This window comes from Geotrypetes seraphini, chromosome 7 (assembly GCF_902459505.1).
Source record: "Geotrypetes seraphini chromosome 7, aGeoSer1.1, whole genome shotgun sequence".
NCBI lineage: Eukaryota > Metazoa > Chordata > Amphibia > Gymnophiona > Dermophiidae > Geotrypetes > Geotrypetes seraphini.
This window is the reverse complement of record NC_047090.1, coordinates 191,254,642-191,398,820: the sequence shown is the minus strand read 5'-3', so window position 1 is coordinate 191,398,820 and position 144,179 is coordinate 191,254,642. Positions and strand designations below refer to the sequence as shown.

Genomic DNA, 144,179 nt, shown 5'->3' with positions numbered 1-144,179 from the left:
TAACTAGTCGTTCCAAAAAATTGGTATCAGCTTGCTGAAAATGTTGCAAAATCAACTTGGAAGTGTCCACTCGATGCTCAAACATTTGGGCACCCACTTGGCTGACAGCTTCTGCATACCCAGCTGCTCATGAATTATACAGCCAACAGGTTCCCTGGATATCTGTAGTGTGTCAGCAATTGTTTTAGCCGATATTCACTATCTACCAAAATCAGGTCATGGACATTTCAGGAGTTGACACCGTTTGAGGCCTTCCAGATCTTGATGCTGAAAGTTCGCACACCACTTCTTCACTGTGGAGTATAATGGGCATTTGTCACTCAATGTTTGCACCATACATTCATGGATTTCCTTTGGAGTTTTCCTCTGCAGGAATAGGAACATCATGAGGGCTCAGAGTTCCACACTTGAAAATTCCACACTTTTCATTGACATGGTTCAATCAATGATCTGAAACAATGTCAAAACATAGCATTACGATTCTGCAAATTGGCACTTTTCAACATAAAATAACACTCTTTTTAGCTACAGTGGCAAAATAATGCTTAGGAAGTTGGTTGAGCTGAGAACTTTTCAGCATCCCCTTGTAGAGCCCAGTTCAATTGATGACTGATTCAAGGGGTGAATAATAATCCAGGTCATTTGGAAGTGGTAGTATCTGGCAGATCCCAAAGAGAAGAGAATGGATTTTGGATTGAACTCATGAGTCCTTCAGTTGTAGCTTACCTAAAGTAGGTATTTTCCTGTCTCCAGAGGCCTGGTTGGTTCCCTAAGGTCACACAGAGCATTAGCAGGTTCCCAGCCTTCTACTTCTCACACTCAAGACCACTCTTGGCTTCCTCATGTGTACTTTTCTGCTAATTTTTAAGGACTTTTCCTCCAAGATTATGGCCCAAACTGCTTTTAAACCCACCTCTACTAGTCACCTTGAAACATTTCAGCAGAAAATACAGTTTCAAACACAGCAATAGTTAAAATACAATCAACTCGATTGCTATCAGTTAAAACATAAGTTAAAAATAAAACATCATCAAAATGTTTTAAAAAAAATCAACATTCTTGTTTATCAAATAGGTAGGTTTATAACAATTTCCTAAATGTAAAGTAAGAATAGGCTTCAGCAATCGACAGGCTCATCCAGGAGTTCATCTTCCCTGCCTGATCCTCCAATGGGACGGGAAGACAAGTAACGTATGATTGTCCCACTTATATTGTTTTATATTTGTTATGATTTCATAATCAATCCCCTTTCTCATTTCTGGCATCCTTCTCTGAATCTTTCCTAGTTTTTCTGCCTGATTCAGGGAAAACATTTTCAATTCAATTCACTTTTCCTGCCCAATTGGGTTTATTTTGTAGCCTCTTCACCCACCCCATACCCCCCATACCTCCCCCTCCCCCCCCCCCGCTGGCGCTGTAGTTTTCAATACTTGATACACCATCTGTCAAAGAATACCTAGACGGTTTACAACACTAATTAAAAACCAATAATAAAGCTTTTAAAAGTCCAAATAAGAGGGGGAAGACAAGAAAAACCTTACTGAAACAAGGGGGGCAGGAGAGAAAAAAAGAAGAAATAAAGAGCAGAGGAAAAAAGTGGTTTCTTGTTCCTTGCCAGTGCAGATGACGTCAGATGTTCTTCTTGAAGAGGAAGGTTCTCAGTTTGGACTCAAACTTATCCCGGGATGTTTCAAGTCTGGAGCGCATTCCCTAGAGAGGGCGCTGGGAGAGAAAATAGAGCTTTGCGGGTTGTACCGTAGAAACCTTCCTGGATGGAGGGAATTGAAAGTAAGTTTTGGTTATTGGATTGCAGTGCCCGAGGCGAGACATGTGGAATCAGATATTTGTCAAGGAAAGTTGGGTAAAATAATTTTTTATGTAGTGCGATGTGAAATAGGCAGCGAATGTAAAGGGGTGACATGATCATATGTTTTGGCCTTATAAATGAGTTTAACGGCAGTGTTTTGTGAGAGTTGGAGTTATGCCCTGGTATAAGGAGCTGCAGTAATCGATGTGGGAACCAGGATGGTAGGTCCTAGCGCACACTCGCTGTCTGACACCAGCTGTGGCAGGATACACTTTTCAAATCTGACATATTATAATCACAAAACAGAAAATAATATGATTTTTTCTTCCTTTTGTTGTCTGGTCATTTTGTTATTCAAATCACGTTGGTCCCAGGCTCTGGTTTCTGTTTGTCTTCTGTTAACTCGCTCACCAGGGTCTCCTGCTCATTTGAAGTTTTCTGCTTTCTCAGTGCTCACTTTCCATCTTCCATCTCTGTACCTTCCCTTCAAATGCCATATCCAACATTTCTGTTTCTTTCTCTCTCTTTCCCTGCTTTGTGCCTTGGATCAAACCTCTCTGTTCTCCTCCATGCAGCATCTCTCCCTTCCTCCCCTCCATTATCATGTGTAACATTTATTTCTCTCTCCCCATGCACCATCTCTCTCTGCCCTCCACCCTATGACCAACAATTCTTTCTCTTTCTTCTTCATGCATGTCTCCCTTCCCTCCTCCATATGCAAGATTTCGCCCTCTCACCCCTTTCTACCTCGGTTTCATCTCTCCCTTCCTCTCCTCCATCCCATCTCCACCAATTCTTCCTCTCTTCTCTCCCCCCCCCCTGTGCAGCAGCTTTCCATCCCTCCCTCCCTGTGTGGTAGCTTTTCATCCTTCTATCCTTCCTATTCCCCTGTGCAGCACTTCCCGACTGAACCCCCACCCCTCTTTGGGCCTCCTAAAGTAGCAGCAGTAGTGGTGGTGGCTGATTTGGCAGAGGCAGTATGGTGAACAGGCTTCTCACAGCCTGCCCTTCAGAGCTTTCCTCTTCCACATCATCAGTCATGTGGTAGAGGGAGGGCCAAGGGGGCAGGCCAGGAGAAGCCTGTTTACTGCGCTGCCTCTGCTAAGCTGGTCACCACCACCGCTGCTGCTTCTTTAGGAGACCCAGAGGTATGTCAGGACTCATTAAATCGGTGAGTCCAATTTTTTAGAAAGTGAATTGCTTCAAATTGGTGAATCGGGCACACAATACTCAAGATGTGTTCACACCATAAGAATAGCCTTACTGGGTCAGACCAATGGTCCATCAAGCCCAGTAGCCTATTCTCACGATGGCCAATCCAGGTCACTAGTACCTGGCCAAAACCCAAAGTGTGCCAATATTCCATGCTACCGATACAAGGTAAGCAATAGAGAAGCATTACAGTATTTAAATTTCAATTGGTAATCTGCTTTTTTCCAGTATGAAATAACATACATAATAAAACACTGGACCACTCAAGAATAATAAGAACCAAGCAATATTCTAAGCCAGTGGTTCCCAACCCTGTCCTGGAGGACCACCAGGCCAGTTGGGTTTTTGGGGTAGCCCTAATGAATATGCATGAGAGAGATTTGCATATAAAGGAGCTGACAGGCATGCAAATCTGCCCCATGCATATTCATTAGGGCTATCCTAAAAACCCGACTGGCCCTGTATAAGATTTTGGTGAGACCTCATTTAGAAAATTGTGTACAATTCTGGAGGCCGCATCTTCAAAAAGATATAAAAAGGATGGAGTTGGTCCAGAGGAAGGCTACTAAAATGGTGTATGGTCTTTGTGATAAGGCGTATGGGGACAGACTTAAAGATCTCAATCTGTATACTTTGGAGGGGAGATATGATAGAGACATTTAATTACCTACATGGCATAAATGCACTTGAGTCAAGTTTCTTTCATTTGAAAGGAAACTCTGCAATGAGAGGGCATAGGATGAAGTTAAGAGTTGATAGGCTTCGGAGTAATCTGAAGAAATACTTTTTTACGGAAAGGGTGGTAGATGCATGGAACAGTCTCCCAGAAGAGGTGGTGGAGACAGAGGCAGAGACTGTGTCTGAATTCAGAAGGGCCTGGAATAGGCCCGTGGGATCTCTCAGAGAGAGAAAGAGATAATGGTTACTGCAGGATGGGCCATTTGGCCTTTATCTGCCGTCATGTTTCTATGTTTCTAGAAGTTAGGCAAGAGTGCTTGTAGCCAGCCATAGAACATCTGAAAGCTGCAGATACCCGTACGTGCAGAACTTATTAAGTGAGTCCTGTGCTTTGCAGAAACACACGATATAGGATAAGTGGGTATTTACACAAGAGAGTTTCACTGGAATTTTGGCAGTGAAAAGGGTGTAACACAACTACTGTTGTTCTAATCATTGATGTGGATAATCAGCATTTAAATGTTAGCACCGTAGAACCTGGGCAAACAGTATAGAAACATAGAAACATAGAAATTGACGGCAGATAAGGGCCAAGGCCCATCTAGTCTGCCCACCCTAATGTCCCTCCCCTACCTTCGCCCTGTGAATAGATCCCATGTGACGATCCCATTTGGCCTTAAAATCAGGCACGCTGCTGGCCTCGATCACATGCAGTGGAAGACTATTCCAGCGATCAACCACCCTTTCAGTGAAAAATAATTTCCTGGTGTCAGCTCGTAGCTTCCCTCCCCTAATTTTCCACGGATGCCCTCTTGTTGTTGTGGGACCCTTGAAAAGGAAGATATCTTCCTCCGCCTCTATGCGGCCCGTGAGATACTTGAACGTCTCGATCATGTCCCCCCTCTCTCTGCGCTCCTCGAGTGAGTATAGCTGCAATTTGTCTAGACGTTCCTCGTATGGGAGGAGCTTAGGGGTGCGTCTATATCCCAAAGCTGGAAGCTTGGAGTTTCAAATGATCACTGCTGTGTACTGGTGTACGAAGGGATGCCTGGTGACCTAGGGAGTTTGATAAAAGCTCATGCCTCTGGATCTTCATGAGAACCACAGATTGCATTCAGACAGGCAGGCAGAAACTCGGGACGCCTGAGAAGCCCAGCTAGTTCTTGGGACTTCCTGGAGGGTGGTCTCTGTTTGAGACCTCGCTCCAGAGGAGATTTGTCTTTTGGTCAGAACCCACCAACTGTTGTTTTTTGTTTCAAGAGCACACCAACTGACCAGTTCAAGGGTTAAAAGAAATCTGACATCACCTTTGGGAGAATAGGAAGAGTGAAGATAGCCCAAGGCTTTTTCTGATTGCAGACTGCCATAGGAGAAGCTCCCATGCTCATCAATTTCCTCTGAGTGTCGGAGCTTTTACTAAAGGGGCTCATAGTTTAGACTGTCCCCTGTTCAAACAAAGTGCCTCCGCTTATGTCTTATGTTTTGAAAAGCCGTCCGGACCCCTGAAAAAGAGGAAATCCGGACGTCTGGTAACCCTAATGCTGTCGAACCTGCTGCTTTGATTCTACCACAGAGAGGTTGTGTATCAAATCCATGACCCTTAACCAGTGAAGAGCTCGTTTTGCTGGGCTTAGCCTTAGTGAAGGCCCATGATGAAACCAGGACTGGACTGCACTAGCCTGTCCCCACCATGTTATCCATTGGCTGTGGAAAGAATTTGGTTGCTTATCCTTCGGAGATTTCACTTGCAGGTGAAGTTGTTCCTCTTTTAGTTTTACCCTTTTTTATTTCATATTAATTAGATTTTTAAAATTTAACAGGTTTTTTAATGTTTAAATCTTTATTGATTTTCAAACTTTGATAGTGCAATACAATTGGTAAATCATAAAATACTGCATAGAACCCACTAATAACTATACAATTATTACATTGAACAATCATTTACTCCCATCCTGATTTCAGTGTTATAATTAAATAATTTAACTCCTTTATGCACAATGGAGATCCCTAATGAAAGTGCACGCAACACTGGAGAGACGCATGGTGGGAGACTTGACTCTTGGCCCGGGTGGCAAATTTTGTCAGGTGTGGGAGCACTTCTGGCAGGACCTCACACCGCGTGCTCGCAGTAGACTTTTGAATCTTTAAGATTTTATTCCCACTCTCAGCTGTTGGACCAGCCATGGATTCTTGGGGAGGGGAGGGGAGGGGAACTGATTATATTGTTGAAAATGTTATTTCCTGAATGGTACTACTGTTTGTATTTGCTTCTTACTGCTGGAATAATAAAAATCATTTAAACATAAATAATTTAACTCCTCAACGTACATTTCCCTCCCTGGATGTGTAAAGAAATCCAATGAAAAGGGGAGAAACATGACCCTTCCTGAAATGCAACTAAAGGAGTCAATGGACTCCAGACATCATTAAAGGACTTCCTAGTCCCCAAACGTTCCGCCATCATTCTTTCATACTTACATGTGGTTCACACATTTACCCACCAAAAAGTGTAATGAATCCTGTCATGGTTCTTCCAATTGCGTGTGATCATTTGAACAGCTATTCCCGTCATGATCAGGAAAAGGCGACTTTTATACTTATCTAAAGTATAGTACGTACCACAAATTACAGCTTTTTACCAGTTTGTGTTTTTTAATTCTTAACATTGTAAACCGTCCAGATAGATGTGGTGGTCGGTATATCAAGCCTTAAATAAACCTGAAACTTGATTCCATGCTGTCCTTTAAAGTTCAAATGAAGGCTGTTATATCTTTAAGGAGGTTGCATGACTATCTTTCGTACAATCATCACGTTGATGATAACGCCTTGCTTGACTATTGTAATTCCATTTATGTAGCTCTACCTAAATATGTCTTGCGAGCATTGAAGCCGGCTCAAAATGCTGCAGCCCGTCACATCATTCGAGAGCTTCATTGATTGCCAATTGGCATGCGGGTTCTTTGTGTGATATTTAAGGTTGCCCATCAAGTGTCCGCTCTCTTCTGCAGTGGCATTGTCCTTTGAGTGAGTTACGGTCTTCAGTTCCCTCTTTAGTGGTGGTGAGGCTTACGGGGAATCATAAGTCTATGTTCTCTGTCCAGGGCCCATCGCTATGGAATGATTTACCTTTGTTTCGGCGCAATCTGATATGCTCTGGCATTTTAGAAAGAGGGTGAAAACTGTATTTCTTGAGCGTTTTTTTGGTGTGAGTTGGGGCAGTTCTTTTTTTTTATCTTGTTATGTATTTGTCTGTATGATTTTTTTTCCTCGCTTAGATTTCTGGCGAAGCGGGTTATAAATAATGTTAAATAAATCAGTCATTCCCCTTAAAAAGTCCTGCTTTTAAACCGGAGACTTCGTCTGAATGATTATAATTTGGCTCTGTGATATGAATACGGTGTAAGGAGGGAGGGGGAGAGAGAGGCCTTTGGCGGTCGTTGCATTCCTTTCTGTCACAGCCTGAGGCTTGAACATCTTACAAAGCTGTTGTGTGTTTAATGGATGTTTTATGCACTAACAATAAGCCCCACAGAATAATGAGGAATAATTTATAGGCTGGGCATGTGACCTTCCCAGTCCCCCCCCCTTTGATCTGGAAGGCTGGGGCTCAATTATTGGGGATGTAGCACCCTCTTGTGGCCAGAAGCTCCTAATACATTCTTGTCCAGGAAGAAATAAGGTATAGGACAAGAACATACTTGGGATTGTGAGCTGGATAAATATTGATATCTCCTCTTAGGATTGTGCTTGGAAATTCACCAGCCCTAATTACTTGTATTTAGGTATAATTCTAAAGTTAATCCTTTGCCCTTTGAAATTTAGTGATGCCCCTAAACAGATAAACGTGTCTGAAAGGGAAAGGCGGATGGGGACTTGTATGCTGCCGTCTTGTGGCTTTGGCATTTCCAAGCTGATGGGAGCTCGAGGATTAAGTGTCTTGCCCAGGGTCATGGGATTTGACCTCACAACCTCTGGGTGAAGAGACAGCAGCTCTACCAGTGAGCCGCAGCGGGTGGGATCTGATTGATATACAGCTTTTCTGTGCTCACAATCAAAGGGGTTTACATGCGGCATGGGGGCTCCGGCCAGCTCATCGGGTCAGGAGGTCACCTGCCAAACATCAGGGTTCACAAAAAAGGAAAACAGTTGCCTTTACTCACAACCACCCTACTGGCGGTCACTGTCCCTCTTGATTTCACAGTTGACCCTGGTGTAGGGTTACCATATGGTTCCAGAAAAAGGAGGATGGATTAAGACATCTGGGTTTTACTTCTGCTGAAAGCATTGGAAGTAAGGAGGACAGATAGAGACATCCAGGCAATGGAAGTAAAACCCGGATGTCTCAATCCATCCTCTTTTTTTCTGCAGCCATAGGGTAACCCTAACCCTAGATGAATCCAGTAGGCCAGAGGATGGACAATTCCGGGCTTCCAGTCACTCACCTGGCCTCTCCCTCTTTCAAATGGCAAGAAGCAGGCGAGAGCCAGGACATAATTGGAATGAACACAATGGTTTATTCAATCTGACTGCCGTTGCTTCACAGCAACTCTATATGAAGTCTCAACTTGGTTCAGGTGAATCATTTAAGCCGCTTAACTCCTCTGGGTAGCTCAAAGAGCACCCCTACAAATAGCAAGCCTGGACAGGAGCCAGGGGTAACCACAGGGTGCTGAGACTGTACTATTAAAAACATCATTGCAAAATACATAATTATTCAATGAACAGGAATTACGCTGGCTCATTTTACAGCAATAGATTCAGTGATTTCTGTGACAGAGGGGATGAACTTGTTAAGGATAGCCGATACAATAATTAACATTTTATATGTAACTGGAATGATTGATAAGTGATTCATGATATTATATGCTGATCAGGTATAGATCCAATATATATATATATATATATACAGTATATTCATATTTATTCATTTTTATTTAAATTATTTATATTCCGGTACTGAAGGAAATAGACTTGGTAGATAAGGACAGGTTGTTCACCCTCTCCAAGGTAGGGAGAACGAGAGGGCACTCTCTGAAGTTAAAAGGGGATAGATTCCGTACAAACGTAAGGAAATTCTTCACCCAGAAAGTGGTGGAAAACTGGAACGCTCTTCCGGAGTCTGTTATAGGTGAAAACACCCTCCAGGGATTCAAGACAAAGTTAGACAAGTTCCTGCTGAACTGGAACGTATGCAAGTAGAGCTAGTCTCAGTTAGGGCTCAGGTCCTTGACCTAAGGGCCGCCACGGGAGCGGACTGCTGGGCACGACGGACCACTGCTCTGATCCAGCAGCAGCAATTCTTATGTTCTTATGTCCTACAATTCTATACGGATTACAAATTATTCAGGTATCCAAGTATTTAAGAGTGTTTGCATCAGAACCATGAGACTTTGAAAGTCAATTTCTAGATTCGAGTGTCATGCATTGTACAGCATATAGTCTGCAGCTTGCTGAATAGAAAGAGGGGAGCTGTCAGCAGGATAATAGTTGAGAAAAGGGGAACCTAGCTCAGAACCACAGATGCCATCTGTTAGGCTAATGGGGGCAGAAGAGGAAAATATGAACTGTCGAAAACAGCTGACAGTTATCAGGCCTCGTGTGGGGTTTTCGTAATATATGGGTCTGGGTCTCATTGAAGAGAGTAATGGGAACTTTAATAAGGGGGAAGACATATGGAGATTAGAATTAGGAAGGATAGGCTGTCACCTTAAGGGTGCAGAGCCAATTAGCACCCCAGGATGTTATGGTTAAATGATTTTTATTAGAGCCAGCAATAAAACACAGATAACAACATTTCAGCCATAGAATAGGGCTCCAAAAACAATTATGATGAAAAAAATCCCCCCCAACACCATCTCTAGAAGGATAAACATAGGATGTGAGACGTCAAGTAGGACACTCAACAATTCAAAATACGACTTCTGGCCACAGGAGTCATCGTGTTCCAGAAAGGCTCCCAGCCAGCCCTCAAAGTAGAAAGATCAGAAATGCCCCGTTGTTTCCAAGACAATAAAAGAATCATCTGAGTCCGCCACAACAAGGTAGCTGGGACCTCTGTACCCAGCCACTTTAGGATGCACTTCAGCAAAGAAAGGCATTCAAACACGGCTGTCTGGGATGATGAGAGGGAAGAACTCCAAAAAGCAGCGTGGGTGAAGATCTGATAGTCACCCTCCAAAGAGTACCAATGTAGGTGAAGAGTCTAGTCCAAAAAGCCTGAATAGCTGGACAAGACCACAACATGTGGCCCAGCGTAGCAGTCCGAGGTCCACATTTATCACAAATTGCTGTAGGCCTAAAGTTTGCAGAATAAGCCCTATGTGGCGACACATAAATACGATACATATACTTCCTTAACAAAGCCAATCTGGCTACAGCACTTTGTTTAAGATCCTCCGGTAACACCATTGCCAGATCTTGTGACCATGATGTCCGAAGCCTAGCAAGGCGGTTTCATCCTACAAACGCCTATGATGGAATTTGAGGGGAACCGAAGGTGTAGGCCGTAGACAATAATTGTCTACCAAAACATAAGTTGTCCTTCGTCAAAGAAGTCACATAGTGCTTAATCTGCAGATAGGCAAATCCATCTGCAAAAGTAAGGCCATAGTCCCGACACAAGTTGCTCAAAGGGTTTCATTGAGCTGTAGTCCATCACCACCTGAAATAAAAATTTCAACCCCCTTGCCTCCCACTGCGCAAACTGTGAACCCTCCTTGCCAGGCAGGAAATTGTTGTTCTAGCAAATAGGCAGGAAAGGAGACTCATGGTCACTAATGTTATGAAACTTACACACCCGTCTCCAGACCCTACGTAAGGGAAGGCCAAACACTCGAATTCTCACATCAGAAGGATGAGAGGAAGGGACAGAATGTAAGTAAGCACTAAAATGCTCCCTCAAAAAACATGCGAGTTCCAAAGGCGTGTTAGAAAAATCAGAAGTGCACCTAAAATAATCATTGATATGGCGCATACCGCAACCCACAATGAGATAGAGAAGATTCAACAGGCCCAGATCCCCCTTATAAGATGGTCACGTTACTTATGAGTAGGTTAGTCGAGCGCGACAAAAATTGTTGAAGCAATCGGATAAATTTGGTGTCGTCTCGACGCAACAAATAGAGCGGTAGAAATTGAAAAACATATAGCCAAGTTGGAATAACAATCATAGTAAGTAGTTCCACCCTACCTAAAAGAGAAAGAGGATATGCCTGTCACAAGCGTAATCTGATAGTCAAAGTGTGGAGCAGGGGATGCACATTATGAGCATACAGCGTGGAGAGATCAGAAGGAATATGGACGCCCAGATACTTAATGGCCCTGTCAGCCCACTGTAAAGGGAAGTCACCTTCCCACTGATGGCGAATAAAAGGATGGGATGGCAAAGCCACTGATTTATCAAGGTTAATAGTAAGACCCGAGTAGAACCCATATTCTGCTATAAGATCCAGAGCTGCTGCAAGTGATCGAGCTGGATTCGTGAGGATAAACATTAAATCGTCTGCAAATGCTAGAGGTTTAAGTTCCTGCCCTGTGATAGTCAATCCACCCACCTCATCAAATTTTCAGAGAGTGCACAATAATGGTTCTAAGGTAAGAATAAAAAGCAAGGGGGAGAGAGGGCACCCCTGCCGCGTTCCTTGTCTAATAGGGAAGGTATTTGAGAGTGCTCCATTAACTATCAGAGAAGCAGTAGGATTGGCGTAAAGGGAACAAAGTGCCGCACAATAGAAACCCGAAATCCCAATGTAATCTAAGGTATGAAAAAGATAGGACCACGAAACATTATCATCGAGGCTGACCAACAAGGTGGGAACTGCGACATGTTGAGCCAACAAGATCTTACGGACATTTAAGACTGATTGCCACCCAGGGACGAAGCCCACCTGATTGTATTGAATCAATGTCGGGATAAAGGGGAGAGATCTATCTGCTAAGATACGAGAAAAGAGCTTAAGATCGACATTAATCAGTGAGATGGGACAGTAGGAACCTGGGAGATCCGATGGCTTACCAGGTTGAAGCATCATTTGCAAAACGCAGAAAAGCGCCCGCCCACACAGCGCTATTATAATATACCAACAATGGGCCACAGAGATGAGTCTCCAGCATCCGGTAAAATTCCCCTGAAAAGCCATCAGAGCCTGGGGCAGTGCCGATCTTACTCGTCTTGATTGCCCGTTGCAATTCTACCGCCTGTAGGGGCCTATTCAAACGACAGATGTCATCCGCTTGCAAACAGGGCATCCCCCCGGGGGGGATGGGATGTCGCTATACTGAGCTGCAAAGTAATCATGGAAGGCCTTTGCTATATCATCTGTGCGGGACACAATCCTACTCCCCCCCCCCCCCCCCCCGGAAGAGCGCAAGGCCAAAATGGGTTTACCCCAGGATGTTATAAAAATTCTTGATCTTGTGATGTTGGGTGTGCTGACCTGATAACCACCCGAGTCTGCAGACCGTACAATAAATTTGTTTTCCTAGTACTTCACGGGAGAGTCCTGCATTGTTCTTTTAAGTATTGCTAACAATTACAAAACCCTTTTTTCTACTATTTCACCATAAGAACATAAGAATGTCCGCTGCTGGGTCCATCGTGCCCAGCAGTCTGCTCCCGCGGCGGCTTCCAGGTCAAAGACCAGCGCCCTGAGACCAGCCCTACCTGTGTACGTTCCGGTTCAGCAGGAACTTGTCTAGCTTTGTCTTGAATCCCTGGAGGGTGTTCCAGTTTTCTACCACTCTCAGGGTGAAAAAGAACTTCCTTATGTTTGTACAGAATCTATCTTCTCAACTTTAGAGAGTGCCCAGTACCATTCCAGTACCATAGTGCTGTGGAAATGCACTGATTTCAATAATTCCCTAAAGGATAATAACTATGACATGCCATTAAAAAATCTTGTCAAACAAGGAGCTCCACAAAGCAGGGCCCACATACGAAAAGGCCGACTTCTTGTTTTGGTTAGTTTAATTTGACTAAGACCAAGCAACGAAAACTGCTCCTTTTGGCAGGAGCGTGAAGATCTTTCTGGGCAATATCTAAATTTAAACTCAAACTTAATCCTGACAAAACAAAGCTTTTTCTTGCTAGCCCTAATGTCAAAATCAATGAACGGACAGAATTTTTCAACAGCTACTATGATCAAAATATTAGGTGTGACGTTCGATCGTTATCTAACCCTAGAAGCTGATACGGAGCTAATGATTAAAAAATGCTTTTCGGTTCTGTGGAAACTACGTACTATTAAAACATATTTTGATTTCATGTCTTTTAGGCTATTGGTACAGTCATCAATCTTGTCGATCCTAGACTGCTGTAACATTATCTATCTGGGATCTCACAAAAAAATCTCTAATAGACTAAGAATAATACAAAACACAGCAGTCCGTTTGATTTTTGGCTTAAAAAATATGACCCTGTCAGCCCTTATTATTCAAAGCTTCATTGGTTGCCATTCGAGGCTAGAGTCTTCTTTAAATTTGACTGTATTTGCTTTAAAACTATACTTGGCCTGACCCCAGTTGACCTCTTTCCTCATTTTGAATTTTATAACTCTAACAAGAATACACGAAAAGCTTATTGGTTCACGTTTCAGACAGCAAAATCTTGTCGTTACAAGAGATTTTTAGGAAAAACTTTTGCATTTCAGGCTATGTATGAGACGGATTTGCATGCACTGCCTCCTTGAGATGCAAATTTATCTCATGCATATTTATTGTGGAGATCCTGAAAACCTGACCTGGTTCCGGCTCTTGAGGACCGGAATTGCCTACCCCTGGGCTAGTGCAATGAACACTTGGTGGAGTTCTCTTATCCCCCAAGCCCAGTCTTACCATTCTTTTACAAAATTGTTGAAAACATATTTGTTTGATAAATTTGTGACCCAATTGCTATAGTTGTATTTTCTGAAATGTGTATGCCAGGGGTGTCCAATGTCGGTCCTCGAGGGCCGCAATCCAGTCGGATTTTCAGGATTTCCCCAATGAATATGCATGAGATCTATTAGCATACAATGAAAGCAGTGCATGCAAATAGACCTCATGTATATTCATTGGGGAAATCCTGAAAATCCGACTGGACTGCGGCCCTCGAGGACCGACATTGGACACCCCTGGTGTATGCCATGTTTAGGTATGATTCGCTGATTGTACAGTTTCTCTTGATGTGAACCACCTAGAACAGGGCTGCCCAAGTCCGGTCCTCGAGATCTACTGGCAGGCCAGGTTTTCAGGATATCCACAATGAATATGCATGAGAGAGATTTGCCTGCACTGCCTTCTTGGTATGCAAATCTCTCTCATGCATGTTCATTGTGAATATCCTGAAAACCTGGCCTGCTAGTAGATCTCGAGGACCGGACTTGGGCAGCCCTGGCCTAGAATAAAGTTATTATTATTATCTAGTTATCTTGTAAGCAAAGTACGCTGGAGATTTTGTAGGCCAGGGGTAGGGAACTCCGGTCCTCGAGAGCCGTATTCCAGTCGGGTTTTCAGGATTTCCCCAATTAATATGCATGAGATCTATTTGCATGCACTGCTTTCAATGCATATTCATTGGGGACATCCTGAAAACCCGACTGGAATACGGCTCTCGAGGACCGGAGTTCCCTACCCCTGTTGTAGGCTAAGCTTTAAACAATATGGATAACATTTTAAACTTTATACGCTGGGCCAAAGGCAGCCAGTGTAATTTGTGCAATACAGGAGTGATATGATCTGTTGCTCCCTCAAACCAGAGGAAGCAAAGCCTGACTTCCCGATTCACATGGAAAGTGGAAACCACTTTTGGAAGAACACTGCGCAGCATCACACTGGAAAAGGTTCCTGACAGGAGAGAGCCTGAAGCTCCAAAACCCTTAGGCTGAGGTAATAGCCACCAGGAAGACTGTTTGGATCCTGAAATCCATACGGGACGCTCCAGAGAGTCAGGTTAAGACTCCAAGTTGGTCAGAGGCCTAAGTCGCAGAGTGCCATGTCTGGATGAGCTGCCACTGAGACCCTCAGAGAAGGAGGGCCCAGAGCGAACCTACCGCTAGGCCCTTCTTCAAGCCGTCCTGCAGAAACTCCAGGACACGAGGGACTGATAACATCTCCAAACCTTCAAATAAGCCGCCACTGTGCACTTGCTTTTGCTGTGACGCAACGTGGCAATCACAGTGAAGAATAGCCCTGGCTAATCAAGGCCCCGTACGGATCCTGCATCACAATCGGACCCAGCATGAGGAGGCGAGAATGACAAGGGAGCCGGAGCCCCCAATCCTGCTGCGCATATTCCAATTCCTGCCAATTAACTGAAGTAATTGTTAACATCAATGTATTGTTAGTTAATGGCTCATTAGCTAATAAATTTGCACGTGAATCTTCAGTCCCTGAGCAAATTTCAGCGCTCATTTCTCAGCACCAGGGGTGAAAGTCTCTTGCCTTTTCTTCTGCAAAAACCAGACGCCAAATCCTCACTACTTCTAAAGGAGTGAAGAAGTGACCTGTAGAAGAAACGCCTCAGGCTCAGGCAGTCGGTTAAACAGGTAAAGTAATTTGTTTGCACAGACACGGATGGTCTGCTCCATCCAGCCACCAGGAAGACAGATGTGGGATGCTTGGACCCGCAGAAGGTTAAGCAAGGAGCAAACATCCAGGAGCAGGAAAAGGGCTGACTTTAGGACGACCTTCAGGGCAGTGTCTGAGCATTGCATGCGCTCAGCAATCGCTGGTAAATCTTTATTAATTTTAATTGGCGGCACCATTTATAAGAACCATTAAAAAGGATAAATGGAGCCCATCCGGGATAATGTCTTTTGTTAATTAGTTTGTCAGCAGTGTTTTAATATCCCCTAATGACTTCATATTTCAGGGCTGACATTAAAGGAGACAGTGTGAAACAGGAAATGGTGTCGTCAAGCTCTGACTCAAGAAATGCCCTTTCCTGACTCCCCCAAGGTTAGTCTGCTGGGGAGGCTTAAGGGTCTCATTGGCAGGGATCCTCTGCCAGGCCTCCAAAAGGCAAATTTTGCAAACAGAACAGCCAATGAGTCTGTGCCACAGAGGGCTGGAAAATGAGAGACTTTCTCAACGAACCTCTTCCTTCTATCAAACAGAAAGCGCTGGGGACAAGATGGCTGAGAATGAGACTGACAGGGCCAGTGGCGTACCTAGCATATGTGTCACCCTTTTGACACCCCCCCATCTATATGAAAAATATGATTTTTAGCAACAATCCACATATCGCACAAGAGTGTACCTAGGAAAAGGCAGCATCTTAAACACTGCAGTGAGCACTAGAACACCAACACATACATTGTAAAACTAAACAGGCCAGATCCCGCACAGTCAATTGATCCTGCAGTCAATGCCAACTGAAAACTATGTTCTTTTCATACACACAGAACAGAGATACACCCTCGCCCAATATGGAATAATCACAAACTAAAAATAGAAATATGTAAACAAAAGTTAAACTGAACCGCCAAGAAACCAGACTCTGCGTACAATGCAACACCACAAAAACAGTGACACGTCCCCTAATACTGTGCAAAATATAAAGACAGTAGATGTAAATTTGAAAAAACTGATACATAACAATCACCACTTTACAAATTAACAAATAAAAATAAAACAAATAATGAGAAATAAAAAAATACCATTTTATTGGACTAATCCATTTTTCAATTAGCTTTCAGAGGCCAAATCTTTCTTCAGAACAATACAGTATACTGCTGTTATGCTATTCTGTCCTGAGGAAAGGGGTGTAGTCCAAAAAATTGCCTTATTTCCATTTCCTATTTATAAACTTTTATCAATACAGTTATAATACTACTTGATTCTAAGTAAAGCAACAAAAAAAATCTTTCTACCTTTTGTCGTTTCTGCTTTAATCATCTTCTCTCTCTTCTTTCTATACAGCGCTTGTCCTCTCTCCCTTCCATGCAACATCTGCCCTCTCTTTGCCCCTTCCACCCAGCTTCTGCCCTCTCTTTCTACCCCTTCCATCTACTGCCCACACTCCCTCTGCCCCTTCCATCTACCATCCACCCTCTCTCTCTTCCATATGGCATCTTCCCTCTTTTTATATCCCTTCAATAAACTGTATATCCGGGGTCCCTTCTCTCCTTTGCACATGATTCATTTCAGCTTCACCCCCTCTCCATTTTTCTGTCTCCACCCCCTCCCCTATGCTTTGGCATCTCTCTCTTTCTCTTCTAAACTAAACTAAACCTTAGGTTTGTATACCGTGCCATCTCCGCAAGCGCAGAGCTCGGCACGGTTTACAGAGTTAAGAGGAAAGGAACTACAATAAGGGATAAAGGAGAGAGACTAAGAGAAAAGAGAGGGACAGAATACCGGAGAATGGGAGGTGATTAGATATCTCTATCTCCTTCCCTTCCCTCCCCCATGCCATGGCATCTCTTCTTCCCCCTCCATGGTCTGGTATCTCCTTTCCTTTCCATCCCTCCCATGGACTTGCCATCTCTGGTTCCTCTCCCTTGTCTTCCATCTCCCTTCTTCCCTCTCTCTCCCCAATTGGGTGCAGCAGCAGCAGTATTTTTCTCACCCCCTTCCCTGTGCAGCAGGAACATCTCTTCCCTGCCCAGCATGTCTGGCCAGTTCCCCTGCTCAAAGCAGCAGGCGTCTACACCTCACACGATCCACGGCTGCGTTGGAAGCCTTCTCTCTGACATCGTGACATCAAAGAGAACACTTCTGACGCAGCCGCGGATTGCGTGAGGAGCCGATACCCGCGGCTTTGAGCAGGGGAGCCGGCCAGAAGTGAAACAACCACCAGAGGGAGCACAAGCTGGGACAGACACCACTGTTTACAGAAGGGATGCCCACACTTTTTGGGCTTGCGAGTTACTTTTAAAATGACCAAGTCAAAATGATCTACCAATAATAAAATTAAAAAAAAACACAAAGCACACTGTACGCAGAGAAAATTTTAATTATTATTTATATTCGGGGGGGTTTTCAAAGAGGTCAAGGCAGATGACAATATGCAATGTCACTTCAGTAACAACTATACAAAAATAGACAAATACCCCCACCCTTTTTACTAAACTGCGATAGTGGTTTTTAGTGCAGGGAGCTGTGCTGAATGCCCCACGCTGCTCTCAACGCTCATAGGTTCCCTACGCTAAAAACCACTATTGCGGTTTAGTAAAAGGGGGCCATAGTGCAAAATATAGACAACAGATATAAATTCTCAAAACGGACACATTTTGATCACTAAATTGAAAATAAAATCATTTTTCCTACCTTTTTGTCTGGTGATTTCATAAGTCTCTGGTCCTTCTTCTGGTCCTCCTTCTTTCTCCTCCTGGCCCCACCCTCTTTCTTTCTCTCTCCCCCTGGCCCCCCTCTATTTTTGCCTTTCTTTCTCTTTCCTCCTGGCCCCCCTCTTTATTTCTGCCTTTCTTTCTCTCTCCCCCTAGCCCCCACAAAGCCATCGTGCCGATTTCTCCACTTCCACAATTATTTCCTTACCCCCACCCCCAAGCCAGCAGCCGATTTCTCCCTGCTCCTTCCCCGAGCCAGGCCCAACGCATACAAGCATCGGGCCCACAAGATTTCACTTCCGGCGTCAGTTCTAACGGGGAGGAAGTTGCCGGCCAGCCAGACAGCGATTGGCTGGCCCAGAACTTACCCTCCAACGTTAGAATTGACACCGGAGGTGAAGCCTTGTGGGCCCGACGCTTTTTCCCCACCCACCAGCCCGCCTCATCTTTTGTCTTCACCTACCAGTTGCCAGCCGGCCGGCCGGGTTAAGGAATGACGCTGTGGGGGAGCTGGTGCCGGGATGCGGTGGTGAGCGGCAAAATAGGGAAGGTGCACCCCCTTGGGGCGTGCACCAGGGGCGGACCGCCCCTCCCCCCCTTAGTACGCTACTGGACAGGGCCAAGAGAGAAAAAGACCCTCCCAAGACAAGAAAGGCAGGACAAGGAGGACTTGGCAAAGGTCCTGTTCACCAGTTTTTTCTGCTCTGCCTAGAACTCACCATGTTAATCCTGCTCATGCCACAGAGGTTCAGTTCAAGTTTATTTTGACATTCCACCACAAAAGACAAAATATCCTAGTGATGAATAAAGTTAAAAAAAAAAAAAGATTAAAAAAAGGATTAAAGAGAATAAAGGAAAGGGGAAAAAGTGTTAAACAGATGTTTCCATTTCTTCATGGAAGGCTCCTGCCTCCAGAGAGGATCCACTTTCTATTTGGAAGACAAGTTTCAAAGGAATTCCCAGGGACAGGTTTAGGACAGGTAAGAAGAAAGCTAGAAACCCAAAGCCAGATCAAGGCCAAATGGCCCCTCCGCAGCATCCAATAGCTCCTCCTCTCCCTATTGGCTAAGGCTCTTTACACCTGCATTGTGAGGTCACAGATCTTTTTGGTTATAGAAACACAGAAAACAAAAAACAAAGGAGGTAATAAATCAAAAACAAGGATACTAAAAAAAAGAATTTAAATTATACAAGAGAATCCATAATAAACATAATTCCTAATACATACTTTATTGAATAAATCTTTAAAATCAATATTACATAAACACAAACATGCATACATACGAATATGCAATCCAGAAGGAAATTCAAACAACTAAAAAAATTCATATCAGTCTTTTGAAAAAGCTGGAAATCCATACCAGCAGCACACAGATATTTCAAATAAATAAAGGATAAATAAAGGATGGACCTCTGGTCTGCCCCAGCGGAAGCAACTTTTTATGTTCTTAAGTGAAAACAGTCCCAGTCAGCAAGGAAGCCAATATCCCATATTCATAGCACTGAAGAGGATCCAGTAAAAGTGGCTGAAAAGTTAGTTGCAATCAAGTCCTTCTAAAAAAGTTTGAATGTTCATCTCTATTCATATCACATTTCTCGGAAAATCCATGTGCAAGTGCAAAAAGTGCAAACGTGAATCCATTGAAAGTGACGAATGCAATTCATAAACAGTTAATCCATGACATTCAACTCCCTCAACACAGATCAAGAGAAAGATAACAGCAGGTAAGGAGGAGAAACACGTACTTCCAAATAGTAACTTCCGATGCAAACAGACCGGAAATAGAAAGCTTTCCATCTGTCTTGAGAGATTCAGGCATCTCTTCCACCCCCCTCTACTGCCACATCCAACATTGCTCCCTCTCCCATCCCCCGGATCATTGCCCACCAGCTCCATGCCCATTTTTCCTTCTACCACCCCTCTCCAGCACAATGTCACATTTCTCCCTCCATCACTAGGTCCAACATTCCTCCTCCTTGCATCCCCTTCAATCTGTCTCTGTGTTCCCTCTCTACCACCATATCCAACATTTCTCCTCTCATCCTTCTCTCCCCACGCATCTCTACCTCTTCCTCTTTCTTCCTTTCCCTCTCACTCACACGCTGATGCCCATCAATTCTCCCTTTCTATTCCCTCCCTTCTGTCACAAGTTAGTGCCCCCTTCCTCCCTTCTGTGTCCCATGTTCATGCCACTTCCCTTCCTTCTATGTCGAGTTCGTGCCCCCTCCCTGCCTTCCAAAATTAAGTTACACGTTGTCTGTCCCGCCAGCATCCTCCCCCCTCCCGAAGTCGACCGGGTAGATTTCTAAGGTTTGTGGGCCAGAAGAAACAAAGAAAAAAAAAAAAAAAGACAATTCAATCATGAAATTGTAATGCACGTAGTCACAAGACAGACTGGATGGACCTTTCAAGGTCTTTATCTGCCGTCATTCACTATATGTAAAAAGGATTAAAGCAGGGGTGTCCAACCTTTTGGCTTCCTGGGCCGCATTGGCCGAAAAAAATGTTTCAGGGGCCGCACAAATGCGCAAACGCTGCAGCAAGATAGGGAAGGGAGCTGGCAAGACAGTAAACACCCAGGGGCAGCAGAGGAAAATACTATATCGCCCTCGACTTGGGCCACACAAAATACTTCACAGGGCCGTATGTGGCCCTCGGGCCACAGGTTGGACACCCCTGGTTTAAAGCCTTCTCCTTAAAATGCAAAACCATGAAAATTCAGAAGATTCCATCATATTTAAACAAAATGCGCATATGTGTAGAAATGGCAACACTGCAGGTGTCAGTAGAAACTCAGAGCTTGATATTCAAAGGATTTAGGGGGAAGTTCTCAACGTGGACCACCTTTAAGATTGCTTGTGGTAAACTAACCTGACCCTTTCTTGGATCCATGCACACATCCACCCTTCCCATAAAGACATTTTTCCTTAAGACTACACTCGAATGGTTTCCTGGAAGGAATTCCAGAAGGCGTGGGACAGGCCCATGAAAGGTCTACGACCTCACAATGCAAGTGCTAAGGGAGTGGAGGAGATAGTGGATGGGCAGACTGGATGGGCCATTTGGCCTTTAGGTTTCTATGTTACTCATATACTTTCTTATTCCAGTTTACCTTTAGTTGTGCTTTTATACTTTGGGGATATTTAAATCTCTCTCTTTTCTTTCTTCCAAAGTAGACCTATGGAGGTCCATAAGTTGGCCCCGGATGCTTTATGATGGAGACCACACTGACCATTTTAACAGCTGCCCTCTGGACTGACTCCATGTCTTTTTGAAGGTGCAGTTTCCAGAACTGGAGAGAATATTTTCAAAGAGACTTAGACAGAGGCATTATCACCTCCGGGCATCCATTCTAGCTTTTGCTGGGCAATTTTTCCACCTGTTTCGACCTCTTAAGATTATCAGATCCTAACACACACTCTTTTGGCCTATACCGAACCTCAGTCTTGGGGTTTTGCAGGCCATTTGCATCATCCTGAATCTTTTACCATTCAATCTTAGTTGCCAACTTGGGATCTTTCTTGATAGGTGGGAAGGGGTGGGAAGGGGGGGGGGTTGTCTCATCCTCCATCATTTTGACTGTCCTAACTTGCTTCATTGAGGAAGACATGGGGGAAGCTGCTGCTTGCCCTGGATGGGTAGAATGGAATGTTGCTGCTCATTGGGGATTCTGAATGGAATGTTTCTATTTTGGGGGGATTCCACATGGAATAAGAACATAAGAACATAAGAAATGCCTGCACCGAATCAGACCTGGGGTCCATCCAGTCCGGTGATCCGCACACGCGGAGGCTCAGCCAGGCGTACCCTGACGCATACATTAGTCACTCGTATCCCTCAATGTGTCCTGCAAGAAGATGTGCGTCCAATTTTCCCTTAAATCCTAGAATGGTGGTTTCCTCCACCATCTCTTTCGGGAGAGAGTTCCAGGCGTTCACCACTCCCTGTGTGAAGCAAAACTTTCTGACATTTGTCCTGGCCGTGTTCCCTCTCAGCTTCAGGCCATGACCTCTGGTCCGAGTCTGGGTCACATTCGCCAATGTGAATAAGGCTATTTCTTGCTCTCTATCCTTTCCCCCTGCTGGTGAGTGAACTTGCTCCATTTTGTCGATTCCTTTTAGCAATTTAAAAGTCTACTGTGGGGATTCCGCATGGAATGTTGCTACTCTTTAGGATTCTGAATGGAATGTTGCTGCTCTTTGGGGTATCTGAATGGAATGTTTGTATTCTTTGGGGATTCCGCATGGAATGTTGCTACTCTTTAGGATTCTGAATGGAATGTTTCTAATCTTTGGGGATTTCGTATGGAATGTTGCTACTCTTTAGGATTCTGAATGGAATGTTTCTAATCTTTGGGGATTTCGTATGGAATGTTGCTACTCTGGGGATTCCACATGGAATGTTGCTACTCTTTAGGATTCTGAATGGAATGTTGCTGCTCTTTGGGGTTTCTGAATGGAATGTTTCTATTCTTTGGGGATTCTGCATGGAATGTTGCTACTCTGGGGATTCCGCATGGAATGTTGCTACTCTTTAGGATTCTGAATGGAATATTTCTATTCTTTGGTGATTCTGCATGAAATGTTTCTATTATTTGAGGATTCCGCATGGAATGTTTCTATTCTGGGGATTTCGCATGGAATGTTGTTACTCTTTAGGATTCTGAATGGAATGTTGCTGCTCTTTGGGGTTTCTGAATGGAACATTTCTATTCTTTGGTGATTCTGCATGAAATGTTTCTATTCTTTGGGGAATCCGCATGGAATGTTTCTACTCTGGGGATTCCGCATGGAATGTTGCTACTCTTTAGGATTCTGAATGGAATATTTTTACTCTTTGGGGATTCCGTATGGAATGTTGCTACTCTGGGGATTCCGCATGGAATATTGCTACTCTTTAGGATTCTGAATGGAATGTTTCTATTCTTTGAGGATTCCGCATGGAATGTTTCTACTCTGGGGATTCCGCATGGAATGTTGCTACTCTTTAGGATTCTGAATGGAATGTTGCTGCTCTTTGGGGTTTCTGAATGGAATATTTCTATTATTTGGGGATTCTGCATGAAATGTTTCTATTATTTGAGGATTCCGCATGGAATGTTGCTACTCTTTAGGATTCTGAATGGAATGTTTCTATTCTTTGAGGATTCCGCATGGAATGTTTCTACTCTGGGGATTCCGCATGGAATGTTGCTACTCTTTAGGATTCCGAATGGAATGTTGCTGCTCTTTGGGGTTTCTGCATGAAATGTTTCTATTATTTGAGGATTCCGCATGGAATGTTGCTACTGTTTAGGATTCTGAATGGAATGTTTCTATTCTTTGAGGATTCCGCATGGAATGTTTCTACTCTGGGGATTCCGCATGGAATGTTGCTACTCTTTAGGATTCTGAATGGAATGTTGCTGCTCTTTGGGGTTTCTGAATGGAATGTTTCTATTCTTTGGGGATTCCGCATGGAATGTTGCTACTCTTTAGGATTCTGAATGGAATATTTTTACTCTTTGGGGATTCCGTATGGAATGTTGCTACTCTGGGGATTCCGCATGGAATATTGCTACTCTTTAGGATTCTGAATGGAATGTTGCTGCTCTTTGGGGTTTCTGAATGGAATATTTCTATTCTTTGGGGATTCCGCATGGAATGTTGCTACTCTTTAGGATTCTGAATGGAATGTTGCTACTCTTTAGGATTCTGAATGGAATGTTTCTATTCTTTGGGGAATCCGCATGGAATGTTGCTACTCTTTAGGATTCTGAATGGAATGTTTCTATTCTTTGGGGAATCCGCATGGAATGTTGCTACTCTTTAGGATTCTGAATGGAATGTTTCTATTCTTTGGGGATTCCGCATGGAATGTTGCTACTCTTTAGGATTCTGAATGGAATGTTGCTGCTCTTTGGGGTTTCTGAATGGAATATTTCTATTCTTTGGGGATTCCGCATGGAATGTTGCTACTCTTTAGGATTCTGAATGGAATATTTTTACTCCTTGGGGATTCCGCATGGAATGTTGCTACTCTTTAGGATTCTGAATGGAATGTTGCTGCTCTTTGGGGTTTCTGAATGGAATATTTCTATTCTTTGGGGATTCCGCATGGAATGTTTCTATTCTTTGGGGATTCCGCATGGAATGTTGCTACTCTTTAGGATTCCGAATGGAATATTTTTACTCCTTGGGGATTCCGCATGGAAAATTGCTACTCTTTAGGATTCTGAATGGAATGTTGCTGCTCTTTGGGGTTTCTGAATGGAATGTTTCTATTCTTTGGGGATTCCGCATGGAATGTTGCTACTCTTTAGGATTCTGAATGGAATGTTGCTGCTCTTTGGGGATTCCGCATGGAATGTTGCTACTCTTTAGGATTCTGAATGGAATGTTGCTGCTCTTTGAGGTTTCTGAATGGAACATTTCTATTCTTTGGGGTTTCCGCATGGAATATTGCTACTCTTTAGGATTCTGCATGAAATGTTTCTATTCTTTGGGGATTCTGCATGGAATGTTTCTATTATTTGGGGATTCTGCATGGAATGTTCCTACTCTGGGGATTCCGCATGGAATGTTGCTACTCTGGGGATTCCGCATGGAATGTTGCTGCTCTTTGGGGTTTCTGAATGGAATATTTCTATTCTTTGGGGATTCTGCATGAAATGTTTCTATTATTTGGGGTTTCTGAATGGAATGTTTCTATTCTTTGAGGATTCCGCATGGAATGTTTCCACTCTGGGGATTCCGCATGGAATGTTGCTACTGTTTAGGATTCTGCATGGAATATTTTTACTCTTTGGGGATTCCGCATGGAATGTTTCTACTCTGGGGATTCCGCATGGAATGTTGCTACTCTTTAGGATTCTGAATGGAATGTTTCTATTCTTTGGGGAATCCGCATGGAATGTTGCTACTCTGGGGATTCCGCATGGAATGTTGCTGCTCTTTGGGGTTTCTGAATGGAATATTTCTATTCTTTGGGGATTCTGCATGAAATGTTTCTATTATTTGGGGTTTCTGAATGGAATGTTTCTATTCTTTGAGGATTCCGCATGGAATGTTTCCACTCTGGGGATTCCGCATGGAATGTTGCTACTGTTTAGGATTCTGCATGGAATATTTTTACTCTTTGGGGATTCCGCATGGAATGTTTCTACTCTGGGGATTCCGCATGGAATGTTGCTACTCTTTAGGATTCTGAATGGAATGTTTCTATTCTTTGGGGATTCTGCATGGAATGTTGCTACTCTGGGGATTCCGCATGGAATATTGCTACTCTTTAGGATTCTGAATGGAATGTTGCTGCTCTTTGGGGATTCTGCATGAAATGTTTCTATTCTTTGGGGATTCTGCATGGAATGTTTCTACTCTGGGGATTCCACATGGAATGTTGCTGCTCTTTAGGATTCTGCATGGAATGTTGCTACTCTCTGGGATTCCGGAATGTTGCTGCTCCTTGGGTTTTGGCCAGGCACTAGGGACCCGGATTGGCCACCGGGCTTGACGGACCTTCGGTCTGACCCAGTAAGGCTGTCTAGAGATTGTAAGCTCTTTGGAGCCGGGACTGTCTGTGCAGCGCTCTAGAACTCATTCCTGGGAGTAGAAGGGACGGAGGCGGTGGGTAGTCATTTGGGGGGAGCCGCCGCCGCCCTCCCCTCACAAAGCGAAGCGGTTAGGCGCAGGCGCAGAGGCCGAGCAGCGGGGCGCGGCCGCTTCCGACGGTGACGTCAGGGGAGAGCGCGCGTGCGCGGCGGCGGCCCGGCCAGCCGGTCCCGAGCCCCGCCCCCGCCCGGAGAGCAGCAGCGGGCATGAGCGGGGCGGGGGCCGGGGGGCCGGAGGAGGAGCTGCGGGACGGCGGGGTGCCCTTCTTCGTCAACCGCCGGGGGCTCCCCATCGACCCCGGCACCTGGGAGCGGCTCTGGAGACACGTGGCCCAGCTGCACCCCGACGGAGACGGGCTGGTGCGGCGCATCCGGGGAGCCGGCGACCTGCCCAGGGTGAGTGCGCCTGCGCTTCTTGAAACCCTGCTGAGCTAACCGCTGACAGAAGATGGGAATAGGGGGAATGGCATGAAATGAAGAAGATGCGCTGCGCTGAGCTTTCTTAATAGTTACAAAAAGACCATTTGGGGCAAATTCTACAAATGGCTCCAGTGCCGAGGAGTCTCCTCCCACTATGGGCGTGGCTACCTTGCAAGGAGGCCCAAGTCTCTTAAACAGCCATTGGCACCAGTTGGCAGATTGTCTGTCTTTCCCCTTCTCCAAGCTTTTCTTTCCTCCCATCCTCTTTATCGTTTTCATCGCCTTTCTCTGTACTTTTTTTTAGAAGCGGTGACCAAAGTCGTTCCTAGTATTCGAAGGGTGGCGTTATCATGTTTTCCTTTCCGGAGAATTCCTCAATGATGAAAGCCAGATCCTAAGGTAGAGCCTGCCCTCGCTTTACGCTCTTCACGGTAGACGTCATCTGCCATTTGGCCGCCCAGTCTCTTGAGGTCCTCTTGCAGTTGAACAACTTTGTGTCAGTAGCAAATTGAATTCTTCATGAACCCCAAAATTAAACTACACTCTATGCTTCTCAACATTCATTCCTACCAGAACACCTGGCCTTGGTCACAGATAACCCCTGTGCAGAAGGAGTGTGTGGTACAGGTTCGGCACCCTGAGGTTGGGGGTTCAAACCCTGCACTCTTCTTGTGGCCCTGGGCAAGTCACTCGGTCCTCCATAGCCCCGGGCACATTAGAGAGAGATTGTAAAACCGCTTAGATAACTTTGATAGATAAAAACCGAATAAACTTGAAATACACAAACGAAACCCTAAGATGCCAGACTCTACATGCAGCCCAGCACCAGAGAAGCGGAACCATGCAAAATATAGACAGCAGATATAAATTCTCAAAACGGACACATTTCAGTCACTAAACTGAAAATAAAATCATATTCCCTACTTTTGCTGTCTAATCATCTTTTCCCAGGCTCTGGTTGCTCTTCCTTCTGTCTGTGTTTCCATTTGCTGGTTTTCTCTCCTTCAATTTCATCTTTGGCGTTAACTTTGAACATTCAACTTTCTTCCATTTTTCTGCTTTCTTCTCAAAATCTATCTACTCTCCCATGTCTTCCCTTCCCATCTATCCATAAGATGCATTTATTTTAAGAACATAAGCAGTGCCTCCGCTGGGTCAGACCAGAGGTCTATCGTGCCCAGCAGTCTCTTTTCCCCTCCATCCTTGTGCACAATCTCCTCCCTCTCTCTCCCCTTCCCCTCCATCCCTGTGCACCATCTCTTCCCCCCCCCCCACCCCTTTTTGTGGTCTAACTTGTATTTCTCCTCTCCCATGGTCTGGCATCTCTTTTTCCCTCCTCCTCCAGTCTGCGTTTCCCTTCTTTCATCCCTCCGTACCCCACCTCTGGGCTAACTTAAAACAGCTCCAGGGGGCCCCGTGGTCCAGGCATCTCTTCCCCTCCTGTCCATCTCCCTCTCTTCTTCCTTTCAAAGTTGGAATCTTCTTTTTCAGAGGCAATTGTTCTCACGGGCTGTTGGCGCTGTCCCAAGGCTTTCCCTCTGCTACAAACAGGAACTTGCGCCAGGAAGAGGTGCACTTTCTAGCCCTCTGACCTTGGTCTCACGGCCACCCTGGAATCTGCAGCTCCCTACTTTCTAGCCCTCCGACCTCAATTGTGCAGACATCAGGTTGGTTTCAGCATGTCACGTTGGGGAAGTTAGCTACCACTGGTTTGCATCAAATTTCGGTTTTTGGAATTTTGGATAAAGGTTATCCTGTGATTTCTGTGTGATAGAAAATGATTCAAAGTTGTTTGATCATCTGCAAATTTGTTAAGTTCAGGCATTCCCTTTTCCAGATGTTTAATATAAATACATTAAAGGTACTGAAGAGAACCTCCGCTCATGTCTGCGGCTGAGCAACAAAGACTTGACATCTGGATGGCCTGTGGTTGTTCAGAGCTACTATAAGCATATCTTATCTTATCCTCTATAATAAAACCCTAAGAGTGCATGCGCACTTAGGAGGCCGTGATCCCTGCCGCTGTGATATGTGCCTCCATGCTGAATTCCATTTGAGCCACATGGGGTGGCTTGCAGCGAGTGCGACTTGGAGCGCGTGCAGTGAAATCAGCGGTGGTTTGTGTCAGCAACGACTGCGAGATGTCCCATGCTGGTAAGAAGTAGAGGGGAAGAGGGAAAGGGGGCTACTTTGTGGGGGAGGGGTGTGCTGGGGGGAAGACAGCAATCATGCTTTGCTCTGGGAGGGGGGGAATAGAAGGGGGCCATGAGAGACAGGCAGGCATGGCGCAACAGAGAAATACAGGCAGACAGGGGGCCAGGGAGAGACACAGGCAGAAAGAATGACAGACAGGGGCCAGAGAGACAAAGACAGACAGACAGCGTCCAAGGAGAGAAAGACAAAGAAAAACAGAAAGACAGCAGTCAACGAGAGAAAGACAAAGAAAAATAGACAGGCGGCCAAGGAGAGAGAGAAAGAAAAAACAAAAAACAAACCTCAGACAGACAGTGGCCAAGGAGAGGGAAACAAAGAAAAAAGCCAGCCAGCCAGGGGCAGGGAGAGGCACAGAAAGAAAGACAGACAGACATATATTCTAGCACACGTTAATGTAATGGGTTTAAACACTAGTCTTAAATATTGGGAGATGGGGGTTGATGCTGGAGGGGGGAAGAAGACTGGCTGAATGCATTTAGAGAAGGGGTTCAGTTTTCTTTCAACTGCTGTGGGGAAGGAGATAGAAACGGGAAATAATTTCACGGCTATATTGAATGATGAGCAGAGAAATTTGTAGAGAGCGTCATAAATACCTATTGGATTTGGAAGTGATTGTGGATACTAAAGATCTCTCAGATGTACTGCGAGTTCATACCCAACTGCAAACACTGTCCCTATTTCCGCCCTGTCCACATCTGCTACTTTCTCAGGAAAGAGTTCTTCTTGTGACAAATGCTGTTTTCCAACATGATGATGTGTTTGTGGCCATTTTGAATATTCAGCTTGTCTTTCAAGGTCTGTGTTGCTGTCTTGCTTTTCTGGTCAACCTTTCTCCAGACAACATCCGTCCCTCCCAATCTCCTTCCTTTGCAATTATCAGATTAAATTTTAGCTGCTGCTTTGATGCCCAATTTGGCAAGGTCCTGGCCTACATTTCGGGCACTTGCCTTTCCTGAAACTGCAATTCTAAAACCAACATGCACTCGGTGGCTGGTTTTAAGGCCAAGCCTTTGTCCAGTGTTCTTCAACCACCAGGTCCATGGACCAGTGCCGGTCCACAGAAATTTCCTGCCGGTCCACAGGGCCGACATGTGCATCAGGCCCAAAACTGTGTTCTTCAAATGCCAGTCCGCAGTGTTATCGATGCGTTGTTAATAAGATTATATTGTGTGTATATATGAAAAATGAATGGGAAAAATAGTGTTACAATTAGGACTATGGGGGCCGAGTCTGGGGTGGAGGTTGGGTAGAGATGGGCAGGGTCTGGCCCACGACTTAGCCCAGTGTTCTTCAACCGCCGGTCCGCAAAATAATTATTTTATTTCTGTCGGACCATAGGTATAAAAAGGTTGAAGAACACTGCCTTAGTCTCTCCGCTGAGTGCCCCTTTTTACTCCGTGACTGTCTGGGATTTTGGGAGGGAGATATTAAATACCTTTGAAAGAGTCACCCAAGGCTCTATAGTTTGCTATAAATAGCCTACAGCGCGTTAACATCGTATCAATAGTAAATATCAAATGTAAGGATAAAATCAAGGAGGTAAATTTGGTGATAGAGTAAATCCTAGAAATAGTAATGATATGATACAGTGTTTGAAACATAGCTATTAAAACAGTGTAATCAGCATTCCTAAGGGAAATATGATAAATATTAGCAATTGCAAACAATAATCCATAAAGGAGAACATGGAAGACCATTTGTGCAATGTAGACTTGATACCAATGAGGTAAGCGCAATACCAAATGACACCTCTAGGGGGCGATGGCAGGAGCACTGCAGTTTGGATACAGCTATCGAGTCAGTGATGATCCCAAGGTTCCTTCTGAATCTGTGATGATCTAATGGTCCAGCTGACTCTGTGTTCTCTGCCTGGCAAGGGATGAGGTTTGGTTTTGGTCTGTATAAAATGAGCTTTGGAGACCCTCCGCACCATTTCCTACTCTATAGCCAGCACTCTCGCATCAGTGTTGTTGTTCCCCCTCCCCGATGAGCTGCCTTGTTTGTGTCTGTGAGACATTGTTTATTGGTCTTGTGCAAATTTTGGGAAGGGGAAAAGGAGTGACACGCTGCTCTTTTGCTTGTTTCAGATTCCTGTACCAAATGTGCCTACGTTTTCACCCACAAGCCCTGTTCCCGAGCGTTTGGAAGCCATACAGATGTACATCAGGGACCTGCAGTATCCTCAGTCCTGTCTTGTTTCAGAGAGGGAACGGCCATGGAGGCCCCGGGGGACCTCCCACAGTCTCCTGCGCTCTCTTAGAGAGGCGACTGATTTCCCCCATACCTCAGGGCTCTCGCACTCCCAGGGAGCAGCAGCTGCCTCCCACCAGGGTCTCCTGCTGTCTGGCAGAGGCATCTGATGCCCCAAAGGTTCTTTATGAGCTCTTCGATGCTTTTAATCCTTAACATCCAACCCACAGGTACAATCATACTGGGACACAATTCTTTGAAATTAAGAAAAGCCGACCTCTGACTGGGTAAGTACTGGGTGATCTCTGTCTTCCTTTTGTATTCTTCGGAAGACTAACCCCATTCTCCAACACGTACCCTCCCTCCCTGCTTTCCCCTTCCCCTCTGTCTGTGATTCTTCTTCTACTTGTGGCGGGAGGTGGGGTGTGATCTTCGTGCTCTCCTTTCCATGATACCGTTAGGTAGATTTTCAGCCCTCCCTTCCATCTGGAAGCAGAGACTTTCTCTCCTTTGTTTGCATCTCTTTTCTGTCGCAGGCTGATGGACGTAGCGAAGGAGATGATCAAGGAGGCGTTGCCCATTAAATGTTTGGAGGCTGTGATTCTGGGAATGTATCCTTCTGTTATCTCTCAAAATGGCTGTGTCCTGGGCACTGTTCCCTCTGTGCTGAATGAGAGTCCTCCGGCTGCATTGCTGCCAGTAGGGGCAGTACTTCAATATTGTGTTTTCGATCACTGGGGATAGGCAGGTTCTAGAGATTGACACGGTGGCTGTTACCTGTGGCTAGCCGTGGGTAACCCACCGAAATGGTGTGAGAAAAAGTCATGGTCGCCGTGGGTAAGGAGACAAGGCCATTCACTGCCCTGTGGAGTGGTGAATGGCCTTGTCTCTGCAGTTATGGGAGGGAACATGCGCAATCACTGATTGGGCATCTTCCTTCCTTTCTCCCTTCCTTCCCCTCACCTTGCTGTGGCAATTTTCTGTTTTTTTTCTGTCTTCCAGCTGCCCGATCCAGCTTTCGTCTGGTCGCGTGTGGCTGCTGAAACTTCTCCTCTGACGCAACTTCCTGTTTCCGGTTGCGTCGGGGGAGAGGTTTCTGCGGCCGGCTCGGGCAGCTGGGAGAAGAGGAGCAGAGGGTTGCCACTGTAAGGTGAGGAAGGGAGGGAGTGTTCAGTGTTTCCAGTTGTTGGGGGAGAGGTTTTGGCGGCCGCACGTGAATTGATGGGGGCGGCTCGGGCACCTGGGAGATGAGGAGGAGCGGAGGGTTGCCGCAGTAAGGTGAGGGGAAGGAAGGGAGTGTTCAGTAGTGAGCTGCTACACTCTGTCTATGGGAGAGGAAAGAGATTTCGTTTCAGAGCATGTCAGATACTAACACCAAGATGTTTTTATTTTAATGGATGATGTTAAGATTCAGGGTGATTACGAGGGAGGGAGGGAGGCTGCTGGACTGGGCATGTTGAGGGAAGTGGAGAGAGGTGGGGGGGTGAGAGGAAGAGAGAGTGGGGAGAAGATGCTGAAGGGAAATGGGGATGAGAAGTGGAGAGAAGATGGTGGCGAGAGATGCCAGCCTATGGGGGAGTGGAGAGAAGATGGGTGCCAGACCAATGGAGGGGTGGGGAGGGAGAGATGGAAGAGAGAAGCACAGTAACAGAGCATATGGAAGAGATGAAGAAAGCAGAAACCAGGTGACAAAGAGGTAGAAAAAAATTTCTATTTCTTTTTTGCTTTAGGATAAATAGTATATTAGTTGTGTTGATAAACATTTATAAACAAAGCCCTGCCAGCTGAACATCTCTTTCTCTAGTTCAGCAGCCAGAACTTTGATTTATAAAGTGACAATTGTACAGAATATTGTTTCTTTATATACGTTAATAAAATAAGTTCAGTATAAAACTATTCGAGGTTTGTGTGGATGGAATCAGATGGTTTGCGGGGACGGGGACAAATTTTTTCCTCGTGTCATTCTCTAGCAGGTTCCCAGAACTTGACTGTCCTTTGCTATTGAAAATGTGATAGTGAAACAGCGCCACCTGCTGGAAGGACTGCAGCTCAGCTTAGAGGAAAGAATGGTCCTGGGAGGTATTCAGTGTTGTGGATGGCTGGGACCAGGCTAATGCTGGCACCATGGTAGGAATGGGGTTTTAAGCAGGCAAGGGGGCAATAGAAATGTGCTTTAGTTTTAAAATACATTTTGGGTGAAATTTCTGTCTGTCTGTGGTGCGGGGGGGGGGGGGGGGTGGAGGGATTCTAGGTAGGGTGAACTTATATCCTGATCAAACATCGACCCCCCTCACGTTCAGCCCAAGATGTTCATGGATGAAATGGCGTGGGGCCTGTGAGCTTTGCCACTAAAGCCTCACCCGCTCAGCTTACACGGTTTACCATGGAAACAGAAATCCAGTGCAGACATAAGACAGGCCACCTTGAAATGAGACGAGAAACCCAACAAAGTATCCGTTCCATTGTGAAACTTTGCCACAGGTTCAGTGGAAACTTTGTTACCTTAGAGACTGATTTGAACTGTCAAAAGAAAGAAAAGAACTTAATATAAACTTTATAATCCGTGAAAAGCTATTTTAAGGATAATCCTTAAGTTCCGAGGCTCAGTAAATTTTAAAGAGTAAAAATAGTAAAGGTATTTTTTTATTAGCAAATTAGCAAATATGAATTAAATACAGCTCAATCAAAAAATTTCAAGAATCTCCTACAAGCAATTAACAAAAACAATCACAAAGAAAGATGCAATGCATTAAAAAAATTCAGCTGATTATTTCATTTAAATTTCTTTATATAAACAAAGAGAACACAAGGGAGAAGAACCAACCGATTCTGCAGTGAAGGATACTTGAGCAAAACAAGGTTAAAAACCACATTTTTCTCTACAGGCTACATTTTCTTGGCGGTTTCAACTGACTTCTGGGTTTTTTTTCGGGACCCCTGATGAAGGTGTGTTCTCCGAAACACAGACCGTGGTGTTGTTTTTAACCACTTTTGATACTATAAACTTAGCCGACATCATTGTACGGGTTTCTGCGGTTTTCCTTTGTTTTGCTTTTATATAAACAAAAACCATCCCCCCACCCTCATTCTTTTCCAAAAATCTCTGACCTGCAAGTTGAGAAAAAGCATCCAGAGGTGCCCAGACCTTAAAAATGCTTGCACCCTCCTCTTCCGTGTAGCAATCTTTTCATACTGGAGAAGAGTTTTCAATCGCGTAGAGTTTTCTATTTGGATCAGTCCATTCCCATATTTGACCACTTTAGGTTTTAGGATTTGATCCACGATTTTGCATTAGGACTTTCAGGGACCCCTGAGGAAGACAGACCGTGTTGGGTCCTTAGTCCCCATTTTTTGAGGTCCTTGACACTTTGTCATGTGTATTTTTAATAACGACCTGCCTCTTGGACATTGTCGTCTCCACAGTGTTTTTGTCTTGATTGACCTTCGGGTCTGTGGAGTATTAAGGGTCCATTTTTGTTTGTTGTCCGTACTTCCTTCCAAGACATACATCATTCCACCAAACATGTACTGACGGTTCAATATTATCCTTCTACCCAGTCAAAATGACAAATAGCCAATCCCATGAGTACATCAAACAGTTTAGGCTTACGCATCAGATTGGTCAAAATTGCAGACCTCGGGTATCACAAGTTTATATGTAAGTTCAACCTGAATTCCACAAACTTCCGTAACTCTCCTCCAAACCAATTCCCAATATTCCCGCACATTAGGACAGGTAAACAACATTTGATGAACACTTCCCATAGCCAATTTGCATGACCAACACTGACTTGAAATAGTGTCAGATAATTTTTAAACCTTTAAAGGTGTCCATAGCGCTCGCTGTGCATCATAAAATAAAGACTCGACCCAGGTAGCTGAAGATTTGTCCCCAAAGTCCTGCTCCCGTAGTGCCCAACAAACATAGGCATCCTATACACTGAGGAAGCTCTTTTGGGCATTCTTGCAAGCCCCGTGCAAAAGTTTCTCAAACCTGTATCTCCACTCAAAGTGGAGTATATTAACCAGCTCAAAACCAGAAAACTAACCACCTGAAACTGTGCTCCGGTCCTAAACCAAACTCCCTCTCAAGAATTGCTTTGCCTCTTGTCGATTCCTGAACCAGATCTTGATTTCATCAAGGAATTTTGTATCTCCCTAGCATGTCCTGATGTTACATTTACCCAGTCAACATCGGGGTAGTTGAAATCGCCTATTATTATTGTGTTACCCAGTTTGTTAGCCTCCCTAATTTCTGATAACATTTCAGCATCTGTCCATTCATCCCGGTCAGGCGGACGGTAGGACACTCCTTTCCCTCTTACGCACGGAATTTCTACCCATAGGGATTCCAAGGTGTGTTTCTGTTCGATTCAAGGTCCTCCTTAACATATAACGCTAAGCCTACACCGTTGATATACCCTATCATTACAATGTACCCCGATATGACAGTGTCCCATTGGTTATCTTCCTTCCACCAAGTCTTAGAGATGCCTATTATATCTCTCTTTTCATTTAGTGCAATATATTCCAACTCCTGGCATTTGCATACAGACATTTCAAACAGGATTTGTCATATCTTTTTACAGTGTGCGAGAAGATGGTGTGGACATACCTATGTAGAAAACTGAAACCAAATCCATGTTTCCTTATTCTACTAGACTAGTCCAGACAAGTGAGCTGTGTCCCGTTCCTATCAGCTGATGAATGCAGAGCAAACTGAGACTTCAGCAAGGTTATCATCCGTATGTAGACTGGTGCAGTCCCAGAGCTAGTCAATACTCTGCAGAAGCTTGCCCCTCCCAGCCAGCTCTGCTACCATACATTAGCTTGACCGGGGCAGGTTGCTCACTTGTGGGCCTTCCTGACACTGCACATGGTCAGTGGGTTTTGCAATCCTTTGGCCATTTCTGCCCTTTTGTGGTTCAGGTGTCACAAGCCGTGTCTGGGTGGTTGCTTTAGGGGGCAGGGAAATATTCCCTTAGTCTGTTTTGCAGGATCCCTTCCTTTTTAACTTGCACACTAGAGGGTGCCTTTATGGGTATGCAAGTTAGATTTCGTCTACAGTTGTGTGAGATCATGTTGTACCTCCGAGCGTTTTGAAGGTAGTTGACTCTCTTTCAGATGTCTCACCAGGACAGTGTCAAAGGCTTGGCCTGAGAGGGTTATAGGCCATCCCAGTCTCTTGTGATCCTGAGGGTCAGCTGCCCTTTTAGGCTTGGGCATTTTGATTCACAGTTCTTTACCTTCACCCGGGTTGTTATGCTTGGGTTTGTTCCATTTGCCTGGACTGGTCTTGTAGGATAAGGAAGGTAGATTTACCCTCAACAGAAACAATTTGAAGCTGGTTTGCTCTTTCCAGGTCACCCACTCGCTCTCTTTCATGTGGAGCTCCACAAGGGTCCGTCCTCTTACTGTTCCTCTTTAATCTTTAGTCAGTCCCCTGTCTCTCCTTCTGCAATCTTGCAATATCAACTTCTTTTCATAACGTAGACGACCTCACTGATTATTGTCCTGAACCCAGACAAAACCACCAGAGCGCAATCCCCTCCCCTCATTGATACCGAGTCTTTTAATATACTATGACAACTAGTCAGTTCATTTTGTTATTTGGGAGTAGTGCTGGACTCGTCTCTTTCATTTTCTGCACAGATATCCAATGTGGTAAAACGAGGCTTTTTTCCCCCCTCTCCGCAGTGTTATAACAGAAGAATCACTAGTCTGTGCCTTTCTAAAGTCAAATGTAGCAGGTGCAGAATTACCCCAAATCCCCATTGAAACACTCATAAAACTGTAATACTAGACGCTACTACACTGGCTGTCCGTTCGAGACCGTATCCAGTTCAGAATCCTGCAAGGTATTAAACTCGGCAGCTATGATTATCCCTCATTCGCCAACTTGTACACTCCGTTCCCTGATGGATAATTGATTTTCACTCCTCAACCTTCCAAAACGAGACACTCGGCATGTTTTGCAATTTATTCATTTAGTCTTAATATACCGCACATCACAGAGCATTTGTGCGGTTTATATAAACATTAATTAATAATAAGAATGAGAAGGTGGAGACAGAAATACAGGAGAAGAGAGGAACGAGAATAATCACTAGGAGAGGAAGAGAAACAGTAGAGTCAGTCTATTTATCTAGGCGGGGAACAGAATAACATACTGAAAACAAATACAAATCAGCAAGACAGAGACAGTATAAAAAAGACCAGAGCAACGTTTTCACCCCTTTTCTGAAATGCAAGAGCATCTTAGATTGGCACAAAGGCAGGGCATTACCCAGCATTGGACCCTGCCCTCATTTACCAAATTCTGTTCTGCCCTAAAATCTCATCATTTTGAACAAGAATCTGTTCCTTAAATGTATATGTTTGTTGTACGACTCTGTGTCTGTCCTGTTTTTAATGGACATGAATTTAAATTGTAAAGTGCCTTGATTTACGCTGCAACAAAGATGGTTTATCAATGGTTGGAGTGGTTTTAAGGAACAGGGTCACTGGTCTCCTGTGGAATAATTGCTTCACTGAGTTTATCTCAAATGCATTTTCTTACACTGATGTAACTTCAAATATTTCCTGATAAATTTGTCTGTATCTTATTATTCTGATGTAATTTTGGAAGCTTTTGTACTATCGCTGACTGTATAAGTCTCTTCCTTTGTAAACCGCATCGAACTGCTTGTGGTATTATTCCTGAATTACAAGTACCTCAGTTACCTCACCAACGGCATCCCTGGGATCGAGCGCTTCCCTATCAGCTTCAAGACTCACTTCTCAGGAAACTTCTTTCGCCACATCGTGCTGGGCGTGCATTGCGGGGGCCGCTTCGGAGCTCTGGGCATCAGCCGACGTGAAGACCTTATGTATAAACCAGCAGCTTTCCGCACACTGAGTGAACTGATCTTTGAGTTTGAGACAGCTTACCAGCGTTGCTGGCATGCCTTGAAGAAAGTGAAACTGGGCCAGTATGTGTCGCATGACCCCCACAGTGTGGAGCAGATTGAGTGGAAGCACTCTGTGTTAGACCTGGACAGCCTGGGACGAGAGGATTTCAGGAAGGAGCTGGAGAGATATGCACGGGACATGAGGCTGAAGGTGGGATACGGGGATACTTCCAGGGGTGGTAGGGGATCTCTGACAACAGGTCAGTGCCACTCACTGTAGAACCAATGGCTGAGAGATTTTAAGGACTTATTTCCAAAACCTGTGCAGTCCAATTTTAGTTGCATCATAGAAAAATAAATTTTTCATGTAAATACCTTTAATTTCATGTAAAAACCTTGCATGAGTTATGTTAGAGAAACTGATGCCTTTCATCCTATCCCAGTTTTATCAGACAAATCTAGAAATTGAATCATATAATGTGTTCGATATTTTTAGTATGTTGCAACTAAGATTAACAAAAACAAAAACTGTGGATACAGATGTTCTGGAGATAATTTATTAAACACTAACATATAAAACCATGAAAATTCAATTAAAAAAGTACAATGATAAAAAATACAGTGATAAAAATCCAACCGGACCCTACACGGTCCGTGTTTCGTCGAACACACCTTCCTCAGGGGTCCAATGGTTTGGAAACTCACATATAAAGCTTGTCTGTGGTGTTCTTTGCTCACATATTTAAAGACAATAGACTGTTTTCAGTCCAAATCTTTATATGTGAGCTTGCAAACCATTGGACTCCTGAGGAAGGCGTGTTCGCCGAAACACGGACCGTTTAGGGTCCGATTGGATTTTTATCATAGCATTTTTTATCATTGTACTTTTTTAATTGAATTTTCATGGTTTTATATGTCAGTATTTAATAAATTATCTCCAGAACATCTGTATCCACAGTTTTTGTTTTCACTCTGGATCATCGGGTCTCCCCATTTTTCTTTGTTGTGCTGCAACTAACATTAAAACTGCAAACCCTTTTTTTGTTGCCTGTTAACCAAATAAGTGTCCGAATTGGGATTCCACATTATTGGCTGTTGCCTGGTTATGTTACGGTCATAGAACGTATAAGACTTAAGTGGGTTTGGAATTAACATCCACCTGGACTTAGCCAGTTTTGGAAACAAATCTCATTTCAACTTGGCTACAGGCCAATTACAGTTTTCATCTCAACCATTAATAACGCTGGTATACAGTGGTGGACTGACCGTTGGCAGTGCCTGAGGGCCCAAAGCAACGGGGAGTCTAGTGCCCCCCCTTCTTCCACGATCCAGCATAAGCCGTGTCTTCCTGGAGGTGCCCAGCAGTAGGAGCAATTCAGAGATGCTGCCGGCGGCCTCTCCTTGCATAAACCAGAAGCTGTGGGCACCTCATGCAAGACGCTGTTTAAGGTAGACCAGGGGTGGAGGGAGTGAAAGAGGAAAAGATGATTGTGGGAGGGGTGAAGAAAGTTAGTAATTTTGCACTTGGAGGTTGAAGGGGGAGCAAAGAGAATGAAATGATGGAGCGGGGTACTACAGGTGAGGGAAGAAAGAAAGAGAGAAACCTTATTGCCTAGGGATATGGGGGCTTCCAAGAGCATTGGGGGGGGGGGGGCGGAGCATCATTGCTCGGATGCCCAGATCCCTCTCAGTCCGTTCCTCCTGCTGGTAGAGAACATCCTTTGTCCGTATGAAGCTATAGTTTTATCTTTTGACTGATTCTCCTTTAGCCGGTCATGAGGAATTCCCGGTTCTAGGGTGACGTCACTAATGCATCACAGCGCCACAATGATTGGCCCAATCTAATAACAAGCACTTTCTTCCTTCAGATTAGCAAAGGGCCCCCCTCCCCCAACAAGGATCGCAAGAAGGAGATGTCGTCCTCCCCCCAGCGGAGCCAGTCCAGTCCTCAGCGCAGCAACAGCCGTGGCGAGAGGCGGTAAGAGTCTTTAACTGTTTCAGAATACCCTCCCCCCCTTGCCTGGTCCTTCCCTCATCATTGACTCAGGACAGTTCTTGCCCTGTGATAAATTACCCTCCCCACGTGTCATATTATCACAGATCAGTTCACCGTATTTTTCTTCTTAGCTTTGTATACAATTTATGTTCTTGAAATCTCTTGCTGGCAGGCGTCAGTGGTCAGCTCTTACTGCCGCACAGGTTTGAGTTTTGATAATGGCTTAATTTAAGGGGCAAAAACTTGTCGTGGCTCGTCCCAGGCTGTCCAACTCATGGTTGGATATTTTCACACACCCCAATAATTTGGATCAGGGGCCGTGGAACACCTTTTTCTTTTTTTGGGGGGGACTACAATCTCCACCCCCCATCAAAGCATCCAGCATCCTTCCTTACTCTGAACATCTCTTCCCAATATGGCACTCGGTATTTCTTTCCTCCCACCTCCCATGGTCTCCACCATTTCTCCCCCTCTCAGCCCCCCCCTGAAAGGTTAGTGTCTCACCTCCCTTCCCTGGAGCAGCAGTACACCAAAAGCATCGAGACCAGCAGGCAAGGGGCTGGCCTAAGACCTGACACTTCTGCCCCCTCCAGAGGGGGGCATTCATTGAGGCTCAAGGCCTGGCACTTTTGGGAGTATTGAAGCCCTGGGGGGGGTGGAGGACAGAAGAAGAATTCCCCCCCTCTCCTCTTGTTTTTATGTAGGTTACATCTTATCATTTACAAGTATGTTAATTGTTAAACGCTTAGAATTTATGATTAGCGTTGAATCAAATTTGAATAAACTTGAAACTTGTTCCTTCTGAGGACTGAGTTAATGTGACACTACAGCGAGCATTTCTTACACATGCACAGATACAATGCATAAACACCGAGGCTGGAAAGAATTCCATGAGCCAAGCTGTGTCTGAATTTTACTCGGCTACAGCACAGCGTAAAGGGAACACTTCTCCCCCTGTACAGGAACCACTCTTAAAAAAAAAATAAAAGGAGGACAATTGGGGCACTTCTGATGGAGCAACACCAAAAGCAACTTTATAATATAAGCATCCCAACTTGAAAATCCCCCGGGCCTCCACTGGGAGCCAATGCAGCTCATGATAATAAGGAGTGACATGATCGTACTTCCTCATCCTCTTAGAAGTATTTGTAGGACAAAGAGGCTATGTCGTCTCATGCAGGGCTCCTTCAGAATCTTCTCCCTGCTGATTCAACTTTTTGAAATGTATTTTTCTTCCTCTTTCCTATCATCCAGTCTTGAATTTCCCTTTTTTCTTTTACTATGTCTCACACTGGCTTTCCTATTTCACTTCCTCTTATTGCCCAGCCTCTCACTAACTCTGTTTTCTTTCTCCCTCCCCCCGCCAACTGGTGTGGGCCCTCTCCCTGCCCAACATTTGTCACAATCTCCCCCTTTTATCTAGAGTTTGCCTCCTCTCCCCTCCTACAGCCAGTGTCTACCTCTTTCACCTGACACCCCAAGATAAAAGCCATTTGGAGGGCCTTTCCATTCATCGGCACGACTGACAATCTTCTGACCAAGGCAGAGCCGGCAGTCGTGAGGGTGAAGGGGGTAGTCCCATGATGGCTTTTGTCGCTGCTGAAACAGCAGCGGGGTAAGAGTGGGAAGATCATGATATGCCTGGGATTTTTGGGGGTGCCATGGCACCTGTGGCTTCTACCCCCCTTGTTGGATACATTTTAATTACTCACCTTTCTCAATTCCAAGCTCAAGATGAGTTACAATTCAGATCCTGTAATGTCACTGTCCAATTCATGACACACACAAGACTCTGGAGAGTGAAGCGATAGCCAGGATCACAAGGTGCGTTAGTGGAATAAGCAGAATTTAAACTAGAAAATTGCACAGGGACAGAAATTCCACCCATCCCCAATAGAATCTAACCCATACTAGGGTTACCAGAAGTCCGGAAGAATCCTGGACATGTCCTCTTTTTAGAGGACTGTCCAGGCTCCCGGCGTTTGTCTGGGTTTTGGAAAACCTCTACAATTGCGTCCGCATCTGGAGTGCCTCTGTGCATGCATCCGCGCATGCTTCAGGCCCACCAGATGTGTCCGGAGCTCATAGCAAAGAGAGGAGGTTTTCTGGGGGTGGGGCTGGAGGCAGAATGGGGCAGAGTCATGTGTCCAGGGTTTTCTTTTTTTAAATATGGTAACCCTAACCCATACCCACCTGTACCTGCTAACATCAATTGCATCCCGACCCGTACCAACAGGCGTCAACACTGTTTACTTGCTGACAGCCCTGTTTCTTCCCAAGAGCCTCCCGTGGTTTTTTAGATGGTCTTCACTATTCTACCAATAGTGTTCCAAGCCTCTCTCCTTATATTCCAAGCCTCATTCTGGTGCTCCAGCTGCCTCTCTGTGCATTCCAAGCCTCAGTCTGGAGTCACCAGAGATCTTGACTACATTTCCACGGGAATACATCTTCTGTCGTCACCGTGGGAATCTCATAGCAACTTAAGAACATAAGAATAGCCTTACTGGGTCAGACCAGTGGTCCATGAAGCCTAAGTAGCCCGTTCTCACAATGGCCAATCCAGGTCTCTAGTACCTGGCCAAAACCCAAGGTGTAGCAATATTCCATGCTACCGAAACAGGGCAAGCAATGAAAATGAAAAATCCTGCGGTCCCCATTACCGTGTAGCTCTCTAATTTAAATCCTGGCTTCCTGCTCTAAGATCTTGACTCTTCCTCCACTTCAGTAACCTCATGAACCTTGAGACCTTACAGCATACTTAATGTGTGACCTATGCCTTCGGTTGCAGCTGCACTAGGATTAGGCTTTCACTCTTGACAGTGCTCATTCTCTCTTTTCTTTCTGCAGCCCATCAGGTGACAAGAAGTCTACAGAAGTCAAAAGTGTGTCGGACCTGAATTCTTACCAGATCCGAGTGTGAAAAGTAGACCAGCCTTAACATACCCAGAGGCATCGGTAGAAGGGCAGGCACTGGCATCCTCCAGACACTGGAGAGAGGGAGGACGGTGGCTGTTAACAGGCTTGGAAGAATTTCCTGCTCTTCTACCACTTTCTAGAGCAAATCATAAAACTGGAAGGGAGTGGGAAAAGTCAGGGTCTGATTGCGCACGGAGTTGTTGGCGTATCCAGGCCTGAAGTCCAGGAGGATCTGGAAGAAGTTTAGAAAAGGTTCTAATAGGATTAAGTGGGAATGGTTGTATAGAACAGAAAAAAAGGGTCTGTGGGCCCTCTGGTGGCAAACAGCTTTTCCCAGGTCGTTGCCTTTGATTGCGACTCCTACCTGAGAGGTGGCAGGTCATAGAATGGGGCCCTGTTCTCAGGGTATAGAGGGGAGCTTTAACCTGAGCCCTCTCTAGTCCCAGAATTGGTTTTAGCCTGCTGTCTGCTCTCTTTCCTTTCAAGATCCAAGTGTGTGGCTAGCTCAGACAAAGCTTTGGCCCACTTCTCCCAGAGCTCTGTGCTAGGTGTGTTTTTCTCTTGAAATACTGGGTCATATTTACACACCTGTCTCTACACACCCACTAATTTGTGCATTTCAGTAATCGTCGGTGCCGGCAGAGCTCCTTCAGCAGCAGCAAGTCCCTGGGTCCCATCAGCTATGGCTGCAGCGAAGGGAAGGAACGGGGCAGAAGGAGTGGAGGAAAACAGGGGGTGGGGTAGGAGCTCTGCACCGAGAGGAGCACCTCATGTATCACCCAACATGAGCTCCACATGCCTTGCACTGCAGACACGACACAATCACACCCCTATCCCTTGCACACACTACTATAACCCCTCAGCAACACCTTTGTCCTCAAAGCCCCAAATTTCACAGACTTCCACCTCCACATATAACAAAACCCATGGTCACCCTGTCATTCACTCATAATCCCCGTATACTGAAGGTTAGCTCCCACAACATTTGCTAGCCTCCCCTTCCGCTGAAAATCAGTGCACACAACACTCCTAACTTCCTATCCACTTACTAGTTTACACAATCCACCCAACAACAACGCCCATCAGCCAAATGATTGTGTATCTGTTTTAGAACAGGAGTTCTCAACTCAGTCCTAGGGATGTAGCAATAGGAGAAAGCTTGGGCAGCTGAGTCTTGGTTTGAGAGGGGGAGAAGATTAGGATGCCAGAGCTTGTGGAGAAGAGGGGAGAGAAAGAAATGGTAGGATACAATTGAGGGTTTGACGTGGGAGTCTTTCTGCCGGGTAATTAAACTGATTGAGCTGTTGGCCATCGCTGACTCGGTTGCTTAGGGCTATGTTGAATGATGGAATTAGGGGTTAGCTAACTGACTTGATGAAATGTTGCATGATGGAGTAGGGTCTGGTGAGACAGGATTATGGGATGGCATGGGAGCAGATGCAGTCTGAATAATGGGTTAGATTTAGCAGATGAAGCAGTTGGGCTAGGTAAAAGGTAAAGGGTCTGGATTTTGGAAAAATGTAGTACTCGGTGTGATTTAGTCGGATGGGTTATGGGAGTGAGCAAAGCAGCAGCTGACGGCAAATAAAGCAGCAGTTGGCCATTCCAGTCTGCCCAGTTGATTTCTCTTTTGGGTTTCTTTATAAAGAAAAAAGTGTGACTTTTGTCCAACAATTCAGTCACACCTACGACTTTACAAAAAACAGTATCATGTGCAAGACCAAAAACCCCCCAACCTGCATAAGCTTAGTGCAGAATACATTTCTGCTCCAGAGCTAAATCTGGTACATTTTGATATTTCATGTGGTCAATGTGTAGAACAGATTGCCGTCTGAGCTCCACACAGGCCCAGAATGGACCAGTGATCCCCGTCTGCTGCTTATAGGTCATTTCAGCCCTTGTCACTTTCATATTGGCTTCAGCCCTCATCCATGTTAAAATCTAGCCTTGCCACATTCATCCTGTGAAGGTCACTCAAGCCTGACTTTGTAGTTGCTGCTGGGTTGGGGTTTTTTTTTTTTGGGGGGGGGGGAGGGGCGGGTGTTCTTCCAGTGAAGGTGGCAGTTGATGGGGGTCTGGTTACATATGGTGTAGTGTGATTGTCGGCTGGCTGGCTACAAAATTGTACATGGGATTCAGGTATCTGCAGTGTGTGATGTGTTGGCTCTGGGTAGTTTTTGATGTCTAGTATCAAGTTAGCTGGTGATGTGATAGATGTAGATGTTTGTGGTCAGCAAAGTTGCCCTGTGACATACTTACCCCTGTATTTTGGAGCCCCATCCACATCTCTTCCTCGCCCTCCCTCCCTTGCTCTCCGTAATGGGAAATGGTGCTCCTCTTCTTTAGCTCTCAGGCTGCCTGAGGAGGCGATACTTCCCGTTCCGAAGTCATGCACACGCACATACACAAAAATAAATGGAATGGGTGACGGTAATGATGTTTTCAGAGCCTGGTGCTTCCCATAGAAATCCTCCTTTGCAAATTTCTCTCAGCTCTCTCTGTGTGCTAAGAGATTGTGTGACGAGCAGTCTCTCACCCACAGACTTACTTTTAAGAAATCACAGCAGGCCTGTGGTTCATGGACTTTTCAAAGGCCTTGACCACCCTTTGGAAGAATCCTCATTTGTGAACCAGACCTTGTTCCTACCACCCTCCCTGTTCCTCCTCACACTTCTGCCTTTGCCTCTGCCAGATGCGTTTCAAACAGGGTCTGATGGAACATCATGTTCTTGTATATATTTTTAAAAATTCTGAAACCTTTAGCTGTGTCCCCTGGGTGGGTGTTTTGCTGCCTGAATGTGTATTCCCCATGTAACTGTGCTTCTGTTAGTACTGAGTAAGAATGTAACTTCCATTCTGCTAAAACAGGTGAACTGGTGTATTAAAATTAGCTGCATCGGGATGTGAGCAGCAGCCCCGGGGTGCTATGGGGCTGAGAAGGGAGCATGTCCTAGCCTGCTGGAGCCCTCTGTGGCCTTGTGCTGCAAGGGACATGAGCTGTTCACAGGTGTCCGCAGCCAAGACAGAAATGTCCATGGCAGATCACATACACAGGGCCCATCTGCTCATGGCATGACCTTCACTACTGTCCTCCCATTCCTGGATCAGAGACTTACCCGGTGCAGGGCTCTGTATGTTGCTGAGCAGAAGACAGATGAGGATCACTCACCCACAAGTCTGCTGCTCTAAAACTGTATTTCACTTTTGCATGTTTGTTTTAGGAATTTCAAACCTGAAAACCTTGAAATTGGTACATTTCAGGAGCACTCTTCTTTCCATTAATCAGCATTCCTGGCCTGAATGACTGTCTATGACCATCTCTCCAAACCGTGTGACCACTGGACCTATATTCAGTCATTACCAGGCATGCATCCTTGTTCATGTCCCCTCCAGCCATAGGCATACCCAATAGGCTGTATGTGGATTTTTGGAATGGGGGGGGGGGTCCCCCTGCTTTCATTTTCTACGTTCTTCAAAGATAATCTGGCTGTAGCATCTATGTCTGCTCCAATTAAAGCAAAACGTGAATGACCTCGTAGCTGGAGTGAGCCTTGATGGTGAGCTTCAGTGGTTAGGAAGTAAAGAGCAGTGCCAGGCCGACTTTTATGCTTTGGGCCCCTTAAGGATCAAGGCTGGAGTGGGCTTCGACAACAACTTCAGTAGATGGAAAGTAGTTTGGGTGCCCCAAAATTGGAAGGGAGAGAGAGAGAATAACAAAGTGGAACTTGGCCAGATGGATGGACCGTGCTGTAGGGCCCTTTGTTACCACTGAGCATGTGAGATCGGCAGATGCAATACTGTCCTGTGCTGAACCCATGATGTAGTCCCCCATTCTTATTTATTTATTTATCGGATGTTAACTCTCAGCTTTTCAGGTCTACAGTATACTCTGTCTCTGGAGGACTTACAAGCCAAAGGCTTGTAGTTATTATCTGAAAAGCCATCTCAAGAACTGCCGTTCATTTGCTGGGTTTATGAGCCTACTGCTGAAAATCAGTGCTAAGATCCCTACTTGCCCTAGGAGTTCAGTGAAATAATAATTATTTTAATTTTAGATACCGCCAGTTTACATAAAAGATAAAGTTATGTCCTGAGCCTGAGTAAATTTTCAAAGCAGCAAATTTAAGCCCACAACTCTCAAAGTTAGAAGCATAAACGTTTTTGAATATTGGTCTAAGTTTTCAGTTTAAAACCAGTGGTTCTTAAACCTGGCCTGGGGGACCCCCCAGGCATTTGGATTTTCAAGATATCTCCAATGAAAACGCATGAGGCCGATTTGCATATAAAAGAGGTAACCGGCCTTGAAATCGGCTTCATGCATATTCATTGGGGATAGCTTGAAAACCCAGGACAGGCAATAGAGAGAGGTAAGTGATAAGATCATGAGGAGCAACAGTGGGCTTGAACCCTAGACCCCAGGAACAAAAAACTGAACTCATTATAAAATGCATTGCCTCATTTTTTGGTTTTATTTCTATTTATTCCCCAGGAACTTGAACTCCTTAGTTATTGAAGGTTTTGTGTTGACATCAGTTCCCTGGCATGACGGACCACAAGCCCTGGGCCTCTGATCTCACAATCAGTATTTGTGCACTACCTTTTCACTCTAGAAATAAACTTTTTTCTTTGTATATAGTGTGTGAAATATGGTTCTTTTCAGCCCCTATACAGGTAGGTAGGAGGGGCAGTTTGAATAGAGAAGTTCTGTCCTGTTATTAGTTTAATATTTATTCCTCTTTGCAAATCAAGTGGAATACATTTAACCATTATGTTGCTTCACTTCTGCACCACTTCAGCCAAACACATAGCTGTAATCTTTTTTTTTTTAAATTTTCTAACACAAGTGCCAGGTGTTGCATAAAAAGTATACTTTTTAGGAATAGGCCAGTGTCTCTCAACCTGTGTGCCAGAATTTGACTTTAGTTTTAGAAATTCCCTTCATCGAATAGATGACATGTATGCAAGAGTCTGTCAATGTTATGAGCGTAAGGATACAACTGCCCAGACATTGTGCGGTTTGCTGGTCTTTGCTTCTATTTGTACACACACGACCACAGAAGATACTATTGCTGTCCCGCTAAACAGCTCTGAAGACAGTCACATTAAGAACACAAGTTTTACTTCACTCTCCATCACCACTCTGTTCAAATGTATTCCTAGTTTTCCTTTTATCACTATCAAACACTTAGAATCCCCTCAGCAGCTAATTGACCTTCCTGAGTGCTTTGAGTGGCTGGAAACAGCTTCGTTCAAGCATTGTCACAGTAGGGTTGGCTAATACACACCATTATCCCCCCATTCCTAACTGATTTCAAAGGGGATATGGTAGGACACGATGTTTAGAAATACCATAAAACAAGGCCTATATATGCTCTTTTCTTGCAACCATAGCGGAGAAGGGGGCAAAGATCCCCTAAGAGATCATACCACCCCTGTCCATGCACATCTCGAACTCCCCAAGCCTGGAGTCCTAAAGCAGAACACAGAGTTGTTTGTTTGGGGGGGGGGGGGGTACAGAGACAAACGAGCAGGTTAAGTTTTAGTACAGGAGATGGGGGGGGGGGAACCAGCCCCCTTTCTCCCTCAATAGAAGCAGAACACTAAGGGAGCTTGGGGGGAGGGAAACAGGACCTCTGCTAGACTAGTTGCACCAAGACTTGTGGTCCCCCACCCCACTAGCTCACTTATGGTAAAAGATAAGTGGGTTAGAAATGTTTATAGCCTGAATTTATTTTGTTGGGCAATCTGGTTGGACCATGCAGGTCTTTATTACTGTGTTCTAGTACCTTGCAGTCATCTCAGGCTACCTAGTGATTCCATCATGCAAGAAACTTTGGCTTGATATCTCACATAAGACCACCTTTAGCTGTGGAGCTCCAATAGCGAGATTAAAATGACCTTGAGACTTAGCTTTTTAAACTATTATTTGACCAGCTGGCCTGAGACTCTTTTATACCTACTGGAAAAGTGTCTAAAGAAAAGCTGGTACTCCTTGCCTAAGACATGAAAAGAGAATCCTCATTAGTTTAATGCACTCCAATTACAGAACTGGATTTAAAGTGCCTCGAAGTTATAACAAATATCTTGATTGGCAGAGATAAATAAGGCAGCCTTGCTCTTAAGGGCCACCAATAGATCAGATTTTCAGGATCAGTAATGGATTTGCATGAGAAATTTGCATATATGCTTGTTGAGCAAATCTTCATTCATTAGGGGTATTCACTGACATCCCCAAGGACTAAGAGTAAAAGATTAAGGCATGAACTAAAGCATGTTAAGAGACTGAACATCTTTTTTTGTGCCAGCTGCGACTCTCAAGTCTCCCTTATTTGTGCCCTACACCTCTATTGCTAACTCTGGTCTCCACTCTTTTAGCATTCCTGTACAGTTTGTCTGACCCAGACTTTCTAATCTGGGTGTCATACTGCCTGTCTGGCTGGATTCAGCCTAAAAGAGGAAATTAGACCTTACCTGCTAATTTGCTTTCCTTTAGTCCCTCTAGACTGGCACAGATGGGTATTATGTACTCCTACAAGCCGATAGAGATTGAGAACCACTGAGCTTAAACCTAACCCATAAGTGGGCTGTGTATTCCCTTGAAGCCAGTCAATGAATAGCCAAGCAAACAAACAGGCCCATAAGAAAGAAACTGGCTTCCCATCTCTCCAAACACCATGGCTGGCCAATACCAGCATAACAAAAGAGGCAAGTGAGATGTCTTAAAATAACCGAAAAAGCCACATTTATTAATTAGTCCAACAAAGAGAAACTCATCTGTTGCAGTCCTAACTAGGATCCCAGTTTCGGCACAAGCCTTCCTCTGGGGACTAGTGAGATACTTGGTAAAGTATATGAAAATAGCCTTGTTGGCATGTTGTACTCTGGAACAAAACAGCAACTCCCAATAGGGCAATCACTGACAGCCATGCCCCTAGGATTCGCTACACATTGAAGCCCAATGGTAAGCCTCCTTGAAATGTCTATGCCTAAAATCTGAAAACTTATACAGCTGCAAAATTTTATTTTTTCTCAAGACCAGAGCAGAAAGTGACTGCAAGGGTGGGCTCTGTGCCAATCTAGAGGGAGCAAAGGAAATTTAGCAGGTAAGGTCTATTTCCCCTTCCATAGCGCCCCTCTAGATTGGTACAGCCCATTTGTGCCAAAGCAATGAGCATTAAGGGCGGGAACCTCCCATACCTGTCTCCAACACACTAGCCCCAAAAGGAGTGTCCTGGCAAGCAAACGAGTGAATGGAGGACCATACTGCCGCCTTGCAGATATCCAGAGAGACTAAGGAATGCTCTGCCCAGGATGCCACTTGAGCTCTGGTGAAATAGGTTCTCAAGAACAGTGGCACTGTCTTACCATGCAGAACATAATCGGATGCCATGGCCTCCTTAATCCACCTAGCAATGCGAATGAGACAGACTCCACAACAGAAGCAGACAACGTACAGAAGGAAAACCAAGGAATGGCCATGAATCAAACCCCAAAAACAAGACAAGGCTGCCAGTGAACCTTCAGAGACGACAAGGACAAACCCTTATCCAACCTGTCCTGCAGAAAATCCAGAATGTCTGAGTGAAGACTAAGAGGAACCAAGTGACGGTCGGCACACCAAGCCTCAGACATGCCAAACACACACGAGCGATCAGTTGATTTTTTCCTAAACCGCAATGGGGTAGCAATGATAAGAGGGACAATTAAGCATAAATTAGATACGGTCTTGAAAGAGGGGAATCTCCGGGACCCAAGTCAACATGGATTCACCAAGGGTAGGTCCTGCCAGTCCAATCTTATCAGCTTCTTTGACTAGGTAACAAGAAGGCTGGACTCAGGAGAGTCCTTAGACGTCGTATACCTTGACTTCAGCAAGGCTTTTGACAGTGTCCCACACCGCAGACTGCTGAACAAGATGGAATCGATGGGGTTGGGAGTAACACTAACTGCATGGGTTAAAGATTGGCTAAGTGGCAGACTTCAGAGGGTGATGGTTAACAGTACCCTCTCCAAAACGTCGGAAGTGACCAGCGGAGTGCCACAGGGCTCAGTCCTGGGTCCACTCCTCTTCAACATATTCATTAGGGATTTGACTCAAGGGCTTCAAGGTAAGGTAACCTTATTCGCTGATGACGCCAAACTATGCAATACTGTAAACGGCTACAATCTGAAGGATACTATGGAACAGGACCTCCGTACTTTAGAAAGTTGGTCCTCTGTCTGGCAGCTGGGCTTCAACGCCAAGAAATGTAAGGTCATGCATCTCGGACATGGAAATCCATGCAGAACTTACACCTTGAATGGAGAAACTTTAACCAAGACTACGGCAGAACGAGACTTGGGAGTGATCATCAGTGCAGACATGAAGACTGCTACTCAAGTGGAGAAGGCTTCATCTAAGGCACGGCAGAGGATGGGTTGCATCAAGAGAAGTTTCGTCAACAGGAAGCCTGAGGTCATGATGCCATTGTACAGAGCCATGGTGAGACCTCATCTAGAATACTGTGTGCAATTTTGGAGGCCACATTACCGTAAAGATGTGCTCAGAATTGAGTCGGTTCAGCGGATGGCCACCAGGATGGTCTCGGGGCTAAAGGGTCTCTCGTACGAAGAAAGACTGAACAAATTGCAGCTCTATACCCTCGAGGAGCGTAGGGAGAGGGGTGACATGATTGAGACATTTAAGTACATCACGGGCCGGGCTGAGGTGGAAGATGATATGTTTCTTCTCAAAGGACCCTCGAACACAAGAGGACATCCGCTCAAACTCAGGGGAGGGAAGTTTTGTGGAGACGTCAGGAAGTACTTCTTCACGGAACGAGTGATAGAGCATTGGAACAAGCTTCCAGTACAGGTGATCGAAGCCCGCAGTATCCCAGACTTCAAGAATAAATGGGATACCTATGTGGAATCACTGCGAGAGTCATACCAATGAATAGGGTCGCTAGGATAGACTTAATAGAGCAGGTCAGTAGAGTTAAGGGGGCCAGTAGACTTAAAAGGGGGTCAATGGTATGGGCAGACTTGATGGGCTGTAGCCCTTATCTGCCGTCATCTTTCTATGTTTCTATCCCTTTCTACTGAGCCTCGCCCTCTCAAAAGCCATAGAAACATAGAAAGGTGACGGCAGAAAAGGGCTACAGCCCATCAAGTCTGCCCACTCTACTGACCCACCCCATTAAGTCTGAGTGCTGCTCGACCCACGTAGGGATCCCACGTGGATGTCCCATTTATTCTTAAAGTCGAGCACGCTTGTGGCCTTGATTACCTGCATCGGAAGTTTGTTCCAGTGATCCACCACTCTTTCTGTGAAGAAATACTTCCTGATGTCACCTCTAAATTTCCCTCCCCTGAGTTTGAGCGGGTGCCCCCTTGTGACCGAGGGTCCCTTGGGAAGGAATATATCGTTTTCTACCTCAACACGACCTGTGACGTACTTAAAAGTCTCAATCATGTCACCCCTTTCCCTGCGCTCCTCTAGAGAGTACAGCTGCAATTTGCCCAGTCTTTCCTCGTATGAGAGACCCTTGAGTCCAGAGACCTTCCTAGTGGCCATTCGCTGGACCGACTCAGCTCGAAGCACATCTTTACGGTAATGTGGCCTCCAGAATTGCACACAGTACTCTAGATGAGGTCTCACCATGGTTCTATATAGTGGCATTATGACTTCAGGTTTGCGGCTGATGAAGCTTCTATTGATACATCCCATCATTTGCCTCGCCTTGGATGAGGCCTTCTCCACTTGTTTGGCAGCCTTCATGTCTGCACTGATGATCACTCCCAAGTCCCGTTCCTCTGAAGTCTTAGCTAGTGTTTCTCCATTCAAGGTGTATGTTCTGCATGGATTTCTGCTGCCGAGATGCATGACCTTACACTTTTTAGCGTTGAAGCCCAGCTGCCATGTCGTGGACCATTTTTCCAACTTGATCAGATCCTGCGTCATACCATCCGTGGGATTGCTTCCACCCACTATATTACACAGTTTGGTGTCGTCGGCGAACAGCGCTACTTTACCCTGAAGCCCTCGGGTCAAGTCCCTTATGAATATGTTAAAAAGGGATGGTCCCAGGACTGAGCCCTGCGGCACACCGCTAGTCACCTCCGATGTCTCAGAGAGGGTGCCATTGACCACCACTTTCTGAAGTCTTCCACTCAGCCAATCGTTGACCCACGCCGTTAGTTTCTCACCTAACCCCATCGATTTCATCTTGTTTAATAGTCTACGGTGTGGGACACTGTCAAAAGCTTTACTGAAATCCAAGTATACTATGTCCAGAGACTCTCCCGAGTCCAGCTTTCCTGTCACCCAATCAAAGAAGCTGATGAGATTGGACTGGCATGACCTGCCCTTAGTGAATCCATGTTGACAGGGATCCCTCAGATTCCCATCATCCAATATCGCGTCTAATTTCTCTTTAAGTAGAGTTTCCATGAGTTTACACACTATTGATGTGAGACTTACTGGTCTGTAATTTGCGGCCTCCGCTCTGCAACCCTTTTTGTGCAGAGGAACCACGTTGGCAGTTTTCCAGTCCAGGGGGACTCTCCCCGTGCTTAGGGAGAGATTGAAGAGTATTGCTAATGGTTCCGCCAAAACATCGCATAGCTCTCTGAGCACTCTTGGGTGCAGATTGTCCGGTCCCATGGCTTTGTTCACCTTGAGTCTTGACAGTTCTTTGTAAACATCAGCTGGTGTGAACTCAAACTTCTGAAATGGGTTTTCCATGCCTTGCTTTGCTGCTAGCCGAGGCCCGTGCCCTGGTGCTTCGCAGGTAAAGACTGAACAGAAGTAATCATTCAGTAGTTTGGCTTTATCGGAGTCTGTTTCTACATAATTCCCGTCTGGTGTTCTAAGGCGTACTATCCCGTTTGCGTTCTTTTTCCTGTCGCTAATGTATCTGAAGAAGGATTTGTCCCCTTTCTTGATGTTCTTTGCTAGAGTTTCTTCCATACGGATTTTGGCCTCCCTGACTGCTGTTTTGACCGCTGCAGACTTTTTCCTGTATTCAATGTTTGCTTCTTTTTCCCCCGTGCGTTTGTATGAGAGAAATGCTCTTTTCTTCTCCTTGACTAGGCACGATACCTCATATGTGAACCATTGGGGTTTCTTTTTTCTTTGTTATTTGGTTACCGATTTTATGTAGCGGATAGTTGCCTCATGAAGGATCGATTTCAAGGTTGACCACATAGCCTCCACATTAGTAGTTACTTCTTGAACCTGTAGCGTCTGATAGACGAAATCTCCCATGCGTGCGAAGTCAGTGCCCCGGAAATTGAGTACCCTTGTTTTTGTTTGTGATCTAGGGAAGCCTTTCTTAAGGTTAAACCATACCGTGTTATGGTCACTGGTGGCTAGCGTCTCTCCCACCGAGACCTCTGAGACGCTTTCCCCGTTCGTAAGTACCAGGTCCAGGATGGCCTGGGCCCTAGTGGGCTCTAGTACCATTTGTTTGAGCCGTACTCTCTTCATGGACGTTAATATCCTCCTGCTATCACAAGTTGTCGCTGATAGTGTGTTCCAGTCTACATCAGGCATGTTGAAGTCTCCTAATAGTACAGCCTCCCCCGTAAGGTGATATTCTCAATGTCTTCAATTAGTTCTGCGTCCTTGTCCTCCGATTGTCTTGGAGGTCTGTTTATCACACCAAGGTACAGGCATTTTTCTCCGCCTCTGGCCAGGTTTACCCAGATAGATTCCCCAGTATACTTGACATCCGTGATCCTGGTTGTCTTAATGTTTTCTTTGATGTATAATGCTACCCCACCTCCTAACTTACCCTCTCTGTCTTGTCGAATCAGGTTGTACCCTGGTATAGTTATATCCCACCCATGAGAGTCTGTGAACCATGTTTCGGATATTGCTACTATGTCTAGATCTGCATTAACTATTTCTGTTTCTAGTTGTAGAAATTTATTCCCTAGGCTGTGTGCGTTAACATACATAGCTCTCCACTCTTTCTGTTTACTAACCTCCTGTAGTGAGCCCCCCATTTGAGTCAAGGTGTCTCCTAACGATTCTTTTGCAATAAGGGTACTTACCTCAGACTTAGAAGCGTAGTGTTGGTTCTCCACATCAGGATAGTTACTTACTGCTCCGGTGTAAAAGTGGGTACCCACCCCCGACTTACCTAGTTTAAAGCCCTTCGAAGTAGGCGGGCTAGTCTGTGTCCGAAGACATTTTTACCTCTGTTGGTCAGGTGGAGTCCGTCTGGTCCCTGTAGTCCCTGCAGTGTCTCTCCGTGATTCAGGAATCCGAAGTTTATCTCCTGGCACCATCGTTGTAGCCACTCATTCGTCTTCAGGATGCGTTCGTCCCTGTCCCTTCCTCTGCCCCTAACAGGAAGAATGGAAGAGAATACTAACCTGTGCCAAGCCAAGTCGTAAGCGAGAATTAAGCCGGATCCTCCAGTCACACGACCCTTCAGATGGCCCTGCAAACTAAGATTCATGAGCATACCATGAGGTCCCATCAATATTATAGACATCGCTTTTATAAATATGGTAATCGGTCCAGTAGACTGCTAGCGCGTTTAGTGCATCCTTGGCAGGGCTCTCATTTTTGCAAAGGTCTTTCTTATCAAAGTTCTTTTGTGATAAACAGAATACTGCAGCTAAGCTCATTTTTGGGAAACGAAAGTATGATCATGTTTCCCCTTTATTGTTAAAGCTTCACTGGCTCCCCGTTCGCTTTAGGATCCAGTTTAAATGCGTATGCATAATCTTCAAGCTTCTCTATGGAATATTTGATCCTTTTGTCCCCTTAGACTTTGCCATTTGAGAAACACACAAAGATATAAATTAGCCTTCCCTTCCTTTAAGGGAATTAAATCTGTTGGGAAGCTTAGTCGATCTTTTGTTTTCAAGTTTGTAGAGATTACATTAGGGATTTCTATTCCGCCATTACCTTGCAGTTCAAGGCAGATTACAAAAGAATTATCCAAAATGTATTACAACAAGAACTTACAAAAAAAAAAAAAAAAATTGGTCATTTTCAAAAAGAGTAAGAAATGGGTACGGTTATTTGTTTGGGGTAGTTGGCTTTAGTGAGAGGTGGAGTTTGAGACTAGCGGTATTATTTCTTTTTTCAGAGTTTTCTTGAAGAGTATGGTCTTTATTTCTTTTCTAAAAGTCTTGTAGTTGAGGGATGCCGTCAGTAGATTGGCGATTTGGTTGTCTAGTTTGGCTGCTTGAGTGGCCAGGAGGCCATCATATAGTTTTTTCCGTTTGACCTCCTTAATTGGGGGGTATGAGAATGGGGTGTGAGTTTTCCTATGTCTGGTTGCGGTGTTGTGGATGAGGTGGTTATTCAGGTAGTTTGGACTGTCTCCGTATAAAGTCTTAAATAGTAGGCAGTAGAATTTAAATTGTATTCTTGCTGGGATCGGAAGCCAGTGCGATTGGAGATATGCTTCTGTAATGTGATCATGTTTCTTTAATGAGTAGATGAGTCTTAGTGCTGTGTTTTGGATAGTTTGTAGTTGTTTTGTTATGGTTGTAGGGCATGGGAGGTATATTACAGTAGTCAAGTAGGCCTAGTATTAAGGACTGAACTATGAGCTGGAATTGAGTTTTCTCGAAGAATTTACAAACTTGTCTTAAGTTTCTCATGACTAAGAATGACTTTTGTATTGTTTTATTGATTTGCGGTTGCATGGTGCAGCATCTGTCGATAGTTATTCCTAGCAGTTTTAGGGTGGTTTGTATGGGGTAGTTGATTGCATTGATTTCAATGTTGGTTATGGTTGGTATTTTGTTGTTTTCTAGGAGGATGAATTTTGTTTTATCTGGGTTCAATTTCAGTTTGTGATCTTTCATCCAGATTGCTATTGATTTTAGTGTTTGGTATATTGTGTTCGTCATGGAGAGTTCAGGTTGATCGAAGGGTATGAGAATGGTAATGTCATCGGCATAGCTGTAGGAGGTTATGCCTTGTTTGTCCAGTTGAGAGCTGAGGGAGGCTGTATAGAGATTGAAGAGAGTCGGGGATAGAGGGGATCCTTGGGGAACTCCGCAGGGGATTGACCAAAGTTCAGATTTTTGTTTTTCTGATTTTACTCTATAGGTTCTTGATTTAAGGAATCCTTCAAACCATGTGTATACTTTATCTGTGATACCTATTGTATCCAGGATTTGTAGTAGAATGTATGGTCCACCAAGTCGAATGCAGCGGTAAGGTCTAGTTGTATGAGCATCATTTTTTTCCCTGTGCTGAGATGTTGTCTGGCTGTATCCAAGAGAGATCCTAGTAGTGTTTCCGTGCTGAAGTTGTTTCTGAAGCCGGATTGTGTGGGATGGAGTATGTTATGGTTTTCTAGGTAATTGGAGAGGAATTTGGCAACTAGTCCTTCTATTATTTTGACGTAGAGTGGAATAGAGGCAATGGGTCTGTAGTTGGCTGTTTGTCTATCGGTCCTTTGGGGTCTTTGAGGATCGGGGTGATGATGATTTCGCTGAGGTTGGTAGGGTAGTGGCCGTTTATTAGCGAGATTTGTATCCAGTTTAGAAGAAGAGCACGGAATTTTGTGCTGGATGTTTTTAGGAGATATGGTGGACAGTTGTTGAGGTCACAGGATGCATGGCTGTATTTTTTGTAGTATTTGTTGAATTCAGGCCATTGTATGTTGGGGAATTGAAACCATATTCTATCTGCTGCAGTAGAATCTCTAGAGAGAATTGTGAATTCGTTAGGACGGGTAGAGATGTCATTGAGGGTAGCTCTTGCATTGGTAATTTTATTTTGGAAGTGTTCTGCTAATAGAGTGGCTGAGGGGGGGTAGTATTGTTAGTGGTCAGGTAGGGTTTGGTGTCTGTTAGGGTTTTTAGAATTTGGAATAGTTTTTTGGTGTCTTGGGTTTCAGTGCCTATTAGGTTGGTGTAGTGTGCTTTTCTCGTCCTTTAATTGTGATTTGTATTTGTTGATTTTTTTCCAGGCGGATTTTGTATGATGCGAGTTCGATTTTCTCCATTTTCTCTCTAGTCGTCTACATTGTCTTTTGAGTTGTAGCAGTTCGGAGTCGAACCATTTATCTGATCTGCTGGGTCTGGATTTGGTTTGCAGTGGGGCTAAATCATCAAGGATGTTGGAGCAAAGTCTTTCCCAATGTAAGATGAAGTCCTCGGGGTTGTTTTCTAGAATAGTTTCATCTATTTTAGACCAGAATATGGAGGGTTCGATGTGTTTGCGTAAGGTGTATGTAACTTTGTTGAGTTTTGTTATAGTTTTTTTGTTGTTTTTGGTCCAGTTGATGTTGAAAGTGTAGGTGTAGTGGTCTGACCAGATGGATCTGGACCAAGTTCCGTTAGATGTATGAATTTCTGTTAAGGATGGTTGGTGGGTCATGAAGGTTGCAATATCAAGTTGGTGGCCTTTTTCATGAGTTGTTTGTGGATTTAGCATTTGGAAGGATAAGGCTTTGAGAAATGAGAGAAAGTTGTCTACTTGTTTGGATGATTGATCATCTAGGTGTAGATTTAGGTCTCCTAGGAGTAGGTTGTAGGTTGCTATTACTGAGTTTTGGTATATGAAGTCTTCCACTTCGGTTCTTGCTAAAGACCAGTTTCCCGGCGCTATGTAGCAGAGCATGCAGTTTAGTGTGTCTTTTAGTGTGGTGCTTGAGAGTTGGCAAGCTAAAAGGTCCATGTACGGGTTAGATGTTTTCTCAATTATATTAAGGGTTAGATCTTGTTGGATTAAGATTGCTAGGCCTCCGCCTCTTTTTTTTTCTCTGCAGACCACTGTAATTTTGTACCTTGTGGGCAGACTTCAGTTATTCTGGAGTCTGAGTCGGAGGTTAGCCAGGTTTCTGTGAGGAAAAGACAGTCCAGGTTTTCTTGTGTTATCCAGGTTTTTATAAGCTCTGTTTTTGGACCTAGTGCTCTGATATTTAAGTAGGCGCATTTGAGTGTGGATATCTCTGTGTGATAGTTGTGGGTTGTGTTTGGATATATAAGTAATTTGGTGTGCCGGTGTGGTTTAGTCTTAGTGTGTGTTGCTCTTCTTCCCCATGCTATGGTAATGGAGTGTAGAGTGTTAGATTGTAGATTTGAGTTTCTGTCACTTGATGTTCTCCTATTTTGGAAGAGAGATTTATTTATATCTGTAGCGGGTGTAGGGAGGAGGTTATTTGCTGCTGTCTTCCCGCTGGTTAAAAGAAGGATTAACAGTATGAAGTGCTGGGCTCGTGAGGTTAGCTTCATTTTGGGTTTTTTTTATTTTTTATTTTTCTTTGGTGGTTGGTAGTTGGTGAAAGGTAGTAGAAGGGTCTTTGGTGGTTTGGCTGCTGTTTTTCCATTGGTTTTACGTTTGGTAGTGTTGTGGGGGTGGATCACTTCTTGGCCGCTTCACAAAGGTGCTATGAGCGTCTTAGACAGCGTGCTGTTAGGCGCTGAATCTTTTATTGGTTCAGCATAGTCCCGTCGGGTGGGGAGGAGGGGCGGAGTGCGCTCCCACGCCAGCAAGCCTCCCTGCCTGCTCCTGGGTCCAGCGATGTCGGCCAAAGTGAGATTCAAATAAAGCAAAAAGAAAAAGAGACAAACTAAAAACGGGTGCTGGGAGACTCCCTGAGCCTTCCAACTGGATCAGTGTAGTCTTGTCAGGTGGGGGGAGGGGCGGAGTGCGCTCCCACGCCGGCAAGCCTCCCTGCCTGCTCCTGGGTCCAGCGATGTGGCCATAGTGAGTTTCAAACGAGAAACAAGAAGTAAACAGAAACTAACAGAAACACGGGTGCTGAGAGACTTCCTGAGCCTTCCAACTGGCTCAGTGTAGTCTCGTTGGTTGGGGGGAGGGACGGAGTGCGCTCCCACGCCGGCAAGTCTCCCTGCCTGCTCCTGGGTCCAGCGATGTCGGCCCTGTGCAGTCCCGTCGGGAGGGGGAAGGGGCGGAGTGCGCTCCCACGCCGGCAAGCCTCCCTGCCTGCTCCTGGGTCCAGCGATGTGGCCAAAGTGAGTTTCAAATGAGAAACAAGAAGTAAACAAACTAACAGAAACACGGGTGCTGAGAGACTTCCTGAGCCTTCCAACTGGCTCAGTGTAGTCTCGTTGGTTGGGGGGAGGGACGGAGTGCGCTCCCACGCCGGCAAGCCTCCCTGCCTGCTCCTGGGTCCAGCGATGTGGCCAAAGTGAGTTTCAAATGAGAAACAAGAAGTAAACAGAAACTAACAGAAACACGGGTGCTGAGAGACTTCCTGAGCCTTCCAACTGGCTCAGTGTAGTCTCGTCGGGTGGGGGGAAGGGCGGAGTGCTCTCCCACGCCAGCAAGCCTCCCTGCCTGCTCCTGGGTCCAGCGATGTGGCCAAAGTTCTGGAATGAACTTCCCGATTCCATTAGGCTTTAAGGCCAGCTGTAATTATTTTGTAAATTCCTGAAAACTTTGTTGTTCTTGCAATTTTTAAATGGTTTAACTACAGCTTCAACGAAATGATAATATTACAGTTATTTTTCTTATGCTTTTCTTATGTACTTTAGTTTTTAATTAGTTCTCCTGTTTTCTACTATGTACTCTAGTCTTAATTATATGTGAACTAAGTCGAGCTTCACTGGGAGATGACCCGGTATATAAATCAAAGATTAGATTAGATAAACAGGGAGCGTTTGACCGAGATTTTTTCTGGCATTTCCGGGAGTTTTATACCAAGCGGCAGTCCACCCCAGCCACTTTACAATCTTTTATCTGAAGACTCTTCATTTACCATAATTTTCAGGGCATTCTAGTCAATTTCTCCATGAGCCTATTACGGCATTGGAAATCCGTCAGGTGATTAATAATCTCCCTTGTCAAAGGCCGTGGGACCTGATGGTCTTCCCTGTTCATGCTAATTGAGCTCATATAGTGCTGCTCCCCAAGCTGATAAGAATCCCACATCTATGAACTCATATAGGCCCAATTTGTTAATTAATTTTGAGCAGACAAACTAAATTCCTTCTTTGCGTCCGTCTTTACGAAGGAGGACACCTCAACAATACCTGAAGCGGAGAAAGTGTTTGCAGGAGAAATAGAAGACAGCCTCACCACAGTTGAAGTGGACTTAGACCAGATATACTATCAGATCGACAAACTTAAAAGTGACAAATCCCCTGGACCGGATGGGATTCATCCGAGAGTCTTAAAGGAATTGAAGGTTGAAATCGGAGAGTTATTGCAAAAACTTGCAAACCTGACAATCAGAACTGGACAGATACCGGACGACTGGAGGATAGCGAACGTCACCCCAATTTTCAAAAAAGGATCGAGAGGGGAACCGGGCAACTATAGACCTGTGAGTCTTACGTCTGTCCCTGGCAAGATGGTTGAAGCACTGATCAAGGATAGCATAGTCCGGCACTTGGACGCACATGACTTGATGAAACCCAGTCAACATGGATTCAGGAAAGGGAAATCATGTTTGACGAATTTACTCCAATTTTTTGAGACCGTGAACGAGCAAATTGATAGTAGGAAGCCGGTGGACATAATATACTTGGACTTCCAGAAAGCGTTCGACAAAGTTCCACACGAAAGACTTCTCAGGAAACTACAAAGCCATGGCATAGAGGGGGATATACAAAGGTGGATAGGCAAATGGCTGGAAAACCGAAAGCAGAGAGTGGGCATAAATGGGAAGTTCTCCGACTGGGAGAAAGTGACTAGTGGTGTACCCCAGGGCTCGGTACTTGGGCCGATCCTTTTTAATATTTATATCAATGACCTGGAGGAAGGAACATCCAGTGAGATCATCAAGTTTGCAGACGATACAAAACTATGCCGGGCGATCAGATCGCAGGATGATAGAGAGAAACTCCAGAGCGACTTGTGTCGGTTAGAAACATGGGCGGAGAAATGGCAGATGAAGTTCAATGTGGAGAAATGCAAGGTAATGCATTTAGGCAATAAAAATAAGGAATACGAGTATACAATGTCAGGTGCAACTCTGGGGAAGAGTGAACAAGAAAAGGACCTGGGTGTACTGATAGATAGGACCCTGAAGCCGTCAGCACAATGTGCGGCAGCGGCAAAGAAGGCAAATAGAATGTTGGGCATGATAAAGAAAGGAATCTCGAGTAGATCGGAGAAAGTTATAATAATGCCGCTTTATAGGGCAATGGTCAGACCACACTTGGAATACTGCGTCCAACATTGGTCTCCCTACCTAAAGAAGGATATAAAACTGCTGGAGAGGGTGCAGAGACGAGCAACAAAACTGGTGAAGGGTATGGAGAAACTGGAATACGAGGACAGACTTATAACACTAGGATTGTTCTCCCTTGAGAAAAGGAGACTGCGTGGGGATATGATCGAGACCTTCAAAATACTGAAAGGAATCGACAAAATAGAGCAGAGAAGATTATTTACATTGTCCAATTTGACACGGACTAGAGGACATGTAATGAAGCTAAGGGGGGACAGGTTCAGGACTAATGTCAGGAAGTTCTGCTTCACTCAGAGAGTGGTTGACACCTGGAATGCCCTCCCAGAGGAGATTATGGCGGAATCGACCGTCCTAGGTTTCAAGAGCAAACTAGATGCATATCTCCTTAAGAGAGGCATATAAGGATATGGTGGACTATAAATTAAGCCAGGTGTACACCTGGCAGGGCCTCCGCGTGTGCGGATCGCCGGACTTGATGGACCGAAGGTCTGATCCGGAGAAGGCAGTTCTTATGTTCTTATGTTAGGGTTGTGGCAAAAATTCTGGCCTCGCGGTTGGCTTCCTTGTTGCCTAGGGTAATCCACCTAGACCAGGTTGGTTTTGTTAGGGGGAGACAGGCTGTGTGGAATGTGAGAAAAGTCATGGCTGCTTTGGGCCACAGTGTTACTCATTCACTCCCGGCCCTATTGATTAATTTGGATGCCCGTAAAGCTTTTGATTGTGTGGTCTGGGATTGTTTTCAGTTCTGGGTAGCTGTGGTTTGGGGGCCCTTTTCTGGAATTGGTGCAGAATTCTAGTGCAGCGGTGCTGGTGAATGGAGCTGTGTCTGTTTGGTTTCCGAAGGAGAGGGGCACTCATCAGGGTGTCCCCTTTCTCCCTTATTCATTTTATCCCTGGAACCATTGTTGCAGCGCATTAGGGAAGATGGCTCTATTTTGGATCTTTCAATGGGACGAGAAGACATGTGTTGTCTGGCCTTCGCTGATGATATCTTACTGCTATTGACGAATCTCCAAAGATCTTTTCAGCTGGTCTTACAGCTGGTCGAACTTCATGGAGGAGTGTCGGGTTTTGAATTAAATTTAGAAAAATCTGAGGCCTTGCCTATCAGTCGATATGCTTATGAGGACTGGACTTCCCCATTTCCGTTAAGAAAGGTGGCACACAGACTCAAATATTTGGGGGTTTATATTACGGGTGAGCTCAAGAAAGCTTATGCTGAAAATTTTACTGTATTTCTGGGCAAATCACGGGATTAATTGGCTCTTTGGACCAATTTCCCGCTGACTTTATGGGACCGCATTGCTTTATTTAAAATGGTATCGTTTCCAAAATGGATTTATGTGATGCAAACTTTTCCTATGTATGTGACCAATAAGGATATAGGTCAGTATCACAAAGTTTTGCAAAAATTTATTTGGAGCAATAAAGAAACCCAGACTGACTCTAGTGCAGCTCTCTCTGCCAGTGGGGAGAGGTGATTTGGCGTTGCCAGACCTGAGAAGATATAATATAGCCTGTCTCCTTCGACATCTGGTAGATTGGATTAAGAACACTACCTACTACACCCATTTCTGTTGAACAACAGTTGATGGCACCAATGCATTTGTTATATTATCTTCATGCTAAAAGACCTCATCGGATTTTTCCTACTCGTTCTCACCCTTTGTTGAAATCCATGCGACAATGCTGGCAATGGTTAAGTAAACAAATGCATTTGCCTTTTACTTCCACTATTCTTTTGCCCTTGTGGGGAATCGAGACTTGGACCCAGATGGTACTAAGCTCTACTTGCAGAGATGGACTATTTTTGGTTTATGCTATGTGTGGGATGTGGTGTCTGAGCATGGACTTCCTCTTTCCTTTCAGGATCTTCAAGCTTGGGGTTTATTGCAGGCTTGAGATTGGTTTTCCTATGGCCAAGTCTCCCATTACCTCCGCTCTTTGGACCATACTACCTTAAATGAAGATATGGCGGTTGTGGTTAAGGAAACATTGACTTTGTCTCGACTGCCCAGAACCAGTTTGTTCTTTCATCAGGACAGTTTTAGTGTTCCCTGGGATTATGATGCTGTGCCATTAGGATCTTGCCACCTCTGAACAAACAACTGGTGATGGTTTGCGTCTTCTCATGAAACATCTCCCGTGAATGACTCGGATCAGTAGTTTTACAAGGACAGCATAACAAATTTTTATTATGTCTTTACATTTCCCCTTACAGGGCTTATGTAGCTGGGTTTGCTTCTCATGCCCACTGTCCAAAGTGCCATTCAATGCCAGTAGGCCTTTATCATATATTTTGGTCCTGTGACAAGACTGCAAACCTTTTGGTTTTTTGACGATCATGCAGAGAAGAGTTCCTCTGTGGGTGGATGTTCTGCTTTTCTTTAAAATCTCTTCTTTGGGACTGTCTAAGAGTAATTCTTTATTATTGCAAAAAGCTTCTTTGCTGGTTAGGAAATGCATTCTTTTGCTATGGCGGCAGGCAGAGGTGCCTACCGTTACTATGTGGAAAAACAAGCTTTTTACATTGTTAAAATATGAATATTTGGATGTTAAACATTGTGGCCCTGGTCGTTGGAAAAATTCCAGACTATTTGGTTGGGATAATTTGTCCCATGGAGCCTGAAGCATTCTTTTGAATTTTTGGCACTGGAGTGCTTAGGGAGGGGGGAGGGGTGGTGGTTTTTGTTTTGTTTCTGTTGTAATTTTTTAGTCACGTGGTAGACTCTCTTATCCTTAGTTCTGTTTAAGTTGTATTAAGTTTTCCGAGTGTTGTTTATTTCCTCTTGTATGTCAATAAAAAATATTTTTTTTTAAAAAAAAGAGCATCTGATAAGAAGGAGGAACAATTCTCCAGCTTGGCTGCCTCCTGATCCACCAAGCTTCCAATCATTCAATTCCCTATCCAGAATCTGTTCAGCCCACCAGAAACAGGCCGTAGCCACAAAACCACTTGCACCGCCAGAGCCAAACATCAAAACTCTGCTTAAGCAAAGCCTCCATCTGGTGATACTGGGGATCTCTGGGGGCTAACCCCCATCCACTGGAATGGTATTCCTCTTGGAGACAGCTGACACCACATCAACCATAGGAGGTTTCAAAGGTTCCCTGTCTTGCTCCGGGATAAGGAAGAGGCGAGCCATAGAACAAACCAGACGAATTGGGGCATCAGAATACCATTGAGCCTGGATGACATTTCAAATGTCCTGATGCATAGGGAAGGATACAGATTTCTGAATCCCCTTAAAAAGCATATCAACAGGACGTGGAGCGTCCTTGGATGCATGTTCAAACTTCAGAACAGAAGACACCTGCAAAATGAGCTCCTGCAGCTCTTCCCATTGAAAAATTTGCACCACCGAGGAGTCCTCACCTGGCAGTAAATCCTCCATCCTGGCATCATCACTCAACATCTCCTGCCCAAGCAGTTTGGCATCCCCATCAGCCAAAAACTCCCCAGAACACTCAACCCCAAGATCCTCTTCACAATCCACCCTCTCTTAAGAGGAAGGGAAGAAGAGGACCTTTGCAGTGTCCTATCAAGAGGAAGAGGCCCAAACAAACCTCTGCACAAGCAAATGGCCTTGCACATGGCTATGACGAACTCCGGTGGGACATCCACTCCAGAAGATGGTTAACTGAGAGGGCTCGCTGACAGAACTTAGGAAAAGACCAAATCTAAATGGAGTACAGCATCACTCCCCCGAGACCGGATTCAAAATGGCAGCAGTTCCTGCCAAAACTGGGGTGCAGTAAAGCTCCATGTCACAAGCTCCATGGCAGCACTCCCCAAGTCCCCACATGAAGAAACCATCTGAACAGCTGCCTCAGAGACCACAGGCTGACGCTCAAGAGTCCCTGCCGGCACAGAAGGAACAGACTCCCATTGCATCAACGGACCAACTGCTGACACACAATGCAGTGCTTCAAATGCAAGGAGCTCATTGTGCCCCCCTCTCCCCCCTGGAGTGAAGGCCAGAACCGAAGCAGCGTTAAAGAGACACAGAGGAGCAGTTAGGAGCTGGCTGAAACTGATTCCCTGCAAAATTTGAGCTTGCTTACTTGCCATTTGCACTTTTTTTTATTGCTTCAGGCAGACACCCCCCCCCAGTATTGCAACTGATTGTCTGTTGGCAGACAGAGCACACCAGCTGAGGCTGACAATAGCCAATTGACCCTTTTTAATACAATTTAATGGATGTATTTTGCTTTGATTTTATTCATCTATTTTTACTAAATATTACCTCAAGAACATTGCATTCCAGTTTCTGCCTTTTTGGTATCCCTCTTTTACTGTGGAATTCTTGGGCTTCCTATATAGGAAAACTAGGGGAGGAAGAACCCAGCCTCTCGGGTGTAACACCCCCAGAGCAAAGTTGATCCCCGCAGGCCTTCAGCTCCAGGAGAGGAAGCAAACCTCAGAGACTGCTGAGAATTAGAACCGACTGGCTTCAGTGGACTAGACAGCCAACTTATAGGCTAGGTGGAAGCTCAGTGGTTCTCCCTCTCCATCGGATGGTAGGAGTGCATAATCCCCATCTCTGCTGGTCTAGAGGGATGTTATAGGAACTTGCTTTAAGGAGGCTCTTTTCACATCTTTATGATAGTGTCTCCTAGGCTCTTGTTTGTCAGCTCATACTCTATTTGGTAAGATTTTAGACAAATAAAAAGCAGAAGTGATTGCAGTACAGACCGAGGCACGCGAAGGCTGAGCACCAAATAGAGCTACTGATTGTATCACAGTAGCTGATTCAGCAATATCACGGGTTATCTTGGTTTATCATTCTGTTTCCATAGTGTGTGTCTATACAGCCAACGTGCAGTGCAAATGAGAGAGAAAAAAATAGTACAGAAAGTAAAATAAACTTCTTTTATTGCATTCTAAAAATCAAAACTCCACAGTATTATGCTGACCTTTGGGCTCAATTTTGACATGCACAAGAGCATTTCATTGACTATGTGCAATACAAAGTGCGCAGTGCGCAATATCTGTGTGAATACAAAACACCGAATTAAAAAACAGAATGTATAAATACTGTAGAAACTAGAACAGAACCTAACTAGTGCTCCTCCCCCAAAAAAGCTAGGCAGTGCTCACACACACTTGCCACTGAGGTAACAGAGGATCAAGGCACAGGCAGACACCCCCCGATTCCACTGGTGGGGAGTGCCTAAGGGCTGCAGCCAGCCATATTTCTTGTAAACTTGTCCTTAAAAGGGAGCACGGCAGAGAGCACAGTCAGTATTGTTGGGGAGCGTGAGAGAGAGAGGGGAGGGAATGTGTGCATGTAAGGGTAGTGGAGTGCCAAAGAAATGGAAGAAGAAGGGACAGTAAGGCAGGGATTCTCAATCCATTCCAACCAAACTATCCAGAAGAAATATTCACTGTGGGTATCTGAGTGTGTCCCAAGGACTGAGTTGAAAACTGCTGGAGATTATCATTTAGTACAGAAGGGAGTGTCTATGCAAAACAGGGACAGGGAATTCTGAGGGTAGGCACACACACAAAGGTGCCTAGAGTTCTGACACACACACACACGCACCCCTTAGAACTCTATGCGAGCAATTAAAATTTGCAGACATGCACAAAACATTTGTAGACCTCACTCCCACCCTGTATCCCTTTCCACCTGACATATCTTCCCTGACCCCTCTCGGTGTCACGACAGAGTCCCAGGTGGTCCACATCAAGGTGTGACTGGGTACCGATGTGTACATTTGTATATACAGGCCACAGGAGTTCTGCTCAACTGTTCTATGTGAAAAGCAAGTCTGACACCCCACATTATATAGATACCTGTGGCTATATTCCACACAAATACACATGTAATTTGCATGGACATAATTTTAGGCATGCCACACTTGAGTTTTCACTGATGAACTGAGTCCAAAAGGCACTTCTTACTCCTGAGTGCTAGAGATTCTATGTAGGTGATATGGCTAAGTTCCTGCTTTCTGAAAAAGGGCCAGTAACTATTTACTGGGAACCAGTTTAACCTTGGAGGTTGACCTTATTTCTATGCAAAGCTGCTAATACTAATTCTACAAGAGATGTTATCTAATCCCACCTAAGTGTTTCCTATGGAGATTTCAAGCTCCAGGACATATAGCATCCCACTGGTAACTAAAAATGGTAAGTTGGTTTATTATCTTATTAACTAAATATCAAACCCATCAGCTTAAATGCTAAACTAGAATAAAGTGCTATGCAACAGCTGCTCTCCTGCCTGCCATCCACAGAAACACACTGCCCCGGAAGAGAACCCTTGCTTTCTGAAACACACACACACACAAACACACATGTTCTTCTCCATCTAAACACACTCACCACAGTAAAGCACAAATCATAGAGCAGGGAGTGCCATACACATAAAGAGGGGAAAGAGAAGCTGTATGAGGCACCAGCTCTCAACTGTCCTGTGTTCTTCATCCATACCACCACCCCTCTTGCAGCCTCCTGTCAAGGGATTATCATGTCCATCCCAAATCTGGCTAGAAGGCAAAGGTGATCTGAGGAACAGAAGGGATTTGGTAAGCCATGTGCTGCCCAGAGATCATCTTCAGACAGCAGACTGAGGCGTCCCAAAAGTTTTAGTACTCCATCCCGATACAACCGCTGACCTAGGAGTAAGCAAGAAAGGTTTTTGTCACTGCAGAGTATGTGCGATACAGATAAGATAGACCAACCTTTATTTTATTTGAATTGGCTTTTTGTTTAATTATTTATGTCCGTTTTTAATGATTATATGGTTTATCTATGTCCTGCCTTGACTAAGACCGTACAGGCTATGAATATTTTCAAACCCAAAGGATACAGGATGCATGCACAGCCTAGTATATGGCATCAGGAAGGCAGAGTTAGTCCTTACACTAGGCTGATTTATCAGATTTAGCAAAGCACAAAGAAAATGCTGCTCTAGAGAAGAACACTTTCTAGAAGCATGCCTATAACAGACTTAAGAAAGTGGGCATGAGGATTAGATTAGGGTATTTAAAGGAAATGGGCTTGGCAGCAATTAAAGGAGATGAGTCCAGGCAGAACTGTGAATCTTTGCAGGAGAAGTTTCACTTACAACTTTTTGATTTTCTGAAGTTGCAAAGTTGCTTTGGAGGCAGAATCATCTGCCCACTGCCTGATCCAGAGCATTCAGCGGGCAGAGACCGCAAACATTGACACCTTACTCATGACCCTGATAATGTCACGTAATCTACTCCTTCCCGACATCTGTCTCAATCTGGTGTGAAAGGCCCATACCGCAAAGGATGCTGCCCCTTTGATTTCCATAGCTAGCACATCAAACTGTTTCTTTAGAACCAAGTCCAACTTGTGATCCTGAGCATCCTTTAACATAACTCCTCCTTCACTCAGGAGAGCTGTACGTTTAGTGATCTGAGCAAACCACAGAATCCACTTTCGGCCGATTAAACAGCTGCTGGAATTCTGGCACCATCAGGAAGAGCCTGAACATAGCTTTAGCCACTCTGAAGGAGCCTTTTGGTGTCTCTCACTGCTCAGTAATTAAGGCAGTTATGTTCAGATGCTTGGGAAAAAACTATTGAAGCTGCTCATGACTGTGTACTGGGAAGTGGAAGGCTACGCCTCCAGCTTCAATTCCTTGATTGCATCCTCTATCAAATAGTGGACAGAAACAGCATATCAAAGGGTCATCACCCTGGTCGTGCCATCTTAGCTGCCTCTGAGCCCTGGGACAATAGAGGCATTGAGGCCGATCTCCAATTCTGCCAGTCCAGCTCCGAGTGCTTGATGGAACTGTGGGCCGGCTTGTTCTTCAGTGGAGATGGCTTAGGAAGCAGGGCGCTCCCAGAACTAACGGTGGCACTCTTTCTGGCTGCACAGTACATACCAGGCCCGTTAAAAACACTCCACATGAGATTTACAAATTCCAACATAAATCTTTGGGCAGGCGAGATAAAGGAACCCTGCAGGGCCTCTGATTGGGCTTTCATGGGTTTCACGGACTCCACGCGTCTGCGCTTTGTACCTTTGCTGAATTCAGGCTCCAGATGGGACTTTCTTCCCATCTCCTTGGCTGGCCCATAGCAGTTCCCCAGCCTTAGAGGACACGGATGGGGCTAAGCCTGAGGCTCCTGCCATGGCATGTGGTACAAGGCGCTCCTCCGCTGGCTATCCGGTGCAAACTTGATATGAAATGGTGTCCAAACACCCTGAGGAGTCCATCCCTGTCAATTTTAGTAAAAATAGAGGGGTTTTTAGGCAGAGAGGCTTTTAAAAAAAAGATCGTTTAAAATCTAAGATGACCGCCACCAGACATATCACACCAAAAATGGCCCATGGGAACCTTTTAGAAAAACACTGAAATAGAGGTTTTGGAGGTGGAGGACCTGAACTCTGACCCCAGAAATCCTCAAAAATGAAATTTTTGGACTCCCCTGCCCAATTTTCCCATAGGAAATAATGGGGCTATAGATCAGTAAAGATGCCCGATTGTCAGCTTTCTTTGCAGCCTTAGAGAATGAAAAGTACTTTCTGCCTCAGAACTTCAACTAAAAAGCTCCAAACCAGGAAATCTTTGGGCTGCCAGTCGGACTGATCCTGACCAAGACCTCTACCCCCATAGAACCTTGGAATGAAATGCTGAAGATAAGCAAGAAGGGCTCTGCGAACATATAATCTGCGCAACTGTCTCTGTTCCAGTGAGCCCTCCCGACTACCTAACATCGAAAGGACAAACTGATTGACATGAAAAGGCAAAACCACTTTCGGCAAAAAAAGAGGGAACTGGCTGCAGCATGACCTGCTCCATAGAAAACTCCAGGAAGGGAGGCCTACACGAAAAGGCCTGCAGTTCGGAAAATTTGGAAAACTCTACGAAACAACTGAATTTAAGATTGTTGAACTTTCCTAAAATAATTACTATGTTACCCAAAGATATATTTTATAAATTTTTGAAGGAAGTTCTCCAATACCCTGAAGAAGGTCTCCCTCCTCTACATAAGATTTATTTCCTGCCAGTTTCTCCTATAAGATCTTCCACCTCTGAACCAGCAGATTCACTTTCTGTGATTTCTTCTACTCCATTAGATATTTCAAATATACTGGAAAGCTCTCAGGAGGAAGTAGTACTGCGTTCAACCTTATTAGTGACATTTGTATTCCAACAGGACAAGGAAGCACTTCTTCGCTTTTTTTTTTTAGGCATAAAGAAGTCTCCTTTCTGAATGGAAAGATCTCAGTTTTTCCAGATGTTTCAAGATCTACACAAACAAGAAGGAAGAGATTCCTGGAGATGAAAGAAAATGTGAAAGTATTGGGGGTGAAATTTCAATTACGCTTTCCGTGTAAATGTATGGTTTACTTGGATCAAAATACTTATGTCTTTTATGAACCCTCCCAATTACAATTTTTTCTGGAAGGAAAGGGAGTATCATTGTAGGAGATCGAGTAATTAGCTAGTCCACTTAATGAATGGGAAGAAGCCACTATTAATCATTTTGGTATAATTGGTTAAATTTTGCTTTAATATTACTCCTGTGGAAGAGTCTTGAAAATTATTAATTTCTTGTAATTATCTCTAACTTGTTTAGATATTTTATTTTCGTAATGAGATTGGGCTCTTGATTTGTTCAATAATTGTTTTTGTTGAAAAATGAATAAATGATAAAAAATATATATATTTAAAACATGAGACATTGACAATGATGAACTCACAAATACACAAAAGGGACTGGGTGGAACTACAATAAATTCAGAAAAGTAAACATAAAGAGGTGAAAACAAGAGGGAAAGGGAGAAGAGGGTGGTAGATCGAGATCAAATCACGGGCAATGTATCAGGGTCGAGAACATTTTATTGGATCAAAAAAGGAAAACATGGTGATGGTCATTGCTCGAATGCATCTTTGAAGAGAAAACTTTTTAATGCCCCTTTGAATTTGTTTAAATTTGTTCTTCACTAAGGAAAGAGGGTAAAGAATTCCATATCGAGGGGGTAGTTATGGAGAATATTGTTGTACAGTGAGTATTAATAATCTTTAGAGAGGGAACAAATAATAAGTGTTGATTTATAGATCTGAGTAATCTTGGTTGAGCATGGGGAATAAGAGAGTTTTGAAAGTTAGTAAGGCAATTTTATAAGATATTCTGTGGGAAATGGGAAGCCAGTTGCTTTTTTCAAAAGATCGTATTTCTTGGTAATAATTTTGATAGCAGCATTTTGAATTAGCTGAAGACGTCGAAATCTATTTTGAATATAACAAGTGAGTGGGTTCAGGGATGGTGATTCAAGGAAGTTTGCTAACGATCTGATCATTCATAATTTATAAAAGCAATTTCTAACCACGGCACTCATTTGGTCGTTTAGTTTATTGTCAATTATTATGCCTAGTATTTTTATTACTGTATGCACCGTTTATTTCTTGTATCATATTTATTTAACTTCTCACAGCTCACCAGCTATATCAAGAGAGCAGACCCCACTGGCACTCTAAACTGTAGTCTGTGCCTAACAGGTGGCCAGGCGTACAGTTGAGGCTCCTCTAAATTTAGAAAACCTAGGGAGGTGAGGGAAGGACTCGAGTGCGGCACCCCCGATGTCAGTAGGACCCCCAAAAGGGTCCCCCAAGCTCTGTTCGGACATCAAAAGGGACAAGAAAGATTCACTAAACCAGATCCAACAGGCCCAAAACAAGCCTCAGCAGACTGCACAATCTTACTACTCCACCTGCTGGAGACTGAGAAAAGACCAATTGTAAGAGGGACTGCGCACAGCCCACTTGTACTGAAGCCAAAAGGCCCTGATTCTGCAAAACGTGTCTAAAGTTAGGCACCATTTAGATGGCTATATTAGGCATCCTTTGTAGAATCACGCTCATCTGCTTAGACATCTAACTTTTTAGGCAAGATTTAGACCTCCAAACAATGGCCTTAATGTTATAATATTTTATTATTATGTTATTAGAATGGCAATTTTGTGCTGTTTTTCATTTTAATTGTAATACTGGGAGTTGGATCTGTTTAATGCTTTTATTTATTTCTCTTCCACCAGCAACATTAGGGTAGAAGGCTGAAGGCTTAACCAGTCTGTTACAGAGTGAGCTAGAAAGCGGCATAGCAATTGTAAAACTAGGTCTTATAGGCAGTGTAAGGAAGTCTACTTTTGAGCATAGTTTAGGCTTCAGATAGATGGAACTTAGGCACAGTTTGGACGTCCTTAATGCAATCTGCTAAATAGCTCTCTGGGTTTTTATTTTTGCTTTATTAAGCTCAAAATGCATTTAATAAGCCGCAACATAAACAGGGCACATCAATATAAAGATATTGCATGCAAAATCTACTTTACTAAATGTTTGGATTAATAGGAAAGATTATATTGTATAATATATGTGAATGCATATGATATGGGAGGGATAGGAGGGAGGGGGTTATAATTTCATTAATTTAAGTTGATTGTAATAGAATATCAAATGATGTTTTTAAGTTCAAATGTTATTTCTTGATACACTTGTTGTAAGATGAAAAAATGAATAAAGATTTAAAAAAAAACCCAAAACCCTACTAGTTTTCTGGCCAAACAGCAATGATATTTGCTAATTAGAGGAAAAGATCCATTAACTGAAGCACAGCACATGAAAAAAACAGCTTTGTTTCTTGCTAAAAAGCTACCCTTTTTCTCATTAAAGATTGCTCCAATAAGGTCATTCTTGAAAGCACATGACAAAAATATATAGATTGCATACAAATTTCATTTGCAAAAGGTTAAAAGGAGGAAAACCAGATACAGACCTTAACATGGCTTCTACTTCATTGCAAATGGAGGTTTGCAACTGCACAATGGTGACCTCATTGTGAGATCATCAAGGTGCACCTGCAAGGTAGAATGCCACAATTAAAATATGTGCTGGGGGAACTGGTTGGGATTCAAACTCATGATCTCTGGAAGATGCGCACAGGGCTTTTACTTATTGAGCTATAGCAGCTTCCAGGCAGATGTGGCATTCTACCTTGCAGGTACACCTTGATGATCTCACAATGAGGTCACCATTGTGCAGCTGCAAACTTCCATTTGCAACGAAGTAAAAGCTACATAGAGCATTATGGACCCCAGTTCGTTTACAAAAGTTAGATAGCTCTAAGTCTAATAGATGTTGGCATTGTCATCTCGAAGCAGGGACTCTAGATCATTTATTTTTCTATTGTCCATTTATTTTGGCTTTTTGGAAATCAATATAGGGCTAAATAAATTATTAGAAAACCCGGTGGCATTATCGTATGATGGTAAAATTATGGTCTTACCTGTTAATTTTCTTTCCTTTAGAAGCAGCAGATGAATCCAGACTAGTGGGTATAGCTCACATCGACCAGCAGGTGGAGATAGAGAACTGATTAACAGTTGGCCTTAAAGCCTGGTGTTCTTTCTGTTGATTCAGTTATGCACTTTGCCCAAGCATCCCGAAAGGAGAATGAGCCACCACAAAACTCCATTCCAGTAGAAAATGTGTCTTTCTCTTCTTAATATTATTATTTGTTGACATTTTTTTTTTTTTTTTTTTTTTTCGCAAAGAAATAATACACTTACCAACCATAGCCTCAACTAAACCCATCAACTAACCCCCGTACACACCTACAGTGCAATTGGGGAGGGGCTCTGGATTCATCTGCTGCTTCTAAAGGAAAGAAAATTAACAGGTAAGACCATAATTTTACCTTCCATAGCAAAGCAGCAGATGAATCCAGACTAGTGGGATGTAGCAAAGCAAACTCAAACTGGGTGGGACGCAACTCCTGCCTCCGCCAGCACTGCCGCGCCAAAACTCGCCTCTGAACGGGCCGCTACATCTAACCGATAATGCTGTGAAAAAGTATTCCTCGACGACCAAGTGGCCGCCCGGCAAATCTCCTCTAAAGCCATCCCCCCGGACTCCGCCCAAGATGCCGCCAAAGCCCGAGTGGAATGAGCATGAAGGTGCTCCGGCACCTTCTTCCCTGCCAACACATACGCTGAAGCAATAGTGTCCTTGACCCAACGCGCAATGGACGCTTTAGACGCCGCCATCCCTTTGTTTTTACCCGCGAATGCCACAAAGAGATGGTCCGACCGACGAAAATCATTCGTCACTCCCAAATAATGGAGCAGCATACGGCGTACATCTAGTAGCCGTAAAGATACAAACCGTTTCCCCCAATCCTCCCTCCGGAAGGATGGAAGGAACAAACTCTGGTTCACATGAAAGGAAGAAATAACCTTCGGCAGGAAGGACGGCACCGTACGCACCGACACACCCGTTTCCGAAAAACGCAAAAAGGGGGCTCTGCAAGAAAGCGCCTGCAGTTCCGATACTCGCCTTGCTGAAGCCATCGCCACCAAAAAAAACCGTTTTCAGTGTGATATCTTTCAACGTGGCCGCTGACAGGGGCTCAAAAGGTGCCCCCTGCCACTTTCCAAGGACGAGTTTAAGATTCCATGGTGGACAAATTCGCTTTACCGGCGGGCGGATATGGTGAACCCCCTTGAGGAAACGGACCACGTCCGGCTGCGACGCGAGAGCCGAGCGATCGACCCGGCCCCTGTAACAGGCAATGGCCGCCACTTGAACCTTTAAAGAGTTATAGGCTAACCCTTTCTCTACGCCCTCCTGCAGGAAAGCCAGAATCGCAGGCAGGGAAGCCTTGAAGGGCGCCACTCCCTGGCGACTGCACCATGCCTCAAAAATCCTCCAGACTCTCGCATAGGAGGCCGACTTCGAAAGTTTCTTGGCTTTAAGCAGGGTGGCAATCACCCGCTCGGAATAGCCCTTCTTTTTCAGCCGTGCCCGCTCAATAGCCAGGCCGTAAGACCAAAGCGGGCCGGATCTTCCATCCAAATCGGACCCTGAGCCAGTAAGTCCGGAGTGACCTGGAACTTTACCCGCTCGCCGACTGAAAGCTGCATCAGATCTGCGTACCACGGCCGACGCGGCCAATCCGGAGCCACCAGGATGACTCTGCCGCGAAAACGAGAGATGCGCTGCAACACTCGACCTATCATGGGCCAAGGCGGGAACACATACAGAAGGGAATTCGGAGGCCATGGGAGAGCTAATGCGTCCACCCCCTCCGATCCCCTTTCCTTGCGTCTGCTGAAGAACCGAGGCAACTTCGCATTGTGGGACGAGGCCATGAGATCCATCTCCGGCAACCCTCACCGACGGACTAGCAGGCCGAACGCTCGAGCAGACAACTCCCACTCGCCCGGATCCAGAAGATTTCTGCTGAGAAAGTCTGCTTGCACGTTTTCGTGCCCTGCAATGTGTGCCGCCGACAGCAGCGGCACATGCCTCTCCGCCCATTGAAACAAAGTTCTTGCCTCTTCTGCCAACTGCGGACTCCGGGTGCCCCCTTGCCGATTGACATAGGCGACTGCCGTGATACTGTCCGAAAAGATCCTGGTCGGCTTGTCCTGAATCAGTGACTGAAAAGCCAGCAGCGCCAGTCTGACTGCTCTTAACTCCAACAAATTGATGGGCCACTGGGCCTCCTGGAAGGACCACATCCCCTGGACTGACGTCTGCAGGCACTGGGCCCCCCATCCCCGCAGACTGGCATCCGTGGTGACCACCACCCAGTCCGGTGTGGCCAACGGCATGCCCCTCCAAAGATGCAACTCGTGGAGCCACCACTGCATGCTGCGAGCTGCTCGACGACTCCATTGGAGACGCACATTGTAGTTCAGCGAAGCGGGGGACCAGCGAGCGAGCAGAGACTGTTGTAAGGGCCTCATGTGGCTCCGCGCCCAGGGGACCACCTCCAGAGTCGCCACCATGGAGCCTAGCACCTGAACATAATCCCAAACTCGAGGTCTGGCCGACCCGAGGAGTAGGCGAATCTGAGCCTGCAATTTCTCCCCCCGGTCTCGGGGTAGAAACACCTTCCCCAGAGCCGTGTCGAACCGCACCCCCAGATGCACCAAAGACTGTGATGGGGACAGACAACTCTTGGGAAAGTTGACAATCCACCCCAACGACTGGAGGAGAGAGATCACTCGCTGAGTAACCGCCACACTCTCCTGTCTGGACGAGGCGCGGATTAACCAGTCGTCTAGGTAAGGGTGCACCCGAATCCCTTCCTTGCGGAGAAAGGCGGCTACTACCACCATGACCTTGGAAAAGGTGCGGGGAGCCGTTGCCAAGCCAAAGGGCATTGCCCGAAACTGATAATGCTGGCCTAGAATCGCAAACCGCAGATACCGCTGATGCGGAGGCCAGATTGGAATATGTAGGTACGCTTCCTTGAGATCGAGGGACGTAAGGAACTCTCCCGGTCTTACAGCCGCAATAACCGAGCGCACCGTCTCCATCCGGAAATGGCGAACACTGAGAAATCTGTTGACCCTTTTGAGATCCAGCACCGGCCTGAAGGACCCTCCCTTCTTTGGTACAATGAAGTAAAGGGAATATATACCGCTGCCGACCTCCTCCGGGGGCACCGGTATCACTGCCCCTAGCTCGAGCAGCCCTTTAAGAGTCCTTCTGACCGCGTCTCCCTTGGCCGCCCCATTGCACGGGGACACCAAGAAAGAATCTACGACGGGAGAGGCGAACTCTAACTTGTACCCTTCTTGTATAATGTCCAACACCCACTGATCCGACGTGATCGTGGCCCACTCCGCCCGGAACTCCGAAAGCCGGCCCCCTAAGGGAAAGGCGGAGGGAGCCAAGCCCCCGTCATTGTGGATTGCGAGTGGCTGGGGTACGTGTTGACGGTCCCGAAGAGGGTCTCGTCGTACGAAAGGAACCCCTCTGCTGAAACCTCGGTCTCGAAGCAGAGGACGAACCCAATGCTGATCTGAAGAAAGGCTTACCAGACCGGGATCTTCGAACATCCCTGAAGCGCGGTCTCGACGATGAGGGCCTCACCGGGGGCCTAGCCCTATCCTCCGGTAAACGTTGAGTTTTGGTATCCCCAAAATCTTTCACCAGCTTATCTAAATCCTCTCCAAACAATAAACCCCCTTTAAAAGGGAGTCTCACCAGCCGAAGCTTAGAAGCTGCATCGGCCGCCCAATGCCGTAGCCATAAGGATCTGCGAGATACCACTGAAAGAGACATCTGCTTCGCCGACGCTCTAATCATATCATATAAGGAGTCCGCCAGATAAGCCAAGCCAGATTCCAAATCTGCCAGCTCCGAAGGGACAGCACCCCCAGACTCCATTAAAGTATCAGCCATGACCTGCGACCACTGCAGACATGCTCGCGCCGCATAAGAGCTGCAGATTGCGGCCTGCAAGGTAACTGCCGCTACCTCAAAGGACATTTTTAATGAAGATTCAATCTTCCTATCCTGCGCATCCTTCAATGTCACTCCCCCCTCCACCGGCAAGGTAGTCTTTTTTGTTACCGCTGCCACCAAAGCATCCACCCTGGGTAATCTAAACTTATCAAGTTCAGTCGGGTCAACCGGATACAAGAGCCGCATGGCTTTTGCCACTCTCAAACTGGAGTCTGGCGTATCCCATTGCGCCGAGATTAGCTCCTGCATGGCTTCATGCACCGGAAAAGACTTAGGGGGTCTACGCGTACCTGCCATCAGGGGATTACCCGATACCGCCGTATCTGCCTGAGAAATATTCAGCCCCTGTAAAGCCTTCGAAATTAAGGAAGAAAGTTCTTCCCTATGAAATAAACGTAGAGCGGACGGGTCATCCACCTCTTGACCCGGGGGATCCCCTGCATCCCAATCTAGGACCTCCCCCTCCTCCAAGGATTCTGGAAGAGAAAAAGGGGATCTAGGCAGAATGTCCTCTGCATCCGCGGTCGTTACCCTGCGCTTTTTTGCTAGCAGCGACCGCCCCGGCGAGCCCACCGTGCCCTCAGCCGGCCTGCCAGTCTTACCAGGCCCCACAGCCGACGTCGAGGGCACCGGAAGGGATACATCGACCCCCGGCACCGGCGGGACGGGCTGCGCACCCTGTAACAAAAATGCCCGGTGCAGCAGCATAACAAATTCCGGCGAAAATGCACCAAAGGGAAGGGCCACTGACCCGCCCTGAGCCGCGACGGGGCGTGGGGCCGCGACTTCCGCTGGTGCTCCCGACTCCCCCGCCGCCGCCGGACTCCCCACTGCCACGGAAGAGCCCTGCAGCTCAGACTCACCCTCGTGTTCCGGGGACATTTCCCTTGCCTCTCTGACCCGGGCAATAGCCAGCTCACAAGCCTGCAAAAAGGCATCTTCTGCCGGTGGAGCCTCACACTCGGCCGAGCAAAGGCCCGACGGTGTTCTGCGCGCCCCACAGCGCGAACACCGGCGACCTGCCTCCATTGCCAGCTTGCGTTCCAGCACGGCTTGTGTTTTCCAAAAAAAAAAATTTTTTTTTTTTTTTACACGCGGCGAACGCCGCCGACTGCCGACTCCGCCCCCAACCACCCCTACACTCCGGAACGCGACACTCAAGCCCCGAGGCAGGGAAAACACTCACCAATTCGCTCCCGCGACCTCAGACGCCAGGATACAGCTGGTAAGTATACTGAAATCAAATGCAAAAGACTGCAAAGCTCAGCACAAGACAGGAAGTCGACTCTTTTTTTTTTTTGTACTGGAATGGAGAAAGAGAAAGACGACTCCTGCAGGACCACAAACCCCTCAATCACACGGAGGGAAGGGTGGAGCAGGGACCTGGGAGGGCCCAGGTGTACCTCCTAAAGCCGGCACCACTCAGCCAGGCACCCCTGTCCTACTGAAGAGACTGAGTCTCAACAGAGGAAGTCCACCGAACACCAATATCTCCGGCAGTATCCAGAATCCAGGAGCTAGAGGGCTAGCTCAGACCCTGCTGGGAGATAGAGCAAAACTGAATCAACAGAAAGAACACCAGGCTTTAAGGCCAACTGTTAATCAGTTCTCTATCTCCACCTGCTGGTCGATGTGAGCTATACCCACTAGTCTGGATTCATCTGCTGCTTTGCTATGGAAACTGTATTATTTGGCATGCCAATGAGGGCTAAGAACCAAATATCATCTAAAAACAACAGGCTTCTACTTATTATGATAGGGGTTGCCATACAACAAATTACGAGTAATTGGAAAAATTGGAGGAGACTTAACTATAGTTTTGGGTGGAATTCATTATGCCACATATATAAAATGGAAAGAACAACAGCCACACAAAAAGGGAATTTTAATAAATTTCAAGATGTTTGGGGGCCTTTAACAAATTATTGTAATGAATAGATACCATTTTTCCCTTGATAATACAAGTGCAAGATTGGGGGAGGGGGGTTGTTTTTCGTCTTTCATTACTTGTATGGAATGGTAGGAAATAATTTATATGTTATAAGTGTTTTATATTTGTTATGAAAGGGATGGGAGGGAGGGGGATAATCTTCATAAATTGGATTATTGCAGAATATCAAGTGTTGTATCCAAGTTAAAATGTTGTTACTTTTTTTTGTAAGTTCTAAAAATGAATAAAGATTATTTGTAGTTCCTTCCTATTTCTCCTACTGTAAACCCGTCGAGCTCTACGAACGTGGAGATGATGCGGTATACAAACCTAAGGATTAGATTAGATTAGATTAAAAAAAAAAAAAGAAAAGAAGCCATGTTAAGGTCTGTATTGTTTTTTTTCTGTTTTTAACGTTTTGCAAATGAAATTATGTATGTAATCTATATATTTTTGTCATGTGCTTTCAAGAATGAGCTGATTGGAGCACTGCAAAAATAAATCCCAGAGAGCTATTCAGCAGATCGCATTAAGGTCGAAAACGAGTGCCTAAGTTCCATCTATAGAACTCAGATCTATTTGAAGCCCAAACTAAGCAAAAGTAGACCTGGTTTTCATTCTACAAAATAGGCATCATATGGATGCCCTAGGTCGCTCTGTGTTATGTAAATGAATCGTAGGACGCCCAAATTGAGTCATTTCTCAAACCACTCCCATTCCACTCCCACACCTATTGAGTTAGGCGCAAGTTTTAAACAAGGGCATCCATGAAATTGTGGCTGCGTCTACAAAGTGGTGTCTATGTCCTTTGGATGCCTAAGTACCAATTATTGTTTGTTAAGACCCTTAATTGGCTCATTAAGAACATAAGAACTGCCATCTCCGGATCAGACCTTCGGTCCATCAAGCCGGCGATCCGCACACGCGGAGGCCCAGTCAGGTGTACACCTGGCGTAAGTTTAGTCACCCATATCCCTCTATGCCTCTCGTAAGGAGATGTGAATCTAGTTTGCTTATAAATCCTAGGACAGTGGATTCCGCAAAAACCTCCTCTGGGAGAGCATTCTAGGTGTCCACCACTCGTTGCGTGAAACAGAACTTCCTGATATTTGTCCTGGACTTGTCCCACTCATGATCTCTGGAAGTCCGTGTCACATTGGACATTGTAAATCATTGTTTTTCCTGCTCTATTTTGTCAATTCCTTTCAGTATTTTGAAAGTCTCAATCATATCCCCTCACAGTCTCCTTTTCTCCTATCTTTAGGCATGACTTAGGCGCCCTTTATAGAATCGGGGCCTTAGTCTCCAACTGGTGAAAGAGGAGCGTAAACCCATCTGTTTCTGTGCTGGTCTGGAGGGACGCTAATGAGCAAGCACTGTTTAAGTTTCTTAAAAGTGCTCATTGCGAAAACCACTACAAGAGAAAACCAAAATGTCGGTTAGCAATAAAAACCAATTAAATGTAATTGAAGGCTTCCCTTCAGAGTGGCACTGCCTCAGGACTTTTTTTCTCCAATACAACTTTAATTTAAATTGAATAGACTCCACTGGCTCTCAAAGCTATATGCCTTGCCTCAATATTAGTGGCACAGTTTACAGCTGAGGCACCTCTAATGAAAAAATTTTGTATACCTCGATGCCCCGTACGAAGAGGAAAGGGGTGGTTAGGGGTCCTTCCTCGCCGGCCCTGGCGTCCACCCCGCTCCAGCAAACCATGGACCGCTTCTTTTCTGCTCTTCCGGCACCAGCATTTTCCGGAGTGGAGAGCCTGGCTTTGGGCGGCGAGTTGAGGGAGTCGCTTGCCCTTTCGGGTATTGAAACATCTGTCTCCTCCGGTTGCCCTCACACCTCCGTGTCCAGCGACCGCCGAGGCGCTGGGGCGGGAGGCACGCGAGCCTGGAAGTGGAGGCGCGGGGTTTCCTGGCGGGGGTACGGCATCCGAGTTTGGTCAGCTGATGGAAGCAAGCAAGAGTGGGGAGAATTTGTCTTCACCGACGGAGGTTTCCTTACACAATATCTGGTCGTTGCTTCAGCGGATGGAGACAAAAATGGAAAAATCTTCGGAGGAGGTAACTAAAATAGTGGAGAACTTAGACTCATTGACTAAAACTGTGGAAACAATGAAATTGAACTCTGTTGCTCAAACTAAGCAGATGCAGGAGGAGATATTGCATCTACAAAAGTTAAAGGTGGCTTCTATTAAAGATAGTACTTCTATACATAAAAAATTAGAGCAATTTGAAAATTTTAATAGACGCTTGAACCTCTGTATTTTAAATTTTCTCCAAATTCCAGGTATATTGCCTTTTGACTTATTGAAAAGATATTTGATTGAAAATTTAAAGATTTCCTCAAATTGTATTCCTCCAATAAATAAAATTTACTATTTACCAAATAAGAAGATACCTGGAAGAGAAGGAGGAGAGAATGAGATTGAGAAAGATAGAAAAATAAAAAATAAAGAAATAGAATTTGCTGATGTGACTGCTCTTCTTGAACAAACAATAACTGTGGACACTGATAGAGCTATGCTCTTAGTATCATTTGTCTTTGAACAAGATGTGAACATGATTATGAAATTGTTCTTTAAAAATTCACAAAAGTTATTTGGGGAACAGAAAATATGGATATACCCTGACGTCGCAAAGACTACGCAAGAACGGAGGAAAGAATTTCTTTCTATGCGTCAAGATACCATTAATTTGGGAGCAACGTTTCTTCTAGCATACCCCTGCAAATGCTTGGTTAAGTATTTGGGAGTCAAATACACTTTTTTTTCTCCAAACCATCTGAAGGAATTCCTAGATGTGAAGAAGATCATTAAGGACTGAGGGATAACGAAACTTTAATAGCTGGTGCTTAGATACATTAAGCCTATTTGTTAATTAATTTCTTCTTTAATTTTTCTCTCATATATTTTCTTGAATGACCACCCCCCAAAAATTGAGGTCTAAGAAGGGGATAAAGAAATACTTTTTATTATCATATGTATGAATTTATAATACTTCTGTGTAGTTTGCCTCCCTGTGTTTATTGTAGCAAGATCTATTCTTGTAAGTTTTGTTGAATATAGAAATAAATAATTTTTTTTAAAAAATGAAAAAATTTTGGGGAGGTAAGGGACTCTACCAGTCACGTGTGGCACCCCCAAGGTCAGACGGACCCCCAAAGCTCAATCCTGCACCACAAACAGGGACAAGAAGGCCACTAAACAAATCTAAGCCCACACTAAACCAGTGAAAGACTGCACAGACTTACTACCTTCACCTGCTGGAGACTGAGAACAGACTGATTGTACTTGGGACTGCACAGCCCACTTATACTAAGCCAAAAGTCAGTGTCTCAATCTCTACCTGTTGGCAGATGAACGTAAACCCATCCGCTTCTGTGCCGGTATGGAGGGATGACAAAGAATCTTCAATATTAAATCAACTCCTTCCCTAGGTTCACTTTAGCATTCCCAATCATTCTGAAAAGATAGTTCATATGTCCAACAAGCTTCCTAGAGCTACATGCCTCTCCATCAAGTCAGCAGAAATAGTGCACCTAGCATGTTTAAATTTTGTGCAACTGTATTCACTTCTCCAACCTCTCTCCAAGTTCCTCATAGTGAGTTGATTTTACCTGTGGCTTTTTTGTTGACCCTCATTTCTCATTCAAAACTTGCTTTTTACAGGGTTTGTTGGTGTAAAAAACTATTAGGACCTGTAAAGCACTCAAGACGAGCTCATACACACTTATATGCTTCTCCCCTTTTCCCTGTCCAACAAGACTTACCACCATTCCTTCCATCCCCAAGAGGTTCTGCAGAGAAGAACATGTAATCCACAGTGGCTCCGAAGCCCATGGGCATGGTTGTCACCTCTGCACGCCCTTTCCCTGGGAGAAAATGGCTGTAGACAGAAGTCAAGCTTAGGCTATGCTGAATGAGGCCAGGAGATCTGTGAAAGAAAAAAAAAAAATCCTCTCACACAGGGGGAAGGATATACCAGTATCAGAGGTAAAGGCTCAAGTAATTTATAATGTCAATAAACCGAAAATACCCTGCTATTCCACTACTGAAACTCAACCCCTACAGCTTGCCAATGCACTTTACTCAAAAGTATTCCCTCCCCCCAATAGCTCTAACAATGCATCTAACTCTTACATGCAGCCCTCTTGCTATTTCAGGAACAAACATTAATTAGAGCTGTCAGGATCAGAAATCTCTAGTGAAGAATATTTGAACTCTCACCTATACCCTTTTTCTCCTTGTGACAGTTTGGTCTCAGGGCTGCCAAGATACCATACAGAAACATTACCTCAAAAAAGAAGTTCCCATATCAGGAGTTGTTATTCTAGGGACTCGCTGGGACCAGTATTCAGGAGGTTCTGAAAAAGGAAAAGTTGGCTTATTTATTATATCCCAAAACAGGGAATGGAACAAGCATTTTTCAGCTTGATTTCGGAAACTTTTCATGGTGAATAAGTCACCCCTATACTGTAATACTAGAGTTCTCGTGTCCCTGCCCCAAGCTCCACTCGCTCCTAAATTGCAATGCTAAAAGAGTTCTCCAGTGTCAAACTTCTTGAGGTCTACAGTGCCTAAGGATTGGATGTCTTCTTACCAGGCTTAGCATCTGTCACACCTTCCAGAAGAAGCAGATCCACAGGGCGCTGGCAGGCGGCTTCACAAAACTGAAACTGCAGCAGAAAGTCACGGCTGTACTTCCGCCTGTCTGTAGGGGGACAAATAGTTATTAGGCTCTACAGTAAAAACAAATAACACTGGAAGAGATGACCCCAAGGTCAAACACAACGTTTAAGAACAACATATGTCACACAGGGAATTGCAGGTTCATGAGCACGTGGCCAAATTTTCAGAAGCTACATTTCAGGGTCACTGTATTAAGCATCACAGGTTCAAGAATTTAGAAGTGTTCTTAGGTCAGATGAGAAATGGTTGCAAATACATAACTTCACAACCAATGTAACTGAGGTCAGAGGACACAAGGAGAATAGTTCTGGGGTCAGTGCTCACCAGTCAGACAAATAGTTCCGATATCAAAGAGCACAAGGTCACTTTATCAAGAGAACAATTCCAAGGCCATAGAGTACTGAATCACAGGTTCAGAACACAGGCAACAGTAAATGTTCGCTAGAGCTGCCCAATTCCTGATTCACTTCAGCTGAATTGATTCAATCTGGGAAAAAACCAGCCTCACAGATTCAGTGCAGGTCCAGCGTGTCCGGGAACTTCTCCACAGTGCCAGCCTTCACAACACACTGCTCTTGCCGGCGTTGGGCCCTGCCTTTGCAGAAACAGGAAGTAGGCGGGATCCAACAGAGAGCAAGGCCCGACGCTGGTAAGAGCAGCATGTTATGAAGGCTCTGTTGCCAATGGGGTGTGTGTGTGTGCGTGGGGGGACAAAGAAAGAGAGCATGTGAGGGAGGGAGGAGGTGAAAAAGAAAGAGAGCAAGTGAGGGAGGGTGCTCCCAGGGGGGGTGAGGAGAGATACTGAGGAGTCACAGAACGAGTGCCCTTCTTTGTAAATCGCCTCGATCTACTTCCTATTGACCAAGAATTCCCAAAGCCTCCACTGCTTACCCCACACCTTTCGACCTGCTCTTCCTATTGACTTACTCTTATTGTAAACCCATCCCTACAAACAGTCATGTGCTCAAAGACTTCATTGTTTTTTTCGCTGTATGTCCAGCTCTTCTTTATTGTAAACCGCCTCAAACTACCTTGGCTTTGGCGGTATATAAAAAATCAATTATTATTATTATTGTAAGTGTGTAAGAGAAGTATGAATTGTATATGGAAACAGATAGGGAGCGGAGTTCTGTTAGTATAGCGACGCAGGTGGAAGATAAGTCATGCAGCAGAATTTTGAACAGACTGAAGGGAAGAGAGAAGGTTTGGTGGAAGACCTGTGAGCAGTAAGCTAAGCATGAGGTGGTTTTGATAATATGCTCAGAAAGGAAGGGAGAAAGAAAAGACGAGAGAAAGAAGTCAAAGATGATTCCCAAGTTTGAGCTGAGGAGCAATGAGGAGTCAAAGTAGGTATTCAATTTATTTTATAAAATATTTTGCTTACTTTGCTAGCTCATACAAGGGGAGGTAAACTAATGCTATATTCCAAACTTTGCACATGAAGTTAGTGCCAGTGGTTGTCTGAAGAAAATAAGAAGAGACACAAACACTGGCAAGTAGAGATACAAAGTAGAGAATGACACGGGGAGCGATCCCCGCAGCGAACCGCTGCGTGGCTGCGGTTTGGCTGCGGGTTATGGTGACCTCATTAGCAAATCGCCGCAGACACGGGGACAAATCCTTTCACCGCCCGCAAAAACGGTGAATAGATTTGTCCCCGCAGGCCAATGTCCCCCCTTCTAGGAACCGCTATTTACCTGTGTTTCACCGTGCTCCTCATTTGTCAGATCAACCCTTCCTGCCAATAGAACCCGCCCCCCCCCCCCGACGATCGCCCTCAGCCCTTCATGCCGACAGAACCAGCCCTCCCCAACGATCGCGGCAGGAGGGTACCCATCCCCTCCTGCCTACCCCAACAGCCCCCCCGACGATCGCAGCAGGAGGATATCCAACCCCTCCTGCCAGCTCCCCAACAGCCCCCTATGATCACTGGTAGGAGGGTGCCCAACCCCTCCTGCCGGCACCCCCAACGGCCCCCTATATCGCCAATAGGAGGGTGCCCAACCCCTCCTGCCGGACCCTCCCCCAACAAACCCCGCCATCCCGAAACACCACCCTTAGTCTTACTTTCCAAGTTGGACCGGACAGCTCCTCGCTCGTCTGGCCAGCAGGCCTGCCTCCGTCCAAATGAGGCGGGCCCGCCCCTCCCCTCCCCTGCCTAACCCACAGGATCCTAGGGCCTGATTGGCCCAAGCACCTAAGGCCCCTCCTATAGCGGGAGTGGCTTTAGGTGCCTAGACCAATCAGGCCCTAGGATCCTGTGGGTTGGGCAGGGTAGGGGCGGGCCCGCCTCATTTGGACGGAGGCAAGCCTGCTGGCCATACGTGTGAGGAGCCGTCCGGTCTAACTTGGAAAGTAAGACTAAGGGGGTTCCGGGGTGGGAGGGTTCGTTGGGGGGGGGTCCAGCAGGAGGGGTTGGGTACCCTCCTGCCGGCGATCTTAGGGGAGGCCATTGGGAGGACCGGCAGGAGGGGTTGGGTACCCTTCTGCTGCGATTGTCGGGAGGGCCGTTGGGGGGGTCTACAGGAGGGGTTGGGTGCCCTCCTGCCGTGATCGCTGGGGGGAGGGGAGACTTGCAGCCGTAGCCGCGGTCACTATGCTAATCACGGCAGGGAGATCTTTGCCGCGATTAGGTACAGCGGCCGCGTCTACTTACCATGTAGGCTAACATTGTAAGCATTTAAAGTACATGTCGTGTTTGTTTTTGCATTGCTAGCCCCAGGGGTGGTGGAAGATTAGTGATTGAAAAACTGTATGAAAAATAACTATTTTAAATTTAGTGATCAAAATGTGTCAGTTTTGAGAATTTATATTAATTAATTTTTTCTCTGCGTGTTTTGTTTTTGTATAGTTATTAACTAATATTTAACTAAGTTTTAAAGTTTTAAAGAATGTTTCCTTTATACGTAAATAAAGAAAAGTATATAAAATCGTACCCGTTTGAGGCTTTTATGTATGCAGCGGTGACGGTGACGGGGCGGTGAATGGGGTTGCAGTGGCGGTGACGGGATGGTGAATGGGGTGGCAGTGGCGGTGACGGGGCGGTGAAGAGGATGGTGAGACGGGGACGGGGCGGTGACGGGGATGGTGAGACGGGGACGGGGCGGTGACGGGGATGGTGAGACGGGGACGGGGCGGTGACGGGGACCAATTTTTTCACCGTGTCATTCTCTAATACAAAGCACTGATAAAGAAAGCTAAGAAAGTATATGAAGAGAAACTTGCCAAAGAGGCAAAAACTCATAACAATTTCTTTAGGTACATCAGAAGCAGAAAACCACTGAGGGAATCCGTGGGACCATTAGATGATCAAAGAACAAAAGGGGCACTCAGGGAGGAAAAGGCCATAGCGGAGACGCTGAATGAATTCTTTGCTTCGGTCTTTATGGAAGAAGATGTAAGAGATCTACCAGAACTGGAAAAGGTATTCAAGGGTGATGATGCGGAGGAACTGAAATAAATCTCTGTGAATCTGGAAGATGTACTAAGCCAAATCGACAAATTAAAAAGTGATAAATCACCTGGACCGGATGGTATATAACCCAGGGTACTAAAGGAACTCAAACACGTTAGCGTCCCAAGCAGCTCTTCATGATAAAGAGTTTCGAACATTCCTGCTTACAGCCTATTCTTTGAAACATTTTAGAATACAATTGAAGACCTATCTTTTTTCTAAATATCTGACTATTTAACTCATTTTATTCCATGCATTGTGACTATTGTTAGTAATCTTTTGTAAACTGCATTGAACTTATGGTTACGTGGTCAATAAGTACTATGTAATGTAATGTAAAACATGGAATTGCTGACCTGCTGTTAGTAATCTGTAACCTGTCACTAAAATCATCTGTACTACCTGAAGATTGGAGGGTGGCCAATGTTACACTGATTTTTTTAAAGGTAAATCCTGTATGTCATATATACAAAATGGAACGCACCATTGCAACGCAAAAAGATTATGTGAGTAAATTTCAGAAAGTTTGGGGACCGTTAACAGATTTTTGTAATGAATGATTAACTTTTCCCATGATAAGATATTTGATTAGAGGGGAAAGGGGTGGGATTTTATTTCTGATTATTACATAATATATCAATATTTGAATGAATTTCATAATAAAGTTGATTTTATGTATTATTGAATTGGGAGGGAGGGAGGGATGGGGGATTATTATATTCAATAAAAATGAAATAAATTTAGATTTCTTACATAATATTTTAACTTTATATAATACTAATTTTCTAATGAAATGTTAAATTTGATGCTAATATGTAAGTTTACCAAGTGTGTATATTTAAGTTTTTTTTAATGAGTTTATTTGATATACTTGTTGTAACATACGAAAATGAATAAAGAATTATAAAATAAAAAAAGATTTTTTTAAAGGGCTCCAGGGAAGATCCGGGAAATTACAGACTGGTAAGCCTGACTTCAGTACTGGACAAAATGGTGGAAACATATAAAAAATAAAATTTAATGATTTTTTTTTTAACTTTATTCATTTTCAAATCAAACAATAAGTGCATAAAAATATATCATAAAAATAATTTCAATATAGCACTATATTATCTAACATATGAACTATAATAGTGTAAAACTTCCAACCTCCCCCCCTTCATCCCATTCTCAATTAAAATAGAATATGCAATGTTATACAACATATTAATTTAATGAGATAGAGTCAGCATGGGTTCAGCCGAGGGAGATCCTGCCTCATCAATTTGCTTGACTTCTTTGAAAGTATGAAGAAACATGTGGATAAAGGTGAGCCAGTTGATATACTGTATCTAGATTTTGAGAAAGCTTTGACAAAGTTCCTCATGAGAGACTCCTGAGGAAATTAAAGAGTCATGGGATAGGAGGCAAAGTTCCATTGTGGATTAGGAATTGGTTAACAATGGAAAACAGAGGGTAGGGATAAATGGTCATTTTTCTCAAGGAGAGTAAACAATGGAGTGCCGCAGGGATCTGTACTGGGACTGGTGCTATTTAACTTATTTATAAATGAAGAGAGGGTAAAATGAATTAAGAAGAATAGTGTTGGGAGGGAGGAGGGGTTATGGGTTTATATATATATACAATTGTTATTATCTTGATGGATTTATCAAGTGTTGTTTTTGAGCCTATGTATGATCTTTATTGTACACTTATTGAATGATTAAAAAGGAATAAAGAAATTTTTTTTTTAAAAACCAACTTATTTATAAATGATCTGGAAATTGGAACAACGAGTGAGGTGATTAAATTTGCAGATGACACTAAACTGTTCAAAGTTGTTAAAACACATGCAGATTGTGAAACATTGCAGGCAGACCTTAGGAATTTGGAAGACTGGGCATCCAAGTGGCAGATGAAATTTAATGGAGACAAATGCAAAGTGGTGCATATTTGGAAGAATAACCCAAATCACAGTTATCAGATGCTAGGGTCTACCTTGGGGGTTAGCGCCCAAGAAAGGGATCTGGGTGTCATTGTAGACAATACGATGAAACATTCCGCCCAATGGGTGGTGGCGGCCAAAAAAGCAAACAAGATGCTAGGAATTATTAAAAAAGGGATGGTTAACAAGACTAAGAATATTATACTGCCTCTGTATCGCTCCTTGGTGCGACCTCACCTGGACTATTGCACTCAATTCTGGTCTCCTTATCTCAAGAAAGATATAGTGGCACCAGAAAAGGTTGAAAGAGTGAACAAGATGATAAAGGGGATGGAACTCCTCTCATATGAGGAAAGACTAAAAATGTTAGGGCTCTTCAGCTTGGAAAAAGAGACGGCTGAGGGGAGATATGATTGAACTATACAAAATCCTGAGTGTAGTAGAACGGGTACAAGTGAATCGATTTTTCACTCCGTCAAAAATTACAAAGACTAGGGGGACACTCGATGAAACTGCAGGGAAATACTTTCAAAACCAATAGGAGGAAATATTTTTTCACTCAGTGAATAGGGAAGCGGATAGCGTAGCTGGTTTTAAGAAAGGTTTGGACAAATTCCTGGAGGAAAATTCCATAGTCTGTTATTAAGACATAGGGAAAGCCTCTGCTTGCCCTGGATTGGTAGCATGGAATGTTGCTACTCCTTAGGTTTTGGCCAGGTACTAGTGACCTGGATTGGTCATTCTGAGAACTGGCTACTGGGCTTGATGGACCATTGGTCTGACCCAGTAAGGCTATTCTTATGTTAAAAAGTAAATGCTGAATTAAATTTTACTTTTAAGTAAATGAAAATAAGTCTGAAGCCTGTAGAGCAGGGGTAGGGAACTCCGGTCCTCAAGAGCCATATTCCAGTCAGGTTTTCAGGATTTCCCCAATGAATATGCACGAAATCTATTTGCATGCACTGCTTTCAATGCATATTCATTGGGAAAATCCTGAAAACCCGACTGGAATATGGCTCTCGAGGACCGGAGTTCCCTACCACTGCTGTAGAGAGAGGACTAAAGCACTGCTACGCAGTTGTCTATTTCCTGATTTTTGCTAATTGTTTCCAGTGTTTTGCCTCTTTTCTCTTTCACTCTCATGTACACCACTTGAGGGTCTACATCCCATTAAAACTCTCCGTTTCTGGGCTTGTCAACTCAAATCCAGGTTAAATAAATTTGCTAAATGAAGAAATTGGAAGTCAAGATACCAGAAATAACCAAGAATAATTCCTACAGTAGGGTTCTTGGGAAGGCAGAATTCTCCAATGTCCTGTGCCTGGAGCTTACAACACGTTGAAAGTGTACAGCAGGGTTGTCTAACGTTGGTCGTCGAAGGCTGCAATCCAATTGGGTTTTCAGGATTTTCCCAAAGAATCTGCATGTGGGGTGGGGGAAGGGATTTCTTATCTTATATTAAATGTTTAGTTTAATAGAACAGACTATCTAATATAATAAAACCCTAAGCGCGCATGCGCACTCTTACATGCATGTTCCGTTTTCTATGAACCTGTAGGTCCCGCCGGCAAGAGTGCACATGCGCGCTTCTACTCCCTCCCTCAACTCACTATACGGAAGCAGTTCTTTGTCTTTGGCCCCCCTCCCTGCTGCACCCGAACCCCCGTTGAGCCTCCCATTCACCCCGAAACAACAAAAACCTTCCGGAACCAGCAGTGTCCCCAGCACTTTAAAGACACTGCTTTGCGACCTTCTAATGCCGATTTCCTCTGCCGCGTCCCTGATTGACATCATCAGAGACGCAGCAGAGGAAATCGGCATTAGAAAGTCACGAAGCAGCATCTTTAAACTGCTGGGGACGCTGCTGGATCTGGAAGGTTTGTAGGTCGTCTCGCAGTGGGAGGGGCGAATGGGAGGGTCAATGGGGTCTGCTGCACGGTGGCGGGGGGAGGGAGGAATATGAAAACAGGCTGATCACCGGTTCTACTGCACAGGGGGGATGGGAGGGAGGGAAATAAAAATGCCGGGTTCTACTGTACAGGGTGAATGAGGGGGGGGGGGATTTGAAATTTAAAGATGCTGCTGATTGGGTCTACTACACAGGGGGATGGGAGGGAGGGAGGCAGGCTGCCTTCGGGGGTGGGGGTGGGTCAAAGTCTGGAAGGCAGTGAGGAGGACATAGTAAGGAGGCACTGGGGGGCACTAAGGACATAGGAAGGGGCACTGAAGGCACTAAGGACACAGGACGGATGCACTGGGGCCACTAAGAACATGGGAAGGAGGCACTGGGGTACTAAGGACATAGGAAGGCAGCACTGGGACATTAAGGACATAGGAAGAAGTCACTGAGGGCACTAAGGATATAGGATGGGACACTGTGGACATAGGAAGGGGGCTACTGAGAGACAGGCAGGCATGGCGCAACACGGGGCCAGGGAGACAGAGAGAGAAATACAGGGAGACAGAGACAGAAAGAAAGATAGACAGACAGGGGGCCAGGGAGAGACACAGACAGAAAGAATGACAGACAGACAGCGTCCAAGGAGAAAGAGACAAAGAAACCCCCCCAAAAAAATAGACATCTACTCTAGCACCCGTTAATGTAACGGGCTAAAACACTAGTATATAATATTTTACATGATATATAGAATTACATATGAAATAACAGGGATGGGAGGATTTAAATATTATTAATATAAATTGATTATTATAGACAATCAAATGTTATTTTCTGAAGCACTTGTTGTAAGATGAAAAAATGAATAAAGAATTTATTTTTTATTTTTTTTAATTCTTTATTCATTTTTAAACTTTCATCAAGTGTACAAAAATTCATAATAAATACAATTAATTTGAGCACTTGAACATCTTATCATTATAACTTATAAGTAAAAATGTAACCCTCTCCCCACCTTCCCTCAAAGCCCCTTAATCATTATAAGATCATATACTTGAAACCCTCCCCCCACCCCCTACTAAATGAATAAAGAATTTAAAACAACAATGCATGCACTGCTTCCATTGTATGCAAATAGACCTCATGCATATTCATTTGGGAAATCATGAAAACCCGACCTGGCGAGGGCTGAGGTTGGACGCACCTGGTATACAGCAATCTGCTATTAATACATGGCCCTGCTCAGCAGCCCCAGGAGCCCTCTTCTTAAGTACTAACCAGAATTTGTTGACTCGCTCTGCATGACATACTGACAACTGTCTGTTACTCTCAGGAAGCTAGGCCAGAGCGGGACAGGAAGCTTGTTCTGGAATGGCTGATGAGAGCAGTCCTCCTGTCCAGATACCTACATGAGGGGGAGAGAGATGAAAAGTGCACAATAGATCAGATGTTTGTAGCTACCACAGAAACAAAAGGCATGGTTGTGCCATAACCCATATCCAGAGCAAAACAAACAGCAATACGACAACATATATACACAAACAGCAGCCACACTCACACAGAGGGTGAAACTGATTTAAATCACTAGTCAGAAAGACTTGATTTAAATAATGGCTTTCTACAGACTAATTCTTGCTGGTATAATCTTAAAATTTATACTGTTGAATTTTATAAAACATTTCAAAATATTATATTGCCTTATTTATTAAATTTATATCAATATCAGATACATAATGAAAATATATCAGGTACTATGGCAGATTCTGTAATTATTGTCTTACCAAAACCAAACAGGGATCCTACATTGGTTTCAAACTACAGGCCCATATCATTGTTGAATGTAGATGAAAAATTGCTTGCTAAAGTATTTACAACCAGATGCCGTCAGAATAGGCCAGTTCTTGGTACATCGCTCATAACAGTCCACCATTTTAATTATATAGTATGAGGTTGTATATTCATGCAATGTTTAAATTTTTTGCTAAGTCTTGATAGTTGGAGTAATGTCCACAATGATCCTGTTATACATGCTTGTATAACAGAAGAAGGAAATATATTTCTTGCAGAAACAATTGATATCTCAGGAAATGAACATACTGCAGAATACTTACAGGAAATAGCAACAAAAACTATAATAAAATGTGAGCAAACATTCAAATGTCTACTACGCAGTTTAGAACGAACAAAATAAAATCCAACACAGTCTGCAGTAAGGGAAATAACACAGGGGAAAAACAAAAAAGAACTGCAGACAAGTGTACAAGGATGCAGGCTATATTAATTAACAAGTAAATGAGTGGGGGCGTGGCTTGGGAGTGCACGAAGATGGTCGGGTAGGGCAGAGGCTCTGTACATACAGACATTAATGACATAAAATACTGAAATAAAATTTTCATTTTAACTGAAGAAACGAAGGAAAATACAACGTGATGGCTTCAGGAAAACAAAACAAGTCTGAAATGGGGATTTCTAATACCGGCAGTGTTAAGAGATCTAAGCCAGAGCCGGCAACACCCTCAAAGTGTCCGTTGTCAAGAGAGAAAAGTGACATTGATTTCTGGAAAGAAATACAAGAGATAAAAGAAATTCTTCTAAAAAACGCCAAAAAGCTGGATGAAATACAGGAAGAAGTAATGACTTTAAATAAAAGAACAGAAGTGCTGGAGATTAAAACAACAAAAATGGAAATGAGAATGGACAGTTTTGAAGCAGAAAAAAGGCAATATAAACTGGACAGAGAAAAAATCTTTGCACTCACCAGGGAAGTCGAGGATTGCCAGAATCGCATGAGACGGAGTAATTTGAGACTTTTGGGCGTACCGGAAGGGGTGGAGAAAAATAATCCGGTTTCATTTGTGGAAAATTTTTTGATGAAAGTCCTGCCCCTCAAATCTAATTACCCGATAGAAGTTGAACGTGCACATCGCATACCAGTGAAAAGACTGGATACTTTAAAAGGTCCTCGCCCCATAATTTTCAAGTTGCTAAGACACCAGCAAGTTTTAGAGGTGTTAAGAATGGCTAAAGAACATGCAAATTTAAAATGTCAGGATGCCAAAGTTCACATCGTTCCTGATTTCGCTAAAACAACGGCAGATAAAAGGAAAAAATTTCTAGACATGAGGCCGAAGTTAAGAGAAATCGGAGCTAGATTTGGCCTGATATACCCTGCGATTATGAAAATAACTATTGACAACAAAACTATGAGCTTTGATGAGCCTGTGAAGTTGGAAATGTTTTTAAATCAAAGGGAGCAGCCGATGTCAATTTAATTTGACTTATTTACTTCCTGGAGTTGGAGTTGATTCTTCTTGGTTTTTATTTGATTTTATTTGTTATTCATCTTTAATATATTTGAGAATCTGCTAACTGACAGTTTGGCTCTGTTTATTTTGAATGGAAACTGTGAAATGGAATGTTGATGAAAAAGGCAGTTTGTTTCTCTGTGAGCCTTTAATATCTCTTTCTCAAAGGATGACTTTTAAAGTTGAAATGATTTGTTCCTTTGCTGTTACATATCTTATTAAGATATTAGAATCTCTGATATATGTTATTGCAATATATTCATGAAGATAAGATATTAATATACAGAGCTTATAGTGGCAGATTTAGATCATAGGTTATGATGAGTTAATGGAGGTTGTGATAAAAATTCAGTACAAAAGATTTCAGTTAGCAAAGATTTTCAAGGGACTCTAGTTTAAGGTTTAGTAGGCTTCTTTGAGAATATTTAAGGGGAATATATGTATTTAAAAATAAATAATAACAATAATTAAAAAAAAAAAGGAAAATATATTATTAATGCTTAATTTTCATTTATAGGTTTCTTACAAGTCTGATACTTTTAGCAGACAGAGTTTTACATTCTTTTTTATCATTTATAATGTGAGTGGAAGATCTTTATTTAGTTTCTTATTTTGATTTTTTAATATTTTGAGAATATTACATAAATTATTTATATAAATACATATGATTATTACATACAATATTGTTTTATAATTGAAGTCTGTATAGAGCTTTTAGTTTAGCTTTACTTGGTCTTGTATGTGCAGTTCCAGGTTTTATCAGCCAATATTAAGGGTGGGAGAGGGAGGGATGGGAGGGGGGTTAAAGGGATTTGATAATTGGGGTAGAGATGTTGGATTGGGAGATATAAATGAAGGTGGTGTTTATTCATTTCAAATGATTTCAGTTTTTTGTTCAGATATAATAATTGGAAGAACTTTTGTAAAAATTATTTGGATTGATGGAGATTAAAATTTTTTCACTCAATGTTAATGGCCTTAATCACCCAGTAAAGAGAAAAAAAATGTTAGCATTTTTAAAAAGGCAACAGGCTGATGTGTATTATATTCAAGAGACACATTTATCAGTGGTTGAATCCAAAAAGCTAGAAGATAATTGGGTGAAACACTGTTTTTTCGCTCCCGCAATAGGGAAAAAGGCAGGAGTGGCTATATTAGTGAACACAAAATGTTTAGCTTCATTTAAAATGATAGATTTTGATCCTTTAGGGAGATGGATACGAGTGGAAATGAGAATGGGAAATAATACTTTGACTTTATTAAATATCTATGCCCCGAACTCGAATCAAAATGATTTTTTTATTAATATACAAAAATTAATACTCCCACTGGCTGCTTCTAATTTAATAGTAGCTGGAGATTTTAATGCTGTTATGGATCCTTTTTTGGATAAAAAACCAAGCAAAAATATAAAATCATTAGGGTTAGATAATTTGGTGAATACTTGTAATTTGAAAGATATATGGCGTATTCTTCATTTTAATAATCAGGAGTTCTCTTTTTGCTCACCAGTTCATAAATCTTTTTCAAGAATTGATTACATATTGGTATCAAATTCCATAGTGCAACAAGTGACACAAGCTTCCATTGATCCAATTATTTTGTCTGATCATGGAGGAGTGTGGATTACACTTACACTAGATAATAATGAATACAATAGATCATTATGGAGGTTTGATAATACATTGGTTTCAGATTCAACTTTTCTTGAAGAAATTAAGTTAAAAATTTTGGAATTTTTCCAAATAAATACCTCAGCAGATATTAATGCGGAAATCTTATGGGATGCATTTAAAGCTACTATAAGAGGTAATATTATTTCTTATTCTGCGTATATTAAAAAACAACTTATTAAACAATTTTCAGATTTGGAAAAAGAAATTAAATTGCTGGAATCCAAATTAATAGATGATTGGAATCACGAAAATTTGCAAACTTTATTAAAGGCTAAAGGCAAATATAATGAAATTTCTTCAAAAATGGCAAGGAAAGATTTGTTTTCTCTGCAAACCTTGTATTATGGAAAATCTAATAAGGCAGGAAGTTTACTTGCAAATTATCTTAAAGCAAAAAAGAGAAGAATAAAAATAAGTGCAATAAAAGATGAGAAAGGAAATATGCATAATCAAACTAATAACATTTTAAATCAATTTTTGGCTTTTTACAAAGAGTTGTATTCTTCCGAGTCTTCTATTGATAAAGTTCAAAAAGGTATGGAATTTTTAAATCTTCTTGAGGGTCCAAAGCTTCCTGATCATATAAAAAGAAGTTTAGAAGAACCTATATCATTAAAAGAATTAGAAACAGCATTGAAGTCTCTTAGAGTTGGATCCGCTCCAGGTGGGGATGGTTTTACTGTGGAATTCTATAAAACATTTCAAAATTCTTTATTACCCTATTTACTAAATTTATATCAGTTTCAACTTAATAAAGGTTGTATTAAAAGTACTATGGCAGAATCTATGGTGATTGTTTTGCCAAAGCCAAATAAAGATCCCACTATGGTTTCAAATTACAGGCCAATATCATTAATTAATGTTGATGGAAAATTAATGGCTAAAACACTGGCATTAAGATTGGCAAAGGCTCTTCCTTACATAATTGATGTACATCAAACAGGTTTCATTGCTAACAAACATTCTTCTAACAATACAAGATTGACATTTCATACATTAAATTTAACTAAAATGATGAATGAACCAGCTTTTGCTCTTTCATTAGATGCAGAAAAAGCTTTTGATAGGGTAGAATGGTCATTCATGTATCAGACTTTGGATTGGTTTGGTGTGGGTCCTGGTTTTGTTCAAATGATTAAAACTTTGTATAGCTCCCCTATGGCAAGATTATACATTAATAATAATTTATCTGAGAGTTTTAAATTACATAGAGGAGTTAGACAAGGATGTCCATTATCTCCTTTGCTGTTTGATATTGTTTTAGAACCCTTATTGATAGCTATTAATCAGACAAAGGGGATACAGGGTATTCCCTTGAAAGAATGGGAATACAAATTATCTGCTTATGCGGATGATATTTTATTATATTTGCGCAATCCAGGTTCAACTATACCATGTTTGTTAGAATTGATTGAAAGATTTGGAATGTTTTCAGGATATAAAATCAATTGGAATAAATCTGAAATTCTTTCGCTTAATGTGCATTGCATAAAATCTATGTTTGATTCATTTCCTTTTGTATGGAAAGAGGATGGATTAAAATATTTAGGAATTTGGATTAAAAATTCAATAGAAGATACAGTAAAAGAAAATGAAAAACTTTTATTAAAAAAGGTTTCGGAATTATGTGAACAATGGAACCCATTACATATATCTTGGTGGGGAAGAGTTCAAACCATAAAAATGATGATATTGCCTGTGGTTTGCTATCAAATGTGTATGATTCCGGTATTTTTTCAGAACTCTTTTTATAAAAAATTGAATGCAATAATTATTAAGTTTGTTTGGCTTGGCAAAACACCTAGAATTGCTTTGGTATCTTTACAGAAATCAATTAAGGAGGGTGGGGTAAATTTCCCAAATTTCTATAGGTATCATCAGGCCTATATTTTACGTCAAGGTATGTATTGGGTCCTCCCAGATCTCATTGAATACACTCCAGATTGGTTATACTTGGAATGGCGACTCCTGTCTCCTTTACATCTTTGTCACATTCTCAGTATCAAGATGCCCAGATTGTATAAAGAAAATAAACTTTTATTAGATACATGGAAAACTCTAAGATATGTAAGTAATTTAACTGAAATTCCTATTAGTAAATCGACAAATCAATCTATATGGCTAAACTCCAAGATTCAGATTGGCGGAACTAAGATTGTCTGGAGGCATTGGTTAAATGCAGGAATACGAACTTTAAATGATGTTATTTCAAATGGAAAAATGCTTGAGTTTACACAATTGCAAAATAAATTTGGACTGAATAAATCACAATTTTATAAATGGTTGCAATTGAAGCAGGCCATTCAGGCAGGGTTCCCTGAATGGAAAACTTTAAATTTTCAATACAGCATGGAATTTTTATGCTTCCAAGCAGATTTTCTGGGTCACCAGGCCGCACAGTGGTATAAAGTTATTAGTGAATTGGTTAATAAAAAACCTAAAAATGGTCTTAGGGATATTTGGAGCATTGAGATTAATCATCAAATTTTGGCATCTCAATGGCCACAAATTTGGTCTTGGAGAATAAGATGTACACTGTCAGCATCTATGAGACAAACTTGGTTTTTTCTTTTGCATAGAGCATTTTGGACCCCTGTTAGATTACAAAAATTAAATAGTTCAATGTCTAATAGATGCTGGCATTGTAAGCTTGAAGTAGGGACTTTGGATCATCTTTTATTTTTCTGTCCCTATATATTAGCCTTTTGGAATTCGATCTGGGATCAAATAAATTCTTTATTAGATAATCCTGTAGCATTAACTTATGATACTGTGATATTTGGCATATCTATGAGGAAAAAGAGTCAGATATCGGCAAGTAATAACAAACTTTTATTGATTATGACAGGAGTTGCCATGCAACATATTACTACAAATTGGAAAGATCACACAAGACTTAATTTTAATTTCTGGTGGAATTCACTATGTCACATATATAGAATGGAACGTTCAATAGCAATACAAAATGGAAATTATAAAAGGTTTAATGAAATATGGGGGCCATTGACATTGTTTTGTAATGAATAAACACCATTTTATTAACATTATTTATGATTGGAAGGGAAAGGGGAGGGTTTATATAAATGAAAAAAAAAAAAAAAAAATGTAAAAAAAGAAATATGACAAAGATTGATTCAATTAAATAATTGTATGGAAAGGGAGGGGGGAAGAAGGGTTTAGATATATATACCTTTGTTATGATCTTGATAGATTTATCAAGTGATGTTAGTAAATCTATGTATTACTTATATTGTACACTTGTTGAAAGTTTAAAAATGAATAAAGAATTATAAAAAAAAAAAAAAACAAGTAAATGAGTGCAGTTAATGTCACCACCTTTAAACAAACCAGAGGACCCGACACGGTTCATGTTTCGGTTAATACGCCTTCATCAGGGGTCCCAGGTTGACAAGGTATCAAATAAAACCGCAAGCAAAAAAGCAAAAACAAACATGAGCATGTACAAGTCAAAGATGATCGCCAAACGACGGTATCTGTGTGAACTGCTACAAAGCAAAAAAGGTACGTAGTTTAATCACAGACAATGCTGCAAATGTATCCAAGATAAGAAGAAATTATGAAGAGCATGAAGAGAATACCAAGCTAATAACATATGGTTGCAGTACTCATTTACTGCATCTCCTAGCCAAAGACTTCAGTGTCCCAGAAATAAAGACTAATGTCGTTGAAATTGCTAAATACTTCTGTAACAATCATTTTGCACCGGCAACTCTGAAAAGAATGGGTAGAACCAAGCTAATGCTCCCACGAGATGTTAGATGGAACTCTGTAGTGGACTGTTTTGTGCCAAAAAAATCCTTTAAAGAATGAAAAAAAGATCCAAATGAAGAAAGTAAGAACAGACATAAGCACTGGCAATTTAGATGCAAAGTTGATAAAGAAAGCTAAGAAAAAATATGAAGAGAAACTTGCAAGAGAGGTAAAAACTCATAGTAACAATTTTTCTAGGTACATCAGAAGCAGAAAACCTGTGAGGGAATCCGTGGGACCGTTAGATGAACAAGGAGCAAAATGGGCGCTCAGGGAGGATAAGGTCATAGCAGAGAGTCTGAATGAATTCTTTGCTTTGGTCTTTACAGAAGATGTAAGAGATCTACACCCGAACTGGAAATGGTTTTTAAGATGATGCAGAGGAACTGAAAAAAATCTGGAAGAGGTACTAAGCCAAATCAACAAATTAAAAAATGATAAATCAGCTGGACCGGATGGTATACATCCCAGGGTGATCTGTAAACATAGAAACATAGAGTATGATGGCAGAAAAGGGTCAACGGCCCAACAAGTCTGCCCACTCAAGAACCTTCCCTCCTCCCTCCCTCCTTTGGGAATCCATCTTTTAAGCATTCCTCTGGAGTGACCCCACCTGTCTGTCCCATCGTCCCTTGAAGTCGAGCGTGGTTCTGGCCTCGACTACCTGACGTGGAAGACCATTCCATCGATCAATTACCCTTTCGGTGAAGAAATACTTCCGGGTGTCCCCATGAAATCTTCCCCCCCTGAGTTTTAGCGGATGCTCTCTTGTTGCCGTGGGACCCGTAAGACAAAAGATTTCTTCCTCCACATCAATACGGCCCATGATGTATTTGAATGTTTCTATCATGTCCCCCCTTTCCCTGCGCTCTTCGAGAGAATATAAGCGCAGCCTGCTCAAACGTTCTTCATATGGGAGATTTTTTAGTCCTGAGACCATCCTAGTGGCCATTCGCTGAATCGACTCCATTCTCTTCACATCCTTTTGATAATGTGGCCTCCAAAAATGAACACAGTACTCCAGGTGAGATCTCACCATTGATCTTTACAACGGCAGTAGAACTTCAGGCTTACGACTGATAAAGCTCCTTCTGATGCAGCCCAGCATTTGTCTAGCTTTTGCTGTTGCTTTCTCCACCCGATTCACAGCTTTCATATCTTCCCGGATGATTACTCCCAAGTCCCGTTCTGCTACAGTTCTGGTTAGGTTTTCACCATTCAGGGTGTATGTTCTGCATGGATTTCTGCTACCAAGGTGCATAACCTTACATTTTTTGGCATTAAAATTCAGTTTCCAAGTACTGGACCATTGTTCTAGTAAAAGTAGGTCCTGCTCCAAAGCGCCGGGCATGATTGCGCTATCAGGTTCTGCTGCACTGACTACAATGTTGCATAGTTTAGCATCATCGGCGAATAATGTAATTTTACCTCGAAGTTCCTGAGGCAGATCCCTTACAAAGATATTGAATAGTATTGGGTCCAAGACTGAGCCCTGTGGCACTCCACTGGACACTTCCGATGTTTTTGAGGGAATACCGTTTACCATTACCCTTTGGAGTCTACCGCTAAGCCAGTCTTCTACGCATGCAGTCAGTGTTTCTCCTAGGCCCATCGCGTTCATCTTGTTCAGTAACCTACAGTGTGGGACACTATCAAAAGCCTTACTGAAGTCTAAAATTTAAATACACGATGTCCAGGGACTCTCCCTTATCCAGTTTCTTTGTTACCCAGTCAAAGAAGTTTATCAGATTGGATTGACAAGATCTTCCCTTTGTAAAGCCATGCTGGTGGGGATCCCTTAGTCCTTCGTCATCCAGAATCATGTCCAATCTGTTTTTGATCAACGTTTTCATAAGTTTACATACTATTGATGTGAGACTCACTGGCCTGTAATTTTCGGCCTCTGACCTGCATCCCTTTTTGTGGAGCGGGATAACGTTGGCAGTTTTCCAGTCCAAGGGAACTTTTCCCTTTGTTAGGGAAAGATTAAAAAGCTCAGCCAACGGTTTTGCCAGAACATCTCTCAATTCCCGATGTACTCTGGGGTGTAGATTATCCGGGCCCATGGCTTTGTTCACCTTTAGCTTTGATAGTTCGTGGTAGACATTGCCTGCGGTAATTGCAAAGTCCTGGAATAGGTCCTCCGAGCACCCTTTTGTCTGTGGCTGAGGTCCGGATCCTGGCGCTTCGCAGGTGAAGACTGAGCAGAAGTAGTTATTGAGTAGTTCTGCTTTGTCCACGTCCGAGTCAATGAAGTTGCCGTCAGGTTTCTTTAGGCGCACAAGGTAGGAAGAACAAGAGGGCACTCTCTAAAGTTGAAAGGGGATAGATTCCGTACAAATGTAAGGAAGTTCTTCTTCACCCAGAGAGTGGTAGAAAGTTGGACCGCTCTTCCAGAGGCTGTTATAGGGGAAAACACCCTCCGAGGATTCAAGACAAAGTTAGACAAGTTTCTGCTGAACAAGAACATGCGCTGGTAGGGCTAGTCTCAGTTAGGGTGCTGGTCTTAGACCAGAGGGCCGCCGCGTGAGCGGACTGCTGGGCATGATGGACCACTGGTCTGACTCAGCAGTGGCAATTCTTATGTTCTTCCTGTCACTAATGTACTTAAAAAAAGGATTTATCCCCCTTTTTAACTTGTCTTGCCAAATTTTCTTCCATCCGGAGTTTGGCCTCCCTGACTGCCGTTTTAACATTTCTAGATTTCGCCAGATAGGTTTCTTTAGCTTCCGGCCGTTGCGATTGTTTGTAGGTTACGAATGCTTTTTTCTTTTGCTTTACTAGTTCTGAGATCTCTGCTGAGAACCACTTCGGTCTGTTTTTTCTGTGCCATTTGCTCACAGTTTTTATGTACATGTTGGTTGCTTCTTCAGGGTTGATTTCAGAGCCGACCATAGCACCTCCACACTGTCTGTCGTGCTCTGGTTTTGCAGTGCTTTGTAGACATAGTCCCCCATGCACTGAAAGTTAGTCCTTTTAAAATTTAGGACCTTGGTTGTTGTATTTGACCTAGTGATTCCTTTCTTTAGATGGAACCACACCATGTTGTGGTCACTGGAGGCCAAAGCTTCTCCTACTGACACCTCTGTGACACTGTCCCAGTTGGTGAGGAGCAGGTCCAGGATCGTCTGATCCCTGGTAGGTTCTAATACCATCTGTTTGAGGTGTGCTCCTCGTATGGAGGCTAGTAGCCTCTTACTGTCACTTGTTGTAGCTGATAGTTTGAAGATTGGAGGGTGGCCTATGTTACACCAATTTTAAAAAGGATTCCAGGGTAGATCTGGGAAGTTACAGACCTGTAAGCCTGACTTCAGTGCCAGGCAAAATAGTGGAAACAATTATAAAAAATAAAAATGTGGAATACGTAGACAAACATGATGTAATGGGACAGAGGGATGGATTCTCTAAGCTTCAATACCACAATTTTTATTTTACTGGTTATTCTTATCACAATAGCATGCAAATGAAATGCATGCAATGTGTGTGGAAAATCACAAGTAAAAGGCGGGGGGGGGGGGGGGGGGAGGAGAAGCTGTGCTCAGAAGGAAATATCATTAGCACAGCTCTTCTGCTTGCCTGCTTGACAAAAAAAAACCCACTAGCCCCTGCTCTCCCTGCCTGAACTGGAGAGCAGGGGTTGTCTTTTTTAAATTTTTAATGGGTGCAATTTTTAATATTAATTGTCTTACATATTGGATGTATTACATAATATTCAAGATATTACAGAATATGAATATAGAATGATATGTTGTATTTTAAATGTTATATTAAGGAAAATCAAGTGTGTATTTATAAGATCATATGTCTTTTTCTGTTACACTTGTAATATGTAAAAATGAATAAAAAATTTTATAACTTAATGGGTTCAGCTGTTGTATGTGCACAACACACACACACAAGAGCTGTGCCTACAAAAAAAAAAAAAAGCATCTCCCCACTGCACCATGCTTGGTGGTCAAGTGGGCCATTCCCCCTCCGAACCCCCTCCCCGGTGCTACCACCTGGCAGTAAGCTCCATCCCCCCAGCAACCCCCCCTGCACCAAGCTTGGTGGTCTAGTGGGCTGCCCCACCCCCAACCCCGCTGTCTTACCTTTATTAGGCCAGCAAGTGGAATGCTCACTCACTCCCACCAGCAGGCCCACTTCTTCAAAATGGTGGACCTTCTCCTTCCTGGTACACCCTGGGATGCACAAGGAGGGAGGGGCCTAAGGACCTGGTTGGCCCAGGCGCCTAAGGGCCCTCCCATAGGAAGTATGGGGGGGGGTGGCTCACTAGAACACCAGGATTGATGTGGTGATTGGGCTGCCCGGGGGGAGGGAGTATGACCCACTAGAACACCAGGCTTGGTAGGGGGTTGTTGGGGGGAGAACTTGCCTGGGGGGTGGGAGTGTCCCAAACCCTGCAGCAGGAGGGACTGGGCATACCTCCTGCCCTGCCGATCTTTGCATGGATTTGGGGATGGGCATCAGCAGAAGGCACTTGCCATGGGTGACAATGACCCGGAGGGGGGCTACACTAGACCACCAGGCTTGTTTTTGAGCACTGGGGGGGGGGGGGGGGAGGAAATCAAGGCCATTTGTTGTGATGGGTCTGAGTTTTATTTTCCTGTCAGTGCCCAAGTCAATATCAACCCCGATTCCATGCAAATGGAGGGGCATTCTGTTTGAAGAATTGCCCAGGGAGCTCATTTTATTCTTCATGACCTCATTATACTACAGTTTTAATATTAATGACCTAGTTGTACTACATTTGCATAGTACAATTGGAGGCTTCCAGAAAGCATGGAAGAGACCACGGCGAGCCATTTTGATAATAGGGGTGTAATACTCGTGCATTTTAAAAGCACAGTAACTAGAGAATCCAGTTCAGAGTCAGCGTGGGTTCAACTATTCTATAAAGATACATATGTGCGTATGATGCCTTTATAAAATGAATCCTTTCAACCAACCCTTTCAGATAGTACATTTCAAATACAGCTTAATGTCATGTGTTTAAAAAGTCAATTGGACCAACACAGCCAAATTTCAGTCTCTGATATGTTTACCACATCTGTAGATATAAGCATCAGTCCTGCAAAACTCTGCTTCCTGCTGACATGTTTAACTCTCTCAACGCTTTCACGTTTGAACTATTTGTCAAGAATATAGAGCACTTAGCTTTGCGAAAATCTGTGACACCAACACAATCATGTTTTCAAGTGCTGGCTCTGCGTCAGGGTGCTGCACTCTTCAAACAGACTTTCTCCTTAAATTATATTCTGAAACACAAAAACACAAATTCAACATTCTTATGAATAATTTTCATAATGTTTATCCAAAAAACTTAGTCCCATAAAAATGATGCCATTGCCTTACTCTTCAGGATTGTTTGAGGAAACAAGTAAAATGTCTTTACCGCCTAATACTTAAGCAGGTGAACACTCAGAATTCTGCAGCAAACCTGAATCAGCCAGTCAAGCAGTGGTGACATGTTACGTTCCACCATTCAATGGAATCCTTAAATCTCCCTGGTTGAATAATTTTTTCAATAGGGTTCATGGTTAAATGAGACTCTGTAGTTGACGTCCTTCAAAAGGTAGCAAAGAGACCCAATTTATCACTCTGAGGAGTGAGCTGCAGCCACTGTAACATGTGACCACCGTTTGACTGGCTGATTTATATAGAAGCAGGGGCACCATTTTACCTGTTTCCTCAAACAAACCTGAAGAGTATGGCAATGGAATCATTTTTATGGGACCAAGATTTTTCTCTATATTCTGAAAATTATTCATAAGAATGCTGAATTTGTGTTTATTTGAAGAATGCATCATCATGATGCAGAGCCAATGCTTGAAACATGGTCATATTGGTGTTACAGACGATTGCAAAGCTAAGTGTTATAATGCTTCAAAGACTAGAAGCAGAAAGAGTTTTGCAGGATTGATCATTATATCTACAGATGGCGGTTTCTTTTCTTTTTTTGTAATATCATGTTTATTAAGACAGAAGGCAGCCACAGCAGGGTGGCATAACTAATCAACACAACAACAAAAGAAACAGCATGAGATACAGAAAGATTTAACTCTAGTGCGGGAACAAGCAAATAAATAAGTAAACAGCAGAAAAGCTGGGTACAGATGGCAGTTTCAATGTGATGAACATCCAGCTGAATCTCCCAGCCTTGGATATGATGGTCCCATAAATGGCAAAAAAAACCCACCCCATATCAGAATCAAAGCTGGAGTGGGCTTCAACAGCAACTGCAGTAGTTGTGAAGTAGGAATGGTGCCAGTATCCCTAGGGCCAAAAGAAAATCCTCCAAAGAATGGAAAAAGGATCCAAATAAAGAAGCAACTGAGCAGTTAGATGCAAAGGACTGATAAAGGCGCATCAGAAGCAGAAAACCTGGGAGGGAATCCATGGGACCATCAAGCCCAGTATTCTGTTTCTAGCAGTGGCCAAATCAGGTCACAACTACCTGGCAAGGTCCCAAAGAATAATATAGATTTTATACTTCTTATCTTAGGAATAAGTAGTGCATTTCCCCACATCTATCTTAATAACGGCTTATGGATTTTTATTGGAGGAAATGATCCAAACTTTTTAAAACCCTGTTAAGCTAACAGCTATCACGATATTCTCTGGCAACAAATTCTAGAGTTTAATTATACAGTCCTAGTATTTTTGGGAAAAGAATAAATAAGCAACTCGCATCTACCCATTCCACTCCACTCAGTAATATCTCCCCTGAGCTGTCTCTTATCCAGACTGAAGAGTCCTAGCCTCTTTAGCCTTTCCTCATTGGGAAATTGTCCCATCCCTTTTATAATTTTTGTCCTTCTCTGTACCTTTTCTAAATGTCGCCATATCTTAGAACTGCACACAGTATGTTCCACCATAGAGCGATAAAAGGGCATTATAACATTTTCATCTTTGTTTGCCATTCCTTTCCTGATAGAATGTTGGGAATTATTTTCCAAATAGGCCCAACCAGTCTGTCCAGCCACAGCATCCACTATCTCCTCTCCCTAAGAGATCCCACAAGCTGTGCAATTTTGTTCTTTATAATTGTCTCTACCATTTTGTCCGACAATAACATCACTCACCGGCCTATAATTTTCCGGATTACCTCTGAAACCCTTTTTGAAAACTGGTGTTTAATGTCTGTGGTTTTGCAAACCAGGAATAAATGGCGTGTGTGTTGAGGGTGATTGTTCTCTTTATAACAAGGGTTTCAGGAGTCACAAGAGTCAGGACTCTCAAATTCCCGAGTCGCTCTTTTATGAGATTAGGGTGAGGGGAGAGAGAGGGTTGATGGGCTTGGAAACATTAAGAATTCTGTATACATATTTGGAGATTTATGTTGGTGGAATAATTGAGAGAAGTGGGGAGTGTTAAAAGTAGATGATTTTTGCTCAATAGGGTGCTTTGTTCAAAGTTATTTTGACCGTCATAAATAAAAATGTTTAAATATGACTAGTTTTCCTCCTTTGCTACACACAGCCTTCCATTAGCTCCTCTTTCCAAGACCCTTTCTACTGTACTTTTAGAATGCTAATTGTTTCCCCCTCCCATTTTCTTTGGAAAATCAGATAGGTTTCTTTTTCCTCTTACTGGAGACCTGTAGCCTTTTGTGTGTGTGTTTTTTTTTTTATATCTATATTTTGTTGTTTAATATATTCCAATACCTTTTTCCTTTTTATAGGGTGATTAAGGCCATTTACATTCAAAGAAAAAATTTTAAAACCCATTTTACAAATAAAATATAAAATACATATATAATCCACTCAAACATAAAATATACATTTTTTCTTTTTCCTTAAACCAATATACGAGTCTCCCCCCTCCCCTCTTTCCCCATCCCCCCCCTATTCCCATCCTCCACCCTCCCCTCCCCTAACACAAATGCAAACTTCGAAACGCACATATCACTGAGCAAAAAATAAACTCCCCACAGGCAATAACATACTCATTTTTCTTTCTCTAATCTTTCAAACAACCAACACTAAATTCTCCTGCAGTCAATCCATTCTTCAATACCCTAAATACACATATTTACTATAATTCTTTATTATATACTTCCCCCCTCATTCAAATTTCCAAACATTCTTCCATCCTATACCTCTAATATATTTATAAAAGGATATACCCAATATTTCGGAAACCATTTCTTACAATATATACCCCCCCAAGATTAATATTATTATTTTATTTTGTCTAACCTAAGTTTCTCACAACTTCAATGGAACATACATCACTCCATCCTATAATATTCTTTTTTTTTTTTTTTAACCTTACATCAAAAGAAGGATCAAACATTTCAACCAAGCAGACCTCATATTTTTTAAAACTCTCATTAATTTTCATTGCATCTTCAATCTATTTCAGTCTATTCTCCATTCTGCACAACTGTAACACTTGTACATCTTCATCCTGCTGTTTCAGTCTCTTATTCCATCTTCTTGCAGATTGCTATTTCATCTTTCTCCAATAAAGTATTTTTGCAACATCATCCTTATATCTCAGTCAATTTCAGATGCAAATTGTAAATCTAAATAATGCTCAAGTCATTTCCATCAGTCTATCTTCACATCTTCTTCTCTTTACATCAGTAGTCTTTTGTATTTTTCATCTTATTATATTCTAAGTTCCCACATTTCTCCAATGCATCATTTATGTATCCTCATATTATTATCTCAGTCACGCTCAAATGCAAATTATAAATTCACATTAAGAAACCATCCAAATCTTATAATTGTTCCTCATATTTTCTTCACTTCCTATATGCTCCATCCCTCTTCTTACCTTGTCAAAATCTTCTTTTCTTATTGTCTCTTTAAAATTTTTCATTTCTATTCTTTAATTCTTGTTTGAAATGTTGATCCCCCTTAAATCTAATTGCAACAATTTTCTAGAAAATATTTTTCTCCTTTTCTATTTTTTTTTTCCCACTTTTTCCTTCTTTATAAAATATCTTTCAATTTTCACTCAAAAATATAAACCAAAAATAATCTAAGTATATTATTTATTACATTTTCTAAATACTTTCATGAAACCATAGGCAAATTATATTGATCTAGAAATTCCTGTAATTTGCCTGCTTCTTCAAAATTATAAGTTTTATTCTCATAAGTTACCCTCATAATAGCAGGGTATATCAATCCATATCTTGCTCCCATTGCTCTCAGTTTAGGTCTTAAATCGAAAAGCTGTTTTCTTTTGTAGGCTGTAGCTTTTGCAAAGTCAGGTACTATAAAGATCTTAGAATCCTGGCATTTAAGATCCTTGTTTGTTTTAGCCAGCTTTATAATCTCTACCACCTGCTGATGTCTTAGCAGCTTAAAGATTAGTGGACGGGGACCCTTCTGACTATTTGATCTTTTCATCGGTATCCGATGTGCTCTTTCTATCTCCAAAGGAAAAGAACTTTTAAATGGCAAGATCTTTGGGATAAAATGAGTCACAAATTGAATAGGATCATTCTGCTCAATCCCCTCAGGTATCCCAATCAGACGCAAATTATTCCTTCTTTCACGATTTGATAAGTCTTCAAAATCCTTTTTCAACGCCTCTATTTCTCTGTGATCTTTTTTACACACCAGCATCTCTGCCTCAGATTTCTCAGCATGCTTTTCTAACTGCTCAATTTTGAAGTCAACTGCCTGCATTCTATTTGTCAGACTCTCTATTTCCTCCTTCACAACTTTTATATTTTTAGCGTTATCACTTACTATTTCTTTAATTTTCTGAAGTTCATTCATCAAATCACTGTTATCAATTTCTTCCTGAGGCAACGGGACCGCTGTCGGGGATACCAAATCCATTTTTGTTCTTTTTTTACTTCCTGCTCCTGAATTCACCGGATTACTTTTACTAGTTTTACCCGAAGCCATTTCTTACTTCAATTCTCTCTTTTCCTTCACTTTTCTTTAATTTTAACTGCCAAAATCTTAATAAAATTTGCCTGTCACAACAGAGCTAATCCTCTACCCAGCCATCTTCGTGCGCTGCAAAGTCCTAGAATTGTGTGTGTGTTTTAAGAGAGCAAGCATGCACGTATGTACAGCTGGGCAAGTGTGAGCTTCCTTTCCACGTGCTAGCAGAAAGAGGCCTCTTGCACAGCAGATTCGAGCTATTGAACAGTGCCTTAAGTGATGTGTGATGCCAGGACAAGTTACAGTATATAAAATAAAATGTAGAATCCTCACCTTCCAGGCCGACATTCCAAGGTAACACAGTGTCCCATTCCGGATGAAGTTATACAGGGGTGAATTCGGCACAGAGTTCAGATCGCCACACAGAATGATGGGATAGCAATTTCCTTCGGCTGTCCTCGCCACCTTATCGATCTCTGCCAGGAGAAGTGCCAACTGAGCAAGTTTAATATCTCCACGGCGGGGATTGTAGAGCAAGTGGGTGTTTGCCACACAGAGAGGCGTGATTGTCGGTGCGCTTCCTGATGCAGTGGAAGGCACAAAAGGCTGTAGCAGCAGCACTAGGCCCACATTGTCCCGGTTTAGGATGTCTATGCCTGGTCTAAAGAATTCCACTGGGTTGGCACACAGTAAGCTGAAGCGATCATGTTTGTAGCAGATGGCACAGCCATCTGTTTTCCTTCCTGTTCTACGCTTGTAAAAACAGGTGAATCCTAGAAAGGAAAAGAGAAAGAATGAGGCACTAATTCCAAGCAGGTTTCAGAGCACAGGCACAGATCTCAGGGACATGTTCTTATTGATCTGGGGACAGTTCCGTTCGACATAATACATCTTTCTGATGCTGCAGCAACAAAAAGGCACCTTCACCCCACTGAGGGTACACTAAATCCATAGGCCTACAAGCTGTTGCCAAAGGGAAACATTCAAGGCTTACACGTGCTCTTAAGCAGATTCAAATATACTAGCTAAAACATGCAGTATCTTCTTAATGAAAAATCAGGGCATATTCTGCTTTCCCAGGACTCCCACCTCTGTCACTACCTTCCTCTTTGGGTGGTTAAAAAGGAATCGTGCAGCTTACAGCATGTGTAGATTTAGCTACACTGGAAGAAGGGCTAATTTCAAATAGTGGACAACTACAGAAAAAGGAAACCATTTGAAAAGAGATCAGTCAACATTACAAACCACGAACTCTGTGTATCCACCCCCAGGTGCAACCCAGGAAGGACAGATATGCTTCACCTCCGAGCTGGAAGGAGTGACATGAGGGGTAAGGGGGGACCCAGTAGTGTTGAGAACCAACTGAGACTAGCAAGTCATTTCCCACAGAGCACTCAACAGTAATCACTGTCACTACCAAGAGCTGAAAGAGTGGAAAGCACTTCTCCCTTTTGTGAAGATTATTTTGAGCTACCCGCCACAAATGCTAGAAGCTACACTGCTTGTTTGGCAATTGCAACTCAAATTGAGACAAGCGCATGTCTGCATCTATGAGACAAACATGGTTTTTCTTATTACACAGAGTATTTTGGAGTTTGTCTGCATAGAGTAGATAGTTCCAAGTCTAATAGATGCTGGCATTGTCATCTGGAAGTTGGGATGTTAGATCATTTGCTATACTATTGTCCTTTGATACTAAAATTCTGGAGATCAATTTGGGATTAGGTTAATAATTTATTAGAAAATCCAGTGGCACTATCGTAAGATACCATTTTATTTGGAGCGTCTATGAGGGCAAAAAGTCAAATTTCAGCAAAAAATAACATACTTTTGTTTATAATGACGGGAGTTGCCATGCAGCTTATTTTAAAGAATTGGAAAAATTGGGATAGATTAAATTATTCATTCTGGTGGGAATCCCTATGTTATATCTTTTTTTTTTTCCAATTCTTTATTCATTTTTTTTCATCTTCCATCAAGTGTACAATTTATTACATCAATTAATTCACACACATCACTTGAAATTCTTTCTATTATCATCTGAAGTACATAAATTATCCCCCTCCCCCACCCACCCTATGTTATATCTTTAAAATGGAAAAGTTTATGGCCATTCAGAAGGGTTATTATAAAAAATTTATGGAAGTTTGGGAACCATTAACTAAAAAATATTGTAAGGATTGATTTATTTGTATAAATTGGGGATAACCTGCACATCTGGGGAGGGGGATATGTTTTGGCATTTGTTAAGAAATATAGAAGGGTTGATTACAAGTATTTTATGAGATGTTTGTAAATTGAAAGTGGGTGGGAGAAAATAAGTCTTGTTTATATTCTTTTAAGTATATTGTGCTGTAATGATATTAATTTATGTAAATGTATCATCTTTTGTGCACAATTGAAGTTTTAAAAATGAATAAAGAATATTAAAAAAATAAAATGAAAAAAAAAAAGAGACAAGCGCATACACACTGAGATTAAAGTCAGTTTACATAAGCATTAGAGAGGCAGCTTATGTTCATTATCCCCCAAAGAAGACCCGTTTGGGGTTGAAACGCCCAAAAAGGAAAGGCATCGGGAGTTGGTAAACATCAACGTTGATAATGGCAGCACCCACCAAATTCAAGATAAGTGTTGCCTTTCAACCAGAATTATAATTTGTTGATCATACGATTTATAATATTTTAAAGAAAAGATATTTATGGGTATCATTAATTTAAAAATAAATTGAAGGATTATAAATAAAGATCTAATAGGAAGGTGGTGGACATAAATGATTACAAAAACATACAAGACAGGAACTTGAAATGATATATACAGTACATCATAAGAGGTTCTTAAGACTGAGCCCAGCCCTAGATTAATTGCTCAGAGAGGGAATATCAATAGACACACACATATATAAAAAAGTGAATGTTAGGAATTGATGAAAACACTTCATTTGTTATCTGACATTAGACCATCTACTTTATTATTGTCCCTTCATTAAGTCATTTTGGGATTCAATTTGGACTCAAGTAAATTCTTTATTGGAAAACCATGTTGCGCTCTCATATGATACTGTTTTATTTGGAATGGCTATGAGAAAAAAGAGTCAAATTTGTTTTGATAGCTTCATCCCTAAATTGTCTATTTTTTCATCATACTACCAAGAGCTCAAACAGGTGAACAAGAAATATGACAACAGCAGCACTACAGATGGAGAAATTAGGTTCTTACCTGCTAATTTACTTTCTTTTAGCTTCTCCAGACCAGTAGAGGTTAACTTTACGATTGGGTATATATCTAATCATGACCAGCAGGTGGAGACTGAAAACAAAACTTTGGGACAGTATATCCTAGCCCCTCCTCTCTATTTCCCTCAGTCTGCCGAATAGCCAAGCAGAACCAAGAACTGGAAAACAACAGAGAGAAAAAACAATACTCCGAAAGGAGTAACAAATAACATACCCAAAAATGCTGTTGGAAAATGCAGAGGAGAAATTCCCGAAGGAAGAAGGTCCCCACAGCTCGCCAGCTAAGCCAGCCGAGCCACAGCCGCTGTTCTTCAATTCTCCCCGGCCCTAGAAAAATACTAGAACCCGCAGCAAAAACCAAAAACTGCCCGCGCAACAGCCCCAACAACAACAACAACAGACAGGGTGGGGACCTCTACTGGTCTGGAGAAGCTAAAAGAAAGTAAATTAGCAGGTAAGAACCTAATTTCTCCTTCTTTAGCACTCTCCAGACCAGTAGAGGTTAACTTTACGATTGGGACGTACCAAAGCAGTCCCTCTCACGGGCGGGACCCCCGAAGGGCCGATACCAGAACACGCTCACCGAACACCGCGTCCCGACGCGCCTGAACATCTACCCGATAATGCCGAACAAATGAATGCAAGGAGGACCAAACCGCAGCCTTACAAATATCCACCGGAGGCACGAGCGACGACTCAGCCCAAGAAGCCGCCTGACCCCTAGTGGAATGAGCCTTGAGAAACTCCGGAACCGGCTTCTTACTCAGAAGATAAGCGGAAGCAATCATCTCCTTGATCCAACGCGCAATAGTAGCCTTAGAAGCGCCAGCCCCCCGACGAGGACCCGCCAGAAGCACAAAGAGATGATCGGAGCTCCGAAAATCCCGGGTCCGCTGCACATAAGCATGGAGGACCCGACCGACATCCAACTTGCGCAGCTGTCGTTGCTCAGAAGAACCCTCCCGACTACCCAAGACCGGGAGGACCACCGATTGATTGACATGAAAAGGAGAAACTACCTTCGGCAGAAAGGAAGGAACAGGCCGCAAAACAACCCGCTCCTTCGAAAACTCCAGGAAGGGAGCCCTACAAGAGAAAGCCTGTAGCTCAGACACCCGTCTAGCGGAAGTAATGGCCACCAAAAAGACCGACTTCAGCGTAAGGTCCTTCAACGAACAGCCATCCAACGGCTCGAAAGGAGGGCGCACTAGAACAGAGAGAACCAGATTGAGATCCCAAGAGGGAATCGAGGGCCTTATGGGAGGCCTGATCAACTTGGCCGCCCTAAGAAAGCGAATCACATCAGGAATGGCTGACAAACGCTGACCTGTCACCAGCCCCCGAAAAGCCGACAGGGCCGCCAGATGAACCCGAAGAGAAGACCAGGCCAGGCCCCTATCCAGGCCATCCTGCAAAAACTCTAGAATGTTAGGCAGAGAAGCGCGAAAGGAGACCACTCCCCGCGCTCGGCACCATTCCTCAAAAAGACGCCAAACCCGTACATAAGCCCGAGAGGTAGAAAGCCTCCGGGACCCCAAAAGTGTAGAGATCACCTTGTCGGAATATCCCTTCTTACTCAGGCGGCCCCTTTCAAGAGCCAAGCCGTAAGACAAAAGGGAGACGGGTCGAACATGGGAATGGGACCCTGCGTCAGAAGATCGCACTCGAGAGGCAGAGGAAGAGGATCCGCCACCAGATGCCTCACCAGATCCGCATACCACGGACGACGAGGCCAATCCGGAGCCACCAAGACCACCAGCCCCGGATGGCGAACAATGCGAAGCAGTACTCTGCCTACTAATGGCCACGGAGGGAACACATACAACAGCCCCTCCGTTGGCCACGGTTGGACCAGAGCATCCAGACCCTCGGCCAGACCGTCCCTGCGACGACTGAAGAAGCGGGGTACTTTGGCGTTGCCACTTGTAGCCATCAGATCCATCAGGGGCTGCCCCCAAGCACGCACTAGCAACTGAAACGCCTCGGCGCCGAGACACCACTCTTCCGGATCCAAGAAGTGACGACTGAGGAAGTCCGCCTGAACGTTTTCTACCCTGGCAATGTGAGAGGCCGAGAGGTCCAGAAGATGCGACTCCGCCCAAACCATGAGCCGAGCCGCCTCCTGCGCCACCAGAGTGCTCTTGGTGCCCCCCTGACGATTGACATAAGCCACCGCCGTGGCATTGTCCGACAGGACTCTGACCGACTTGCCCAACAAAAGGGAGTGGAAAGCCAACAGCGCTAGCCGGACCGCCCTGGTCTCCAACACGTTGATCGACCAGGAGGCCTCCTCCGTGGACCAGGTTCCCTGAGCTGAGTGACCCAGACACTGGGCCCCCCAACCCAGGAGACTCGCATCCGTAAGGAGCACCGTCCACTGCGGAAGATCCAGACCCACCCCCTGAACTAGGTGAGGGGTCCGGAGCCACCAACGCAGACTGCAGCGCGCCAAGCCTCGCAGGGGAACCGGAACATCCATCCCGTGCCTCTGGGGAGACCACCTCCGGAGCAGAGCATACTGGAGAGGACGCATGTGGGCCCGCGCCCACCTCACCACGTCCAGGGACGCCGCCATCGACCCCAGGACCTGGAGGAAATCTCGCGCCCGAGGACACCGGGACGCCAAAAGCAGGCGAATCTGAGACTGCAATTTGCTCACCCGGGCCTCTGGGAGGAAGACCTTCCCCAAGGAGGTGTCGAACAGCACCCCGAGGTACTCCAGACGCTGAGCCGGAACCAACCGACTCTTGGAAAGGTTGACCACCCAGCCCAGCGACCGGAGAAACTCCACCACCCGAGCCGTAACCCGGGAGCTTTCCTGCAACGACTTGGCCCGAATTAACCAGTCGTCCAGGTAGGGGTGTACCAGGATGCCCTCCGACCGCAAGGCTGCCGCGACGACCACCATCACCTTGGTGAACGTCCGGGGAGCCGTGGCCAGCCCAAAGGGAAGCGCACAGAACTGATAGTGCCGACCCAAGCTCGCAAAGCGCAGGAAACGCTGATGAGAGGTCCGAATAGGAACATGCAAGTAGGCCTCCGTCAGATCGAGAGAAGTGAGAAACTCCCCCGGCTGAACCGCCAGAATGACCGACCGCAGCGTTTCCATACGGAAAGAGGGAACCTTGAGAGCCCTGTTGACCCCTTTCAAATCGAGGATGGGCCGAAAAGTCCCCTCCTTCTTGGGCACCACAAAGTAAATGGAGTACCTGCCCGTGCCCCACTCCGGGGGGGGCACTGGAACTACTGCCCTGAGATCTAGCAAGCGCTGAAGGGTCTGGCGAAACGCCAGCGTCTTCCCAGGAGTCTGACACGGAGAAGCGAGGAAAAAATCCGGCAGAGAGCGGGCGAACTCCAGGGCATAACCGTCCCGCACCACCTCCAGGACCCACTGATCGGACGTGATCTCGGCCCATTTGGGAAAAAAGTCGCGCAGCCGGGCCCCCACCGGAACCAAGGGGGGCGCCGGCAAGGCGTCATTGTGCAGGACGGGAAGCGGGGGAACCGGCGGAGGGATTCCCTGCCCCCCGACGGGCCCCCCGAAAGGGCTGCATGCGCTGGAAGAACCTACCCCGGGAAAACCCCGGAGACTGGAAAGAAGCAGCCCCACGCCCAGGGCGATACTTGCGAAATTCCCGCAAACGCCCCCGGGCCGCACCACCCCGAGACACCGGGCGGGCACGGTCCTCCGGCAAACGGGGAACTTTCGAGTCCGACAGAGTCTGAATCAACTTATCCAAGTCCTCTCCAAATAAAAACGACCCCCGAAAGGGAAATTTAGTAAGCTTAGCTTTGGACGCAGCATCCGCCGCCCAAGCGCGCAGCCACAACACACGCCTTGCGGCCAACGCCAAAAGCCATGGACTTAGCCGAGATCCGCACCAAGTCATACAGAGCATCCGAGAGGAATGAGGCAGCCATCTCGATCTTCGCTACCTCCTGATCCACCAGAGACCAGTCGTCAGACTCTCGATCCAAGACCCGCTCCGCCCACCGAAACACGGCGCGAGCGACCAGTCCCCCACAAATAGCCGCCTGGACCCCAAAGGCAGAGACTTGGAAATTTTGCTTAAGGATGGTCTCCAATTTGCGCTCCTCAGAGTCCCGCAAGGCAGAACCGCCCTCAACAGGCACGGTATGCCGCTTGGAAATAGCCGAGACCACCGCATCCACGACTGGCGAAGCTAACGTAGCCCGATCCCCTTCAGGAATGGGATACAGGCGAGCCATGCTGCGCGCCAGCCGAAACGGCGTCTCCGGCGTTTTCCACTGCTCAAGAATAATATCCCGAATATCCTGATGCATAGGAAAAGAGCGGGAAACGGAACGGATCCCTCGTAACAGAGGGTCCCCCACACGCGGAGTGTCCGGCGGCGCGTCCTCAAAACGCAAAGTCGAAGAAACCTGTTGAATAAGGTCAGGCAGCTCATCTCTCTGAAAAAGGCGCACCACGGACGCCTCGTCACTGGAGAACGGGAAACCCGACAACCCGCCGCCAGCTTCCGTCCCCTCCAGAGGGTCCTGGAATTCCTCAGAAGGGTCCAGGTCCTCCTCCAGACCGACACGTTCCTCCGACCACAAATCCTCGTCCCACGACACCCGCGGACGCTTGGACAAGAGAGGCGGCGGAGGGGACGTCACGTCAGACGAGAGAGGCAAAGCCGCAGGGAGCGCGGAGGAAACCCCACCCCCCGAGACCCCCTGGGCGCAACCGGGACCCCCAGCCGCCTGAAAATAGGCTTTGCATAATGAAAAGAAAAAATCAGGGGAAAAACCCCCCGAGGGTCCCAAGGGACTCCCTGCCACAGCAGGGGACCCAGCAGAAACCTGCCCCTGCTTAGCCAAAACAGGGGGAAGGTCACCTGAGGTGGAAGACAAAATGGAGGGGCCAGACAGAGAAGATGGCGTCTTTCCCGCCAAAACAGCTCCCTCCATAGCCTGCAGCGGCTGAGAGACCTGAAAAGTCTCAGCCGCTAAAACAGGCAAGCCGGCATCAGCTGTCAAAATATCAGCTGAGAGGGAATCCTCTAAAACCCGACCGTCGGCGGCTCGGGGAATCCCTCCGTGGGCGGACGGAGAAGACCGGGCTTCTCCACCGTTCCCTGCCGACTCGCGAGGCACCATCGGCGGGGAGCTCTGGGCGCCTGCAGCCGCTGCCGACGGAGCTCCTCCACCGCACCGGCCTGAACACCGCTTGCACAGGCCGGCCGCGAGTGCCTCGCGTCTGGAGCACAATGAGCACTTTTTCCCTTTAGAAGTGCTCATTGCTCCATACGCGACCTAGCTGTAAAAAAGTGCCGGTTAGTTGAAAAAATACAGTAAAATACAGTTTTCTTAAAGGGATACAACCCTCCAGACCAGCACTACCTCAGGATTTTTTTTTTTTTTTTTTTTTTACAGAACAGACTCCACAGGCTCTCGAAGCAATATGCCTTGCTTGATTTAGGGGGCAAGGCTTACTGCTGAGGCTCCTGTAAAAAAATATGGGGAGGTGGAGGAAGTGGGGGGAGGGACCCCGCTCGTGACCCGCCGGGTTTGACACCCCCGAGGTCGGACGAACCCCCAAACAGAGTCCGTCCAAGCTCCGTCCGGCTAAAAACAGGGACAATAAACCTCTAAACAAATTCCAACAGCCCTACCAAGGGAGATGGGTACAGATCACTCAACACCTGCTGGAGACTGAAAGAAGACTGAGGGAAATAGAGAGGAGGGGCTAGGATATACTGTCCCAAAGTTTTGTTTTCAGTCTCCACCTGCTGGTCATGATTAGATATATACCCAATCGTAAAGTTAACCTCTACTGGTCTGGAGAGTGCTAAAGAATCCAAGTTTCCCCTCCCTTCCTATCTAGCGTTCTTTTTCAGCCTTTGTCTCCACCACCTTCATGGAAGATCATTTATCTGGGAAGACATTTTGATGTGAATCTCCAAGTGCACAGACTGGGGTGCAATAGTGACCTCTTCTTTTAAAGCCTGGGATTCAGTGTGGATGGTCTTTAGCTGCCATCATGTTAATCTAGTTCTAAAGAAAGCATTCCACTAAAAATGCTTTGCTTCATGTCCATTTATATCCCCAAGTCCTTCAGGAATTTGTCCAAACCTTTCTTAAACCCAGCCATATTAACTGCATTTACCACTTGCTCCAGAGCTGAATTATATTTTGCGTGAAAAAATATTCTTCCTCGCCATTCCTGAGGCATCAAACACCATGTCCCTGTGCCAGCCTCTGAATCCCACCCCACCCCACCTCAACCCAGAGACAACAGACTCTATATTGTGCCCATTCACAAAGCCCATCGATCCTAGAGCACACTTCCCAGAGTTTAACTATTCACTGAGTGAAAAAATATTTCCTCCTATTGGTTTTAAAAGTATTTCCCTGTAACTTCGAGTGTATTCTAGTCTTTGTAATTTTTAACGGAGTGAAAAATCGATCCACTTGTACCCGTTCTACTCCACTCATGAACGGCTTCATCGACTTATCGATCAGAGCTCCCAAGTCTCTTTCCTGGGAGGTCTCTCAAGTACCGCCCTGGACATCCGGTATTCGTACATGAGATTTTTGTTACCGACATGGATAAGTGTAAAATGATGCAGGAAAGAGACTTGGGAGTTCTGATCGATAAGTCGATGAAGCCGTCCACGCAATGTGCGGCGGTGGCAAAAGGGCAAACAGAATGCTAGGAATGATAAAGAAGGGGATCACAAACAGATTGGAGAAGGTTATCATGCTGCTGTACTGGGCCATTGTGCGCCCTCACCTGGAGTACTGTGTCCAGCACTGGTCACTGTACATGAAGGACACGGTACTACTCGAAAGGGTCCAGAGAAGAGCGACTAAGATGGTTAAGGGGCTGGAGGAGTTGCTGTACAGTGAGATATTAGGGAAGCTGGGCCTCTTCTCCCTTGAAAAGAGGAGACTGAGAGGAGACATGATCAAAACATTCAAGATAATGAAGGGAATAGACTTAGTAGATAAAGACAGGTTGTTCACCCTCTCCAAGGTAGGGAGAACGAGAGGGCACTCTCTAAAATTGAAAGGGGATAGATTCCGTATGAACGTAAGGAAGTTCTTCTTCACCCAAAGAGTGGTAGAAAACTGGAACGCTCTTCCGGAGTCTGTCATAGGGGAAAACACCCTCCAGGGATTCAAGACAAAGTTAGACAAGTTCCTGCTGAACCGGAACATATGCAGGTAGGGCTAGTCTCAGTTATGACGCTGGTCTTTGACCAGAGGGCCGCCGCATGAGTGGACTGCTGGGCACAATGGACCACTGGTCTGACACAGCAACGGCAATTCTTATGTTCTTGAAGACTTCAATCATATCTCCCTTCAGCTGTCTCTTTTCCAAGCAGAAAAGCCTTAACCTCTTTAGTATTTCCTCATACAAGAGGAGTTCCATCCCCTTTACCATCTTGGACGCTCTTCTTTGAACCTTTTCTAGTGTCGCTATATATCTTTCTTGAGGTAAGGAGACCAGAATTGAATGCAATACTCAAGGCGAGGTCGCACCAATGAGCAATACAGAGGCATTATAACATTCTTACTCTTGTTAACCATCCCTTTTTTAATAATTCCTAGCATCTTGTTTGCTTTTTTGGCCGCTGCTACACATTGGATGGAAGATTTCATCAAATTGTCTACAATGACACCCAGATCTTCTTCTTGGGTGCTAACCCCCAAGGTAGACCCTAGCATCCGTTAACTGTAATTTGGGATATTCTCCCCAATGTGCACCACTTTGCATTTGTCCACATTAAATTTCATCTGCCACTTGAATGCCTAGGCTTCCAATTTCCTAAGGTCTGCCTGCAGTTTTTCACAATCTGCATGCATTTTAACAACTTTGAACAATTTAGTGTCATCTGCAAATTTAATCACCTCACTCGTCATTCCAATTTCCAGATCATTTATAAATAAGTTAACTAGCACTCATCCCAATACTGATCCCTGCAACATTCCACTGTTTACTCTCCTCCATTGAGAAAAATGACCATTTAACCCTACCCTCTGTTTTCTATTTGATAACCAATTCCTAATCCACAACTAAACTTTGCCACCTATCCCATAGCACTTTAATTTTCTCAGGAGCCTCTCATGAGGAACTTTGTCAAAAGCTTTCTGAAAATCTAGATACACTACATCAACCAGCTCACCTTTATCCACATGTTTATTCAAACCTTCAAAGGAGTCCAGCAAATTGGTGAGGCAAGATCTCCCTTGGCTGAACCCATGCTGACTTTCTCTCATATTAAATCTATTTTATTTTTTATAATTGTTTCCACTATTTTGCCCGGCACTGAAGTGAGGCTTACTGGTCTGTAATTTCCCAGATCTCCTCTGGAACCCTTTCTAAAAACCGGCGTAACATTGGCCACCCTCCAATCTTCAGCTACTACAGATGATTTTAGCGACAGTTTACAGATCACTAAGAGCAGGCCTGCTTTTATCTCTCTCTTGATTTTTTAAACAAACTCTGAATAAATCATATACTTCATTTTTATTTAACATATTGACTGCATCAAATCACTTATCACTCCCATTTCCATATCATTAACAAATGCATTCAACAGCAGTAAAGCTTATACATAAAATCACTCAGAAAAATCATGTACATGTTAAATAGCAGGTGTAAATGTCAGGGCATAAATTCCCTGGGGTAATTTTGAAAATGTGTCTGTGCCCACAAAAGGAGAAATACATATAGATTGTTCTATGCATCCTTACAGTTTTAGAGGCAACACTGAGCAGACTAAAACTGGCCCTGTGGACCCTTTCTGCACCATATTCTGATATTTCTCCCATTCACTATTTCCGTGGATATCCTCCTCCTCCCTGACTGCTCAGCTCAAACTTGGGAATCATCTTTGACTTCTTTCTCTCGTCTTTTCTTTCTCCCTTCCTTTCTGAGCATATTATCAAAACCACACTCATGCTTAGCTTACTGCTCACAGGTCTTCCACCAAACCTTCTCTCTTCCCTTCAGTCTGTTCAAAATTCTGCTGCATGACTTATCTTCCACCAGCATCGCTATGTCACTTCATTGGCTCCCTATCTGTTTCCATATATAGTTCATACTCCTCTTACACACTTGCAAGTGCACTCACTCTGTGGCTCCTCAGTATCTCTCCTCACCCCTCCCTGCGAATATGTTCTTCAGGTAAGTTACTCTTGTCTGTACATGTCTCCTCCATCCCCAACTCCAGGCTCAATTCCTTCCATCTTAATGTGCCATACACTTGGAACAGACATGGCTTTCAAGTTCTAGACATGGACTATGAGCTTTAATTATGATACAGACTAGTTTAAACAATGGTACCTGCATGTTGGAAAAAGGCAATTATTAAACCAATTTTGAAGAATAAAAATTTAGATATGTTGAATCCAGCTAGTTATAGACCAGTTTCTTAATCTTTGCTTTTTAGCAAATTGACAGAGAGCATAGTTTTGGAACAACTGGCATCTTACATAGAATCAACAAATGTACTTAACCCAAAGACAGGCGGGATTTCAAACAATGCACAGTACTGAGACAGGGTTAGCAGGCTTTCTTAGTGAGGTTCACTCAATCTTGGTTGGAGGGAATTTTGCTATGGTAGTTTCATTAGCTCCGAGTTCAGATGTTGTTAAACTTTCTACAAGAGATTGGCCTAACAGGAGTAGTTTGGAATTGGTTTTCAGCATTTCTTCAAGGACGTACTATTAGAGTAGCCACTGAGGGATCAACATCCCAGGATAGATCATTAGATTGTGGGGTACCTCAAGGGTCAGCCTTATAACCAGTTCTATTTAATATATTTCTGAGCCCTTTGGCAAGACAAGTTCAGAAGCTAGGAATCAGTACATACAGATGACAGCTTATTAGGCTAATAATAATACTACTCAACAAATGATCTTTAGAACAGTTATTCACTAACTCTGAACTATGCTTATTCCACTCAATCTGTAATACCTTTTAATCATTGTAAACAGCATAGAACTTCATGGTCCTGCGGTATATAAACTGTTATTACTATCCAAGTTAGATTATGGTAATTTAGTATATGCAGGTATAGGGTCAGGACAGCTGAAGTGCTTACAAACAGTGCAAAATGCTGCAATTCGATTGTTAGGCCGTGTATATATTTGTGATCATGTGACACCTTTGTATTTAAAATTCCATTGGTTACCAATGGAATTTAGGATCAAATTTAAGATCTTGATGCTGGCACATAGAGCATTATTTCAGTTAAAAGCTTCATATCTTTTTAACTTGGTGTTATTTTATGCCCCAAGGTGTTTGTTACGATCTTTGAATGACAATAGGGTAGTTGTTCCCCATATCTCAAAGGCACATCTTGCCTCAACTAGAGATTGTGTGGTTTTTTTTATTTAGTTCCACGGCTATGTAATAATTTGCCCATAGAACTGAGAAAAGAAGAATCATATATAAATTTTAAAAGACATTTAAAAGCACATTTTTTTCCAACTGGCTTTTTCAAATTGAAGAAATGAGTTTGGTACTGCAATCTATATTTATGTAGTGATTTTTTTTTTTTTTAAGAAAATCAGTTTGTATTAATTAGTTATGGTTTATTATTGATATTTTGATTGTTATAGAACTCTATGAATTAAAAACCAAAACAAAAAACTTTTGCTTTTATTCTTTCCTTTTCTATTTTTGAATGGAGTTCTTTTCTTAATGGATATGAAATATATATTGTAAACCGCTTGGATCCTTTTTGGCTGTTATTTATTTCATTGTCCCCAATGCGGTATATCAAATTTTTAATAAACATACATCATGCTCTCGCTGAACTTATTCAAATCCAGGCTAAAGTCCACCTTCTTGAAGCCTCTTCTAACTCTTACCGCCTTATTCACTTGGTCAGTACCCATGTTTTAATCATTCCCATTATAAATGTAAACTCCTAATCCCTTTGTCCATTTTGTAAGCTCTGTTGGTATACAGTACCATGTAGGTCCAGAAGTAGAAGTAACAGAGCTCCTTTCCAAATGCCAGCACCGCAGCAGCTAAAATAAACCTCTCAGAGCCTACTGTGATACATAGCACAGCCGACTTGCAAGTTTTGAAAATGCTTATACTGTAGTTCCAATGTTTAGAAGGCAGCAGCATGACAGGATGGAGAGGGTTGGAGAGTATTATTGGGTGAGGGGGAGCCTCAGCTCCAAGGTTATTCTTATTGTGGAAGGGTGAGATAGATTTGGTAAAGTCCTCCTGGGCATTCAGTCCTGAAAACCTGCTAGCCTATGCCCTAACATCTTAAGGCAAGCACACATTTGTCTGAGATGTGCTGGAAAAGAAAAAGGCATTAACTGTTAACTGGCACTGTTTCCACCTTTCCCTTATCCTGTAGTTAATAACCCCACTTTTAGGGAGCAGATTTGCACTGTGAAATTACCCATCATTTCCAGGGTTGGCTCCAGCTGCTCCCAGTAGTGATTCTCCTGCACTTCCTGGAGACAAAGAATCTGGAAAGCCCAAAGAAAAGGTCAAAGTTAGGAAGAGGTATTAAATTTACATTATCCCTCAGGGACTGTCTATAAATGTCAAAATGTACAGCGCTGCATAAGCTTTTCAGCGCTATATAAGTGATAAGTAGTAGTAGTAGTAATTTATATTTTCTTTATTTTCTCATTAAACAAGATCCTGTTCCAGACACTTCCTACCCAATCTCTACCTACAAGGCACTTGGAATCCATTGCTTAGCACTCACATCAGGATCCCAATGCTGGAGCTCCTGCAAGATATTCTGGAAACGGTAACTCCAGCTCAAGATGTCCGGATGGCAATGCACATACAGCTCGGGGCTCTGCTCAACCAGGTCCTGGGCCAGGATGTTGTAAGACATGAGCGTGAATTCAAACTGTGCTCCACTGCCAGTGTCACGAGCCTGCATACCATCAGGGCAGCAGTGGGACTGAAGAGACAGATCCTCCCAGTCTCGCCATAAAATCTCTAGCGGTAACAGAAAAGAAAGTCAGGCCTGGTAATCTAGAAGCACCCAATGTTCTCACACTCTTCGCTTTAGTCTTGAACATTCTTTAATCAAGTGTCCTTTGCAATTGCTAATAAAAACATGAAAAAAAAAAATCAAGTGTCGCATGTAACTGTTCTACTGTCCTCTCTCTTTGTGTTCTTCTGAATTCTACTAACCGTTAAGATACCAAGAAGAAAAACCTTCTCTTTGTACTGTGTTAGGAATGCTAAATCTAAAACCAATCAACCAATCTAAAACCACCTAGTCTTCTAATGCTTTTAAAAGGCCTGTTTAAGAAAGCCAAAATACCATTCCTCAGATAAGTCACTTTTAGCATTACTCTTCTCCTCCACTGCCAATTCCAGGCTTTGTTCCTTTCATCTAGCTGCCCCTATGCCTGGAATAAATTACCCGAGTTTGTACATCAAGCCCCTTCCCTTGTTTAAAAACAGATTGAAAACCTACCTTTTTGATATAGCTTTCAATCCTTAACCTTACTCCTCTGCCCTCCAACCCAACCATCAGATTAACTGTTCCCCTTAACTGTATCCATGACATCCTGTCATGGATGCAGGGACTGTTTTCTTACTCTTTGTGACTGTGCAGTGCTGTATGCATCTGGTAGCACCATGGAAACAGTAGTAGTAGTAAACCCCGAGCAACCAGCAGAACAATTTACAGTACGAGCAAATAAGATTTCATCTGAAATTGCCCTCTTAGAATAGCTGACCAGCACAAATACTTTTCCAAAAGTTAGGGGGGGCATTGTTTCCCGAGCAGGGAAAGGAAATAATCCCCATCCCCCATCCCATCCAAGTTACTTTCCATGAAGTATAGCAGATGCAATCATCCGATATTTTCAACCAGCAAGTTTCAAAACAAGAGCACATGCACAGTTTGCTTTGAAAATTGATACAAAGCCCGCCCATGTGTTTAAAAGCACCCATGAATTTTATCTTAATGCAAAGAGTTTACCACAGGCAAATCAATCACTGGTAATAAAGACAATAGGAGTGAAGGAGTGGCTGAAGTCTAGGCACCCTGAGGTTGCAGGTTCATGCCCAGCACTGCTCTCTGTGACCCTGGGCAAGTCACTTAACACTCCATTGCCCAAGGGAGAAAGAGTTGAGTACCTGAGTGTAAACCGCCTAGGTCAGGGGGAGGTAGTTCCAGTCCTCGAGAGCCGGAGCCAAATCAGGTTTTTAGGATATCCACATTAAATATGCATGAGATAGATTTGCATCTCACGGAGGCAGTGCATGCAAATCTATCTCATACATCTTCATTGTGGATATCCTGAAAACCTGACTGACCTCTCGAGGACCAAAATTATAAGCAGTGTATAAATGCATAAATGGAAAAGAAGGTTTGCAGGTTGGGAAAACATAAGCTCTAATATGGTGGTTGTCTAACATAAGAGCCTGAACCATGTTCTTGGTCTCTCTGTTTCTTCCAGCTGCTCTTTTGCTTGCCAGAAATATATAGGGACTCCCTCATCTAAGTCCATGTTCCAGCTAAAAGAGGACCGAGCTGAAACCAGACCTCCTGCGTCTACCCTCAGGGACTAAGCAGCCCCCAAATCCTCCGTATCTAAATTGTCCAAGCATTAACATACAATGAACGGTGTTAGCATCCCCAGATACTTCAGTCACTCACCATGGTAAAGGATGGCCTCAGGCAGGGACTGCTCCAGCTCCTGAAGCTGCCAGCCTGAACTCATGGGTGCCTCTTCCAGAGTGCCTTCAGGTGCTAAACTCCATTCCAACACGGCTTTGTCCTCCTCCCAGCATTCCCTGTCCACAGCAGGAGGCACAGTTGGGCAGCTGATGACACCATAGTCAGTTTGTAATGTCACTTCTGTACTGTACAGAAACTGCCCACTACCTACTAAAGTGACTATCTCATCTTGTCCTTCAGCCACATCAGCTGGTTTCCCCTCCAGGACCATTGCAGACATTACATCCAAATGCTGGTCTTGTTTGTCCCCTGACCCTCTGACCTCTGACTTTTCTTGCCCTTCCAGTGTTAAGACTTTTCCTTGCTGCCATGTGTCTCCTGGAGCATTCTGCCTGTTGCTGTCCCTTTTTCCCAGCCATTGTTGCAACAGGGTTTTCTGCTCCTCATTAAGAGGCTGGGGAGAAACTGTTGTCCCACCTGCCATCATAGAGCTCCCATTCCCCCAAGAGGGAGGAGTCCTCTCTGGAGGGACAGTCTTCTCATGGACTGAAATAACACCTAAAAAACAAAAGATGCAAAAGTTATAAATAAATTTCCACCCAAGCATTCAGACTGTTCACGGGAAACAGGGATTCATATTTAGATTAACAGCATGACAAAGGTAGATTGAGACCAAAATGTAGGGCATGAGAATTCTATCCTGAAGTGGAACTGAATCCGCAACAAAGTCTGAAATGAAATGATGCTGTCTATCCAGATTTCAATAGACATAGTTGCTTGATTTGAAGAATCACAAGAAGAAACATTCCTAGCAGCTTATCCTACCGTGCAAAACGTTTTTAAGAATTGTTTAATAAATGTGTTAATCAAAACGGAAAATATTTTACACAAATCTAGCACAGCAATCACAAGAACATAAGACTAGCCATTCTGTGTCAGACCAATGGTCCAACTAGTCCAATATCCTCTTTCCACAGTGGCCAATTCAGATCACACATTGTACTGTAAATTTCTGGATCAGTTCCATTAGGGTCAGTCATGAGCAATTTAGTACCTACAACCAAGTGGAAATGTACACCCTCAGAACGAACACACGGCACCATGAGCCACACACACACTTGGCAGAATTCATCTTAAATGTGCACCATTTGGGGAAAATACAAGTGATAAGACAAAACACATTTCTTTTCTTTTTAATGTGTTTCAAACTAAACCATTATGCATCACAGAATAGCACAGCCATTAAACAAACCATAGAAATAAAGGAAGTAATAAAATGGTCCTGTTCAAAATCTTATATACCCTTAGTTCTTAATATTTTGCATCAGTGATGGCTTGCTGTCTTTTCTGATCATTGTGGATCTCTTCACAAAGGGAGGTAGGGGAGGGTCATTGGTGTGGGCAGACTTGATGGGCCTTGGCCCTTATCTGCCGTCACTTTCTATGTTTCTATGAGGCCTTTTATTTTCTCATATGGTAAAGCTGCCCACTCTTCTTGGCAGAAAGCCTCCAGATCCTTGTCTAGCACGAACTGCATGTTTGAGTTCTCTCCAAAATGCCTCAATGATGTTGAGGTCAGGAGACTGTGATGGCCACTCCAGAACCTTCATTTTTATCTGCTGCAGCCACTAAAGAGTCCACTTGGTCTTCTGTTTTGGATCATTGTCATGTTAGAAAGTTCAAGTGCACCCCATGTGCAGCTTCCTGGCTGATGAATGCAAGTTCCCCATGCTACATTCATCCTGCCATCAATTCTGACTAAATTCCCTGCGTCGTTGTAGCTCTCCCCCCCCAAAAAAAAAAAAAAAAAAAACTGTAGCAGAGATCCACTTCCATGAGTCACAGTAGGGATGGTGTGTTTCTCTTCATAGGTTGTGACCATAAAGTTCACTTTTGATCTCATCACTCCAAATTATTTTGTTCTGAAATTTTGAGGCTTTTCTAGGTGCTGCTGGCACACGTAAGGAGCTGTTTTGTGGCGTTGGTACAGCAATATAGTAAAACAAACTGGCTACAATAGAAGAAAAGGAGTGATTGAGAAGTGACCCAATTAGGCTTGAAAAACTGCTCAGAAATATGAAACTCTGAAGGGAAGGCTGTTAAACCTCCCTTGGAGAAGAGTTCACCTTCCAGGCACTGCAAACGTAACAAGTTTATGGGCACACTCAAACACTGCAAAGATGTTTGAAAAAACAAAGTTTCAAAGTCTTTCTGTTTTATGCAAGAAATGTCTTCATTTGGTAAAAGTTAAAACTGCCACCACTGAGTTACTTAGCTCTGTTTATTGTCTTTGGGGGTCCCAACGTGGCCCCGTTTCGAATCCTGCTTCAGGAGACCCGATGTAGATGAAAATCAGAGAGTAAGAAATGTGGACATGTGTGAATCTACAGTTCTTCATTAGCTAAATACTTTTACTGACAGTGATGTTCAGTTGTATCACGGCTCTGGCAATTTGAGTTTGTTACGTCAGTCTGTGTATGGCCGTTTGGAGGAGGATGGGCAGGGGAGGGCTTCAATGGCTGGGAGGTTGTAGATGGGCTGGAGTAAGTCTTAACAGAGATTTCGGCAGGTGGAACCCAAGCACAGTACAGAGTAAAGCTTTGGATTCTCGCCCAGAAATAGCTAAGAAGAAAAAAAATGAAAAAATTTAAAAATTTAAATTGAATCAGGTTGGGCAGACTGGATGGACCATTTGGGTCTTTATCTGCCGTCATCTACTATGTTACTAAAGGACGCAGACAATTCTGTGATGATAAATGGGAATATTGGTCAGGTGAAGCTAAATTAAAGAAAGATGTTTGCAGGAACACTCATATTTCCACAAATGGCTATTTTCAAAAAAGTAAATTTCTGCCTCCCCCTACCACCACCCTTTTAATTTTTACAAACCGTGTTGAGCTCTATATTTATAGAGAAGAAGCGGTATATAAGTTTAAGGTTAGTTCACATCTTTCAAATTCTGCCACATTTCTTTCACATTTGTAGCTTTATAATCTGTAAGAAGATTGGTATCCACCTAGGAATAAACGACCTGGCCAACAACTTGTAGCGCAGAAAGCTTTTTGGGAGCTGGAGGAAGGGTTAAAACTTTTTGTTAAAGACTGTAGCCTTTTCAGAAGTACTGCCTACTTATGGAAAGAGAGAGGAAAGATTAGCAAACACTGAGAACTTCAATAGGTGGCTCAGAGCCTGGTGTAATCGAGAAGGCTTTAGGTACACAGGAGGCTGGAGAAATCAAGGCAATTGCGTTTCTAGGCATTTACGTTAGAAGGTGGGGGTAGCCTATGGATACAGATCACTTCTGAAAGCCACCCCCCAGCAAAAAAACAAAATGGGATAGTACAGAGGTAGGGAACTCCGGTCCTCGAGAGCCGTATTCCAGTCGGGTTTTCAGGATTTCCCCAATGAATATGCATTGAAAACAGCGCATGCAAGTAGATCTCATGCATATTCATTGGGGAAATCCTGAAACCCGACTGAAATACGGCTCTCAAGGACCGGAATTCCCTACCCCTGAGTAGTAAGCAAGTCAGGTAGGAAGTGAGACTAACCCAAAAAGTATAGAAAAGAATAGCGATTGCCACTGAAAGGTAGCTGGAAAGCAAGGACCACAAAGGCAAAGTTTCTAATCTACTGTTGCAGTTGTCTGGGTAGGTAAAAGCTTAAAAAGAAAAAATTTAAAAATTTAAATTGAATCTGGTTAGGCAGACTGGATGGACCATTCGGGTCTTTATCTGCCGTCATCTACTATGTTACTCCCCCTCCCCCTCTTCTTACACTCTCAGTTGCTATTGGTGAAGTTCACGTTTTCAGCTACTTAATCTCTCTCTTGCCCTTTGTGAAAACAGCAGCCAGGCAAAAGTCCCTTGGCCTTCATTCTTGCCCTGGTGTGTCAGCTGACATCTCCCCTGCTCATTAATATTCAAATGAGCACTGCGTTGGCCATGCCTAACAGCCCCCCCCCCCCCTTAGAGCCGATCAGCTGATCCGTCGGCCTAGGACGTGTCTGGAGCCTGCAGTTCTGCCACCTGCCTCTAGGTGCCGCTGTCGACGCCGTTTAACGAGGGCAAAGAAAACGGAGCCTATTGCACTCTGCTCAGTAAGACACAGCGGAACGAGAGAAGGCGCTCAGCTCTTCTGAGCAGGGACCCTGCTTCCCTAGGAGGAGAGGCTCATGCGACGGCTGGGGCTTGGGGGGGGGGTTGCGGGGAGCGCGCGTGAGAGGCTCAGAGCCGCTGCCTCGACCCACGTGAAGCGCAGGGCCCCGGGGAGGGGGGGGGCGGACGCCGCGAGACGCTCATGGCCTCCCTCCCCCCCACTCAAAGCAAGTAACGGCCACCGGCCCTCACCCTCGGCGGGAGCCGCCATCTTCCCAACGTCTCCTTCACGTGACCATAACAACAACAGAAGCAGCAGAGCGAGCGCGCGACGGACGCCACGCCCACAAGGGAGGCGTGGGCTCTCGCGCTTCCCCCTCAGCTGAGGCCCCGCCCCGCTCGTGCCAAAGCACCACCAGGGTTCCCTTCTCGCACCTTCGCTCTGGCAACTCTTCAGCTTAACAAGAAAGAAATCTCTCTTTACTGCACTGTAACACCTCCCAGAAGAGCATAAGAGCTGCCATACTGGGACAGACCGAAGGTTCATCAAGACCAGTATCCTCTTTCCTCAGTGGCCAACCAGACAGAAACCCAAAAAGCAGCAACATTCCAGAGCTGAGATTGTGATGTCATAATGCCTCATTCCACCAATAAGAGCTAACCTCATCAGTGATGTCACAATGGCTTGACTGTCTTATACCTGGCTCACATAAGAATTACCATACTGGGACAGACTGAAGGTCCATCAAGACCAGTATCCTCTTTCCTCAGTGGCCAACCAGACAGAAACCCAAAGAGCAGCAACATTCCAGAGCTGAGATTGTGATGTCATAATGCCTCATTCCACCAATAAGAGCTAACCTCATCAGTGATGTCACAATGGCTTGACTGTCTTATACCTGGCTCACATAAGAATTACCATACTGGGACAGACTGAAGGTCCATCAAGACCAGTATCCTCTTTCCTCAGTGGCCAACCAGACAGAAACCCAAAGAGCAGCAACATTCCAGAGCTGAGATTGTGATGTCATAATGCCTCATTCCACCAATAAGAGCTAACCTCATCAGTGATGTCACAATGGCTTGACTGTCTTATACCTGGCTCACATAAGAATTACCATACTGGGACAGACCGAAGGTCCATCAAGACCAGTATCCTCTTTCCTCAGTGGCCAACCAGACAGAAACCCAAAGAGCAGCAACATTCCAGAGCTGAGATTGTGATGTCATAATGCCTCATTCCACCAGTAAGAGCTAACCTCATCAGTGATGTCACAATGGCTTGACTGTCTTATACCTGGCTCACATAAGAATTACCATACTGGGACAGACTGAAGGTCCATCAAGACCAGTATCCTCTTTCCTCAGTGGCCAACCAGACAGAAACCCAAAGAGCAGCAACATTCCAGAGCTGAGATTGTGATGTCATAATGCCTCATTCCACCAATAAGAGCTAACCTCATCAGTGATGTCACAATGGCTTGACTGTCTTATACCTGGCTCACATAAGAATTACCATACTGGGACAGACTGAAGGTCCATCAAGACCAGTATCCTCTTTCCTCAGTGGCCAACCAGACAGAAACCCAAAGAGCAGCAACATTCCAGAGCTGAGATTGTGATGTCATAATGCCTCATTCCACCAATAAGAGCTAACCTCATCAGTGATGTCACAATGGCTTGACTGTCTTATACCTGGCTCACATAAGAATTACCATACTGGGACAGACTGAAGGTCCATCAAGACCAGTATCCTCTTTCCTCAGTGGCCAACCAGACAGAAACCCAAAGAGCAGCAACATTCCAGAGCTGAGATTGTGATGTCATAATGCCTCATTCCACCAATAAGAGCTAACCTCATCAGTGATGTCACAATGGCTTGACTGTCTTATACCTGGCTCACATAAGAATTACCATACTGGGACAGACTGAAGGTCCATCAAGACCAGTATCCTCTTTCCTCAGTGGCCAACCAGACAGAAACCCAAAGAGCAGCAACATTCCAGAGCTGAGATTGTGATGTCATAATGCCTCATACCACCAATAAGAGCTAACCTCATCAGTGATGTCACAATGGCTTGACTGTCTTATACCTGGCTCACATAAGAATTACCATACTGGGACAGACTGAAGGTCCATCAAGACCAGTATCCTCTTTCCTCAGTGGCCAACCAGACAGAAACCCAAAGAGCAGCAACATTCCAGAGCTGAGATTGTGATGTCATAATGCCTCATACCACCAATAAGAGCTAACCTCATCAGTGATGTCACAATGGCTTGACTGTCTTATACCTGGCTCACATAAGAATTACCATACTGGGACAGACTGAAGGTCCATCAAGACCAGTATCCTCTTTCCTCAGTGGCCAACCAGACAGAAACCCAAAGAGCAGCAACATTCCAGAGCTGAGATTGTGATGTCATAATGCCTCATTCCACCAATAAGAGCTAACCTCATCAGTGATGTCACAATGGCTTGACTGTCTTATACTTGGCTCACATAAGAATTACCATACTGGGACAGACCGAAGGTCCATCAAGACCAGTATCCTCTTTCCTCAGTGGCCAACCAGACAGAAACCCAAAGAGCAGCAACATTCCAGAGCTGAGATTGTGATGTCATAATGCCTCATTCCACCAATAAGAGCTAACCTCATCAGTGATGTCACAATGGCTTGACTGTCTTATACCTGGCTCACATAACAATTACCATACTGGGACAGACTGAAGGTCCATCAAGACCAGTATCCTCTTTCCTCAGTGGCCAACCAGACAGAAACCCAAAGAGCAGCAACATTCCAGAGCTGAGATTGTGATGTCATAATGCCTCATTCCACCAATAAGAGCTAACCTCATCAGTGATGTCACAATGGTTTGACTGTCTTATACCTGGCTCACATAAGAATTACCATACTGGGACAGACTGAAGGTCCATCAAGACCAGTATCCTCTTTCCTCAGTGGCCAACCAGACAGAAACCCAAAGAGCAGCAACATTCCAGAGCTGAGATTGTGATGTCATAATGCCTCATTCCACCAATAAGAGCTAACCTCATCAGTGATGTCACAATGGCTTGACTGTCTTATACCTGGCTCACATAAGAATTACCATACTGGGACAGACTGAAGGTCCATCAAGACCAGTATCCTCTTTCCTCAATGGCCAACCAGACAGAAACCCAAAGAGCAGCAACATTCCAGAGCTGAGATTGTGATGTCATAATGCCTCATACCACCAATAAGAGCTAACCTCATCAGTGATGTCACAATGGCTTGACTGTCTTATACCTGGCTCACATAAGAATTACCATACTGGGACAGACTGAAGGTCCATCAAGACCAGTATCCTCTTTCCTCAGTGGCCAACCAGACAGAAACCCAAAGAGCAGCAACATTCCAGAGCTGAGATTGTGATGTCATAATGCCTCATACCACCAATAAGAGCTAACCTCATCAGTGATGTCACAATGGCTTGACTGTCTTATACCTGGCTCACATAAGAATTACCATACTGGGACAGACCGAAGGTCCATCAAGACCAGTATCCTCTTTCCTCAGTGGCCAACCAGACAGAAACCCAAAGAGCAGCAACATTCCAGAGCTGAGATTGTGATGTCATAATGCCTCATTCCACCAATAAGAGCTAACCTCATCAGTGATGTCACAATGGCTTGACTGTCTTATACCTGGCTCACATAAGAATTACCATACTGGGACAGACCGAAGGTCCATCAAGACCAGTATCCTCTTTCCTCAGTGGCCAACCAGACAGAAACCCAAAGAGCAGCAACATTCCAGAGCTGAGATTGTGATGTCATAATGCCTCATACCACCAATAAGAGCTAACCTCATCAGTGATGTCACAATGGCTTGACTGTCTTATACCTGGCTCACATAAGAATTACCATACTGGGACAGACCGAAGGTCCATCAAGACCAGTATCCTCTTTCCTCAGTGGCCAACCAGACAGAAACCCAAAGAGCAGCAACATTCCAGAGCTGAGATTGTGATGTCATAATGCCTCATTCCACCAATAAGAGCTAACCTCATCAGTGATGTCACAATGGCTTGACTGTCTTATACCTGGCTCACATAAGAATTACCATACTGGGACAGACCGAAGGTCCATCAAGACCAGTATCCTCTTTCCTCAGTGGCCAACCAGACAGAAACCCAAAGAGCAGCAACATTCCAGAGCTGAGATTGTGATGTCATAATGCCTCATTCCACCAATAAGAGCTAACCTCATCAGTGATGTCACAATGGCTTGACTGTCTTATACCTGGCTCACATAAGAATTACCATACTGGGACAGACTGAAGGTCCATCAAGACCAGTATCCTCTTTCCTCAGTGGCCAACCAGACAGAAACCCAAAGAGCAGCAACATTCCAGAGCTGAGATTGTGATGTCATAATGCCTCATTCCACCAATAAGAGCTAACCTCATCAGTGATGTCACAATGGCTTGACTGTCTTATACCTGGCTCACATAAGAATTACCATACTGGGACAGACTGAAGGTCCATCAAGACCAGTATCCTCTTTCCTCAGTGGCCAACCAGACAGAAACCCAAAGAGCCGCAACATTCCAGAGCTGAGATTGTGATGTCATAATGCCTCATTCCACCAATAAGAGCTAACCTCATCAGTGATGTCACAATGGCTTGACTGTCTTATACCTGGCTCACATAAGAATTACCATACTGGGACAGACTGAAGGTCCATCAAGACCAGTATCCTCTTTCCTCAATGGCCAACCAGACAGAAACCCAAAGAGCAGCAACATTCCAGAGCTGAGATTGTGATGTCATAATGCCTCATACCACCAATAAGAGCTAACCTCATCAGTGATGTCACAATGGCTTGACTGTCTTATACCTGGCTCACATAAGAATTACCATACTGGGACAGACTGAAGGTCCATCAAGACCAGTATCCTCTTTCCTCAGTGGCCAACCAGACAGAAACCCAAAGAGCAGCAACATTCCAGAGCTGAGATTGTGATGTCATAATGCCTCATTCCACCAATAAGAGCTAACCTCATCAGTGATGTCACAATGGCTTGACTGTCTTATACCTGGCTCACATAAGAATTACCATACTGGGACAGACCGAAGGTCCATCAAGACCAGTATCCTCTTTCCTCAGTGGCCAACCAGACAGAAACCCAAAGAGCAGCAACATTCCAGAGCTGAGATTGTGATGTCATAATGCCTCATACCACCAATAAGAGCTAACCTCATCAGTGATGTCACAATGGCTTGACTGTCTTATACCTGGCTCACATAAGAATTACCATACTGGGACAGACTGAAGGTCCATCAAGACCAGTATCCTCTTTCCTCAGTGGCCAACTAGACAGAAACCCAAAGAGCAGCAACATTCCAAAGCTGAGATTGTGATGTCATAATGCCTCATTCCACCAATAAGAGCTAACCTCATCAGTGATGTCACAATGGCTTGACTGTCTTATACCTGGCTCACATAAGAATTACCATACTGGGACAGACCGAAGGTCCATCAAGACCAGTATCCTCTTTCCTCAGTGGCCAACCAGACAGAAACCCAAAGAGCAGCAACATTCCAGAGCTGAGATTGTGATGTCATAATGCCTCATTCCACCAATAAGAGCTAACCTCATCAGTGATGTCACAATGGCTTGACTGTCTTATACCTGGCTCACATAAGAATTACCATACTGGGACAGACTGAAGGTCCATCAAGACCAGTATCCTCTTTCCTCAGTGGCCAACCAGACAGAAACCCAAAGAGCAGCAACATTCCAGAGCTGAGATTGTGATGTCATAATGCCTCATACCACCAATAAGAGCTAACCTCATCAGTGATGTCACAATGGCTTGACTGTCTTATACCTGGCTCACATAAGAATTACCATACTGGGACAGACCGAAAGTCCATCAAGACCAGTATCCTCTTTCCTCAGTGGCCAACCAGACAGAAACCCAAAGAGCAGCAACATTCCAGAGCTGAGATTGTGATGTCATAATGCCTCATTCCACCAATAAGAGCTAACCTCATCAGTGATGTCACAATGGCTTGACTGTCTTATACCTGGCTCACATAAGAATTACCATACTGGGACAGACCGAAGGTCCATCAAGACCAGTATCCTCTTTCCTCAGTGGCCAACCAGACAGAAACCCAAAGAGCAGCAATATTCCAGAGCTGAGATTGTGATGTCATAATGCCTCATACCACCAATAAGAGCTAACCTCATCAGTGATGTCACAATGGCTTGACTGTCTTATACCTGGCTCACATAAGAATTACCATACTGGGACAGACTGAAGGTCCATCAAGACCAGTATCCTCTTTCCTCAGTGGCCAACTAGACAGAAACCCAAAGAGCAGCAACATTCCAAAGCTGAGATTGTGATGTCATAATGCCTCATTCCACCAATAAGAGCTAACCTCATCAGTGATGTCACAATGGCTTGACTGTCTTATACCTGGCTCACATAAGAATTACCATACTGGGACAGACCGAAGGTCCATCAAGACCAGTATCCTCTTTCCTCAGTGGCCAACCAGACAGAAACCCAAAGAGCAGCAACATTCCAGAGCTGAGATTGTGATGTCATAATGCCTCATTCCACCAATAAGAGCTAACCTCATCAGTGATGTCACAATGGCTTGACTGTCTTATACCTGGCTCACATAAGAATTACCATACTGGGACAGACTGAAGGTCCATCAAGACCAGTATCCTCTTTCCTCAGTGGCCAACCAGACAGAAACCCAAAGAGCAGCAACATTCCAGAGCTGAGATTGTGATGTCATAATGCCTCATTCCACCAATAAGAGCTAACCTCATCAGTGATGTCACAATGGCTTGACTGTCTTATACCTGGCTCACATAAGAATTACCATACTGGGACAGACGAAGGTCCATCAAGACCAGTATCCTCTTTCCTCAGTTGCCAACCAGACAGAAACCCAAAGAGCAGCAACATTCCAGAGCTGAGATTGTGATGTCATAATGCCTCATACCACCAATAAGAGCTAACCTCATCAGTGATGTCACAATGGCTTGACTGTCTTATACCTGGCTCACATAAGAATTACCATACTGGGACAGACCGAAGGTCCATCAAGACCAGTATCCTCTTTCCTCAGTGGCCAACCAGACAGAAACCCAAAGAGCAGCAACATTCCAGAGCTGAGATTGTGATGTCATAATGCCTCATATCACCAATAAGTGCTAACCTCATCAGTGATGTCACAATGGCTTGACTGTCTTATACCTGGCTCACATAAGAATTACCATACTGGGACAGACTGAAGGTCCATCAAGACCAGTATCCTCTTTCCTCAGTGGCCAACCAGACAGAAACCCAAAGAGCAGCAACATTCCAGAGCTGAGATTGTGATGTCATAATGCCTCATACCACCAATAAGAGCTAACCTCATCAGTGATGTCACAATGGCTTGACTGTCTTATACCTGGCTCACATAAGAATTACCATACTGGGACAGACTGAAGGTCCATCAAGACCAGTATCCTCTTTCCTCAGTGGCCAACCAGACAGAAACCCAAAGAGCAGCAACATTCCAGAGCTGAGATTGTGATGTCATAATGCCTCATTCCACCAGTAAGAGCTAACCTCATCAGTGATGTCACAATGGCTTGACTGTCTTATACCTGGCTCACATAAGAATTACCATACTGGGACAGACCGAAGGTCCATCAAGACCAGTATCCTCTTTCCTCAGTGGCCAACCAGACAGAAACCCAAAGAGCAGCAACATTCCAGAGCTGAGATTGTGATGTCATAATGCCTCATACCACCAATAAGAGCTAACCTCATCAGTGATGTCACAATGGCTTGACTGTCTTATACCTGGCTCACATAAGAATTACCATACTGGGACAGACTGAAGGTTCATCAAGACCAGTATCCTCTTTCCTCAGTGGCCAACCAGACAGAAACCCAAAGAGCAGCAACATTCCAGAGCTGAGATTGTGTTGTCATAATGCCTCATTCCACCAATAAGAGCTAACCTCATTAGTGATGTCACAATGGCTTGACTGTCTTATACCTGGCTCACATAAGAATTACCATACTGGGACAGACGAAGGTCCATCAAGACCAGTATCCTCTTTCCTCAGTTGCCAACCAGACAGAAACCCAAAGAGCAGCAACATTCCAGAGCTGAGATTGTGATGTCATAATGCCTCATACCACCAATAAGAGCTAACCTCATCAGTGATGTCACAATGGCTTGACTGTCTTATACCTGGCTCACATAAGAATTACCATACTGGGACAGACCGAAGGTCCATCAAGACCAGTATCCTCTTTCCTCAGTGGCCAACCAGACAGAAACCCAAAGAGCAGCAACATTCCAGAGCTGAGATTGTGATGTCATAATGCCTCATATCACCAATAAGAGCTAACCTCATCAGTGATGTCACAATGGCTTGACTGTCTTATACCTGGCTCACATAAGAATTACCATACTGGGACAGACTGAAGGTCCATCAAGACCAGTATCCTCTTTCCTCAGTGGCCAACCAGACAGAAACCCAAAGAGCAGCAACATTCCAGAGCTGAGATTGTGATGTCATAATGCCTCATACCACCAATAAGAGCTAACCTCATCAGTGATGTCACAATGGCTTGACTGTCTTATACCTGGCTCACATAAGAATTACCATACTGGGACAGACTGAAGGTCCATCAAGACCAGTATCCTCTTTCCTCAGTGGCCAACCAGACAGAAACCCAAAGAGCAGCAACATTCCAGAGCTGAGATTGTGATGTCATAATGCCTCATTCCACCAGTAAGAGCTAACCTCATCAGTGATGTCACAATGGCTTGACTGTCTTATACCTGGCTCACATAAGAATTACCATACTGGGACAGACTGAAGGTCCATCAAGACCAGTATCCTCTTTCCTCAGTGGCCAACCAGACAGAAACCCAAAGAGCAGCAACATTCCAGAGCTGAGATTGTGATGTCATAATGCCTCATTCCACCAGTAAGAGCTAACCTCATCAGTGATGTCACAATGGCTTGACTGTCTTATACCTGGCTCACATAAGAATTACCATACTGGGACAGACCGAAGGTCCATCAAGACCAGTATCCTCTTTCCTCAGTGGCCAACCAGACAGAAACCCAAAGAGCAGCAACATTCCAGAGCTGAGATTGTGATGTCATAATGCCTCATACCACCAATAAGAGCTAACCTCATCAGTGATGTCACAATGGCTTGACTGTCTTATACCTGGCTCACATAAGAATTACCATACTGGGACAGACTGAAGGTTCATCAAGACCAGTATCCTCTTTCCTCAGTGGCCAACCAGACAGAAACCCAAAGAGCAGCAACATTCCAGAGCTGAGATTGTGTTGTCATAATGCCTCATTCCACCAATAAGAGCTAACCTCATTAGTGATGTCACAATGGCTTGACTGTCTTATACCTGGCTCGCATAAGAATTACCATACTGGGACAGACCGAAGGTCCATCAAGACCAGTATCCTCTTTCTTCAGTGGCCAAGCCAGGTCTCAAATACCTAACTAGATCTCAAAAAGTTAAATAGATTTTATGCTACTTATCCTAGAAATAAGCAGTGGATTTCCCCAAGCCATATCAAGAATGGCCTATGAATTTCTCTTATAGGAAATTATCCAAACCTTTTTTAAATCCCGCTAAGCTAACTGACTTCACCACATTCTCCATCAATGAATTTTACAGTTTAATTACACTTTGTGAGAAGATATAGTTTGTTTTAAATCTGCTACTTATTATCTTTATTACACATATGCCCTCTAATCGTAGTATTTTTGGAGAGAGTAAAGAAGCGATTCACATCTACCCTTTCCACTCGACTCAGTATTTTATAGACTGTGGCAGGCAAAAGGGGCCAAGCCTTAAGACATACAGTATGCCAATCAGTGACAACCCTGCCACTGGTTGCAATACTAGCATTGCAAACCTTGATCACACAGAGACAGTTCCTGTTAACTTAGAAAAGGCAGGAACATAGATTTATTTGCCTTTGAATAAGCAAGGCAGAGTGCAATCAGCAGGGAAAACTCTCGCACTCTTTTACAAAGCTGCAACAGGCAGTGGGGGAGGGGTGCAAAGTTCTCATAGGGTAACATCAGACCTCAGGGAACAAGGGATCAGGCAGCCAATCAGGAAGCTGAGTAGCTCAGCTCAGCTGGATAAACAGGGAGTGGTTTCACGGGGCCACCTCAGAGTTCATTATGGAGCTCACCTCAGAGACCCACACCAGGGAGAAACAAAGGGGGAAGACACTGGAGACATTTGGAGTCAGACTTGGAACCAGACCTACCTTGGCTGGGGGCAGGACAGGAGGAACCTGCCAGGCAAGTAAGAACTGCTATCTGCCTCAAAACTTACCAGGCTAATGGCAGTGCTCAGACAGCTAGCTCTCAGTTAGAAACTGCAGTTAATGAGAATAGCTGTGAATACCCAGCTCAGGAAGAACATACAAGCCAGGATATAGAAATGTCTGCTGAAATGCCAGAGATTGAGAATGTGAATAGCATTACAGACAAAAACAATACTGCAAGTTTTGGTTCTTTTTTGAATAGCATTGCAGAGCGGGATTGTGAAATGGTTTGGGCGGAAATATACCTCTTTGCCTAGAGTTTATTGAGAAATCAAAAGTATATGCTAAATGTTTCTCTGCATGTTTGTGAAGGTGGGGGCAGGGCATCTCCTGATCACCCAGCTTAGACCTTCTAATGAAACCAGTGTTCCTGGGTGAAATAAGAACTGTAGAAGTCTTTAGAGAAAACTTCAAAGGATTTGATAATACACCAAAGCAGTTTCAGCAAGGCACAGTGGCCCAAAGTTATGGAAGCTCTAGTAAGTTGTGCATTACACCAGAGAGCTGATTGCACAGCTGATGGCAGTGCAGCTGCTTAGAACTGTGATAAAAGCACGTTGCAAACCGTTTGTTTTTCTGAAAGCAATGGTTGTGCCATATGATTTATCTGAAGTACCAATACCAGAAGAAAAATAAAGAAAATCTTTTGTTTGAATCCAAAAGTTAAGGGTGAGGCTTGCTTAGCCACTCCAGTGAATCGCTCGGCTGGGTGCGTTGTGTGTGTGGATCAGGACAACACCTTTCCCCGCCACAAAACCTATATCATATCATCCCAGGTGGTGGAGACAGAGACTGTCTGAATTAAAGAAGGCGTGGGATAGGCATGTGGGATCTCTCGGAAAGAGAAAGAGATGTTTCTATCCCCTGAGCCATCTCTTCTTCAGGCTGAAGAGTCCTAGCCGTTTTAGCCTTTCCTAATAGGGAAGCCATCCTATTCCTTTTATCATTTTTGTCACTCTTCTCTGTCACCCTTCTAATTCTGCTACATCTTTTTTGAGATACGGCGACCAGAACTGCACATAGCATTCGAGGTACGACCATAATATAGAGCCAGTGAGCTTCTTTAGAGTGCAAGTGGTCAATCAATCGCCTGGAACTTCAGGCAATTCGACTGACTCTCCTCCACTTTGAAGGCCATCGGTGGCTTACGTCAACCGGCAGGAGGGCACCAGGAGTGCCTCCCTGAGCATGGAGGTTCAGTTGCTTTTCCTGTGGGCAGAGAGATATAGTGGACAACATTCAGGCAGATTTTCTCAGTCATCAGACTCTGGACCCCAGAGAGTGGTCCCTATTATGAGAAATGAAAATACTAATATATTTTCTAATGGTGTTAATTGTTACAAAATGATACACAGGTGTTAATACATAAAAGAACTTAAATATAATACATAAGAACATAAGCAGTGCCTCTGCTGGGTCACACCAGAGGTCCATCACGCCCAGAAGTCCGCTCACGGAGCGGCCCATCAGGTCCAGGACCTATATAGTAATCCTCTATCTATACCCCTCTATCCCCTTTTCCTTCAGGAAATCATCTAATTCCTTCTTGAACCCCAATATTGTACTCTGTCCTATCACACCCTCTAGAAGCGCGTTCCAGGTGTCCACCACCCTTTGGGTGATGTAGAACTTCCTAGCATTGGTTCTGAATCTGTCCCCTTTTAATTTTTCCGAATGCCCTCTCGTTCTTGTAGTTTTCGAAAGTTTGACGAATCTGTCCCTCTCCACTTTCTCTATGCCCTTCATGATCTTGTAAGTCTCTATCATGTCCCCTTGAAGCCTCCGCTTCTATAGGGAAAAGGGCCCCAGTTTCTCTAGTCTTTCAGCATATGAAAGGTTTTCCATACCTTTTATCAATCTCGTTGCTCTTTTCTGTACCCTCTTGAGTATTGTCGTATCTTTCATAACGTACGGCGACCAATATTGGACACAGTACTCCAGATGAGGGCACACCATCGCCCGATACAACGGCAGGATAACTTCCTTCGTTCTGGTTGTAATACCTTTCTTGATGATACCTAGCATTCTATTCGCCTTCCTTTTCTAGGCTACTTTCACCCATTACCAGCCCTCCCATCGTATAGCTGTACATCGGGTTTCTGTTTCCTACATGCAAGACTTTACATTTCTCCACATTAAAGTTCATCTGCCATTTACTCGCCCACTCTTCCAGTTTGTTCAGGTCCCTTTGTAAATCTTCGCAGTCCTCTTTAGTCCTAACTCCACTAAATAGTTTGGTGTCATCTGCAGATTTTATAACTTCGCACTTCATCCCTGTTTCTAGATCATTTATAAATACATTGAACAGCAGCGGCCCGAGCACCGACCCCTGTGGTAAAAATAAAAGCAGAGAAACTGCAAACAAAAGACAATAGAGGCAAGAAAGAACACATAAATTCCAGCAGAGGGAATTTGTCTAACACTGGGTGCAAATAGAAGTAAGAAACATTTGCTGAATCAAAAAACGGGAGGGGTGTGCATTCCTGGGACACATTTTGGTTACTGAATACAATGTCTATAGTCAAGTTAACATAAAGGCTATTGTTCAAAGAAGCTGAACTAAGTAGAGAATGACACGGGGACAAATTTTTCCCCCGTCCCCGCAGGAACTCAATTCACCCATCCCTGTCATCCCATTCCTGTAAGCCAGACATGTCAAACTCTGGCCTGCGATGAATTAAAAATTGGCCCTCCAGACATTTTCAACTTTATACTCAATCTGGCCCACCGGCAT

General features: G+C 44.1%; 2 protein-coding genes across 5 annotated transcripts; one reads left to right on the top strand and one right to left on the bottom strand.

Annotated features, from left to right (window-relative positions):
• The first annotated feature begins 25,659 nt into the window (after positions 1-25,659).
• VASH1 (vasohibin 1) lies at positions 25,660-46,810 on the top strand. 2 transcript variants are annotated; one of them, XR_004540105.1, is made up of 8 exons: positions 25,660-25,949; positions 30,275-30,363; positions 30,608-30,664; positions 30,914-30,988; positions 37,097-37,478; positions 39,136-39,245; positions 42,111-42,431; positions 45,401-46,810. XR_004540105.1 is itself a non-coding variant. In XM_033951670.1 (7 exons), exons 1-7 carry the CDS (start codon positions 25,761-25,763, stop codon positions 42,181-42,183), a joined length of 975 nt encoding a protein of 324 aa, XP_033807561.1. In that variant the 5' UTR covers positions 25,660-25,760; the 3' UTR covers positions 42,184-46,810. The 2 variants fall into 2 exon arrangements, 1 of the variants encoding a protein (XP_033807561.1); XM_033951670.1 differs by having other exon boundaries at positions 42,111-46,810.
• A 19,352-nt stretch (positions 46,811-66,162) lies between these two features.
• ANGEL1 (angel homolog 1) lies at positions 66,163-131,440 on the bottom strand. Of its 3 annotated transcripts, none has more exons than XM_033951197.1 (10): positions 131,304-131,440; positions 126,934-127,512; positions 125,014-125,255; positions 124,699-124,768; positions 110,394-110,833; positions 92,733-92,859; positions 84,091-84,201; positions 83,785-83,854; positions 83,261-83,424; positions 66,163-67,927 (listed from the first exon to the last, which is right to left on the bottom strand). In XM_033951197.1, exons 1-10 carry the CDS (start codon positions 131,320-131,322, stop codon positions 67,767-67,769), a joined length of 1,983 nt encoding a protein of 660 aa, XP_033807088.1. In that variant the 5' UTR covers positions 131,323-131,440; the 3' UTR covers positions 66,163-67,766. The 3 variants fall into 3 exon arrangements, with proteins under 3 accessions (XP_033807088.1, XP_033807090.1, XP_033807089.1); XM_033951199.1 differs by lacking the exon at positions 131,304-131,440 and adding an exon at positions 130,987-131,218; XM_033951198.1 differs by lacking the exon at positions 131,304-131,440 and adding an exon at positions 130,732-130,887.
• Positions 131,441-144,179: the final 12,739 nt, after the last annotated feature.

Excerpts from the sequence above, each read along its gene's own strand:
- VASH1 (XM_033951670.1), top strand. The coding sequence starts at position 25,761 with ATGAGCGGGGCGGGGGCCGGGGGGCCGGAGGAGGAGCTGCGGGACGGC. Across the intron at positions 25,950-30,274 it reads GAGCCGGCGACCTGCCCAGG|ATTCCTGTACCAAATGTGCC; the intron begins GTGAGTGCGCCT and ends TGCTTGTTTCAG. Across the intron at positions 30,989-37,096 it reads GAGGCTGTGATTCTGGGAAT|TTACCTCACCAACGGCATCC; the intron begins GTATCCTTCTGT and ends CAAGTACCTCAG.
- ANGEL1 (XM_033951197.1), bottom strand. Across the intron at positions 92,860-110,393 it reads TTGGAATGTCGGCCTGGAAG|GTATCTGGACAGGAGGACTG; the intron begins GTGAGGATTCTA and ends CCCCTCATGTAG. Across the intron at positions 83,425-83,784 it reads ATGGGAACTTCTTTTTTGAG|ATCTCCTGGCCTCATTCAGC; the intron begins GTAATGTTTCTG and ends TTTCTTTCACAG.